General features: G+C 36.0%; 1 protein-coding gene and 1 long non-coding RNA gene across 2 annotated transcripts; both read right to left on the bottom strand.

Annotated features, from left to right (window-relative positions):
- Positions 1–7,463: 7,463 nt before the first annotated feature.
- Positions 7,464–12,610, bottom strand: LOC121405577. The gene is made up of 2 exons (XR_005968653.1): positions 12,318–12,610; positions 7,464–7,715 (listed from the first exon to the last, which is right to left on the bottom strand). It is a non-coding gene; the product is annotated as an uncharacterized LOC121405577 (long non-coding RNA).
- A 1,046-nt stretch (positions 12,611–13,656) lies between these two features.
- Positions 13,657–73,387, bottom strand: LOC121405576 (collagen alpha-2(IX) chain-like). The gene is made up of 28 exons (XM_041596503.1): positions 73,319–73,387; positions 59,416–59,423; positions 50,690–50,761; positions 50,029–50,100; positions 48,960–49,157; positions 46,792–46,833; positions 46,504–46,539; positions 43,992–44,036; positions 43,283–43,309; positions 42,717–42,752; positions 42,017–42,286; positions 38,123–38,185; positions 36,959–37,003; positions 36,006–36,050; positions 35,306–35,368; positions 34,542–34,613; positions 31,787–31,831; positions 30,623–30,817; positions 28,874–28,936; positions 27,753–27,767; positions 27,157–27,219; positions 25,427–25,480; positions 24,557–24,592; positions 23,443–23,469; positions 22,490–22,534; positions 21,938–22,024; positions 18,374–18,426; positions 13,657–17,992 (listed from the first exon to the last, which is right to left on the bottom strand). Exons 3-27 carry the CDS (start codon positions 50,747–50,749, stop codon positions 18,382–18,384), a joined length of 1,749 nt encoding a protein of 582 aa, XP_041452437.1. The 5' UTR covers positions 50,750–50,761; positions 59,416–59,423; positions 73,319–73,387; the 3' UTR covers positions 13,657–17,992; positions 18,374–18,381.
- Between the last annotated feature and the right edge of the window lie 50,545 nt (positions 73,388–123,932).

Genomic DNA, 123,932 nt, shown 5'->3' with positions numbered 1-123,932 from the left:
AAATGCTTTGACCCAATATACTGGAAATTATATTAATCAAATTGCAATACTTATCCAATTTTCATGAAATATGAAATCATAAATTAAATACTATAGTAAATTTTTTTCTTGTAAATCACATTTTATTTACAAAAATAACGGGCCCAGGTTATCAGTTATAGACGTACGTGATACAGAGCAACATAAAATGAATTCAGTACAGTATATACATGTACATAAACAAACATAAAACGAGATAATTATTAACATATCAAACACATTTATTCAATTGAAAAAAAAAATCATAGTAAAGTGATTAGAAGGGGGAAGGAGGGGATATGCTATCTCATGGTTTAACGTAAGTTGTTCTGATTTTGAAATTAGTTCATAATTGAACTATCATAATGGTATTACAAAAATATATAAATTATGCAAATATATGAACAATTTAAGCATAAATTCACATAAGTAGGCCTAAAGCTTGAGTTCATATTTTATATACATTAGGTGGGATTTTGTTCGGCAAATCATTGTTGGTCAAAGTTCATTGATCCCAAATGACATTTGACCTTAGCACAGGCAGTGACCTGAAATTACATCCATCATCTCTTCCTAATGCTTGATATTCATGACATGGATTAGGGACTTTCATTTTCAAAATTATGAAAAATAAAAATCTTAACCTTGAGATAAATTTAATGGTGATGGTATAGCATGGTCAAAGTTCATTGACCCCAATGACATTTATCGTACCTTTGTGTGCTAAAATTCATGCCAAATGATCAGTGACACTTGATTACCCTTATGTCCAAGACATGCCTCAAAGGCCAGCCCTGTACAGCTGATAAATTTCATAAAATTTTCCTTCATTGGTCATTCCTGAATATGATTTTTTTTGTTAATTTATTTATATGCTGAGATCAATTTATTTCAGTATGACCTCTAGGATGGCAAAGATAAGAACTGGCTGACATTGACGTCCCACATGTCATCAAATCACAAGATACCGCATAGTTTACCCTTTTTCCTGGGGTTGGGGCTTAACAAGCATGGGAACTGCACAAAACGGCTAGCTATTCAATAAATCATTGTCATATATGGAATCACTATGAAACAACATTGCATCTCACAAAAAATGGAAACCAGTTTTCAGAGATAGATTTCACAATTATTAAATATGTTTTTTACTATAAAATCTCATCTCTAATTTGAAACCAACAGCTTTGCAAATTATTATTGTATGGCAGATTACAAACAATAAATATTGACACATTAGAAACGATTTGCACAGGAACTCACGTGTGAATCTGAATCCACTCTCATTTAAATGAACTTTATAAAAAAATACAAAAGAAAAGCTACTGAGGCAATAAGCACGCTCGTCATATCACAAACCAATCTTGTCCAATTTTTCTGCGCAACCAGGTTTTGACATTAATATTTTAAACTTGTCTTGCTCATTAATGCGCTAAGTGTTCATCTCATATTAGTTATCTCAATGAAGAATAATCATATGATTACAGAAATGATTTACTATGATTCATTTGCCTAAAAGAACATGAGAATCCTGGTTTCCTTTTATCTGGGATGCACTGTATATTATGTTTAGTTTGTTTTTGCTCATTTGATTGCAGGAACCCTTTTAAGCTGGAAGTGACATGATAGCAAACAATAGTTATAGCTACTAACTGTATAAAAAACATTATACAATGTTTACATGATGTCAGATGCCTCAGACCATGGGATCTCAAGGCAGCTTCATATTGCAAGTGTAAAGCCATCTCTAATGAAAAAGGTCTTTTTACTTTTAAAAATAAAGATGACATAAAGAAACCTAAACCATTGCTGTTAACATGCTATGCAGGATAGAAAGTGAAATCATCCATTTGTAGTGAACAAATCTTTTTTTTTTATATAAATAACACTGCTGTAGCTCTGCAAATAAAAAAAAACATAAATGTAATTTTGGACTGACAATGAAAATATTTCAGGCAAGAAAGACTATGGTTGTTGTTTAGTTAAACGGCAATGATACCATCTTTATTTTCATCACATTTTTTTTAAATTCAACAAATGACAATATTTTTCATGATAAATTTTTAAAAATGACCATATATGAGATGATAAATCACTTTTCATACATGATTGGTTATATCTTACAATGATGATAATTTGGTCAAGTCACTTAACACCTTCTTCAAGACAAATTTACACCATCATTATTAATCCTTTAAACAAATGTAAGAAATATCTGGAAGAAAAGTGTGAGACGTTTGATGTCACATAACATCAAATCTGCTTGGAATTTAGATTAAATAGTGTTAATTTTAAAGGACTTAAAACAGCAATAAATGCAGGGTCATATATATATATATATATATATATATATATATATATATATATATATATAATATATATATATATAAATGTGCAATGTTATACATGTACAACAGCTTCTGGCAACTCTTTTTTAATTTAAATATTGTAAAGAAATGGATGAAGAGAACAATGGTAGGCGTAGCTTAAATCAAGGTTCCCCAGAGCTATCTACCCTTGGAAAAATTGGTGATGCCGAAAAAATGTCTCTCTCTCTATATATATATATATTTTATATATATATATATATTTATATATATATATATATTTATATATATATATATGCAGTTTTCTATTTTACTGGGGCAAGTTTACATGTCTTACACTGTTATTCAAGTAAGATGAAAGCCTGTATCATACTGTGAGATCTGTTCCAATATGACTTTGAATTCAGCCGACTGTTAAAACACATTTGCTGAAGCTGTGAAGCCGTATGTAACCCAGTTTTATAAAACAAGGTCAAAGTGGTTTACGAACCATAGTAATGTCTGGGCAGCTGTGTGATCAATTGGAATTTGTAATTTCAGTTTGTCTTTATTTTAGATTAAAGTCTAATCTCATACAAAACATAATCATGTGCCCGTATTCTGACTTTGGGTAAAACCCTGGTCTTAAGTTGGGATTTATTATGGATAGCCAATTGTGACATTTATCTCTCTAACAGTACAATTTATCAGCTTATTTGACACAAAAATCATTCATAAATATCTGGGTATGATAAAGAGAAATTGGATTCCTCAACACTTTCCATGACCATTTTTTATCGCACCACTCACTGACTTCATCCTTTTAAATCTTTTGAGACCAAATTTGCCACACCCAGGTTTGCAGTTCCTAAATTATGCAACATTTGGGAAGTGCATGTCAGACCAAAAATTGCTGTAAAATATGATCTTATATACAAAGACAATGCAAATTGAGTTTTAACAACTATTTCATTTTACATTAATACAGCCTCGTAGATTGTAGAGATCTCAAGTTCCCACCAGAGAACACTAACATACACACAAAAGCCAGGCCTGGTTAGGATTAAAGCAGGATGAAAGAGAACATTAAATCAACATACATTTGGCATTTCAGTTGTCCCATAATTCTAATCCAAAGTTTAATTTGTATCTCAGAATATGGTCCAGTGTATAATTCTTTATAATGCTATTACTAAAATCAGAAAGTATTTCACACAGTATGAAGCAGGCTTCTTAAGATTTATCCGAGATTCAATCATCCATGATTTTATCAATTTTAAAGGCAAGCTGATTTGAATAAAAAGAGAACAAATCAAACAAGCATAGTGCTGAAAATTAGATCAAAATCAGAATTAAAATAAGAAAAGTTATATTTCTTTAATATATCTTTTATTTTCACAAAACATATATGCACATCATAGTAATATGCAAATGAGACAGTTGGTGATATCACTCACCAACAATTTATTCTGTATTTCAGTAAATGAATTATATATTCTTCATTTTATGAATCACGGCTAACAAAACAACAAGAACAAGTGAATTGCGATTTGTCGTGGCTTTAATGAAAATAGAGATGAATGTGCATCTTTACCAATTCTGCTTTTTGTGTACAGTGTATGAATATCATCACATATACATATACCGATAATGTCTGTAACCAACCGATACCCTTGTTTAATAAGCTCCTCGGAGAGGGTTTAAACCCCCGGCTAGAAGGCCCCCCTCGTAAGTTCTTCATGTTTAAAATTCATGGCTGTTTTCCCACTGGTTCCCTGCTAGCCGGACCGGAATCCCAGCACAGCTATTAATTATGAGCTATCGGTGGATTACAGATGACATAAATATAGCATATAGAGATATATGAATGCCCATGACTATAGACCAGCCTGCCCGCCTTTAAGATCAGGTCAAGCTAAGATTAAACTTTAAGCATGACACAATTATTTCAGTTTAACAGCGTTCTCAAACATTTGTATGTACAAATAGGTCCCCCTCACCTAGGTAACGAGTGGGGACCTGCAACTTACATAATAACATAACATAATTGATTAAAATCCACATGCCTGCCCTGGCATGGAAAGGAAAAAAGGAGGTACTTTAATAATGCGCCTCTTACTGAAATCATGCCCCCAGAACTTCAACTGCTTGTTTTTCAACAACACACAAGGCGTCAACACTCCTCCCAAAAACGAGTAAGGGCGAAAACCCGCCTGCCCACTGGCCAAAATAGGACAGGAGGATAAAATTCCCTTACGGCCCACTTATGCACGACGATCGTTGTTAGGATTGGTGTGCGACCAGGTCAAACACCCTCGAATTTGGATTCGTGTTACGCTCTTCTATCAGCCTAGCTCTGCCTAGATTCTGAAATTAACCATGAAAAGTATACCATCACCCTCCAACTACTTCATACACCATTCATTATAGAGTATCATATAGATTCAACAAATACAACTTCCCTGGAAATATAAATGCAAAAGTACTTGTACCCCCCCCCCCCCCCTAAACACACTTTGCCAAGATCAACTACTGCTGGTATTCAAGCCAACTATAGGTATCCAATTTTCATCCCACTGAAAATATTGAGCCCCTTAAAGGAACTTTAATAAAGGAAATTGAATTCAGAAAGAAATTTGTTTCACCAAACGAAATTCACTAATATGGCCATACTCTGGCAAAGGGAAGCAAGGTACGAAAGTATCACTCGTTGTAAATGACCAATGTGTGTTCGTCATTAACATATACATCAATGCAATTAAACTAAATAATATTTTCTTCAATATCTTTCCCCAAAACGATCATTTCTTCACAATTTCTGCCTGAACGGGCAGCACACAACAGATATTTAAAAACCATAACTCAAATCTGACTGATGCGTGAGCTGCTTCCTATACCAAAGGTGGGCAGTATTAATAATAAATACACCATGACAAAATTACCATACAAATTCACATAAGTATACCACATACTACGCCTAAAGACCTGAACATGCGGCTGAACATGAAGAAGACTAAAAATTGGGACAATACTTCCGACTAATTCCTAAGGAGTCCGATGCAGACCCGAGAAATAACTTTATCTGAAATGAAGCCTATGCAATCTTATCAAACATTTCTTCATATATAATGCTCATGGTAGAGGAAAATAAAACATACATAGAAATTATGAATTCATAAACATTTCTTCTCAAATGACCTGAGAAAAATAATTTCAATCCCCAGATTTTTTCTATAACCATCCATAACTTGGATTTTTATGACAACTCACATGAACGTTTGAGGCATAACCTGCTTCATAGTAATTTCGAATTGACTTCTTCCTTGCAAACAAAAACTAAATAAACAAAATAACATTAAGAATGCACAAGTACAATAAATACACAACCAATATCCATAATATGCAAGAATCCCCCCACGATATATATGTCAACATCCCCCTTAATTATAACTAGAGGATGGTAATGGGGAGGTGGGAATTTTGTAAGCACGCTTTACACATGCACCGTCATCTCTCTTCATTGAAAGCCAAAACGAAAATGAAGCATTCCCCGCACTTTTATCCGCGCATAGCTCAACCGCGGCAAATGTCTGGCATTGTGCCCAAATTCTTTGGCGCGGGCGCCAAAAAGCGCTGCCCCGCCCTTTACGGTCGGGTCACGAGCCCTTTCTCGGGCAACCACGCCCCCTTTCAAAATCAAAACAAACTAAAATGTGTATTTTGCTAGCCCGCTAATAAATCATTTTAAATCGTCAAGCCGTCTTTAAAATCCATTATTCACGGCTAACAAAACAACAAGAACAAGTGAATTGCGATTTGTCGTGGCTTTAATGAAAATAGAGATGAATGTGCATCTTTACCAATTCTGCTTTTTGTGTACAGTGTATGAATATCATCACATATACATATACCGATAATGTCTGTAACCAACCGATACCCTTGTTTAATAAGCTCCTCGGAGAGGGGTTAAACCCCCGGCTAGAAGGCCCCCCTCGTAAGTTCTTCAATGTTTAAAATTCATGGCTGTTTTCCCACTGGTTCCCTGCTAGCCGGACCGGAATCCCAGCACAGCTATTAATTATGAGCTATCGGTGGATTACAGATGACATAAATATAGCATATAGAGATATATGAATGCCCATGACTATAGACCAGCCTGCCCGCCTTTAAGATCAGGTCAAGCTAAGATTAAACTTTAAGCATGACACAATTATTTCAGTTTAACAGCGTTCTCAAACATTTGTATGTACAAATAGGTCCCCCTCACCTAGGTAACGAGTGGGGACCTGCAACTTACATAATAACATAACATAACATAATTGATTAAAATCCACATGCCTGCCCTGGCATGACCAGAAATACCCAATTATTCTTGGAAAATACGTGTTTCAGGTGGCCTAATTGCCAAATTACCGCCAAACGAGAATATATAATTTATTTATATATGATCGACCGCCAACAAACACGTCAAAATTTTACTCGTATCTACCAAGATATTCAATAAATCTTAGCAACCATTACAGGATCATTCTACTAGTATTCACCAACGTTATTATCCTTAGTGCTTTTACCAGGGGGGGGGGGGGGGTACCAGGGAACATTGCTCATTCCTCCATTACAATGTATATCTAGGTTATCCATAACTGACCCCAACATGATTTAATGCATGCATACATTGAACGTAAATGCATGAGCAGCTAAATAACAACAAATGATACATTATGAAAACATAGACACACTGGTGAAACCGCTCCAGACCAGCCAAAACCTTTATTCATACTATCGGATCGGACGGTCTGGAGTCGGTCACGCCGGAGCGACTAAGGTAAAATGTATAAATACATACTCAACGAAGATATGAAAGACCAACTTTTAACTCACTGATAAATCTGTCCAACCCTTCATCGGCCAGATGTAGGCCATCAGTTCTGTACAGCGAAATGTCATTATGGGATATTGATGGATGCGGTATGGCTTTACCATGAAATCTTGCAGCTAAAGCCTTGGCGTACCTATTGGCCGCCCTTCTCTTTAAGTCCAATTTACCTTGATCTCCTGTACAGCCAGCGGGGTACCAAACCCTCTCCAAAATGTCCGACCACACTATTTGAAATTTGTCCTTATTGGCGTCAAAAAGTCTATACGTCAAACTAGCCAGCTTCTTCTTGGACAGTGCCTCAATGTCATTCGTTCCTACATGCAATACTACTACTGAAGGCTTTGGTTCACTCCGACCCATCTTATCTAACCAATCGCTTACCCCTTCAATTCGTAGCCCCTTTTCCCCCAACCAGCGGACCGACGTTCCAAGTCCAAGGTCAGCCTCGCCGGTGTTCTTCGCCCTGCGATGTGCCCAAAACACTATCGAGTCCCCTATGATCCACACCACAGGTCCTGTAATAGAAAACAAGAAAAGAGGGCTGGGCAGAATTTTGAAGTATGAAAATTTCCCCCTGAAAGGTCTGCTACCCTTCACCACCCCTTCATCACGGGGTTTTCCCCTCCAAGATACAATGTATGTAATCACATTTTTGACCCCTCCCCTTAATCCTGAAAGCATTGATATTAAACACGTCATTATACCGTTGTAACATTCTCTCTAAAAAGCAGAATGCTCGTAATTGTGTGATATCATTATACCAGCACACACTTCATTCAATATTAAGCCCAGAGTTATTTTGATGATACATGTATATTGATATCAACATGCACAGGGGGGGGGGGGGGGGGGGGGGGGGTCGTTATGATCAATCTGATGTTCCAAACACCTTCCAATCAATATAGTACTATCCCTTTCTTCCTTTTGTATAATGTAATAATGTATAATGTATAAACACATTCCAACCAATATATACTAATGTATAATGTATAATGTCTGAGCACATTCCAATCAATTTATAATAATGTATAATGTATAATGTAAAATGTATAAGGTATAATGTATAATGTAAAATGTATAAGGTATAATGTATAATGTATAACGTATAAACACATTCCCATCAATATAGTACCATCTCTTTCTTCATTTTGTATAAAGAATGTAATAAAGTATAATGTATAATGTATAATATATGATGCATAATGTATAATGTATAATGTATACTGTAACAAGGGCTCCTTTGTAAACAAGCCTCTGGCACTGAACATACCACCCTGCTTCTGAATAGGGCTGAATAAAATAAAACAATACCATGTAAGCAGATATATTGAGAATTATACACCCAAATATCCAACAACCCATCGGCCACGGCTTTGATTAAAGCACATGTCCTCGTGTAAAGTAAACGCGTTGTGACATTATTGGAAGATAACTTACACCTGATTTTGGTCAAAATGTCAAATAACCTAAAATCATCATTTCATATATATTTTCGTTCTTTTTTTTTTTTTTTTTTTTTTTTTTTTTATTTTTTAACTTAACCATGTCGAGTCTTATATATCTCCGATGTGCACTCGAAACCCAACGCCCCATGCGTTGGATTTCTTCATCCGAGCAACCGGCCATGGCAGCGGTCGTAGCCGCCCCAATACGAAAGGAATGCGATGAAAACATTGCCGCCGGCATATCCCCGTATGTCAAACATCGTTTTATCATGTTTCCAAATTCACGCCTAGTTAGCGGGAGAGCACCATATGAACAAAAGAAGGCTCCACCATTCTTTGGGCGGATTTCTAAATAACGAATAACCGCCATCACAGGGCAGCTAACTGTCCCCAACTCTGGTATCGAAATGGTGCACCCATTTCCCCGCTGGTCAGTCTTTGACTTCCTTAGGAATAATTCCACCCTGCGATGCGGTGCATCGCCAGTGACCCTAACATCTGTGTGCTGCAGAATAGACTCACATCTATGCCTGGACTCTACTGTCAACTCACTAACTCTCAACAAACCATAAAATGCCACTGAAAAAGCAGCAGAGTACATCAAAACATCGTAATGACTACCACAAACATGCCTCAAGTAGGCGAGCATTCTATTTAACACAGACAATGTGATTGGATGCCTAGCATCTCTTCTCAAAGTACTTCGCCTACACCCTTCAATTAACCTTGTAATCACAAAACTCTTGGTCACATCCTTTAGCCCAGATGAACTCATATAAAATGCCAACCCAGATATGTATGTTTGAATAGTAGACCCTGCATATCCCATAAAGGATAAATAAGAAATGAACTGCGCCACCCATTCTACATTAGGGGGTAGCTGGGGTCGTATCCGTACACTTTACAAAATTTCACGTATGCCCCCAAGGCAATAGAGTAAGTTGTGTGTGTTCGAGCTGCCCTAGAAGCCATCAGCAGTCGACTTCTCTCGATAGCCAGCTCTTCCAAAGACGGACTGGAACCTCCACGCCCTCCCGGGCGGCCCCCGGTGCTAACGCATGGAACCTCGGCATCTGAAATCGAGATAGTGCATCAGCTATACCATTATCACATCCATGTACATGCCTAGCCCTCAACACTATATTATTGCTTAAACATATAATCACCACCTTCCTCACCAAAACCATAATATCAGGGCATAGCGCCGACTGCTTGTTAAGTACTGCCACCACGGCCTGATTATCACAATTAAACAATATATTCTTGTCCTTTAGCTCCATGCCCCAAATCTCCAAGCCTACCCAAATAGGGAATAGCTCTAAAAAAGCTATAGACCTCCTACCGGCCTGGAAATCAGCAGGCCACCTGGATTGAGCCCACCTGCCTCCAAAGAAAATTCCAAAACCAATGCCAGCCGCCGCATCAGTGAAAAACTGAATTTCCTCGCTTCCAAACCAGCCTGGAGCCCGGAAGAAAACTTGACCATTAAAATGTGCCAAGAACTCCAACCAAACCCGCAAGTCAGCCTTAGCCCCTCTCGTCAACCTAACCATGTGAAAAGGACGCTTAACGCTCTTAGTTAAGTCAATGAGCCGTCTCATGAATGCTCGCCCTGGAGCAATTGCCTTACATACAAAGTTTAGACTACCTACAATCGACTGAATGTCTCTTAGGGAAATTTTTTGTTTCTGTACCGCCCAATTTAATTTCCCTACTAATTTCTCAATTTTGTCCTCCGGTACCCGAACCTGCTGAGAAACGCTATCTATTACCAGCCCAAGATATGACAACTGTGTGGTCGGGCCTTCCGTTTTTTTCTCGCGCTATGGGCACCCCAAATCGTTCGCAAATTGCTTCAAAACAATGCATTGCCCGCCTGCAATCCTCCGAGGCAGGGCCGCCTGCAAAAAAGAAATCATCCAAATAATGGACAATATTTTGCGACTTCGCAACTTTTCTCGCGCAAAACTCTAAAAAAGTACTAAAAACATTCAAAAGTGGAACAAGAAACTGCGCAGCCCATCGGCAAACAACGATCAAAATAGTAACGACCATCTATATACATCCCAAGCAACTCAAAATCTTTTGGGTGAACAGGCAAGAGCCTGAAAGCTGACTTAATGTCAGTCTTTCCCATAAGGGCACCCCGCCCCAATTGCGTCACAATATCTACCGCCGAATCAAAGGACGAATATGTTACTGTACACTGCCCCTCCGGTATGCCATCATTAACTGAATTTCCCCTGGGTGCCGATAAATGTTGAATCATACGGAACTCCCCTGGGGCCTTTTTGGGCACCAACCCCACTGGTGAACACCTCATATTCTCGAAGGGAGGAACAACAAAAGGCCCAACTATCCTACCTAAGTCTATTTCATCCCTCAATTTCTTTTTCAACGTATCCATGTGTTCGAATGCTGATTTCAGGTTTTTAACAACCAATGGGACCCTGTCCCCTTCAAAATGTAATGAAAAACCAAACTTAAAACCATTATACAAGCACTGAGCATGCTCCTGATTAGGATAAGTAGCTAACATGGGCACCAAACGTGCTAACTTAATAGGGGTCGGAGCAATAGACGACACCGCACTAGCCGTAGACCTATTTACTGCCAGCGGGACTGGAACCGGCCCGCCCTTGGCTACACTGCTTAGCCCCATGACCTGTCGCCTGGCAGCGGGAACACTTGTGCTCATAGATGCAAGCTTTGCCTCGCATGCACTTGCCTCTATTAAAGGCAAAGCACACGCCTCGGCTGGGTGTGCCATTGGCTCCGGGTCCCTTTCCTCCGAAGGGAAAAGATTTTCTCGCGCCGTACTCCCCTCTGTAGAACTGATGGCGAGGGGCATGGGGTAAATTGTGGCGCTGCCGCGGACCATTAGAGGCCACCAGCATCAACCACAACTCGGCGTCGACGCTCGCCCAGGATCGCCCGGGTAAACGCGCCTGCTTGCTCCTAAACTGAGTGTCATAGTCACGCCAGCCATAACCTGCAAACGCACGGGCTGCATGCCTTATCAAATCCATATATTTCATGAGCTCCCTGCTCCTTTCAATGTGCTTCTCAGCGTAAATTGAGGCAAATACTAGAAACACCGAAGTCCACTGCTCTACCGACATGATTTTCTTAGCCTTTGATTGAGGTTGAAGTTGCAAACCAAGACCAGATCCCGATTGACACAAACTCAAAGTGGTGTCACCTACACTCAAGGCCCCAAACTCATCACGTGCATTATTATGCTTAAGGAGCACTCCCAAATCTATATATTCACTTGCCCAAATTTTTTCCTTCAGTGAGATAGCCACTTCCACACCTAGTGGGTCGCATGCGCTAATAAATGGTTCCGGTGCCCCCAACACGGCAGAAAGCCTAGGCGCCTGGGGCTCAGATCTCTCAACACCGACCTCCACTAGATCTAGGCCTAGATCTTCGGCTACCCCTGCCGACCGCGCCGGCACTGAAACTGCTGGCTGAGCCTGCCCCGAGCTACCGGTATCCGACTCCTGAGCTACTATCTCATGCCAAGCAATAGATCTGCCCACGGCGCCTGGCCTTCCCGCCCCACTAGATCTAGATCTAGCTCTGCCATTTTATCACCAACTTTAGACCTAGGCCTACCACTTTTTTCATCAACATCGACAACTTGAGACTGAGAGGGATTTAACTCACCGCTCCTTCCTGGCCCGTTGTTGCCGCCTCCCAGCCCCAGATCCACACTTGCGGGGGTTGACGTCGCCCGTGGACCTCTCGGCCGACCCGCCTCCTCTTCGGTGTGTCATCTCCCTTCCTCGCACCTGCGGTCGTTATTTTCTTGGCCTTAACCTTTGGCATGATCAACTCGCGAAACTAGAGTTAGACTCGAAGCTCCGTCACTCAGCCCAAGTCCAATGAATCCTGGATGCAATCACCTCCAAAGTTCAATCAAGCGAACCGCCAAGAAAAAATTCAATCCTGAAGTTGCAAACTAACTGAATCTTTTAGGTCCACAAATCGGCACAGCTAACTTAGTCTTAGTTCTACGGCAACAATTCCTGAGGCTGAAGTCTGAAGACAGTAAAAAACTGAAATCAGCGTCTGTAAATCCAAAAAAAGTATGAATCCTTTGTGTAGATATCCGGTATAGGTAGCTAGACAAATGTCGAAATATCTGCCACCTAGGCCTAGTTGCCAGTGCCGAAAGAAAATTTTCAAAAAATTTTGTAAGCACGCTTTACACATGCACCGTCATCTCTCTTCATTGAAAGCCAAAACGAAAATGAAGCATTCCCCGCACTTTTATCCGCGCATAGCTCAACCGCGGCAAATGTCTGGCATTGTGCCCAAATTCTTTGGCGCGGGCGCCAAAAAGCGCTGCCCCGCCCTTTACGGGTCGGGTCACGAGCCCTTTCTCGGGCAACCACGCCCCCTTTCAAATCAAAACAAACTAAAAAATGGTATTTTGCTAGCCCGCTAATAAATTTAAATCGTCAAGCCGTCTTTAAAATCCATTATGAATAACTGTAGGTTGCAACAATAACAACTCCACATTTTCATGGATGAATCACACCTTTCATTAAAATGAGTGGGTAATGTCATAAGTCCCCTCATTCTGACCACAATGTGAATATCTGTTTCGTGAAATTCAAGTGAAACTTTAAAATGTCAATTTTTTTCTTATTATACATAAAATTTTTAAGATACTTTCAGTATTATGCTACTTTTGTTTTTTTTTCTCTCTTTATTCAAATCTGGTTTTCAGGTTTAATGGAGAAGTTCACCTCGTCATCAAATAGACTTTAATAAACATATTAAAATGGAATATACTAAGGAGTTGGTGCATAATGAGAGAAACATAATAAGAGGTTGGTCCATATCCATTAAAGATTAAGAGAGTAATTGATGTTTTAAAACTTCTCATTGTATGACATCATACACAAACAGATCACCCTTTGTCATGTAATACAAACTCAATAAAATACCCTATTTTTCTCAGAAAATAAATCTTAAATGCATTTAATGTAACATCAGACAAGCATGCTTCTCTGAACAAAGATTTAGTCATCACAAAACACTTTAATACTGCAATTTGTAGAATGATATGGGGCAGCAGCTAGCATATGATAGCACAAAATGGACAATCAAGCTTTATTCTTTTCATGGATTTTCCTCAAACCTCATGAATATATATTTCTCCTATATTCTACTTTTATTAAAGCCTAATTAATATTGAAGTGGATTTACACCAACCCTCACTGTCTATTTAGGTTTACTGTTTAGTCAAGGCAACATTTGACAACCATCTTACATAAAGTTTGTCTCTACATTTAAGTTTATAAACATATTTACAAATAAATAAGAACAAATGCTAGTTAATGACAGGAAGCAACAGTTTTAAAAATAAATATTTTGATTTATGTTCATGACTGAAGTGAAATTCCTTGACATACACAAAAAATAATGGTAATACTTTTAAACACAGTTGATAAGTAGTGAAATTGGAAAAGTTTCATGAATCATCTTGTCAATGACTGACAAATTTGCTCTGAGCCAATCAGATGCAAGGATTTCAGAACTTTAGAACAAATACTGCTCCTTGAAATGCTCCCAATTTCACAAAGGTCAATTCTAAAATCTGAAAATATCTCAAGTGATTTGAAATTAGTATATTTACAAGATTCACAAAGTTATACAGACCAGTTAAGGAAAGTTATACATAATAATAGCAGTAATAACAATGACAACAATAATATCAATAATGATATCGTTAATAAGAAAATTAACAATAATAATAATCATAATAAAAATTAAAACTATATTTCTGATTATTTATGATTCTACCATACTAACAAAAATATAATTATTAATAACAGTAATAATAGTACCAATGATAATAAAAAAAATAATAAACCAGTTTCATGAGGATGTTGTAACATATATTACAATTAAAATGGACAACACATTTGCATAGGCATACATAAAGACATCCACATGTACATGAAAAACATCGCAATCTGTCAATACTTAGGGATTTTTATAAACAAAGTTCAAAACCCAATAGAAACTTGGCAAGTATAATATAAAGGCATTGTCCTTATTAAGTTTATTATTTACAAAATATCAGGCATTTTAATTAAATCTACATGTATATGAAAACCTTATTGTAGAATGCATGTAGTATTCAATCAAATTCATGTATCAGATCAACACATATCATATTTACTTCATGAATATCATACATATGATTCTTCATCTTAATGATTAATATCATTTGCAATTCCAAACAGTGGGAATCAAAGCAATGGTCAGCAATATTTCTAATTCAAGTAATTTGTTCTTCAACTTTCAAAATGAAAGGCTATTCTTTTTGTTAAATGCACATAAATTTAGAAAAGGAAATCAAAAGGTGTACGTCAAACAAACATAAATTCTGATGATGAATAAATAAAAAAAGATCTATACATTTGTTTTTAAGAATATACAAGTTTAAAGCAATATGTACACATTTGATACTACATATAGCAAATGGTGAACAAGAATTCAAAATGAAGATAAAGTATGAACACAAATATAAACAAATCAAAACTTAAAAAGAATTCATTTATTCCATCTCTTTAGCAGCAAATGAAGTGATTCAATGTAACATGTATCAGGAGTTGAAGAACAAAAGAAAAGCACATTTTTATATTTGTCAATTTATACCGGAGATCTTAGGTCTAAAAAAATGTTATGTTGCCCTCATAAGCCAAAAATCAGAAAGTTGGGTTGGTCTATTTTTAAACACCTTTGCTGCTGTGTTGCAAAAAAGAAAAATCTTGCATGGAATTATATATTCATGCAGTCAAAAATTTAAAACACATATTAAACCCTATCAAATCGGGGGAGGAGGGGTGCAAAACAGCCCTCCCCCTCAAAAATGTTCACAATGTGAAATAATAATCCTTAGAAGAGTTTCAAAACAAAAATCTAACAGTTTGTGGGTTATTTGTGCATATATACCAATAAATAAATAAATTGGAAATATTTTGGTACAATTGGCAATTGAATTAGATTACGTCATGGATAACGTACATGCCTATTTTTTTCACGATAGTGCGATCAACAGCCAACATCGGGGGGGGGGGGGGGGGGGGGGCTATATAGGTTTAAGCCAGTGAATACAAATTTTACCAAATCTGATATTTTCTTGCAAAAACATGGATTTTGTAAATTTTGGGAATACTTTGGGAAATGTGACCCTCTTTTTTCTGCACTTTAGGGTCTGTCAGATGAGGGCAATATAACATATTTTTTCATGTGTCCTCTTTTGAGGTAAGCTATATCATTTATTGGCAGATACCAAAACATTTAAATGTCCATTTTGCATCTCTAGTCTTACAAGAGTACAGCATTATTCATGTAATTAAGAGGCCCATAATCCAATTCCTGGTTCATTTGAAATCAGGAAAGTTGTATCAAAACCTTTCTTTATAAACTTCAAATGTATCACAACTCACTAATCACATGGTTTGACAAGCTTTATATTTGTAGTGTCCTATATCATATGTCTTTGGTAAATTACATACTTTGCAAAACTTACCCTTAAAAGGGGGAAATGTTCGGTATGATCAGTTTAAAAATAAATAAATTGAGAATTATTCTTTCATTCAGCTCATCTCATCAGAAGGAACAAAATTCAAAGTAGCATATCAGCAGCCTATATATATCTATATGAATAATCACAATATATGATACACATTTACATATACATGGCAGGCATTCACTGGTTGTCATAATTTATACTAAAATAACACATGAAATTCACTTCACTTTGAATAATACTTGGAATACATTTCAAGAGAACAATAAAAAAGAATTTTTTTGATGTCTATATATTTTTTTTGCTAGGCTTTTTATAAGTAGCTGTACAATATATACAGGACATTTTAAAATCAGTCTTTTTTTATAGTACTTATTCATTGAATAATATATTCTCTATAATACAAACTCCCCAAAAGAAATATCCTGGGTTCTTGTTGGTTGCAGCTACATTCACCTCCATATAAAGTATGGTCAAGCTGTATGGTACATATTACACGGTCTGAAATCAATTAATGAAGAATTTGTAAGACCAGTTTACATGTAATCTTTACACATTTTTATTCAAAGATCATTCATGTTATATAAAGTTTTTTCAAACTATTTATTGTCAACAGATCAATATCCATGCGTTGTGCTAAAGTGAAAATGAAAAATAAACCTTGTCTTCTCATTCTATGGATACTTTTCTCAGATACTTTTTCTTTGAATAACTAATCATATCAGATTTGTGGGAACATTTGAATGCAGCATTTCATGTCATCAAATTTTGAAGTCTGTAAATAAGTAAATTGTGCAACTGTAACAACAGAAAAAAGAAAAAGAAAACTTATAAGTCACTCTTTGTCACTCAATGAATTATTTTTTTTTTTGCAACCAACAAGAATCATATTTCAGTCAGGACATTTGATATTCATATCATCTATTCCTCTTTCATCCAAGAAGGACTGATATCAATTTACATTCAGTCAAACATGATGTTAACCACTTCAATTCTGTGAGAGGCAGGCTCTATCAGCCCAAGTTTTCAGAAATTATCCCTCTAGCTCTGGTGGGTTATCCTAATCTGAACCATGTCCAGATTATTTGTAATGAATACAACGCTATTTGGTGGGCTTTATAATAATGATAATAGCTAGTTTTATAAAGCCCTTTTCCTACAATGGCTCAAAGCGCTCTACAGCATATCTTATCCCCGGTCATTGGATTCATTTCATCAATCCTGCATGAAAAGTGCATAAGCTCCACTCCATGGGGAGCATTCCTTGCATTCATCGCAGCCGTCTAATGGCGCTGGCAAAGTACAATATTAAGCAACCTTCAGAATTATATTGTGAAATAGCATGCAATACTATCAATTTATTTTGAAGATGCATTCAGATTCTGGCTTGAAATAATTCATTCAAGATACTGCATCACTGCTCAATATTGAAACATGGAATTCAAGGTCAAAGGTGAGCTATCAGAAACAAAGACTTTTCAAAGAGATTGAGGTTGAACAAACTCAGTCTGGGGAATATTTCATAACAGGAATTGTCAGACGTTTTATTTGACAAGTTACAGTTACCATAGGAACTGTGCTTTTCACGCAATAAAAATTGAGGAAAATTCTCAGATCTGACTTGTCAAATGAAAATGTTGATGAAACACTCGGCTGAAGGAGAAGCATCAATTGTACAGGAATCATCTATTTAACATGTTGTATTGTTTGTTGATCAAGACATCTCTCTTGAAGGGTTGGTGTTTGGTGATGATATGATGACCTTTGACTTCAGATGATGTCATAATGCCTTGGGGGAATAAGAATCATATGATTAATTATGGTTTGTTATATTATAGTACAAATCTTCTTCAACATATGTGATCTTGGATTGATCATGTAAAAAATCTCTTTCAATACAGAAGTACTTGTATTTTTTTCACTTTACAATAAACCATCAGTATATATTCCATTTCAAAGGCAAATAGGCAAAATAAGGAGGGAATAATTTGATTTACGCATAAACCATTGTGCAGGTAGTTCAATGATCCTCCTCTACATCCTATCCTTCTATTAATATTTCTTGTTCTCAATTATTCCTCCCATCCTCATTCTTAACCAACTCTCTCTCTTTCCTCCTCTTCCTTTTTCTTCTCTTGTTAATTCGTTCCTTCTTTCACTGATAACTTACCCATAATGCTATGCAGCAGGAAAACAGCCAGGTAGGGGTAGACCATCAGAACCCTGAAATCAAATCATATCATACCTCTGGTTATAACCACATCATAGTACACATATCCCTACTTAAATTTCACACAAATATGTAAGCTATGTCAAAAATAAGGATACATAGACCAAAGTTGACCTTATCTTGCCAAATTCTAACACAAATGAAACAAGTGGAATGCCTCTGGCCGTCTCACCTGCATCACGCGGTTCAATATAGCAGCAGTGCTGACTTTGAATACTACTCTAACTCGCACAAGATGTTCAGTGATACATGGTTACTCTTATGTCCACTTTTTATGAACTAGACCAATAAACTTACAGAGATATGATGGTTATTCACCAAAAAACCCCAACATGGCCAAAGTTCATTGACCTTACATGACCTTTGACCATGATCATGTGACGTGAAACTCAAACAGGATATTCAGTGATACTTGATTACTCTTATGTACAAGTTTCATGAATCAGATCCATAAACTTTCAAAGTTATGATGGTAATTCAACAGATACACCCAATTCGGCCAAAGTTCATTGACCTTTGACCTTGGTCATGTGACCTGAAATGTGCACAGGATGTTCAGTGATACTTGATTACTCTAATGTCCAAGTTTAATGAACTAGCCCAATAAACTTCCAAAGTTATGATGGTAATTCAACAGATACCCCCGATTCGGCCAAAGTTCATTGACCCTAATGACCTTTGACCTTAATCATGAGACCTGAAACTTGCACAAAATTTTCAGTGATGCTTGATTACTATTATGTCCAAGTTTCATGAATCAGATCCATAAATTTTCAAAGTTATGATGGGAATTCAACAGATATCTCCAATTCGGCCAAAGTTCATTGACCCTAAATGACCTTTGACCTTGGTCATGTGACGTGAAACTCATGCAGGATGTTCAGTGATACTTGATTAACCTTATGTCCAAGTTTCATGAACTAGGTCCATATATTTTCTAAGTTATGATGACATTTCAAAAACTTAACCACAGGTTAAGATTTCGATGTTGATTCCTCCAACATGGTCTAAGTTCATTGACCCTAAATGACCTTTGACCTTGGTCATGTGACATGAAACTCTAATAGGATGTTCAGTAATACTTGATTAACCTTATGGCAAGTTTCATGAACTAGGTCCATATACTTTCTAAGTTATGATGTCATTTCAAAAACTTAACCTCAGGTTAAGATTTGATGTTGACGCCGCCGCCGCCGCCGCCGCCGCCGCCGCCGCCGCCGCCGCCGCCGTCGCCGCCGCCGTCGGAAAAGCGGCGCCTATAGTCTCACTTTGCTTCGCAGGTGAGACAAAAAAAAAACTATGCATATGAAATCTGATATATTTGGCTACATGACTTAACAAGTAAATGTGTATACTTTGATACCTCGTCATATTGTGGTCATTTATATGCAGAAGTCATAATTCAGAATTTTTAAAACCAAATGTGAGTATATCAATGCTACTTGCATACTGACACAATGTGTCAATATAAAGTCAGTTTTGCTTAATAACATCATATATATTGAGTCTAAAAGGCACAAACTTTTCAGTAAAAAGTATATGATCTCAATGCAAATGTAGTGCTGATTTGTGCTGATAGCCACGAAGTCTGCCCTAATTTTGTGGAAAGATTCACATACATTTGCCAAAACAAACAACTATAATACAGACATGTAGTGTTACTGCTTGGAAAGAGACCCATCAAACCAACAAAATGTCATGCTCACTTTGCTTATCAAGCAACAGATAATAGATTTGTATGGAAATTATGATTCATATATCTTCTTTATTCATAAATTGAAATACTTGGGGTTAATTTTTCAATCTGTTAAAATTAATATGGAATTTATATTTAATCAGAGGAAATTTGACAAAATAAGATATCCTGAATAAGTAATTTTGACATGTATATATCTAGTAAAGCTTTACCATATACTTGAATGGATTGGACTAGATAACCTGTTTCACAACGTTATTCTTAAAGATAAACTGGATAAAGAAGCATCAAAATGGGAACCCTTAATTTATCAAATTCCAAATAAATTCATTTATACTTCAATTGCCACAATCATGATTTTAAAACAAAATTCATTTTGTTGATAAAAAACATTGTTATACAAGTAATACACGGAATCAGCAAATAATGCTCTTCAACAATATAATCTAATTGCCTGCATTGGGTATTGTAGGACTAGGGAAACAGAGATCATCAAGAAAATAAAATGGATGGATAAGTTAATGAGGTCATTCTACTCCGGGTGATTGACAGCACCAGTATTAATCTTCATTTGTATCAAATGAAAGCAGTAATGATGCTTGACAGTAGTGAGAATGACTGGAAGATTTGTTTCTTAACCCTAAATAGACTGGGCTATTTCGATGCCTAAGAAGACAGGGGGGACTGATCCCTATGATCTCAGCCATCGATTATGCGATCGCGACGAAATTTGGCACGCGCGTTACCCATGGCATAATCTACAAGATCAAATTCTGTGAAAAATCTCATTTCTAATTAATCATGCTAATTTATGCGTGAAATAAAAATTTTGCTTGAATTAACTAAATATTGCTCCTAAATGGCTAATTTTTGGTACACGGACACTTCATATGAATCTGATCAAATGTACTTTTAAAAAAAAATGTCAAAATCACATTTATTTTTTTATGTATTTTGTTTTCTAAATTTCTTATTTATTTCTCTGTTTTTTATTGTTTTTTTAATGGAAATTGTCGGGGACTTTATTTAGACCATAAATAAGATGGAATTAATTGATTTCAATCGGTAAAAGGAAAAAAATGATACATTTATAAATTTTGTACACAAAATTTTTTTCGTACACAAATTCACGTTTTGGTGCAATTTTGGGTCACTAACGAAAAGATGCGTAATTTTGGAATCGCGTACCCGGGGGTCAGAAAAGTTGCGCGAGACTTGAATGTAAAAAGTCGGAGAGCGACGCGGTCAAAAAATTTTGTGCGGCGGATTTATTACGAAAAATGTCTTTTTAGGGTTAAAGGACAAGTCCACCCCACAAAAAGTTGATTAAGATAAAAAGAGGAAAATCCAACAAGCATAACATTGAAAATTTCATCAAAATCGGAGATGAAATAAGAAAGTTACAACATTTTGATATTTTGCTTATTTTCTACTCATTATTTCTATTGTATTTTATCATATGAAAATATGAAATATTCTAATTTTCTCCTCATTGTCACGTGAAATGATTAATTCCTCCCTGAATGTGTGAAATTAGCATTGTTAAATACTATATGGTTCAGTTGAGTTGATCCTTATTGTCAAACCTGTAAAATGAAATTTTGTAGGCCTATAATTCAAACAATGAAATATAATAATTTTGTGAAAAACAAGTGAAACTTGTAAAATTTCATAACTTTCTTATTTGACATCCGATTTTGATGAAATTTACAGCATTATGCTAGTTTAATTTTTCTCTACTTATCAAAATCAAAACTTTTCTAGGGTGGATTTGACCTTTAAAAGGATTATTTTTTAGTTTGACTTACGACAGGACAAGGTGCATCTAAACCTGGTGCTCCTGGTAATCCTTTGTTTCCTCGTTTACCTCTCTTACCCTGTCGACCTTGATCACCCTATATAGCAAAATAAAATCAATCATATTTATCATCATAAAAACTCAAGGATACTATATATCTATAATCCCTTTCAAAAGGTTTGCTTTTATTCTTTTTCTTCTCATTATTATTAACATTAGAAGTAGTAGCAGTAGTAGCTGCTAAAAAGGTTATATTTATAAATGGGAAATGTATGAGCTTCATCAAGATTCTAAGCATTAAAGCATGAATTACACGACATCAGACAGTGTCAGGAGGGTTAGAGCTAGTTATTAGTGCCAGTATTTAGCAACTTTTTTGGGATAAGTTAAAATAAATGAAATTCTATTCATTACTTGACCATCAAAGGACTGGTCATGTGATATGTATAAGCCAATAACTTGATTGGAAACAATGTTACCATTTCATAAAGGTACATAAATATCTCTAAGTCTGGATAAGTACATTGTGATTGAGATGAAGAAGTTTTGTGAAAACATTTACCTTTTGTCCCTTTTCTCCTCTTGGACCATAATCACCGGAAGTACCCTACAATGGTAAAAAGCAATATAAGATAGAAAATTAAAAGGTAATCTATCAAGTGAAAATCACTGCCCTTTTCCTCAAATATTAAAATCACTACATCACCTCAAAGGGGGGGGGGGGTGTTTTCCATTTTATGTTTTTTTCACTCTATTGTATATCACCTATTTGAGATACAATGTTCTGTCTTCCCATCTGTAGGCTTAAACAGTGAATGTAACCTTAAAGGTGAACATGATCCTCAATAGGCAATAATTCTTATTTCCAAAAGAATATTAAATTGAAGACAAAAATAAAGAATAGAACATAACATTTTAATAAACGGAACATGTTTCGAGGTGTCGCACCTCATCCTCAGCCTGAAAATTATTAACAGAGTCATTGGTATTTATACAGTTAGGATGTCAAGTAAAATTTTCAAGAATGTAGTTACACAAGATTACAAGGTGTGAATTCAATTGTTAAATGGAGTGAATTAAAAAAAATATACAGTGTCTATGGATTTATCAGATAGGGGTGGGTTAAATTAAATGGATAACATTATTTGGTAATTGTACACCTGTTGGTTTAGTTGAGGTTGTTTCCATTTGATGAAAAGCCCTTCTTTTATTTTTCACTTGACATCCTAACTGTATAAATACCGATGACTCTGTTTATAATTTTCAGGCTGAGGATGAGGTGCGACACCTCGAAACATGTTCCGTTTATTAAAATGTTATGCCCTATTCTTTATTTTTGTCTTCAATTCTTCTTTTCATAGCAGAATCGTTGATCCAGCCTTGATTTGAATACCTGTAATGTACATGTGGTGTACCTAATGAAATTAAAGTGGATTAAAGTATAATTCTGAAATGAATGATACAATTATCTCATTAACAGAAAACAATAAAGGGAAGTTAAGTTACATAACTTACTTTAGAACCTTGTGGACCGGGCAATCCCTGTTATAACAATTAAAAAATATATCACAAATCAATAAAAATTCTGGTATTTCTGACTCGCATCTCTAACAAATACACATATGGACTTGTGACTTCTTTGCAATTTTGAACAATTACACACAAGTCAATTAGACATTCATATTACAGATTGTAGCAGCAGCAATTCATTGTGTGCACTATTATATACACTGTTGCTTTCGAACTGATTGCTTTCCTCGAAGCGTTACATTTGAAATAACAGAGCATTTAGTGTTTTTGATTTAGGAGACTCCAGAACGATGTAAAAAAGCACATCTCTGAAATAATGTGGCACAGTCAGGAATGTAAAGTTGCACATAAAGAGTTAATGATCAGGTTATGGATTCAAATCATATCCCAGGTATCTATTTCTTCCAGCAAGACAGTCATCCATATTGAGCTGCACTTAACCCAGGTGAGATATACAGTATAGGGACCTGACAAGAATTTATGCCCTGACGTCAGTGTATGAAAGCTACTCTGCTATAGCCATTGTAGTTATGCTGCATCAAATACTTCTGATAAAGTGATAAGTGCTATATAAGTGTAATTTTCATTTTTGGTGAAAAGCTAACAATGGGAAAATGATTTTTGAAATAAGGCGGGAATTAAACCATTTAACACATGTAGAAAACTATGAGTTCTTTGGAACTGCTTTCCTGGGCAGAGCAAATATCTGTGAGAGCTTTCCGTGTAGGGGAAATATTGGGTGAAACCTTGAGCCCCCCCCCCCCACCTAGTAAGACACATCACCCCAGAGGCATAATATCAAATGATGGTTTTACCAAATGGTGATCAAAAATTAAATTCATACAAAAATATTTTTACCTATAAGGGTGATTGGCAGTTAGGAATTATACCAACCAATATTAGACAATCTGATATCAGTCCAAGTGATATTAGACCAACTGGGCTTGTATCTTGGTGTTAAATACCCTCTAAATGTATATACCCAGGACTGAAAACACTTGTTACTTGGTGTTAACACCCTATACACGTCATATATTCCATGATGCTTGAACATTTATCAAAGTATCCCAATATAATCTGAGATTGAACTAATACATACCATATCACCTGTTCTCCCTTTAGGACCAGCCACACCCTAAGAGAAAACAAATATGAACATCAAATCTAAAGAAAGTTTCCACCAGTATCCCTATATACCTTGAAGTGATTTTGATTCCCTTCCATTGTATAAAATAATACAGGTGAATATTCCAACATGTAAGTAAAATGTCTCGAGACCAAAGAAATCGGTTCAACCAATATGGCTTAGAAGATACACATGATATTCTAGTCTGAAAATTGCTCCTGAGTTAGGCAATTATTCAACTGATTAAAGACTGACTCATTCAGAACTGTAGTTTTTTTTTCTTTGTCAGGAGCCCAAGCTGTTTTACAATACACCTTCACATGTATTAAGAACATTCATTCAATCAGTCCTGTCATGTAATCTTGGAGCATATCCTCACTAGAATGATAGCAAATTTATCTGCCAACATTGCAACTCTAATCTCTATGAACTATATCTATACCACAATATTATTTCCATGTACTCTTGTACAAATTCAAATTCAAAAGTTTATTGCTGTAAAATCCTGACGTTGAAGGGTCATCATCAAAAACATAGAAACATAAGAAAAAAAATACAACATAAGCATAACATATTAACAAAGAGGTATTCAAAACAAATTTATTCACTGTACATTACAGAGAATAAAAGTTGATTTGAATCAAGTTAGATTACTTTCTACCCCCCCCCCACCATGATAATGGGTGTGCACCATTTGGCAAGGCTTTTTTCTACATTTGCCTCTCTCAATCCAGGTCTTGTTAATGATGAGAAGGGATTCCTTGCATGCTTGAGAATCAGGGGTTATAGGATGAAGTGCTTTGTATTAAGCTATATATAAATCTGTTGCATATGAAGACTTACATATCTGCCTTGGGGTCCAGGTGGGCCAGGTGGACCTGTTATACCATGTATTCCCTGAAAGATAAATCAATACAATATATTTTCTTTGACTTTTTTTGCTTTTCCTTATTGCATAACTTTTACAAAACACTTATTATGTAGATGTAACTGATGACTATAAAAGCTATCAGATAGATGACAGAGAAAACTACTAATTACAATTCTTGAATTCAAAGCCAATACAAACTACCAGCCTTAAAGTAGACATCTGAAAATTCATAACTATAAAGGGGATTCAATATTTCTCATCAAATAAATAACTTCCCTTTTCAAATTAGTGAATGAGACATGCAGAAATCATCTATATTTCTGCCTTCGATTGTCCTCCATCATGCTACAATATGAGTGACGTCACCCCCGGAGCACGGATGGCTACAGCTTTACACATATCATTTACTTTGCACATATTATTATCTCAAGTAGTGTCTGTAGGATGGGGGGTCCAAGCTTTATGAACATTTCAAAAAGATTCATCAGGCTAAAATTTATTCACAAAATTTTAACATCTTATATAAACCAATTCAAATAATAGCTACGTAAATGACAGCAAGATCGCAAACCTAACAAATATTGACGACAAGTAGGTCAAGGGGTTTCGCAGGAATCGTAATCTCAAAATTATATTCTGATCGACGAGTACTTCTGCTGGAAAAAGGTATGATCTAACTTTGCGGGCAAATGTTTTGTGGATATTTAAAAAATAATCTGAAAAGGTGAGATATGTATATCAGATAGATGGCAAAATGCGATAGAATCAATCAGTCCAATGTTTTCTCACATTTTTAATGATTTCTGCTTGCAAAATGATAATTTCCTGAGGCTTGATGAGAAGTTGAGATATTTTCAAATCTGGTGCTAACAGTAACAAATTTTCTGATATTTTCATATATATCTTACCGTAAGGAAATAAACATTAAAGGAAGATTGAAAGTCGCTTTTTAATGTAGAAGGCAGAAGAATTGTTGCAATGTTGTTGTGGGCAGCCTAACGTTGTTAGTACACAGGTCAATGGGAACGTATTTGCTTTATTCCTTCTATTTTTCATTCATATCTCATCATTCTTTTTCAGATTTACAATCAGGAATAATCAAGAATTTCAGGTAGCATTAATTTGCCATAGTGCCTAGCTCTGTGGTATGTAGCTCAGAGAAAATTAGCCAAGATGCTATCTTTTTTTTTAAAATCAGAACTTGCCTTCTTCTTAAAAGACAGAAATTCATATTTGGGAGACTTTTGAAAAACATGAATTCCAACCTAAAACTTATATTTGACAGGTCTGCTTGTTTGATGTGGTGTACAGGGTGAAACTATTAGGGATCTGAATTATCAATGTGGTTCACCATGTCTGAAAATCTGTAACGTAGTGAAATATGAAATTTTTTTACTATAGATTTGGCAAGAAAAAAAATTCATATCGCCCATAAGTTATTAAACATAAGATGGAAAATGAAAATGTCCCTGTTTCAAACAAGGGCACTGATGACTCAATGTTGAAAAACGAATATAAATTGTTCAATAATTAATTCTTTTAAAGAAAAATTTTGATGGTCTCAAGCTAAACAATTTTTTGCCAAAAGTTTATAATGTAAATGTGTGTAAAAGATTGTGTCAAATAAAATGTGAAATGTACTTAAAAATAGTACGAATGAAAGAATGAATTAAAGATAATAAATAATGTATGCTTGACTCACATTTAAGCCTGGTTCCCCTTTGTTTCCTTTGAGGCCATAATCACCACGTTCTCCTTTTAATCCCTGCAACGAATCAACAATTTAGGATTATTTTTCAAACTTTAATCACTCAGAAAAACAGTTTAAACTCAGTTGAAAAACTGTTTTTTCTCCTTCACTGTCAAATTGTACTTCTTTTCAAGCGTTACTCTGTATTATTCTACACTTCTCCCATTTCTCTCTTTCTTTCACTTCTCTACAAACTTAGGCAAATCAAGCAGGATCAGGTTTTGCAAGAAAGTTGAGTTGCAGTTGAATAAATATCAGTTACATTTAATCCACAGACTATCACTTGATTCTTTGACTAATGATTTGAACAGAATGTTAACATCCCATAAGACTATGAGTGTCTGTCTTTCTATTTTCCTATCTTCCTCTGTCTCTCTCCCTCTCTTATCATCAAATGGGCTCAACATCAAATTCAAATCAAACTCATCGCATTGTGTTAACAACAATATCATTATATATAAGTGGATATAAATGGATGACTTATAACAATATCAATATTAGTTTGAAAGTGAAATAATTGAATTATATTATAAGCAGATGATACTAACCGGAGCACCAGGTGACTACGTGTAATCAACATAGATTGATGTGTGAGAAGGGAGAGAAAAATATGAACAATGATTAATGAAGATCTGATGAAAAAATCCATGTTAGATGGAATATACAGGACATTAGAGAACCATTAAAGGGAAAGTTCACCCTGAAGAAAACTTTGTTGTAAAAATAGCAGAAAAAATAGTAAAAAATATTGGTGAAAGTTTGAGGAAAATCCGTTAAAGAGTAAGAAAGTTATTAGAGTTCAAAGTTTTGGATTTGTGACGTCATAAACGAGCAGCTGCCCCATGTGTTATGTAATATAAAATGCATGAATTTCAAATTTTTTATGGTTCCTGATAACTTAATTTTGTTTTCTATTCATGATCGGGTGTGAAATGATTTGTCTATTGATATACAAAAGGTACAGTGAAAACCATTCTCAATTTTCTGAAAAAATGACATCTCATCGATTTTTTACCATTCGCTATGTAGGAATGCTGCTTGCATATGACGTCACAAATCAAATAATTGAAATTCTAATAACTTTTTAATTATTTGATGAATTTATCTCAAACCTTCGGCAATATTTTTTATTATTTTTTCTGCTATTTTTACAATAAACTTTTTCTCAGGGTGAACTTCCCCTTTAAAAGTGGTTTGTTAATAAGGTGCAGCATCTGAAAATGGAAAAGCAACCCTTAACATGGACCTATTTTACAAGAATATTCCTCAATGATACATAAACCCATATCCTAATGGGACTGGGTGATCCATGTACAAAGTCTATGGGACTAGGTGATCCATGTACAAAGTCTATGGGACTAGGTGATCCATGTACAAAGTCTATGGGAATAAGAAAGTTCAGTAGTCAACCAGTATAAACAATCTCACAATGATTGTTAAGATCTTTGCAAGGTTCAAGTTCTTATTTATATTTTTATATATATATATATATATATATATATATATATATATATATATATAAATTTCACATTTTTATACTTGTACATTGGCAAATTAATTAAAAAAAAATTAATCAAGAGAACACAAATAAGGAAGTTTTGCCCCCCCCCCTCATTATACGAGATACCCTTTAAATACAGCATGCATTGTGAAAGAGGATTAGACATACCCCAGCTCCTGGCTCCCCTTTCTTGCCTGGTTTGCCAAAAGTACCCTCTTCACCTTTCTGCCCCTGTTAATAAACCAAAATACCCATCTATGACAACCATGGCAATCATTATCATCCTCCTCATCATCAATATCATCATCATCACCATCATCATCACCCATCACCATCATCATCATCATCATCATCACCATCATCATCATCATCATCATCATCACCATCATCATCATCATCATCATCACCATCATCACCATCACCATCATCACCATCATCATCATCACCATCATCATCATCATCATCATCACCATCATCATCATCAACATCATCACCATCATCATCATCATCACTATTATCATCATCTTCATCACCACCATATTCATCATTACCTCTAACATTTTCAGAGCAATCATTCTAATTAGTCATCATCTTCATGACACTCTATACCATTTTTAGTTAAACAAATATAATATAGACACTAAGTTCTATGATGATAAAGAAATAATTAGACAAGTGGAATGCCTCTGGCCGTCTCACCTGCATCAACATAGCAGCAGTGCTGACTTTGAAAACTACTATAACTCGCACAAGATGTTCAGTGATACTTGGTTACCCTTATTTCCACGTTTTATGAACTAGACCAATACACTTACAGAGATAGGATGGTAATTCAACAAATACCCCCAATGTGGCCAAAGTTCATTGACCTCACATGTCCTTTGACCTTGATCATGTGACCTGAATCTTGCACAGGATATTCAGTGATACTTGATTACTCTTATGTCCAAGTTTCAAAAGTCAGATCAATAAACTTGCAAAGTTATGATGGTAATTCAACAGATACCCCCATTATGGCCAAAGTTCATTGACCTTTGACCTTGGTCATGTGACCTAAAATGCGCACAGGATGTTCAGTGATACTAGATTACTCTTATGTCCAAGTTTTATGAACTAGACCAACATACTTTCAAAGTTATGATGGTAATTCAACAAATACCCCCAATTCGGCCAAAGTTCATTGACCCTAAATGACCTTTGACCTTGATCATGTGACCTGAAACTTGCACAGGATGTTCAGTGATACTTGATTACTATTATGTCCAAGTTTCATGAATCAGATCCAAAAACTTTAAAGTTTTGATTGTAATTCAACAGATACACCCAAATCGGCCAAAGTTCATTGACCCTGGTCATGTGACGTGAAACTCATGCAGGATGTTTGGTGATACTTGATTAAGCTTATGTCCAAGTTTAATGAACTAGGTCCATATATTTTCTAAGTTATGATGACATTTCAAAACCTTAACCTCAGGTTAAGATTTCAATGTTGATTCCCCCAACATGGTCTATGTTCATTGACCCTAAATGACCTTTGACCTTGGTCATGTGACATGAAACTCTAATAGGATGTTCAGTAATACTTGATTAACCTTATGGCCAAGTTTCATGAACTAGGTTCATATACTTTTTAAGTTATGATGTCATTTCAAAAACTTAACCTCAGGTTAAGATTTGATGTTGACGCCGCCGCCGTCTCACTCTGCTATGCAGGTGAGACAAAAAGTAAAATGATGTTGAGTGCTGGAGAAATCAATGCAAGAAGAAATTCACATCAAATAATATTTCATAATTGTGTGCAACCCAATTAAGTGAACAGAGAGAAGACAGTAAGTTTCAAAAGAAGATATTTGTATAGATTGTAATGTTAAAAAATAGTAGGATATTATTGATAAGATCAAATCAACTAGTTACTACCTTGATACCCGCTTCTCCCTTTAATCCAGTATCTCCTCTGTCTCCTTTAATACTTAATCCATGGAGTCCTTGTATACCCATTTCTCCTTTTTCTCCAGTCATTCCTTGGATCCCTTGTGGTCCAGGGCTCCCTGGTAATCCAATGGCTCCACTAGGACCAACATCTCCTTTCCATCCTTCTGGTCCTTGGATACCCTACACAAAAAAAACCCTTCATGTTATAGGTATTGGTTAAAACTGATCTTTATAGGTAGGCCTATTGGTTAACACTGATTTTCATAAGTATGCCTATAAATTTTACTTTTAAGTCTGAGTTGCACAGTCCCATTTATCATCTGTGTAATATATTATAAAAATGAAGCCCTGAAATTTGCGCCCCCACAATCAGCATTTAATGCTTTGAATATTTTAAATATAAAGTGACTGGTATTATTTTAGTTTGTTATATATTTTATTTTCAGTTTTATTCTGTATATTAACATGCATTACCTGAGAAAATTAATTCAATATTTGAGTCACAGATAGCTTGAAATTGTCTGCACATTTTTTTCTCCTGTGTGTTTTATATCCATATGAATATTAAATACAACAAATCAAACTTCAGGAATCTTTCATTAAAGACATTTGTTAGGTTAGGCATTATCTCAAACTCCACTCTAGCAACAAAATGAATTGACTGAATAGAGGAAAAAGAAGCATCACACTAAAAAAATAATCAAAATTGGATGTAAAATAAGTGATGAAATTCTCAAGTTTCAATTATATTTAAGAAAAAACATTTCTCTTGCAAATGAGAAAGCTGACTACATCACACACAAAAACACACTATTTCTCTATAATATAAAGATCTTCTTAAGGATGGTAAAAAGGGAAAAGTGTTTTACTTTTGATACAGACAAATAATCTCATGCGAGAATGATCTTTCAAACAAATCAAGGGAATCAATGAATAATGATTGCTCTTTTAAATTTAGTGTTCTTCAATATAAATCAATCCAATATATAGCTTTTATATTGCAAATGTAATGTAACAGCAATAGTTGGTCAGATATTTCATATGAATTTATACCATTCAAATATTTTTACTGCTGAAACTTTTTGCAAACAAGAAATGAAAGAAAGCCCCTCCTCTTCGTATATGATGAGAAATGAAATGATTGCATACCTGTAATCCCATTTCACCCTTATCTCCTTTATCTCCTGGTACACCCTAAAGAGAAAAGAAATATAACCTAACAAATCAAACTGAAAATAATTTATAATTTAGGTTGGAACATTTCACATAATGTTCTGTTCTTTGTTTCTGTACCTGTCTTTCACTCCTCTGTCACTGTCGTTATCTCTTTATCTTTTCTTCCCTCTGTAAACAGGTCTCTTTAGTGTGTCAGTTTGTTCATCACTCTCTTTATGTGACTCGTTTGTATCTCAATCTTTATAAATCTGTCTTTTGCAATTATATTTCTATGTAATTATGTTTCTCCCAGTCTATTTCTGGGTCGACCTCTTTCTTTCTCTAAGTATGTATCACTACAATTGCTTGTCTGTTTGCCTGTCTGTGCCTCCATTCTCCCTCTACCCAGGTGACTGTTTCTCATACCCTCTTGTCAATATTCCCTTCATTTTAGTACCTCTAATAAACTAAGATTTTTTTGAAAACTTTTCTGTCCCCTAAACACTAAACTTTCATGCTGATTATATCATACATGTAGGCATCATTTCATATGCCTCCTTAATTTTTATATGCCCCCTCCCTCATTCCAACCCATACCCTGCACCCCTGATCCAGCCACAGATCTCACAAGGATGAGCATAGCAAAAGGAACATCTAGCAATTATACATCATGTTTATTAATAACAGAAAATTAAAAAGTACATTATTTTTGTACATGAAGCAGGTAATAGATTAAAAACAAATCACTAACCATGAAATAGGATTCCCAATCTCTATATCATATTTTCAAATAATAATTCCATGAGCATAATAAAAAACAAGCAGATAAAGCTAACCATTGAAATGATAGGTACATTCATAAAGCATCAAGCATTATTTCAAACTGATACCTGACCTTTCTGGCAACATACATGAAGAATGAAATGAAAATGGAAAAAGTGTTTGAAATTTTGATATAGAATGGGGCTTGATAGTGACAGCTAGGCCAAATGTGGATATAATAAACAGGTCAAAGCATTTGTCAACCATACCATAATCATTCATCAAGCTTTAAGAATGCAAAAATGACAGAATATGATATCACAAATACCAATAATTCAGCTTGATAATTAGTTTGGCCCAACACTACTAGGTAGTTCAGGGAAAGCTTCACTAAGAGTTAAGAGTGATATGATAAATTTCAAATATATAATGTAGTATAATTTGTCAGATGGAGTTCACATACTTCTCATTGCCATTCATACAAGTGCTTACATATCTGTTAATATTGTTGCCTCATTTGGCTCAAGGAATAATGTGAAGCATATACACTTGTATGATGGTATTTATTATTCAAATATTTTATTTCACTGCCATATTTTTCCCATAAGATGTAATATAGTACTTATTTTCAATTTGTTTATACCATGTAATAAAAGATACTTATTCGTTAAGTCTTTGGATGGGTATATCTTCCTCTATTGTATTTGTTTTTAAGGGCCATAAAAATACAAAATATTTTGAGATTGTACTGAATAGGAGGTTTCAAATCACACTTAACTCTTATGGGGAGTTACAAGAAACATAGCTTCAATTGCAAGTCAAGAATAAGTCCTAAAATCAAACATAAATATAATTGCAATTGAACACAATTCAACTACAAATTTGCTCTTAATCAAAGGAACTAAGTTTGATTTTGGGACTTTCACTTGATTGGGAATTAAACGTAAGTTCCTTGCAATGCCCAAATAGTGAAAGAATTCCAGCTTGTTTTACCTGAATAAGTCCTAGATCTGATATTATAGGACCAGCACTACCCTTCTCACCCTTTGAGCCCCTTCTTCCCTGATGAAAGCATTAATCAAACAAGTGGTCAACAATTACATTTTCATGATGAAAGCAGAACCAAACGCAAAAAAATTTAAGTATCAATGTACATTACAATATGGATTGATAGCACTCTTAAATGTACATTACAATATGGATTGATAGCACTCTTAAATCTGAAACAAGATGCTGTAAAAAACAATCACTAATTCATCTCATTTTTTCTGTAATAACTTTGATATTACCAATACTGTAATATAATTTCTGAAAAAGCGGGATTAAATTTCTTTTTCTTCACATGTTGATGTTACTTTGTATCCCAATGTTTGTTTATGGATTAAAATGCTTCATCCTAGTGTACATGCTGCATGTATTTTCCCCTTGTATTTATTGTATTATAAACAAAACAGTGACAAAGTTATGATTTCAATTTGGAAATAAATAGATACAAATTTTAGCACCTTTTTCATAAAAAGGGAGGAGGATGAATAATGATGATGGTTAAGATAATTCCATCTTCACATAATCAAGAAAACTAGGTAGAGTAAATAATCTTGAGATATTTTCAGGTAGTACAATGAGGTCTGAATGGATTGGGATTATGATTGTTTGATTGTTGTAAACCTCATCTCAAGCTAAACACTCATTATCGATCTCACATGATAAATTATCATCTAATTTTCTTGATCTTGTAATGGAAAGTTTTCATCTCTATTATTCAACCAGAAAGATGAACCATGTGAATGAAATGATTATAGTCTTTAACAAAAATATAGAGATAATTGTATTCAATGATTGTCATACCTATCTTTCATAAAGACTGGTTCCTTTTTTTTGTGGGACACACTGTAATGTATTTAAAATGACAGTACACATAAAAATATTAGTTAATGATATGTATCAGCAATACAACACAATTATTATAATGCTAAAAAGGTCTTACCTTATCTCCTGGAGGTCCTACAAGACCTTGGTCTCCTTTTGGCCCTACTGGACCAGAATCACCAGGAGCTCCCTACAAAACAATTAAAACAATGGAGCTTGATAAACAAATAGGCCACATCTTTCAGTGTCTTAAATCCTCTCCAATCAGCATAGATCAATCAATAATAGACACTGAAAATGTTCTTAATCAAAGATGGGCACAGATGTTTGGTAAGGTGGTAAAGGTTAAGGCCTGTCACTATTTTCCTTCAAACATTTTTCTAACACTGACAGGGTGCAAGAAATGGCTCACCTCCAACAACTTACAATACAGCAGTGTTTTGGAAAAGAAGATATAGGATGCCAATTTAAGGATTTTAATCATTATTTTCAATTTTTTCATAAACACTGAACAAACTAAAATAACATAGGAGTTTTGCATTTCTTAACAGATGCATCACCAACATTGATTATAATGAATGGCTTGAATGTTATTTTTAAAGACAAAGTAGCAACGTAACAAGTGAGAATCAAAATATCAAAGAAATATTTAACCGAACGATGAACTGTAATGGCAGGGAAACTAATCAGATGAACTAGCAGTGAGATCCTTGGAAAACTGTTGTGTTGAAATGAGTTTTGTAATCACTTTGAAAGAGATGAACTATATTCACTGCATGGTGTTGAGTACATATACATCTCACAGGATTAATGTGTATGAGTGATGTCACAATAAGGGCCCAACTTGCATGCATTAAACATAGGATGCTTCTGTTCACTTACCTTTTCACCTGGAAGACCTTGAAGACCCATTTCACCTTGGAGTCCTGGCAATCCCATCATGCCCTGCACATAAAATCAATTGTTCTTTGATAGTCATTTCATTGACCACACAAGAAAATATTTTTCAGAGTTTCCTTTCCCACTTTTGGAGGTTTACGAAGGTTACACGAATAGTAAGAAACATCAATCAGCATTCAGAGTTGTTATTCACATTTTCATTAAATAAAGAGAGGAATAAAACAAATAAGTAGTAAAATAAAAAAATGTTTTACTTCTTAAATATGGCCGACTGTATCGCTTTCAATTGTCATATTTAAAAAAAAAATCTAAATCCATCTATTAGAAAATTTGGCATCCACTAAAGTCCAAATTTATATTGCATTTCAATTAATCTACATCACAATTTCTTCTCTTCCACAATATTTTTGTTTTTCTGTCTAAAAAGCAAATATAAAAACTTCTGCAATTAACTATAATCATTATATTCTTCCAATTATGTAATCATTTTGTATTTGATTTCATATATCTTCATGCTTTGTATATATTTTTATGCTAGTTCAATATTGCAGTATTTTTGCTTCTAGCAATTTTCTCTGTATAAGATTTGTACGATTCAGTTTATGCAGCTAACTAATCTTGAAATACAATACTATTATTAGAACTTTTCATATGTTTCATATTGAATTAATGTAATACTTACATCAGTTCCATTGTAACCCTGTTGACCAGTAGGACCTTGTGGACCCTGAAAATAAAACACAAGAGGTAGGATCAATTCATTTAGGATTGATAAATATACGAAATATAATAGTTTGAACACTATCATCATTAACTTACAATAAATGAATATTAAAAAAAAACAGAAACAAAGACATGATCCACTGAGTGTACATCAAAATATCAAAGCTGATCAATTATATAGAAATAAAAGCATAAATTAAGTTTTAAGTATCCATTAAGATTATTTTATTGTGGCCCAGCATTAATGTTCTTTCTTGGGGGTAATATCTCTGCCACATTCAACAGACACTCAAAGCCAGCCCCTAACTGTAATCCACTAAGCCAAAATTAAATGATCATGGATATTTGGTCCAAATCAATAGTTTGACTGATTATCTTTTTATTTTTATTTTTGTGCCATCAATCGACACATTAAATGATATGGTATGGCATATACAAAACAAGACCAGGGCTCCGTAACACAAAGGTTTGCGATGGATTGCAAATGTGTAAGAAGCGCACTGATTGGTCCCTGGTCAGTATTTTAAACCAAATTCGCGTGAAACATTGATGTTGATTGGTCAGGTAATTTAGCGATTGATCGCTAATCTTCGTGTTATGGAGCCCTGATCTTTTAATGTTGATATCAAGATACTTTGATTATCATGAAATACATGTATGCCTGCAAAAAATGGACCATTAAATAAATAAATTTCAACTGTCTCAATAATACTGTAACAAACTTGAGATCAATCTTACAATTCATATCAAGTGTAAACCAATTGTATTAGAGTATTAAAGATTTAAATTATATAATTCTGTTTGTCTCTCCTACTACAACACCTGCTATCCAAAAGCAGGAAACAGAGTTGCATTAAAACAAAAGTAAACAAGAGAAAATGACATGCTTCCATAATAACTGTTATATCTTACCATTAAACCAGGTTCTCCTGGAGGACCCATTGGACCAGTCATACCCTGAAATATTGTACACATCACAATATTATTACTAGAAAGACATGTAACATACATAGAAGGTATAGCTTGTACCTTATCAATTCAACACAAATCATGGAGTAGGCCCCATTTTCATGTGCAAATAGGTTAAACTATCAAATTAATTTCCTTGAAAAACAACCTCCTCATGCAAAAATTTACATTTTCAGAAGATTTTAGAATGCAAATTAAAAGTTGAGAAAAAATGTTAAGCAATGACAACAAGAAAATTTTTCACATAGGAAGAGACAGAAAAATACATTTTTATTCTCCCTTTGTACAAAGAGTTGCGATAAATTGGATCAATTGTAGGTCTACTCATCTTTGAGATTAACCCTACAAAGACTGGGCATGGGATCCACTTAACATATCACATGATATATCCCAAATGCCAAATGTCATCATTCCTTTGATATTTGCAATAAACTATTGTGCATCTTTTGAAAACAAATGTGTGATGTCTAAGAATAAAGTTTCAATGTAATATCACATTGAAACAAACCATACACCAAAATACAATTTCAAGTACAAATCCTATATTAAACATGTTTCATTCAAACTTAATTGGTGTATGATTACTTTTACTTTGAAATATAATTTTTTTCAAAGTAGTTATGAGTCAAATAATTTCACTGAACAAATTATATATGGAAAAAAATAATAAAGTGAACAAATTTTACAAATGAAATGGACGATATGAAATAGATTATAAATCATATTCAATACCAATTTCTTATTTCATGCACAACTGAAGAATATGACAGAGTATCTACAACAAAAACATGAATATTTAGAGACTTTGTGGCTTATAGCATTAAGTCTGATTTTGATTATATCAAAATATTCTCTGTATGAAATTATTTTGTAAAACATAACAGAATCAGGCAGACACTATTTATGCATTTTTTAGTGTTAGAGCTGGATGGGTGGATCATCCATTTGGGTATGGGTAAAAAGTTCATATTGACCCCCTATTCACCATGAGATTAGTCCCATAATGATTTGAATCAATTTCTATCTCTCTATTACACTGATAACGATATGTGAAAATGTATGACAGAAATATGTAATTATATCAAAAGGAATGAATTATGTACTTACTGGTATGCCATGGGTTCCATTTAAGCCTTGTTCTCCTTTTTCACCATCTAGACCATTCATTCCCTAAAAAAATTTCAAAAAAAAAAAAATAGTACAATATCTACCATCCATTTAATCAATTAAGACACAATTCAAAATAAAAATACATACTGATATAAGGCATACATGATCACAGGTTTTATGAGTATATCAAACTTTCTACACCTTGTAGGAATCATGGCAGGTTGTGAAGTCTCTCATTATATCACAAATGAATCTATTCAATAACAAAACACAGTATTCAACTGAATTAATTGAAAAAAAATGTGATAGTACATATCAAATTCACTACAGCAAAAGAAATTTAATCCGTCTGGGGACAAATTAGGTGATCTGTCGATAAATCTTGATGATCAAGATCATGATCACCATGTTTATGAAAGTAAATATTATCATCATAATGAAAACTGAGCCTTTACAATCAATAAAATACATGTGACATATAGGAAACAAGAAAGTTGTATGAATATTGAATGTCCAGAAATACATGTAGGATAGGTATGAGAAGAAATGGAGAAAGGGAGACGGGGGGTGAGGAAGAAATTCCCCCCCACCCCCTTGGAAATACACACTTACTGATCAAATTGAATGAAAGGAAAATGTATATTGCTGTATTTTCAATATTATATGACATTATCATCATAAAGACTAGACAGGTTGAAGACAACTATTGGTCTCACAAGAGAAAAGGGTATGGCAGAAACTCAAACAACGACATGGGTATCGAGCATGCCATCTTGCGCAAAGGTAAACTTGGCAATACAGGAGCTTTCTTTCATCATCAAAGAGCAACACAGATGCGGCTAAAGCTCTAAAATAGAGCAAGACTTGAGTGACACCTACAAGCTCTTCACTACAGAGGGTGCCTCAAAGAAGGAAATCATCAATGCAGGTGAAAGAATTCTCGTTTGTATTTACAAGAGGCAAGAAATATTAAGATATAGAATTGTGGAACAGTAGCTTTTGTGAAAAGGTGGCAAAAAGCAGCACCTTCATCGAACCAAAGGAGTTGCCCCAAACATCTGCCACTACAGACTATGATAGTATGAGGGGTGTACTATCAGGTCCAGAGCAGTCCTGGTCCAGAGAGAAACCACTAGAAATCTAAAACCAGAAGAATGGGGTTGGGGGATCAAGAATAGTCATTTGCTACCTGTACAAACAAATCTTTTCCAGCAACCTTATGAATAATGTGTGTCATATCGGGGAGCAAGCACCTTTGAATGTTTTTTTTTACAGATAAATGGCAGTGTACAAATGCTGTTCATCATCATCTACCTGCTACTCCAGAGAGGTAACAGAAATATTCAATTGCAAGAATGAGTGTAGCACCAGCAGATACTCATGCAAGAGTATCCCCATAGCATGTACATGGATGTGCAAAGGCAAAAGCTGTGCCCATTTGTCTCAGCTTCAGATAGAGGAGTGTTTCTGAGTAATATTCCTGATTAACAAATCAACAGGACTACTACACGTTTAATGGGCTGGTGCCATGAGCGTCTTTGGATGGTGTGTGCACTCAATAAGATATCACCATTATCATTATAACACTCCATCTCAGAGTAGATAAACCACTAATTAATGTTGACAGTTTAATATTATACAGATATTGCCTACCTAGAGTTTGAATATAACATTTCCTCTCCCCGATGGAGTTATATTTTTCCCAAGGGAATATATTTTGCCCGAAGCGCGCAGCGCTGAGGGAAAATATTATCCCGAGGGAAAAATATAGCTTCGGAGGGGAGTTGAAATGTTATTTATTAAAACGATAGACCAGGCAATATCTGTTATATTATATAGTATATGTGGATTCGCCATCAGAAATTGCATTCATCATCTGGTTCAAGAGCGAAATTCTTGCTACATCTCTGATCCGTCTACGTCATAATAGATTTTTTTTTTGAAAATACATCAAGCGCGTTCTTCATGCAATCGACGCCTTAACACTAGCGCGTACATCAAATAAACTACTAGTATCTTGTTGCGCAACTTGTATGCAGCGAGTGACGTCACCTTAGGTGATATAACGCCGCAATTGAAAATACTACGCAGTATATTCCCTGAGGTGACGTCAAAACCTAGAATATAACAAATGCGATCCTCGCAGCTATGGTCACGTGATGGCGTATTGACCTATCACTGATTCGAATCTACATAGCCTATGTAATATAATCAACTTGCCTGATGTCAATCATTCCTGTGGAAACCTATCTTGAGATCTTGGCATTCGATTGTGCGATTGCATTAAAAATTGGCACCCATGTTGCCTGGGACATAAATCTATAAAAGTGTATATTTTTTTTATTTCATGGGAATCGTTATTAAGTGATTATTCTAATTTATGCGTCATTATTATGCAAAATCATACTTTTTCCTTGAACTCCCTAAATAAAGGTCCATATGTTCTGTTTGGTACAGAAACTCTTTGTTGTGTTCTTTGCAAATGTACATGAAAACAATTGTTATCAGATCAATTTCTTATGTATTATATTGTTGTTTGCAATTTCTTAAGTGTTTCTTTGTTTTTTTACCTTTTTTCACCTTTTTTTTTCATTGTCTTTTCGATGAACTTTGTCAGGGACTCTTTTGAGATCATAAACAGCATAAAAAAATCCATTTAGACCAGCAAAACTAAATATAATCATATATGTCAATGACATTGTCTTCCCACATCTCTAATATCTGTAAATCAGTTCGATACCATCTACGTAACCTAGGTTTTATCCGAAAATATTTATCCAAGTCTGCCACCATCAAGTTAGTGAATACTTTGATTTCCTCCCACACTGATTTTGGTAATGTCGTTTTATCTAATCTACCCTAGGCTCAGTTATATAAGTTTCAGAATGCAGCTGCTCACATCGTCACTTTGTCAAATAAACGCTCTCATATCACTCCCATCTTGAATTTGTTGCATTGGCTCAAGATCAAAGTTGGATTATCTTTAAGATTTTGTTGCTTGCTCTTCAAATCATTACAGATCAGCACCACAATTCAGTCTTTCCTTTATCAGACCAAGTAGGTCGGTGCGCTCATCAATTTCTGGCTATTTTTCCAAAAGTGTCAAAATCTTGGGGAAAGATAATTTGCTTATGCATGCCCCACTTTGTGGAATAGCCTTCCTGAAGAAATAAAAAATGCACCTCTCTCAAGACTTTTAAAATCTTCTAAAAACTCTTTTATTTAACTCTTAGCTCTTTATGCGCCTTGAACACTTTACAGAGTGGATCTGGCACTTTACAAGTCACATTATTATATATTTATGATTATTGGTTGAAAACACTATTTGCATTGACGTTGTACATGAAATCACGTTTTTATAATAAATAATTTCGCACTGCGAAAAAATATTACACGGATCGTAGAGGGGGCCTCTGAACTATCATTATAATTTTGAAAATATATACTTTCATTCATTGTTTTTACTATTTCCTGTCAATGACATGCTCCAGCAGAAGTGGATTTACATGTAACTGTGAAAGTTTTCATATTGCATAACACATTTTTCTCTGTCTAAAACAACAATGCTACTGAATGCTACATCACAGCTATTGAATGCTTTTGGTTGATAATATCCTTCAACTGAACATCCGAAATCCTTACTTTAATCACTTGAATCATTTAAAATGGATAGCTATTTCCATTTTTTGATGAAAATCTAAATTATCCCCTGCAACAAAGGATAATATGAATAACATGCAAATCTGATAAATTTCCCATACTTGGATTTTGGAGGGGGGGGGCTTTAGTATGGTTTTAAGAGGACCATACAGAAATGCTCTATAGTAAAAAATCTTAGATTGCAAATAGCAAAAGGTCAAGCCATATATTCACTGGACTAACAATACTCACATCCAGTCCAGGTATTCCATCTAGACCAGGATCCCCTCTTTCTCCTTTAGGACCAGCTGGACCAGGAGATCCTGGTTCTCCTTTCATTACAAAGGTACAATTAATATGACTCTCCTCAGATAGACCTGGTGGTCCTCTCCTGGTAACATTGACTGGTGTCCCGGGCATCCCAGCTATGCCCTGGTCTCCTTTAGGACCTGGCTCTCCCTTACGACCAGGTACTCCTCTAGCACCTTTGGGACCAGATGGTCCTTCTGGCCCTTCAATACCCTAAAGAATAGTAAATGAAAGTAAGGAATGTAACAGTTTATACTTCAAGTTAGGAGTAGATTGGATATAAAAGCGAACTAGGCTCTAAAGGAAATGCCTCTTTCTCTCTTAGAACCTGGTTCCTAGGACAAAGCATTCCTGTAAGACTTTAGGATCAGATGGTACACCATCACACTACCTAACAAATAAATTTGTGGAAATAATAATATTCCACATTTATTTATGACTTTTTACAATTATGTTCCCCATTACCATCATCATCATCATCATTATCATCATCACCACCACTATCATCATCACCATCACCACCACCACCGTCATCATCATCACCACCACCACCACCATCATCACCACCACCATCACCACCACCACCATCATCATCATCATCATCATCCCCAGCAGTATTGTTTTGACAGGAAAGCCTTCTTACCATTTCTCCATTTGGTCCAACATCTCCTCTTTCACCCTGTAAAACATAAGTAGTCAATATCAGACAAATAAGCAAGGGTCCTTTGTCACATATCTTGCTATTAATAGCACATACAACAATTCTGAGACAAATTTGCCCTCACCCAATCAAATAACACCATAAGAGTAGCCTCTAAGTATATGCTTGCACCTTCTTTTTGATAGTTTTATGAAACAGGGCCCTGTGTTTATTTTTTTTTATTTGAAGAATAATTCTAAAGTCAAGTAAACCCTGATAAATAGATCCAAGCAATCAGAGAGAAAATCCCACACATATCTAAATGAGTTAAATTACAGAAGTCAATGTGGATTTTCCATTTCAACATAAATATTTCCAAGTAATTTGGGATGAATATAAATAATACACTAAATGGTATTTTTGTAATTCAGTGATGACTCTTCAATACTGAAATTATTAGAGATATTGAATGAACATCATTATTATTCACTGAATGAAGTTAAAATGCAAGAAAGAACCATTTCCTTTCATAAAAAGTCTAAATAAAATTATAAAGGGAATGAAATTACCTTTGCACCAGGTAGACCAGGAGTACCCTGAAAAGAAACATATTTCAAAATCATTACAATATATCATATTACAACAAAATCATTACAATATATAATATTACAACAAAATCATTACAATATCTCATATTACAACAAAATCATTACAATATATCATATTACAACAAAATCATTACAATATCTCATATTACAACAAAATCATTACAATGTCTCATATTACAACAAATATAGTACGCCTCAGAATAAAGGATTCTAAATAGGTTTTCCACAAATAAGAAAATAATATATGGTGATTGTCATAAAATTCATATTTTTCTTTTGATTTTTCTTCTGATACCTATATGTAATATGATACAAATGGCTTGTACATGTACATAGATGAGCAAGAGGGAATGAAAGCTTTCACATAAATATTTGTGAAGATCCGTCAAGGAGACAATGGCCTGGCATAACAAACGGGTGTCACATCAGGAATTTCTTTTGTATTTTTTGTTTGAATTGTGTAACTAATCTGTATATGAGAGTGGATTCATATTCACACATAGGTTTCTGTGCAAACCATGTCTGACATGCTTCAGTATTCATCAATTGATATTTTAAATGCTTGAACAATTTACTATTGACTGATTTTTAATTTAAGAAGAGATATCACTCTTTCTAGAAGTTTTATATGAATATCTTATTGACATCTTGAATATTGAGGAATAGTTACCATTTCACCAGGAGGGCCCATTGGACCAAGCTCACCAGAAGGACCCTACAGTAAGAAAAGGAGAGAGAGAGAGAGTCAGAGGGGGATACAAATTGCGATATAAGAAAGAAGGGAGTTAAAGAGATCATGTGAAATGTAACTTTGTAGCTGATTATCACTGACAGTTGATTACCCCTATATCCAAGTTTTATTAAATACATCCTTATACTTTTAAAGTTATGATGACATTCTAAAAACTTGCCCTTTATTAAGATTTAATGTTGATACCCCCAAGATGGTCAAAGCTAATTGACCCTACACAACCTCTGATTTTGATCATGTGACATGAAATTCCTGCAAGATAATAAGTGATACTTGATTATTTTCATGCCCAAGATTCATTAACTAGATCCATATACTTCCTAAGTTATGATGGCATTTCACAAACTTCACCTTGGTCAAGATTTCAATGTTGTTGACGAAGCCACTGTCAGTAAAGCAGTGTCTATCATCATGTTCTGTTTTGGGGCATATTTAGTTGTCCCTACACTAATTCACATTTGTAATATTGACTCAGCTAATAAAAAGTCGTCAAAACTATGGTAACTTAATCATTATCAACATTTATTTCAGTCAACACTTTCCATCTTATGAAAGGTAACTGACTCTCGCATCACACCATATCATCTTCTCTCAACTCAAGGCCCATACATCTCAAACCAATTCTCTTTACCCCTACCTTACTGCTTTCCTTCTGGCCCATACATCTCAAACCAATTCTCTTTACCCCTTCCTTACTGCTTTCCTTCTGACCCATACATCTCAAACCAATTCTCTTTACCCCTACCTTACTGCTTTCCTTCTGGCCCATACATCTCAAACCAATTCACTTTACCCCTACCTTACTGCTTTCCTTCTGGCCCATACATCTCAAACCAATTCACTTTACCCCTACCTTACTGCTTTCCTTCTAGCCCATACATCTCAAACCAATTCTCTTTACCCCTTTCTTACTGCTTTCCTTCTGACCCATACATCTCAAACCAATTCTCTTTACCCCTTCCTTACTGCTTTCCTTCTGGCCCATACATCTCAAACCAATTCTCTTCACCCCTACCTTACTGCTTTCCTTCTGGCCCATACATCTCAAACCAATTCACTTTACCCCTACCTTACTGCTTTCCTTCTAGCCCATACATCTCAAACCAATTCTCTTTACCCCTTTCTTACTGCTTTCCTTCTGACCCATACATCTCAAACCAATTCTCTTTACCCCTTCCTTACTGCTTTCCTTCTGGCCCATACATCTCAAACCAATTCTCTTCACCCCTACCTTACTGCTTTCCTTCTGGCCCATACATCTCAAACCAATTCACTTTACCCCTACCTTACTGCTTTCCTTCTGGCCCATACATCTCAAACCAATTCACTTTACCCCTACCTTACTGCTTTCCTTCTTCAATATATATGATCATATAATATTTTGTCTTCCCTTTTTTGTTATGTCATCCACTTCCAGATCCCAGACTCTTTCAAAGTTTCATCATTTCCCCTCCTAGCCCATACAACCCCCTTCTCTTTACCACTTCCACAGCAGACATTGCCCTTCAAGACCAACCTTTCCATGAGCTCATTCTTCTTATCAGATATACACAATCTTTATATCATAGCGCTTTCTCTTCTCCTCAAAATACCTTCTTCTATTGTCTGCACAAATTCCACATTTCTGGAACCACTGCTGTTCTGACACAAGCCTTATAAATCTTGCCTTTAATCAAAATTCTGAAATTCATAACTTTCTAATGGTTTGCTTGATTTTCTACAAAGTTTCACTTTTAATTGCACTTTTCTCATTTTGGTCTAATTCTCCTATACAGATATGTTGGAATAAGTCCAATGAATCAAAGAAGTTTAGTGACCAAAATTTACCCCTTCCCCTGATATCAAATGTTCATATTTAACATTTATTGATATACAAATAGTTAATAGGCATGAGTGTTATAGCATAAGATTTAGCATGAAGCAAATGAACAACGCCCAAATCAAAGAGGGATAGTCAAGTTGAGTAGAGCATCTCTTTCTTTCAATGAATGCCAAATGTTGTGCCATTTCACAAATAAGAATATTTTCTGTTGTGCAACACCTCTGAACATAGAAAAATAAGAAAAATAATGTTTTTTTTTACCTTGATCAATGAAAATAAGAATTATTGAAAGCTACAAGCAAAACCCATCTAGTGCATATCATATCTGTAGCATCAGTGCCCATTTAGCAAGCATGTCATTTGTATACTAAACCAGCATTTATTTTCCAAGTGCAATTAATCAAACATGTCGTCACTTCCCAAGCAGTGCAATGTTACATTTTGGATGGTACATGTGCAACGATGACGATGTTACACATTCAGCCTCCCAACAAAGCAGGCATTGTACAAAACTAAATACCACACATCATCATTGCAAATATAAATATATTAATAAGCCAGAGATATTGGTGTTTCATGAGATAAGGATCTAAATAAAAATTAACTTACTGCCGGTCCAGTGGGTCCAAGATCTCCCATATCACCCTACAAACATAATAAGAAAACATAATCATGTTAACAATTTAACAGAGTAATATGGCTGAAGATGTACCTTATTACTAATGGTTTGAAACATTTTTCAAAAGTCAAAAACAAATTCTGAAGAACATAACAAATCTTCACACATCATAACATGGAATGAATCAATAACATATTTGGCAAATCTACTAAATCATAACAAAATTACTGATTAATTTTAACAGTATTTAGAACCAATCTTCTTTATATGAAACTTACCTTATCTCCTTTAACTCCATATCCCTGGATTCCTGGTGGACCCTTTGAAATAAAAGAAAAAATAATTACCAGAATAAACATTTCATCAATCGTCAGTTGCCACCCAAGTGTTAATGGAAGGATGAGTGGTCACTGCTCCTTACTATTACTATTAAAACAAAATAAAATGCCCTATTTCCTAAAAATTGTCATTGATAACAAATACTACAAATTTATGAACAGTAATAACTTGCAATTGATAACCAGTCTTATGAAAATAAAAGGAAGACTCAAAATTGAGTTTGTATCCCACCATTGCCACCATAATTCTTTTAAACCCGTGTCAAGTTTGAATGAAAAAGATTGTTGACTTGAAACTGATTTAATGTAATGTCAATTTATCTGTCATGAGTGTAGAGATCAACTGCAGGATCATTTGACATTATCATTATGATTATTGATGAATTACTTCATTTCAGAAAGCCACACCATTTCAATTAATCTATGCATGCTAGATGAATAATGTAGATGCCTGGCCTGCTTTTGTGTTATCGGGTATCTTTTATTTTATGCAAGAATAGCAGAGCAAGGAATGTCCAAAAAGTCTGGACAGTCATTATAAATTATTAGCTAAGCTCATGTTTAAATCAATTTGTTATTTATTATGGTGAGATACTAAATTGTATCTTTGTTTTGCTTTTTCTTCTCTTGCTTGTCCAATGCTATAAACAATAAAACGTAATCATTAGATTTTGAGATCTTTAAAAAAGTGTTTCTAAATCAAAGAACTGGAGATGGAGAATACAGTTCATCCCCCATCATAATCTTATCATATAAAATAACTAGTAACCATCATACGACATCACTAAAGATTAAGAACTAGCATAATCATTGATCATGAGATTCTGGGCTAGCATGCCAATACAAAATAAGAGCAACAAGTGGAATGCCTCTGGCCATCTCACCTGCATCACGCAGTTCAATATAGCAGCAGTGCTGACTTTGAAAACTACTTTAACTTGCACAAGTTGTTCAGTGATACATGGTTACTATTATGTCCACTTTTTATGAACTAGACCAATAAACTTACAGAGATATGATGGTTATTCAACAAAAAAACCCAACATGGCCAAAGTTCATTGACCTTACATGACCTTTGACCTTGATCATGTGACCTGAAACTCGCACAGGATGTTCAGTGATACTTGATTACTCTTATGTCCAGGTTTCATGAATTAGATCAATAAACTTTCAAAGTCATGATGGTAATTCAACAGATACACCCAATTCGGCCAATGTTCATTGACCTTTGACCTTGGTCATGTGACCTGAAATACGCACAGGATGTTCAGTGATTCTTGATTACTCTAATGTCCAAGTTTCATGAATCAGATCCATAAACTTTCAAAGTTATGATGGTAAATCAACAGATACCCCCAATTCGGCCAAAATTCATTGACCCTAAATGACCTTTGACCTTAATCATGAGACCTGAAACTTGCACAAAATCTTCAGTGATGCTTGATTACTATTATGTCCAAGTTTCATGAATCAGATCCATAAACTTTCAAAGTTATGATGGGAATTCAACAGATACCCCCAATTCGGCCAAAGTTCATTGACCCTAAATGACCTTTGACCTTGGTCATGTGACATAAAACTCATGCAGGATGTTCAGTGATACTTGATTAACCTTATGTCCAAGTTTCATGAACTAGGTCCATATACTTTCTAAGTTATGACGTCATTTCAAAAACTTAACCTCAGGTTAAGATTTTGATGCTGATTCCTCCAATATGGTCTAAGTTCATTGACCCTAAATGACCTTTGACCTTGGTCATGTGACATGAAACTCTAATAGGATGTTCAGTAATACTTGATTAACCTTATGGCCAAGTTTCATGAACTAGGTTCATATACTTTTTAAGTTATGATGTCATTTCAAAAACTTAACCTCAGGTTAAGATTTGATACTGATGCCGCCGCAGCCGTCGGAAAAGCGGTGCCTATAGTCTCACTCTGCTATGCAGGTGAGACAAAAATGCAATGATTAACCAAGTTGGCTAAACTCTGCAGATAAATAACTTTCATCCTTACAAATGACAACTAATACAACACCTTGATATAACACAGACTGTATCTATTCATATCCAAGTATATCAAAATAAGTGAACATTAAGAAATGATACCTGGAGCCCATCCATACCAGGGTCTCCCTGATCTCCTTTTTCTCCTGGAGAACCAGGAGCACCTGGTGATCCTATCTCTCCCATAATTCCTTCTAAACCAGGGAGACCAGGTTGACCAGGTAGACCAGCTTCGCCCATTAGACCAGGACTTCCTGGGTCTCCTGTATCACCCTTTGCACCAGGAGGTCCTGCTACACCCTGATGTAAACAAGAAAAAAAAATAACAGAAAGTTTTTAAAATCATCATCAGAGTAAATGTTGCTTCAAGAATTTCCTTGGTATGAAGTTGAATATACATATTTACAGAGTGAGCAAAAAAAACTTGACACCTTCCATATCCCCAATTTAAGGAAAAAAATATGTCATGAATGCATAAACATTACATATGGCTGAAAAGAGTATCTTCTCCTAAATACTTTTGGGCTTGTATAATCGGTAGGTATTCTTTGCAGTGATGTAAATATTGTTGCGCCAAAGTAAATGCATGACTGCAATGAATGAATCCAGATGCCAATGATATCATAATTCTACATGAGTAAGTGAACATATCTGCAAATCCCTTTTCAATGAAATTAACTTGGGTATCAATACAAAAAATGTCCATTGAAGACTAATGTAAATTATTGACAAGGTGTTTTGAAATGGATTTTAATGCAACCCTTGTAGTATTATGACAGTGCGTCTACCACCTGACTTTGGTTGTGATAGGAACAACATTTGCCTGTATCATATGACATTGTGAAAGGTTAGATGAACCAGTGGGCAAAACAAAATGGGTTTATTTCAAAATGTTTTAAAAAGTAATAAGTTTATTTGACAATAAAACAATCAAACTCTACCTACATAAAACTATTTAATAATGTAGCTCTGCTCAGCCAATAAAATCAATGAGGGCATTTGTATCCTCCTGCTGGTACTAAGATAGTTTGTTAAGACAGCCCTTGCTTCATGAAGTTCCTTATTAATAACAAATTCAAAATTACAATAACTTTTCTATGAGCCATTCAAATGCCATAATTGAAGAATCTTGTTATTTAAGAATGATGAAAAGAGGAGCCTTGTTTCTTACCGGTACTCCATGAGCTCCTTTAATTCCAGGATCTCCTGGGAATCCCATATTACCTTTGGGTCCTTCTACACCCTGTAATATCAAAAAGGCATTTAATAAGTAAAAGTAACCCAAGTAATTCTGTGTAGATACTGTAATTTAAAAATTGGTAGTAGTCCCTTGATGACATTTGAAAATTGTTATGTATATGTTTGAAAAGGTTGCTCCTTGTAAAAAGTTAGATTCACATCTTTTTCACAAGAATTGTGCAAGCAATTTTCCATTACCAATCACATTTTATCAAAGGTAAAATGATTGGGAATAAGAGGAAGCTGATATGAAAATGGCATTAAGAACAAGATTCCTGCTAAAATATAGAGCATAGACTTTCAACAAATTGTCTAAATGTGGCACTTTCACTGAAATTATCTTTCTGTCTGGAGCTGTTTACACAAGTCCCGAGTTAGCACTTTCCTAAGAGTTATTCATCAGCTTGAAATATCGCCTTCCCAACTATTTCATTGAATTGAGGAAATGTTATTTAACTCAATATAATTCCGTAATCGCAAAAGGGATCAGTAATATATTTAGTGGTCTTAATATTGTAATATAGTTAATGGTTTTAAAATCAGTGTTACACATGTATATGGATCTGAAAAGCCATAGTAGAGAGGATACTGACCATGTCTCCTTTATTTCCTTTTGATCCAGTCTGACCATTTTGACCAGGTTCTCCCTTCATTCCTATTGAACCCTGGATTGAAAACAAAAATAAGAAAAGATTATACAAAGAAATCATGTCATTTCACCTTCATTGATTAATGGTCAAGAAATAACAAAGTTCTAGATATTTGAAATAGGGCTTGAATGTCAATAATTTCATAGAATTAAGAGGTTCTACAGGCTATCATTCAAACTCACTCGACACTCCGTTTTGTTGACGATCAGCCATGCATTAAGTCTTTTTGTTAACCATGTGATAGCTTCTGTGGTAAACCGGTGAAAACATGTTTATTATGAAAATACCATGATTTTCTTATTTACGAGATAACTGGATATACTCATTTGATTTGCTAGTTCATTACGATTAACTTGCACGCCGAATAAAAGTACACAATTTTTCCTGCGCGCGCGCAGCATCTCCCTACGCACGCACCATCCCAAGATCATCACGCAAATAGGCGTCCATTTCCTCTTATGAGCCTGAACGCAAGACATGTTGCCACGCAAGGCGAGGGGTCGGTGGGAGGGTTCAAATGAGTATATCCAGTTATCTCGTAAATAAGAAAATCATGGTATTTTCATAAGTATTTTCATAATTTACTATCAATAACTGGGATATACTCATTTGATTTGCTAGACCAACACAGATTCAACGTGAAGGGAGGCATGTCTCGACTAAGAAGTGCATAAAAATAGGGAGATGAAGACACGAAGGCCGCTGCCTTAAGGACAGAGGAGGCAAATAAGGCCTCATGTGAAGTAAAGTCCTTAAGGACAAGGAAGTGAAGGAATAGAAGAGCGTCAAATAGGCGGTCCTCAAGAAGTCGTAAATGACGATTCCATAGAAAGAGCCCAAGAAGAATGATACTAAAGTATCATGGGCCCTCGGCCTAGTGTCAGAAGAAGAACATCATCACCAACTGACTTGATCGTTTCAACAATCCAGAGTGAAAGATGTCTCAAGAAGCTGCCGCAAACGGCTCGCGCGACAAAACAACCAACTGCACAGAGTTGGGAATTGTCTGATGAATGGCAAACAAGGACCAGGGTTAGAAGTCGCACCTAATCTAAGCCAATCCCGGCAACGGTTCGGGAGCGATGCATAAGAATGCAAAGCTTAGTACTGTAAACGGTTACATTTAAACAGATACAGGAGGGAACTCGACTGATAGACAGACAAGATACCCTGAATACCGACCCAAGAGGGAGTTAGTCAAGCGTCAAGAACGACCGACAGGTGCCATGACGGACTAAGCTATACAAGCTTGACATTTGAGAACTCAAGAGTTTGAAAAATTCAGATTTTGTTGAAAATTTCAACAAGAATCGTGATCGGAAGACTGAAACTTGTAAGGTTCAGTAAGTGATCAATTAATCTGAGAAGGCGAGATATCTCAGAAGCCTCCGCGTGGGAGAAAGCGCCCAGAATTTGATATCTGACTCAAATGCGTGAGGGCAGAACATCTGCAGAATTCTGATAGAGAGCTGTGGCAGAACGTTTCCAGCGGTCCGATAAGGACCTGGAACGACAGAGAGTAAGGTTGAAGAAAACCACTTGTAAGGCAGTCAAAGTGTCGAGAAAAAACGACTGAGTGCCATCCTGTTAATAAGAAAATACCACGGACCTGCTGTCTATGTAGAATAGAACAGTTTGGTCAAAACAGCTCAACCGGGCGTGTCGGGGAAATAACGCGGCACGCATCACGACATAACAAGTGTGATAGACCGAGTGATCGAGAGAGAATCCCGGATCCCCTTTCTCCCGTACTAAATAAAGCACCCGCCCGAGGGTGCAGCGCCCGCGGTGGAAGAGGTGGCTTGGCTGAAGCCACCATCGCCGAGAGAGCCCGTAAGGCTAGACTGCGATGGAAGTCCGCTGGGCGGGGAAATCCCTAGCAGCAGTAAGCCTACGCCAGAGGTGAGCTGGCGAACAAAGTCTCTGTCATGATCTTACGTGTAAACGACAATCACGAGATGCTCTGAACCAACAGACATCGCCAGACATGATACCTCAACAGTTACGTTCCCAACGGAATCGAATGAGGTAACAATGGCCCTGTCCTATCAAGGTTAGGGACGGAAACTGGCTAAGAGTGTCAATGTCCTCGCTTGAAGAAACAAGCGGAGGAGTAAGGAGACTTGAGGAAAATAATCACAAAAATTCCCCTCAGTCTGCGGTGAGAACCAGTTGTTTAAGAAAACAGCTGCAAAGCCTGGTTTCTCTGGTGATCGTAAGAGCAAGCACCGCCGGCGCCGGTTGCGGCAGCGTGGAACAGTCCGATATCGGTAAGATAAGGAGTTCCGAAAAGCTGCGGGGGGCGGCAAAAATGACGCCCTAAGCAGCGGGGGATGAGAATCTAAGTTTCTAAAAGAAGAACTCCAGTGAAGTAAATCACTTTCATGGAGAGACTCATCCACAGTCGGCCCGAGAGAAAGCGGGTCGTGGTGATCGTGGTTAGACAGGCATAAGCATACATCCATCCACGATTACATCATCCTCGGTCGCGCGGTGACCATGGCCACATGCATTGCATGGAAGGAGGATGAAAGCAGCATGCGAGGCGACTCGAGTGTGCCGGGTGAAAAAGCTTCTAAATAAGAAGACGACTCGACAAACGGGCACGGTAAAAACATCGACCGTAGCCCACTCCACACAAGGAGGAAACGGCGGAGACGCCCGCAAGCTTGACCCACATAGAGGGCAGTCTATAAGATAGACTGTTAGAGCTCGACCGATGGCCTGGCGGCGTACAGTTTGGTGTAAACTCGCCGACCCGGCACGGTGGGTGTGCCCAGAAAGTAGGCATAGAAATGCCGACAGAGAATTCTGGGGCTTTAAACAAGCCTGAAAGCACGTACACAGCCAACAATCTCATGAGATATACGGCTGTTTCTTTCCTCCGAGATAATGCTTACCGACCGGGAAAGACTCGGGGAACAGCTGTGAATGTCAACAGGAGGGATATCTAGCATATGAATAGCTGATTCCCTCCAGGTATTCGGTGCGGGTGCTGCCGGCGGTGTCCGGGGGGACGACCGGTGATGGCAGCTCGGGCAGGGCTCGTACGAGCCGCCCGAATACGAGACAAATAGGTTAAAATAACCATAATGCACCGGGTGGTGAAGGCATAGCGATTACTAAGCACAGGAGAACTATTAATCGCCGTGACATTCAGATCCGATATACATACTCATAAGCTCGGAGAGCTACGAGATAGTGAGACATACCGCTGAGCGGTGATGGAGCTCATATCGGAGTCGCCCTCTGTACTAGCCCTGACTCTAACCTTACAAGAGAGAAGGGCGGCATGCGGTATGTAAGAAATTCTTACCTCCAATCTACAGGCCCGCTTAGGGGGTAGAATGGAGAGTTACCGCTGAAAGAGCCGTCGCCGTACGTGAAACTTGACGTAGAGGGCGAATTCGGGAGTACCTGCATAATAATGGGGGATACCCATGCAGGTAAACTCGCCGATGGCTCCCCGGAGTGCGGGTTGGCGGGAGAAATCTCAATCCGCTCAATACCCGACACCGGCAATAAGACCGCGGCGGTCTTATAATGACGGAGAACACAAGGGTAAGAACCCGTAATGCTCGGGGACGCATAGATGCAACCTGTACGGATGCAACGTCCAGCCGTCGGTCACCGAGAGCTTGCCGACATGTTGATGCTTGAAAGCCGTATGTCGGAAGCACCTGCATAGAAACGGGGGTCACCGTGTAGGTGAACAGCGTTTCAATAAATGCCCGGTGTGAGAGGACAGGTGATTGCTTGAACCGCACAGTGCTTAGCAAGGCGGCTGAAGCTGATATGAAGCGTGGGGGAATTACCCGCACTGCTCATGGGAGTATGAAGCAACATGAGAGTTGCGACGCCTGACCCACAATTATCGGGAGTCTGGTGACATAATGGAGGGCGACGCCCGTATGTCGATAACACCTGTGTATTAGCGGGGATTTCCCTTGCAGGTGCGTGAGCCGGCGAATCATGATATTGCCGGTGACTCTCCGAGGTGTGAGATGGCGACTGTCTGCTTGACCTGCCCGGTGCTCGACACAGCGGTTTTAGCTGACAGGGAGCATGAGGATAAAGATCCGTGATACTCGAGGGCGTTCTGTTGTAACATGAAGTTACGACGCCTGGCCATCGGCACAAGAATCAGAAAGAAAGGTCTGCCCGCAAAGCGGGATTAGCGACCAAGAATTTCTTCTTCTTCTTCCTCTTCTGCGGGGGCAGAAGAGGGTACAATTATCGGGAGTCTGGTGACATAATGGAGGGCGACGCCCGTATGTCGATAACACCTGTGTATTAGCGGGGATTAGGGGGGCAGAAGAGGGCACAAGAGACGGAGGGGGACGTGATATCTCGCATGAGAAAAGTCACCCAATCTGATCAAGCCGTTCAGGCACATGAACGCAATTTCATGGTTCCACCTTAAAGGGCACGTGGACGCAATTCCACGGTTCCACCCTGATCAGTTAATCGTGAGATTGACGGGGTCAAGCTCACGTGTCTCTAGCGACTAGGGGCTGGTAGCCCTTTGCTAATGCTCCCTGACGGAGACTGACAAAGCATCGAGCCTAGTCTGTGCCAGGAAAAGAGTCCCACGCTCTTAACCTGGACTTGTCGGACCCGATAGCCGGTGGGTCAAGCAGCCCTGGAGGAGTGAGGTTTTCTATACTAGTACAACACTCCCCAAATAGGTTCAGGTCCCGTCGAGGGAGCCTTGGCTATCACCTTTCAGGCACGTGGCCACCGCGCCACGGTTCCACACTGAAACGCTCGGGCACGTGGACGCAGTTCCACGGTTTCACCCTCTTGGGCACGTGGACGCAACTCCACGGTTCCACCCTTCCTTTTCCAGGGCACGTGGACGCAAACCACGGTTCCACCCTATAAAGAGCCCAACGCAAAGGGTCTCGCTCTGATCACAGGGACAATACCATGGTTCTCTCCCAGCGGCAGGTTGGAGTCATCAAGAGATGAGTCGAAGAGCTCATCTACCTGGTAAGTTCTTAACCTGAAAAGAACAAGCAGGGGCGAAAACAGAGAGGGGGTGGAGGGGTGGTGACAAAACAAGATCCCTTCCAGAAATTATTAATAAAATTAATAAGTCAGGTAAATAACAGGATCACCTTCTTAAACATGAGTTAAGAGAACAAAGTTAAGAAGATTTTTTTTTTTTAATTAATAACACGAGCGGGCAGGGCTCGACATGACGTTAATTAATTAAAAACAGAAAACGTCTAAGTCCAAGACGAAGAGCAGGATCAGCTAAGAAAAAAAACACAAGGATTTTTTTTTGTTCTTTTGACAAAGGTCGAAAAAAGAAACAAGTAATAGGCGGCAAAAAGACGCCCTAAGCTGATCTGAGAGGAAGTAGCAAGGACTCACTTCCTTTAAACTGGAAGCCGGAAACTAATTAGCGAAAACAAAGATGCTAACAAGAATCAGGAGGGCTTCCCAAAAATTTAAGAGAATTTTTTTTTTTAAGACAAAAGGTCAAAAAAAAAATTTTTTTCATTTCATACAAAATTATCATTAAAATTAATTAATAATTAAACAATTAACCAAAAGGTTAATCAACAATTGATCAATTAATCAATTAAGAATAAAAGATTGATTGGAACCTAAGAGAACAATCAACCAACTCAAAACAAGAACAACAAGTTGAAAACAAGTTTGAGAACAAAAGAAGGGCGATTAATTAAACAATTAATCAAAAGGTTGAATAACAATTGATCAATTAATCAATTAAGAATAAAAGATTGATTGAAACATAAGAGAACAATCAATCAACTCAAAACAAGAACAACAAGTTGAAAACAAGTTTGAGAACAAATAAAGGGCGACGCTCCTACCTGTCCAGCATAGCCTAAGCTGTGGAGAGGAAAATAAAATTAATTCAATTCAAGACGAGGCAAAGGAGCAAGTCAAGAATTAAAAGAATTATAATGAATTAAAAAAGAAAGTGAAGCGTCGCATTAATGCCCGCGGCACGCAGGAGAGCGCGGAGCTATGGGATAAGGAAGCGGAGCAACCCGTCTGTGTGAAAACGAAACTGACTGTTCGGACCTCACACAATTTAATTAAAGAAAAACGTGAATAAATAACACGAAAGCTCCACGCAGAGTACATAAAATGAAATCAATCAGAAGCCTAAGGGCAAAGGATTGAAATAGGTAGTAAAAATATAGATAAATATGTCAACAACGAACACTTTAAAAAGGGGCAAAGTGGGAGTGTCTTAGCTACGTCTGATCACGGCGGCAGACGAAGGTAAAAGAGGAAATGGACGCCTATTTGCGTGATGATCTTGGGATAGTGCGTGCGTAGGGAGATGCTGCGCGCGCGCAGGAAAAATTGTGTACTTTTATTCGGCGTGCAAGTTAATTGTAATGAACTAGCAAATCAAATGAGTATATCCCAGTTATTGATAACATGTAAATTTAATGAAATTATGGAAATAAAAGCATTGTTTCGAGGGAACATAACTTTTTTACTTCTTCATTTTTTGTGATTAAGGTATCAAATAAAAGAGCAGATATTGAACTTTTTTGGCATGTGATTTTCTTTTTGAAATTCTGATACCCCTGCCAAATGAGTTTTTGGTATCCTTTCTTCAAATTGTTTTTGCTCACTCATGCATGAATGAGGAATAATCTAAGTAATATCAGATGAAAGAGGAGATTCTAAGCTTTACATTAGTAGGTCATTTGTCTCTTGTATTTGTGATTAAGTTATGATAAATCATCCCTTAATCTCGTTTTTTTTCTGGGACGCACTGTATACTATGCTCTTGTACCCCAAAACATTATTAATCAAGTAACGTTTAACAATGCCAAATTGATAGAGAACATTTTTTATGACAGAAATAGCAACCAATATTTTTGTTAACAGTCATAGAAAATCCAATTATCTATAACTTTGGGGATTTACAGATTTTAAATGATTGCATTTCAGTAATCATTTTTTGTTAAAACAATGCCTTATAATTACCAATGATAAAGATGTCAGAGCTCTAAATTGAAAAAAATGAAAAGAGACAGTAATTTTGGCTCTAAAATGCCAGATACGGTCACTGTTCTGCATGCACGCAGAAACGCCCTCAATAGCGCGCATTAGGGTATTGCGCAAGGGCGTTTCTGCAAAGGTGACGCCCGGCGTGGCACTCAGTATATAATGCATAGTGGGTATGTGCCGCGGAGGGGACCCCCATTTTTACACTCAAATTTCCGTTCCAAGGCATAGCATTTTTGCCTTGTTGAGAAAAAGAACAAAGGAAGCCGCTCCAAGGCATAGCATTTTCTTCTTATCGAGAAAAAAGAAGAGAGAAATCCGCTCCAAAGCTTCGCATATTTTTCGTTACGCCGCTCCGATCGCGTTGAATGAGCTGCAATTTTGGTGAAAAGCGGCCGCAGAGCTCCCCGGCGGAGGCCGCGCTAGCTGCATCATGCACGCATGACCGTTCCGTAGGGATGCATACGCGCTCACACGCTGGCGATCCGTTCCAAGGACCTCCGTTTTCACAAACATTTGTCGTTCCGAAGCCCGTTCCGAGGACCCTCCTTTTACAATAAGCCCGCTCCAAGGCCCCCGTTTTTTGTCTCGCCCGCGGCACACCCCCACCACTTTTTTGGTCGAGTGCCCCCCCCCCCCGTGAGGTGAGGTGTGCAAAAGTGTTGGGCTAAGGGCGTTCCTGCACTGACACAACGAAACTTGAATACATTTAAAGCAAAGGTTGTTTTTGAAAACCTAAAATTTTGTCCAAGGATTGTCTGACATAGCAACAAATATTATATCCAAACTGGATTATAGCAATAGATATTTGAAGGTTTGCATGGTAGCATAAACAATCACCGAATGGTTTATAGGGTAAAGTCCTGGAAAGGTCTGAGATAAAAGTGGATTACAGGTAGAAGAGAAATGGAGAGGAGACAAAGTGGTGGTTAAAGAGTAGAGTAGCGCTGTAAACCAGAAAGAGTGGAAAGCTTGAGCATGAGAGGATTGAGTAGAAGGCTGGTTGAGTTGGCTAGTGGAGTTGTAGAGCAGGGGTGAGAGAGAAGACAATTCAGGCAGGTTGACTGTCTGATTGATTGCAGATTAACATATATTATTTGTTGCCATTATTAGACAAGCCTATGAGAAGCTTTCAGGTTGTCAAAAAACAGCCTTTGCATTAAATATATTCAAATATTATGCACACCTTTGAAGTTTAAAGTTATTCTTAAAAATTGAATACATTATGAAAACTGACTGGGATTTGACAGAAGTGCATTAAAAACCAGTTAGAAACATGCTTGTGTGATGTCATGGAACTGTCAAAGCCAATCCAATATCAATACATATGAATGAATGCAGTGTTTTGTATGATTGTCCTATAAATCTGAGGGTGGCCAAAAACTTTTAGCCTGTACTGTATCTTGCTTCCATTCATTTTCAAACGATAGTCGGATCAAGGGATTTGCATATTTCATAATTTCTCTATTCTACATTTCAAATGAGTACCATCAAACATATCTTTGAAAATCTTGTTAAAGTACAAATATACTGTATATTCTCAATCAATTCTTTTAACATGTCTGAATACTTTGCTATAAAGTTATCAAAATAAATAAAAAAGCAAAAGATAATAGTTTAAATTTTCAAAGAATAACCAAAAAAAAACAAATGAAAATACTTACTGGGAATCCTGTTGTAACATTGACATGGTCCAGCAAGAAAAGAAGACAAAATATAAAGAGTAATATTAATTTCAATTAACATAAATTGAACTGAATATTTTGATAAATGCATTGGTTAGTTAGTGAAGTAAATATTGGTTATAGTCATTTGATGATATATTAGGCAAGCTTTTCATTGGGAAACATTTTGAAGCATATTACTACAAAATACAGACCAAAAATATCTCATTTCAATTTATTTTTCCAGCTTTAATCTTCTCAAGAGACAGCATAAACTTGAGGTGTTCTGTAGGAATAGATATCCTTTAAAATAATCCTAATAGTAACTTGTCCTAAAGCTTATCTGATCCATATAACAGGCTATGTTCTATGAATTATGCATTAAAAATATGTTTTAAAGTATTGTATGTCCTATTTAAAAATCTACTTATTCTTGCCTTCTGAAATCACAACCAGTATGACATTTGGGGGGATCCGGGAATCAGGACACTGGTTTAATTCAACTCTCTCAAATGCAAAATAGCAACTTCACTACCTAAAAGACTAGAGATCAGTCATTTGGAGTGATGTAAACCTTTGTAGAGTAAATGTTAGCGCCTTTAAAATTCACTTTCAATTTTAAAAGATGAAAATCTGACTATGAAAGCACTGGTCCCTAGTCTTGCCAAGGAGAGAGGTGATATCTTATTGGTCAGATAGGAGAGTGTTTTTTTTTTAAATACTTATGAGGATAAGTGATAACAGAAAAAAATACTCCAGGAACCATTAAGGAACATTATCCTGTTCAGATCATCATATAATCAAACAATCTACCATTCAAGATAGTTTTTTGTATGTTTTGCTAAATGTTTTACACAGATAAACCAAAGTGCATACATTAATAAAAATCAATGACATTAATGGAAACAAAATAATATGATTAAAACATTTCATTCAACATTCATATTGGACAAATAAAAAAACCCAAGCAATTAACAGCATTTTCCTAAAATCAACAAAATTTAATAAGGCCATGCAGCGATAGGTCTTACTAAACAATATTATTGATGCCAAGTATGATCTATAAAGTGTTTTATGTGGTGTAACACTGAATATTTCATTGCAAATGTGCAGGTACTCATCATACTGAAATATAATTTCTTTTACTGTTGAATTCACTGCTTTATAAATCCAGTGTCCAGTATAGAATATAATAAAGCATTGTCACATTTGGTTAGCCATAATTAAATCACTGATTTATACTATACATCCATATTAGCTCAGTAAAAGTACTCCATGACAAACATGGAGCCATACCACGCACACACACACTGTTCCCAACCCAACTCCACACACAAGAAGGGAAAAACTTTGTGCACCATGGAGTCAGAGGGTGTTATAGCTCTATCCAGCTTTGAATTTTCAATCACGTTTTCACTAATTATACCTTTAAAGTAAGTAAAGTTTTCACACCTAAATGATATAACAAGCATATGCTGCAATACATATGGCAAGCAGAGTAATAATTTCAGTCCTGCGTCACTTATAAAAAAAATTGCCATTTCTAAAACATAAAACTTTCTTAATATAAACAAATTAATTCTTGTCTGATGTAGATTTAATTTCTTAGTATTGAAAATTAGATCCTCAATATCAGAAAATCTGAATAATTGATAAAAATTGGCTTACCATAAATATATCACCCAGCATTTAGTGGCCAACCAATCAGGGTGTTAAAGTCATTGCATACATTTAGCAGGAATGGGAACATAACATATTGTGCAAGGTGCATTTTGATGAAGCTTGAGGCATTCATAAAGCCATTCCAATATAATCAATCAAGTAAAGGAATAATAAGAAGTTAACTTCTTTAACACACACACCCACACACACAGTAAATGTCACATTAAACTACTGCAAACTCAATCAAAGTGAACTGAGGAATAGGAAAATAAAAAGATTAGAAAAGTAAAAACTCAGATTGTTCAAAAAAATCATATATTTAAGTACAATAAGACAACTAAATATTAAAGGACCATATCAACTTACAATTAATCAATGTTTCCATTATAGAAAAAATGAGAATAGAGCAAAATGAACAGTAAAAGAACATTTATAAACATGATCATCTTTTGTAAAAACTCAAAATCATCAACTGTTCAAATTTAAAGGGGAATTTAAAGATCAACAAATAAAAAAAAGGAATGGAGCACCTCTGGCAGTCTTGCCTGCATTACAAGATTGAATACAGCAGCAGTGCAGAATTTGAAAATGACTATTTAATATTTATTAACAAAAAACACTATTTATATAACAATATACTACTACATTCATTGACTCTAAATGGCAATAGACCTTGAGCAAGATGTGCAATGTGATATAAGGATTGTAAGAGCAATTATATTCATTCATTTAGTTATTTCCTCTTTTAGGATATTCATATCATAATAAGAATAATCCAGAATGACACTAAGTATTTTTTATTTCTGGAATGTACAAATATAGACAATAAAAGACTGCTAAACAATAGAGCCTGCCAGCAGTAGAAAAATACATTTTGATTAGCTATTTTGTTTACATTGTTAATTTCACTGAGGTCATTCAAGAGTCTTCTAGAATTAGACTGCTCTAGAATTGGCAGAATGTTATTTTTGTAGACAATACTAGAAGCTTCCAGAATAGTGAAAATTTATATACATAAGCTGGCAGTTTCTACATGATCATATCAGAACTCAGAGTTTTACATCAGACTTTATGTCAGAGCATATTTTTTTTCAACTGGAATACAACATTTATCTTCTGTGGAATTATTTGCACACCATCAATGAACCATTTGCAGTTACTTTGAGAGAGGAATTCCCAGTTCTTATCGAGATCATCAACCTGCTTTAATGAACACTTTTCAACCCATGGATTGCTGAAATGACTTAATCATCATCAACATCGTATTCACAGACATTTCAACTCGTTACAGTGACTTATTATTCATTGTGTGTCAACATTAATTTCATCATCGCCATCATTGTGGACATTACATCAGGGAACCTTTGCCAGCCAACCTGGATGGATATATAAATATACAAATGGACTAAACATAATGTAACATCATTATCAGGAGGATGTTTAGTAATACTTCATTACCCTTATGTGTAACTTTCGCGAACTAGATCCATATTCTTTCTCTAAGTTATGATGACCTTTCAAAATCTTAACCTTACGTTAAGATTGTGATATTAATTACCCCAATATGGTCTAAGTTCATTGAACCTAAATGACATTTTAACTTGGTCATGTGACCTGAAACCAAGGCAGGATATTCAGTTATACTTGTTTACCCTTATATCCAAGTTTCATGAACTACGTCCATATAATTTTTAAGTTATGACATCATTTAAAAAACTGAACCTTAGGTTAAGATTTAATGTCAATGACGCCGTTGGAAAAGCAGCGCTTTTAGTCTTGCTCTGCTTTGCAGGCAAGACAAAAATCAACATTTGGGGCTAAAATAATTTTCTTTTAATTATCTGTTCTTCATAGGAAAATAGAAATATAAACAAATCTTAAATTGAAATATTTGATAGTATGGCTCCTGCCTTAAATTATAGAACATTGCAAAACTCTATCAAAAATTCTGCTCAAAAGTTATTAATACTGTACATAAATTAAAGCTGAAAGATTTATTTTGACAAGATTGAAATCTTAAAATAAATGTCATGAAAACAAAATTTCAGGAAGACTGATTATTTCTTCACCTTTGCAAATTGAAAGATCTGTTATTTGACTGCAGTGTAATTAACCAAGAGTATATAAAAACATTCATATTAATCATACTTTTGAAGTAGAATTGTAATGATAAATTCACTATATTTTCAATTTAAAAAATAAGACAAACTACCTTATATTTTTTCAACGAATTATCTCAGCATGCATGAAATTAAAATGACAACCACTCATTTCCATTGAAGAATTATTAAATACATTTATGTACTTTTTGGGACTGTTTTTTTTTCAATCATAATTAAGCTTGTGTACTTGTAAATTTAAATCAGTTAAAAAAAAGAAATATCCAGGGATTTATAATTTTCCCCCTTTTAGACATGTCTCTCTGTTCATCTCTTTTTCCATGATAAATATCACTTTAAAAATTACACAAAAGTGCATGTCACCAGATAAACCTCTTTAATATAATTTCATTAATCTGACAAAAACTATATTTTCTCATTCCTTCTCATTCCCATTTGGCGTCCCTCGCCATCCAAAATCAGGGATAATAATTCACACCTTTAGTCAGAATCATATTTCTTTCATACTTTACCCTTTAGTCACAATACTCAGTTGGACTGTACAAGTCATCTTTGGATAGTCTAATCTTCCAAGAAATTCTCCACTTGCTCTAAGCCCATTAACCAGAGTTAATCTGACAGTCTGATCAAGTAAATTCTTTGGTCAGGGGCCCATTTCATAAAAACTTACAACGTTGTTAAAATTAACTACCATGGAAACAATGAATGTGCTTGGTTACTGACCCCTCTCACCATTGTAGTTAGTTAAAGGGGAATCCAGCCTTGGCCATAAAATGTTGTGTCTGGAAGGAGAAAAATAAATTAAACAGAATGGTGAAAGTTTGAAAGAAATTGGACAAGAAATAAGAAAGTTATAGCTGCTTTAAAATTGAGATCACTAATACTATGTAGATTTCAAATTGGCAACTCAGTAAGTAAATTATGACAAGGGGCAAGGACAACTTTCTCATAGACCATGTACTTTATTATCAGGGATTTGTGGTTTTCTCCAAAGTACCCATTCCCCTGGGACAGTAATCTAAATATAACCAAGGAAGTATATTGTTTTATGTCCTCATGAAAAAAAAATATAATTTGAAATAAAACTTTTGGAAAAATGACATTTTAGCCAAAATATTATTGGAGTACATGGAAGAATAGTCCTTGCCTTACATCACTATGACATCCCATATGCGGCCAATTTGAAGTCTCCATGGGTATAGTGATTACCAATATTTACAACTTTTAAAAATTCATAACTTTCTTGTTGTTTGTCCAATATTGTTCAAACTTTCACCTATCCACTTGTCTGATTTTTCTTTTCCTTATAAAAACAATTTTTCATTTGGGTTGGATTCCCCTTTAACTCTATATTATTATAACATAGGCCAAAGAACAGCAATGAGATAAATTGTAAAGATATCATCTGTGAGATATTTCATAAAGTTCAGCTTGAGTAAATAAGAAATCATAGTCAACTCTTTTTTTTGTGCATGAGAAATAATGGGTAAAGGATGATTCATTCATGTTCCTGTACTATTACAGCTATCAGAAGAGGGAGCAAAAGAGTCTTCTATCAATTGACCACCCCCCCCCCCCCCAGACATTCAGATGGAATTCTAAACATACATGTAGAGCAAATTTAGGGCTGATGGAGATGAGACCACTTTCTCAAAGAACTTCCCAAACTGACCTTCATAAGAACTTGGAATATTCCTAAAATAAACATGGCCATCTTGAGAGGTTATCTCAAACAGGGTCCAGTGGATTTTCTCTCCTAAATCCTGGATTTGAGAAGATTTCTGCTAAAAGCCAAGATCAAAATCTATGTTCTTGTATTGAAAGAGGCATGGAAGGGGGTAATGTGCTCCATATCCTTTGATGCTCATGACCCTTGTACTTTAAACAAAGCTGACAGAATGAACTTTAAGTAGGGAACCTTTTTATATAATATCAATATAAGAAAAGCACTTAATAATGATTGTAACAGGTCAGTTTCTATAGCGTAGATATAAGCACATACTAAACAAAATATGTCATTTCCCCAGCTGTAGCTGACCAGTCATATAGGCCTACATGTAGCTGACCAGTCACACCATAGCATTGTAGAAATAATGTAAATCCTAATGGATACCCATTCACCTCACCTGGGTAAAATGCAGCACAATTTGGTTGATTTTTTATGGGAATTCATCTAAGTCTAGCATCTAGGTCCCATAACATAAAGGTTAGTGATTTACCATACACTTGATTGCATAAAGCAATCTTAAAGATATTCTTCTACAATACAATGATTCATAATCTTTGTGTTATGGGGCCCAATACCACTTTGTCCAATTCCAATAAAATGCCACTTAATCTATTAATCATTAATCTAAACCCAATAGAAGAGTTTGAAGATTGCCCATGAAAAAAAAAATAATGATTGACCTCAGACATTAACAGATATCTTAAGACATGGACCCTTATGTGCAATTAAATCAGGCAGTCATAATAAATGAATCAATTTTACTCCCCTTTGGAAAAGTACATACATGCACATTTCAGCTACAAATACCTAATTACCAATTCTTCTATTCACCCACCCAAGTATGACGCTAGTCTGCTATGCAGACTCTGAATGGCTCATGAGGTGGGATCTGCTACTGGTTTGCGAAGCAAACCAGCCTGAAAGGGCGAGAGCAGCGAGCCATTTTGCAGCCTCAGTAGACCTAGTCTGCTATGCAGACTCGTTGAATCAGCTAAGGTACACACACACTGCAGATGTGGGTCTACATTTGTAGACTAGTATGACACTTGGTTCTTGGAATCCAGTGGATACAAATAGAATGCCAATATGTCAGGCATATCTCAAAGACTTTCATATCCATGGGTTTTAGACTTGGGAACAAATGGCCTTTTTTCTGCAAATGCTCAGATAGTATCTCCAAACTGAATATTCATCTAATTACCTCCAGTCATTTATCATGTATCAAATAATCTTATTCTGTTGACAGCTACAATGACTTCATCAACTCTTTGCTAGATGAGCAACTGTACACACCTCAATGACCCATCTTCAAAGTCCACAAAAGACATTTAATTTCACAATGATGGCTTGCCAGCTTGCATGCAGGACTCAGGCATGCACTCAGAGCCTTTTCCAGCTACTAACAATGTGAAACAAGGGTGTGTCCTTTCCCCAGTCTTGTTCAGTTCTATGCCATGCTGACAGATGCTTTTAGTGAAGGCAACAGTGGGTATCAGGATCCGTACTGACTGGAAGCTGTTAAACCCATGGAGACTACAATAATAAAACCAAAGTCCAGGAAGATACAGTCTGTGACTTTCACTTTGGTTCCTACTGCACAAAGAATGATACAGGGAGTATGGACCTATTCGCAAAAGCATATGTGATGACTTTGGTTTGATAATTAAGCACAAAGAAGACCAAAGTGATGTATCAGCCAGCTCCTGCAATGCTCTACAGAGAGCCTTCCATCATAGTAATTGGTGAGAACCTGACAGTTGCAGATTAGTTCATTTACCTTGGCAGTTTGCTATCTCGGTCTGTCATGAATTATGAAGTGGTCTTCTACAAAATCGAGCCTGTCCGGCTTTCAGCAGACTTAGAAAAGGGTCTGGGAGAGAAGAGGAATCAGTCTGCTGACCAAACCAAAGGTGTACAAGGCAATTATCCTGTTGTCTCTGCTATGCCAGTGGAACATAGAAATTCTACAGCCGACATGCCAGGCAGATGAATTCCTTCCACATGATGTGCATCAGAAACCTACTCCATATCAAATGGCAGGACAAAATGCAGACACAAAAGTTCTGCAGAGAGCTCAGTTGAGAACTTTTAAGCAATGCTCAAGTGCTCCCAGCTCAGATGAGCAGGACATGTCCACTGAACCAAATTCATCTAAAACTATTTTGTCTCCAAACCAAATGGTCCATTTCCAACTAAATGTATTCATCTTTGGTCCGATCATCAAACGCTGGTTGATTTTGCTCGTTGTTGCCCGTACTGGCTCGTCTTGCTCGTACTTCCATGTCTTGCTCTCGTCTCAAACTTGTACTGATTTTGGTTGTGTTCAGTTGTGGTTGTTTTAAAACTCTGAAGCTACCGAGCTAGAACCAATCAACCAAAGTCTAAGTACATTATCATGTTTCAATGCAATGTATTGCTTTTGACTGCTATTGTCTGCAATCCAAAGCTAAACGTAGAAGTGTAAGCAAGGTATTAGGAATGACTGTCTTGGAAGATATGACAACATTGCAAAATACCTTGTTAATAACTTCACATGGGAGTACATACAAAATAAAGTTTATTTATCTTATTTCTTAAAATTCATTTCAATTCAATTGTTTTTTATTTTCCAATTTCAATTTCATATCTACAATTATTATACAATTGACATAGTAACATATAATCACATTTGGAGTATATACAAAAAAATAATTACATTTTAACATTACCATAGATAATTATTAACTGGAAAAATACATCATTGAAAGGGAGGGAGAGCCAACTGAAAAGCAGAGCTTGTATAATGTAGCCCCCTGATGTTTTTAAAACAATTCATGATAATCCAATTGAATCATATCTTATTGAGTTTTACTGCAACTATTGTATAAATATGACTTACTTTTGCACAAGTCAAATTTGATTTGACATCGCAGCAAAGAATACATCCTGGTAATCTAAGTGTAAAATATATATACCACATGCAAAATATTTGGGACAAAATAGCCTTACATAAAATAGAAAATAGCACTATGTTCAGGACAAGGACTTTCATCATATTTACAATTTTTAAGGTGAATAGGTTTGTAACCCACTAGGCATATACTGTAGGCTTACTATACACTATTACTAATATTCCATTTTTGCTGTTTACGTCAGTCACTCTTAAAGCTCGTGTATAGTTTTGGTAAATCCACCAAAATGCACCTATCACTATTCCAATTCATTGCTAGCTAATATGAATGGATATGCCCTATAACAGTTATGATGTGGAGGATATGAAATGAAAATGTGTTTTACAGGATAAATTTTGCGATTTTACATGGAAATTTAACTTGATCGGGTCACCCGATCAAATTAAAATATCTATGTGCTTTTGTCTTTCAATTAAATCCTATTCCAAATCATGGAATGGGCTGAAACTTTCAAGATATGTTCTTAGTCTGTAACTTTTGGATATCTAATCACTAAATTTATAAGTGCTTGAATGCCCATTTTTTAAATTTAAAACAAGCATCGCCGAGAGAGAGCGCTATATATCCAAGATTTGAATATTTGAAATTTTCTCAGAGAAGTGCAGTTGGAAAAATATCTAACGGTCTCTACGCTTCAGTAAGACTGTCATATTAGATGATATTCGATTATCAATCACATTATTGACCCTTTACCAAAGCTATACACAGGCTTTAACAACTATTGCTTAAATTTTTTACAAATTGTTTAAACTTTTCAAAACAACTTACTTAAAAGTTTAAACAATAGTTGTTAGATTGACGGGCTAAAGCATTAACTGTGTTTTTACAGTGTATAAAGTTTCCACATACACACATGTAAATGCTCTTATACACACCAAAGAAATTAAGACAGGTAGATTAATGAATAAAATTGGCTGTTTGAATAAATTGTTAGAGCAGGGAAGCAAATTGATGAAAGAGTCTGGCAATTTAGTCGCACTGAAGCATTGACAAGCAAGCATTGGTATGAAAATATAGAGGATGCAATATTAATAATAATAATCAGTTCTTGTATGTAGCGCATATCACACAATCATGTAACATCTTAATGCATTTCCAAAGGGACTTTGGATAATTATACCAAGGCTAAAACCTATAGCAACCCTTTCACAGCGCACAAGCGCTTCTATGAATCAGTTCCTGCCAGGTACCAAATTACTTTACCTGGGTCGAGTGGAGCAGAATATAGACAAATTTCTTGCTGAAGGAAATTATGCATGTCCACAGAGCTCCATAGTGCTTCTGCATATGTTATTTAGGTTTGTAGAATCAGTGCGTTCCTTCAGGTTGACAGACCACATAATTAGTCATAGGATGGAAAGCCCTTTCAGCAGAGCTGATTTTCAAAGATGATGAATTTTGTTATCATATGCTTTTCATAGTTGGAATCAACTTGTGTTACTAATGTTTAGATATTGCCCTGTATTACAAGAAATGTGGTTTTGTTATAAAAAATCAACTCTATATTCCATCCTATATAGACCTTACAGATCACAGGACTAACACTATTAGAATCTGAAGACCCAATTGTCATCTAACCAGTTTAAGAGAACCCTTATCCTGGTTTTGAGAGCGATCTTAAGTGATCAACGAATCCAAATTGAAATCATACCTCGCGATGTAGATTTCAAGACCTTAAATCCTCATTAAAATGGTATAAGAGTACTAAATGAGATGTGAAAACTGATACCCATTGCTTAATCACAGTCTTAGTCCATAGTTTACTTTACATTTAGAAGACATTTGGGTGTTTCATAAAGCTGTTCGTAAAGTTACGCACAACTTTACGCACGACTCGAACAATATTTAATGCAATGTAAAATATGACTGAGAGTGCAACGTACAGATGAAAGTTTGAATAATAGTATTCAGGTAGACAAGTTCACAAGTATAACAGGTAGATCTAATTATCAATGTAAATCACTTGCAGCATTACCAATTGCTAAGCCTTATGATACAGCACCTTGAGAAGCATTTCAAGAAGCAATATGACAGTATCATTTTATTAACTAATGTTTATTTGAAATCCTTGCATCTTATTGGCCGAGAACAAATTTCTCGGTGACATTGACTGCATCAATGCTCCAGTCCCGCAAGGATCCATACTTGGGCCTAGTGCTGCAGCCGAACCGCCGAACCGAACGGAAGTTCGCCGAACTTGGCACTTCCGAACCGGACCGAACCGAACCGAACTCAAAGGCCTGGTTCGGAAGTTCGGTAAAAAAAAGTATGTTTGTATGCAATGCGTGAATGCGATGACTACATAGATTTAACTATAAAATCAATAAAATATATATTGGTTAGTGATTGTGCACAAAGAGAATTCCACTCAATATATTTTTAAAATCCACTATGATAGCTCCCATCTTGTCTTTGATTGAACTGTTATCAACTTAAGAATATTTTATTAACATAAATATATTTTTTCTTGATAAAATGAGGGGGGCATTTTGAAGCTAAACTCGGTATAAAAGTGTGGTGTAATTACGTATTGCCGTAATCGATCGTGATCGTAATCGGACCTAATCATTTTGTATTCAATAAAGAAAAAGAACCAGACATAAATTCATTCCTCGTAAATGACAAAGTATGACAGTTTCGGTCTCGTGTTTGATTAAATTTTTATCATTTTCAATTTTTTTATAAACATGAATAGGCCTGGGAGTAAACATCGATTGATCGAATGGTTCGATTGGCATGCCGCCAATCACCAATCGATTAGCAAAATTTACACTAATCGAATGTTCGGCAGATCCCGATTATGACGTTGGGATACCTCTAATACCCAAGTAATAAAAATAAAATGACAAGAAAACAATGATGACAGCTGTTTTTTACAGGTTTAAAAATGATGTTACCGAGGTAATGTTTCAAAAATTATCAATGATTGTATCACATTCACAGTTACATACCAACATGATAGCGCTCCGAAAATGTTAATCCCACCCGACCTTGCCCTCATACACAAAATAAGTCATTGTGTGCGTGCACAATAATAAGTAAACACATAACCAGCTCACTTGAGCTGATTGGACCTTCGGATAGCCAATGAAACTTTGGGAAACAAAGAAGCGGAAGGCATGTGGTTCCCTTATCAGGAAAGGTCATGACTTCAGAAATGAATTGACCCCTCCCCCATCTGTGTGTGTGTGTGCGTGTGAGGGAAAGAGAGAGGGAAGGATAGGGGGTGGGAGCCGGAGAATTTCTTTCATGTTTCAGAACAATGCAACCTTTTTTATATCCCCCTCAAGGCCTCAACCAATGAAAACTACATTCCAACACGCGCCCGCCTTCACCAGTACTTTCTCGACTAGTCTCCAAAAATAGACCCAGTTATACATGTAGGTTCAAATGATAAAAAAATCGTTATTTTGAAAGGTATTTCACATGAAATATTTTTTTTAATACATGTGTAGCATCGTGGGCAGTGCCACAAGTGGAGGCGGGGACATGGTGTGGGCAAGGGATGAAAATTTTCAAGTGAAATGCTCCACCTGGGCTCAGTCTCAAAGAATATACTTCATGAATGAGTTGTTTACGTCTTTGGACTCGGCGGGGCTGATTCATTTATATGCAGGGGTGTGGCACTTGGAGGGATGAATGCATAATACCAGGGTACCAGTATTAATTTAGGAAAGATTTTATCATTGGGACAATAAACTGAAAGATTTAATCTCATTTCATGAAGTTTCTTTTGATATAAAAAATCATGGAGAAGGGGGAAAAGGGCCTCATTTATGCTAAACATGTGACTTTGATGGAGATTTCTTCATGGGGGGGGGGGGGAGGGGTCACCATAAAGTAGGACAACTATTGTGACTTAAAAAACGTAATTCCCGACGAACAATCGAATCATTCAATTATTTTTCCAGGAAATAATCGAATGGTAATAATGACAATCGTCCCAGGCCTAAACATGAATATATTTTTTCCTTATAAAATGTGGGGACATTTTAAGCTTAACTCAGTTAAAAAGTGTAGTTGAATTACGTATTGCTGTAATCGGATGTACATTTAATTGAAAAGACATAAATTAATTCCTTGTGACTGACAAAGTAATGGTAAAGTATATTCCACCTTCTGAAATTTCCATATTAATATAAAAGATAAATAAATAAGAGATGAAGGAATGAGGGTGAAAAAAACAAAAAAGATAAAAATTCAAGCCAAATCAACGCATGTTCCCTGATCGATGTTCCGGAAATGGTTGGTAAGTTGAAACAGTCCAAACAACCTGCTCTCGGTCGCTATTATACAGGTAAAATTCGTATTCCAAACTTGAAACGTTTTTCCATTGTCAATATTTTCTTAAAAGTGGTTAAATCTGGCCAATTACTGAGAATGAAATGATAAATTATCAGTTCCGTCTTAGTTCTGACGATCAACGCCGAGTGATTTCACAACACTAAAATATGCAGTACAGTCCCATGTACTCATTTTCGTGTTAGAAATATGTTTGAAGTCACGTAGCGTCGATCTTTCTGGACCAAGAATGGACTGATATTTATCTTTTTAAAGTAATTCATTGACCAGATTTTACCACTTTTCAGAAAATAGGGACTTTCTAAAACACTCGTATTCTTTGGAATGTGAATTTTACCGGTATAATAACAGTTGAGTGGAGGTTGTTTGTCTACTATTTCGACATTCCCGATCAACACTTTCCAATTTGAGAAGCTGCGTTGGCAATGACATCGTAATCGATCATGATCATAGCTACATGAAATAATCGTGAAAAAAATATTCTGATCTTTGTAATTCTGTTTCTGTCCTGATTCTCTCGTTATCAATATTTTTTTCTTTTGATTTTTTTTATTTTCATTTTAAAAATGAAAGTAGAAATGACTTATTTTTTGTTAATTAAAACAAAAGAAAGTTCAACAATTATCTTAACTATTCTTTTTAGAAACAAAATTTATTATTAATACATGACGGATCATGCACGAGATTACTTGTTTGTAGGTCGGCGGTCTTTATTTTTTATGTGTTAAATTTAATTTGGCATTTATTGCCGAACCCCGAACCGAACCAAAGTTCGGAAAAAAATTGCCGAACCCTGCCGAACCGAACCGAACCCGAACATGCCGCCTGACTTGCAGCTCTACTTGGGCCAAGTCTATTCTCTATCTACACAATTAATCTCTCAGGTGAGAGTGAGGATAAGCTACAGCTTTATGATGACTCCACATCTGCTCCCACCAAACAAACATACAAAATGATCAAATTGCCTCCTGGAACAGGTGGTACCTCTACAAAGTTAATAAGAATAACAAAATCCAGTTAGTAATGGGTGAATAAAGATTGACAAGTTGCATAATAAAATGCTCCTTTGTATTGTTTTATTGCTTTAAACAAAGCTTTGGGAATGAAATGGTTTGCTTGATGGTTTGCTGATTAAATACCTGATCTACCCCTCTTGCCTTGTGGTCCAGGATCTCCGGGGAATCCTCTTATACCTTGCCTTCCTGGGGGACCTGAGAAGGAGAACAATATACAATAATAATAGCAAAATATATATAAATCATTAATCAGTCAAGCTCCACATTTCATATCATAATCACTTAAACCAGTGTGTTGGCTCAGTTGGTAGAGCGTCCGTCTCACAACCGGGAGGTCGAGGGTTCAAACCCCGGCCATGTCAGACCAAAAGACGTTAAAAGATTGGAGTTGCTGCTACCCTGTTTGGCGTTCAACGATTAAAGGGATAGAGCCTCGTCGATCTGGCGCTGCACAGTGGCTGCCGGGCCCACGATCAATTGGGCAAAGCAAATTTTCAGAGTATTTCATTTCATGTCTATTTCGAACAATAAATTATGGATTTTCCTTTTCCTTTAATTTAAACTTAAAACCCAATCACATGGTCAAAACCTTCAAAGTTTCACAAATAAATTATTCTTCCAGATTCCACATTTACACCAAACTACAGGATCGCCTGCCAAGAAGCTTACCATCACTGACCATCTTCACCCAAACTATGGAACAACCTGCCAAGAAGCTTACCACCACTGACCATCTTCACCCTAACTATAGGTGGTTTCAGACCGCCTCGAAGTTCGTCAGTTCCAGGTATTCTCTGACCGGGAAATTTACTCCGATCAGAAGATACCAGGTATTTTGGTAATGTGAAAGCAAACTACGCGTAATTTCCCCCAAAGAAAATACCCGCTAAATAGTAGGTACTTGGCGAAATTACGAGAACTTTCGCGGGGATTTTTCCAAGGTCGCAGGTATTTTGGCGATGTGAAAGCAAATTACGGGAACTTTTATCCCAGCGTGTCGATGGGCGCAGCGCCGTGGGTGGCTGCTGGGCTAGTGATTTTGAATCTTGCGCCTTGCCTGCTTATCAGACCATACTATGCGCATGCTCGTAACTTCAGGAACTTATCCCGAAGAGTATGTTTCGGGGCGGTGTGAATGCAGGAACAATTAATGGGTATTTTTTAGCAAACAGTTCCCGTAATTTAACGGGGATTCTTGTGATCGAGGCGGTTTGAAACCACCTTATAAAACAGCCTGCCAAGAAGCTTACTATCATGCACTGATCATCTTCAAATCAAAATAGAAAACCTACTTCTCTTTACTTTTTTTGTTTTTGCTCTTTTCTAAGCACCTTGAGCATGTAATAAAAATGGAAAAGACGATATTTGCTATGGATTATTAAACATGTATCTCTTTGGTTATAAGATAATTGTTATGTAAAAAGAGCTCTGAAAAGGTGCAGCTGAATATAATCATGAAAGCTGTACTATGCAAAGTCATGTTACTATTATCCTGATTATTTGTATTTCCAGATAATAATATAATTGAGTTCCCTAATTATATTATACAATATCATAGATTAACATGAGATATTGACATCATACAATTCATATCTTCTGTAGTACTAGATTTATATAAAATATTTATATCCCAGAGTAAAATGAATAATTTTTTTTTAAAGAAATGCCTTATTGGGGTATGAAATAAGGAGATGATAGAAGGGAGCGATGGACTAGAGAGAGGGAGAATGAGAGATGGGGAAATCTCTGAAGCATCCTTCCCCCACCCCATCCATTCTCTCTCTCTCTTTCACAGACCATTAATTGCAAACTAGGTGGCCATTAAACTATACATTACAATAAAAAATATAAGCATTTTAGGGTGTCTTCAAAAACATGTGGCGTGTGTGTATAGTCAAGAGCTCCCCCACCTCCCTATTAGTGAAGAGTTCTAGGAATTTCTCACAGGTTGGCAATGAACCTCCTACTCAGGTAAAAAGGTCAAGTGAAGTCAAAGTTAGGTCATCTAAGGTCTTTCTACAGACACTTTCCAGACTGATCCAATTTTTGTGGCATGAAAAATAAAGGAAGCATAAAATAAAGTGCATGCACGTATGTAATTATTCAGCACTGGCCAACGTGGCTCGACAGATATGCTGTTTACTAGGGTCCAGGAGGTTGGAGAGAAATTTGCCCACATATTTCAAAAATTTTGGGTGAATTCCTGCCATATGGACTTAAGCATCAGCACTGTGCGCTGCCTGCACCTATGTGCGATGTCGACTGCAAAGTTAGACATCTGGCCTGTTCGCTGCAACCGATAGCTGGCCCACCATATTATTAATCCACCGAATTACAAAGTATATTGAGAATTTCTGCAAACAAAAATATGACCATTCAAACTTTAGTCATTACATTTCCTTGAAAAATACATGGTCATTAAAATAATGAAGTAATATTTCATTAGAATTGATTGATAGATGTTTAATGTGAGTATACTGAATATGCATGCTTTACTTGGGGCTATCCTAGAATAGTATATTGCTATTTAGTAAGCTTCAATTGCCAAATAAGCCTAATTGTATTATGTTATAATGACTATAGATTAATTTATGTCAGTGAGACTTGATAATTCAATTCAAGATGAAGTGAGCACTGAGATGTGCAGTAAGAACATTTCAAAGTTTCTTCCAGATAAGAATAAAAAAAAATCAGAAAGCTCTGAATCACGAAGTATCCATTCATGCAGTCACTTTTACTTCAAGATAAGTAAATTGATTTCACTTTTTGGACAAAATTCGGATAAAATACGTTTTAAGAGAAGAATCTCATGAATTTTCTTGGTATAGGCAAAGTTTTTCGAGGTTTTATTTTTGACAGGGTGAGGGTCATACATCCTAGAGCCATGTCAAAGGGGGCATAGAATTGTTTTGTGTTCATACTTGTGTATATGAACTTCTTAATCAGTAGTTCTTTTATATTTTGATGGTTTTTAAGCCTGCCTCAGGTTATTCATATTTTTTTAACATATATGATCCAGATCATAAAAAATCTTAATAAATTATGATTTATAGAATATAAAAAAGCTAATAAACTAGAGGAGAGGCAAACACACTCAACAAAAGACACAAAATATTAACTTGTATCCTTGAGGATCAAAAATATAGAGCTAGTGGAAATATATAATGCTATTCCAACATATCAAACTCTATAAATTTACTTCTAGTGGCTGCAAGTAAACATATCTGCTTAAGTAGAACACTTTGATATACATCACACACCTCATCTAAATGTATGGACACTTTTCATTCTATCAACTGAACAGAAATAATACATTTTTGTGAAATAAGAAATATGTATGACAACATAATTGCACAAATGAAAACATAATTATTGGGAAATGTGATTACTACAAAAATTTAAGTATCTTGAAATGATATGAATGATGCTCGATTGTAGGGTTAATGATTACTTTTGATACAAATGATTGCGATGAAGTCAAAGATCATCACATGTAAATATATTTCATGTCATTTACGTGCGTCTTTGCACTTGACTGAACAGACTAGTCACAAACTGAGAAGCTTTGCTTTGCCCTAAAAACTTTTTAATGCCTTTTGTCATCAAAATATGCCCCAGTAAACTTTCAAAAAAGTGATTTCACTTGACATACACCGACAACATTTTGACTGGTAGGTGAATTATTGCTATTCATCGACAAAATTCACAAATGAAATGTGGTAAGTTTTGTTTGTTTTCTAAGTCATCAAACTTTCAAGTCCTACTCTTTTAAGATCAGTGATAAAATATCATGAATTGGAGATATATATTGGAATAGAACCTTCAGTATCATCATAGTGATTGAGGACTAACTTGGTTGATGACATTGTTAAGTTTAAATGATTTTTAAAGGAAGGATTAATTTAAGAGACACATGCTATTAAGGAAGGTAATTATTGCAATTTTTGTTTGAAAAATCATTTAAAGATATCTGGAACAAAAGAAACCGAAATTGATGAAAATGAAACAACTATTTATACAGGGATTCGGTGCACTTGTAGATATAAACACAAAGATATATCTACTAATATAATTATACTGTACATCTCAATATCACAAATAAAATGATTATACAACTAAATAATAATGCTTGTATTTCATTTTCTTAATTAAAAAAATGGGTCTTTAAGGGTGCATATGTTATATTTTGGGACATTAACATTGTACTGCACTATTATCAATTTAAAAAGAACCATACATGTATTTCTCACAAAATTGCCAACTTTTCTCCAGTGCACCACCCGTCATCACTCACCCCTCTGTCTTACTTTCTGACGGTTTATCACAATATTTTGACTGCAAAAAATACCACCAGCGGAAAAGCAAACAGCCATTTTTCTTGGGACAATGCAAAACACACAGTCGCACAGGGAAACATTTTATCAGGGTCAATGGATGCCATCCTGACTCTGAGCTCTGAGAAACCATTAATCTCCATGACGATAGAAAATACATGAATTGTTTAAAAGAAAGGGGATTTGCTGAAAATCAATTATTTAATTTCATGATTGCTTAGATAATTTAAAGCCCAGTACACACTATGCAATCCGTTGCAATCCAAATTTTAAAGAAATTGTAATAATATTTGATAAAAACGTTCAAGGCAATAAAATCATCTTGGGATTAGAGTTCAGACCAGTGGTAAGACTAACTGAAATAAAAAAAACCATGTACAGACATTTAAGCTCACATAAGACCCATGATAGAAACCTAAATGCTGCCATCTTGAGTCATGTACAATGATATGACTTATGATGATTTGAGCCAAATAATTTTCTATAGTCATAGAATGCTTCTTTGGCATAGAAATAGTATCTGAGGGGGGAACGTTAAAAAATATGACATTTTGAAATTAACAATTTACACAAAACAATTCTTTAGAGCTGATAAAAGTCACATTGTAATAGTAGAAAATTGCAATCACTTTTCATATTTTACAAAATGGAAGCTCTTTGTTAAATCAAGAAAGGTTAGGCTACCCAATGTTCGGCCCCAAAACAAATTTTGTATCACATGATAAAAAGGGAAAAAAGAAACATTTCATATTTCATTTAAATGAAATAAATACAAAAGAAATTGAATGAGGTCATAAGTTCCCCCATTTGCACGAATTGACAAGGACATGCATTATTTAACCAACTCAAAAATATCGAATTACTTGTTTGTTCCTTTGTCTGTTTTGTTTTGCTATTTCCTTTAAAATATTTTAATTCATACATATGTAACTCAATAATTTTACTGATATCCTTTCGGGGACTAGCCCGTGATAGGCCCTTGGTCTTTGCTAGTTCCATCATACTCTCAATTGTTATGTTCATGCTATTGTTTAAATTTTGAATACTCTCGTTTGTACTTGTTTTGTAAATTTTGATTGTATTTGATGTTTTTTATTGAGATTATGAAAATAAATGAACTGAACTAGTAAAATCTCTTTACTTATTTAATTTCACATCAAATTTTAGTATTTTCAGCATCAACTTTCTTTTGTTTTTTTTCTCTACTTATTCAAATGACAAACAGCTTTTATTACAAATCCTCACATTACATCATAGACAAAGTAATATAGAGTGTATTTAGGAAAGCTAAAGAGGCATATACATGTAGCACCTATAGCAGGATTTCTCCTAAAAGTGCAGCAAAGTCTTTTGACAAGTGATCGGATAACAATCATGTCCATAGACACAAATATCAAGGATTTAAAAAATCCAGATCAGCTGTAAAAAGTGACCAGCCAAACATTAGATTTAGTTTTAAACCATGTAGATTCAAATATATATCTAAAAGATTTGAATTTGAATCTTTTGAGATTTGAAAGTTAATCCTAAATATTTTAAAATAAATGCAACATTCGGCTCACTATCCACAGCTGATCTGGGGCGGTATTCTGAGGTCATTTTATCTTTAAAATATTTTATTTTATCTCTTGAAATGAAATCGGTATTCTGAGATGACATTTTATCTCTCAGATAAAATTTACAATTTTATCTTGCGTATAAATTTTATCTTGCATATCTACCATGATACGCAACAGAGCAGTGCCTGCGTAGACATACCCATCGCGTATCTGGGTATTGCAACGCGGATGATGTGCTTGCGCCCAAGTTACTTTGAAGAAGAAAAAAAACTAAACTTAAGAGAGGGTAGGGGCTATTTTATCTCCGCGACGTTGATTTCACCAATATTTCTAGGTGAATTAACCTAAAATGTTGACATGAAAATGAAGAAAAATTATATATTTATTGAGAATAACACCTTAACGTTATTCCTTTACAATCAGAAAGTATTTCATAAGACTTGTCTTGACTAATATTGTCTTTGAAATGATGCTTGAAAAGATGCAATATAGACTTCGAAAAAAGATGAGAGTATTGTCCTTTTTGTTAAAAAAAGAAATCTCTGTAAAGACACGCAAGCGTATAGTGCAAGCGTATTTGAAGTCAATAAATTGACGCAATCTCCTGCCACACCTCCTGGTGAAAAGGATTTCCATTGGTTGAGTGACACAAGAGAGCTATGAAAGCGCGTTTCTAATTGGATATTGATTAAAAAGTAGGTGTGTCTTACAGAGATAAAATGAAGATACAAGTGGAATGCCTCTGGCCGTCTCACCTCCATCACGTGGTTCAATTTAGCAGCAGTGCTGACTTTGAATACTACTCTAACTCGCACAAGATGTTCAGTGATACATGGTTACTCTTATGTCCACTTTTTATGAACTAGACCAATAAACTTACAGAGATATGATGGTTATTCAACAAAAAACCCCAACATGGCCAAAGTTCATTGACCTTACATGACCTTTGACCTTGACCATGTGACCTGAAACTCGCACAGGATGTTCAGTGATACTTGATTACTCTTATGTACAAGTTTCATGAATCAGATCCATAAACTTTCAAAGTTATGATGGTAATTCAACAGATACACCCAATTCGGCCAAAGTTCATTGACCTTGGTCATGTGACCTGAAACGCGCACAGGATGTTCAGTGATATTTGATTACTCATATGTCCAAGTTTAATGAACTAGACCAATAAACTTTCAAAGTTATGATGGTAATTCAACAGATACCCCCGATTCAGCCAAAGTTCATTGACCCTAAATGACCTTTGACCTTAATCATGAGACCTGAAACTTGCACAAAATGTTCAGTGATGCTTGATTACTATTATGTCCAAATTTCATGAATCAGATCCATAAACTTTCAAAGTTATGATGGGAATTCAACAAATATCCCCAATTCGGCAAAGTTCATTGACCCTAAATGACCTTAGACCTTGGTCATGTGACATGAAACTCATGCAGGATGTTCAGTGATACTTGATTAACCTTATGTCCAGTTTTCATGAACTAGGTCCATATATTTTTTAAGTTATGATGACATTTCAAAAACTTAACCTCAGGTTAAGATTTCGATGTTGATTCCTCCAACATGGTCTAAGTTTATTGACCCTAAATGACCTTTGACCTTGGTCATGTGACATGAAACTCTACTAGGATGTTCAGTAATACTTGATTAACCTTATGGCCAAGTTTTATTAACTAGGTCAAGACAAAACTGATTTTAATAACGGAGATAAAATATTTTATTTTATCTGAGATAAAATGGATCTCAGAATACCACACCTGGATTTATTTTAAATCCTTGATTTTTAGTGAATATTTTCACTTCTATGTTGATGGGGAAAACAAACTCTATAAACTTGACGTAACCACAAAATAATTGATTACATATGACTCTTTTAGATTTGACCTCAAGAGGATCACGACCTGTATTATACACATAGTTGACATAAACAGTAGTAGTCAAAGCAAACTTCCAAATCTTACTTTCCAGCATTTTTTTGGGTGAAATTCTTGTGACATGTTTTTGGTGCCAAACTTTCTTTCTTCAAATGGGACATAAAATCAAATATAATTAGAACAATTATGAAAATTATCCAAGAATACTTGGTGACTCCAATGAGTGTTATGCAATCAATTTCAATGTATATCAGCATATAGAGCTCTATAATATACTTGTTCACATTCAGAATTTCATGCCATATTTCATCATTTGGAAGAAAATACATGTATGTGTCAATTAACAGCAGACATTTTTTTTTTCATTTGGGAATATTTATCAAGTTCATGGAAAGTCAACTTTGAAAAAACTAATACCAAAAATATTCAGCTGTATTGTCTTTTGATACGATCTTTGACAAGATTTGCTTTGGAATCACAGATAGATAAGCTTCCCAATGAATATATCATTTACCTGTTTTCATCTCATACCCCTTTCATATTGCGCTTTTCACCGGCAAAGTTTGCTAGCGAAGGGGAAAGTGTCCAGTATGAAAGGTACACAGGAGAACTTCACCAGTGAAGTTCTCCGGCGAACTTCTCCATGTCTAGAGGTGGAGAATTTCGCCGGCGAAGTTCGTCGGTGAAAAGGCTGGTATGAAAGCAAACCGGAGAACTTCTCCTCTTTAATGACGTCAGAGGTAATTTCTTTCTCTCCCAAAGTCCCCTGTACCGAGATTCCGCGCGTGATAGTTGCAAGCTCGGCTGAATGCTATGACCAAGTAGATATAACCTCTAACATAATTTTTTTATTTACTAACAATATTTATTAAAAAGCAATTTTTACATGTATAAAATGCGCTAATATATAAAAACAAGGTGATATTGTTTGTTTTTCTCGTAATACTTTCAAAATATGTTGTAATTAATTCTTTTGATACCTTTTGTAATAGGTAAGAAGTAATGTTTACAATTTTCTTTCGTTTGTTCTGCAATCGCCCGTTGACAGGGAAGAAATGTCAGTGTGAAAGGGTACATTTTTTTCTTCGCCGGTGAAGTGAGGAATGCGAGGCAGAGAAGTTCGCCGGTGAAAAATGAAGAGGGCAGTATAAAAGGGGCATCACTGAAACCTCTCTAATGCAATTTTCATCAATTTGAAGCATTGAAAATGATGGGAACCATCCACAGAGAAAGGCTGATTTTCTATAGAAAATTGATTCTAAGACAACTTATATTTCAAATAAAATCTTTGAGCAAAATAATCTAAATAAGAGCAAAGAAAGAAAATGAAATACAGGGAGGAGAATAAGGTAGAAGAAGTCCTGTTTAATGTAGATTTGAATGTTAAGCTGATAACCTCAATGTCTTCTCTTACAGACTTGTATAAAAAGTGGCTTTCTACAGTTAAACAACATATCTAACCATGCTAGTAGGTCCATGATCTAACCAAGAGTTTCTGAATATTGGCATAAGAGTCCCACACAGAGAAATTATGGGGAAACTCAAACATAAAATGTGAGATGCAATTGATGTAATGAGTGATATGACAAATGGAGTAATGTGATGAATCATTTACTAAATTACATAATGATCTCAATACTATTTTTTTTAAAACCAGGATTACACTCTAGAGTGTGAAACAATTTCGTACTTCAGCAATTCTGACAAAGAAACCAATCTAAAAATATAATCAAACAAATCATGAAATCTTTTTCTTAACAGCAATAACGATTAAAGGATTTATGAATACCAATTGAACCCCCTATTACCCCTTTCTTCCCACTTTTCCCTATTTGTCTTTTTTTTCTCATTCCATCCTCCCTCTCTCCCTCTCTTTCCCTCACTTTCCTTCACTGTCTTTCTTCTCTCCTGGCCCTTTATTACTTCTACTCTTCATTCATTCTTCCCTATTTGTCTTTTTTTTCCTCTCCAACTCATTCCATCCTCTCTCTCTTTCCTTCACTATCTTTCTTCCCTCCCATCTCTTTATTACTTCTACTCTTCATTCATTTTCCTTCTTCCCCTCCTTCAATCTGCATAATATATATATTCTCTTTATCTGTATGCCTCCTATTTCCCCTCTCAATCTCTCCCCCTCCCTTGTTCACCCCCCCAACTCCTAATCTCTGTAGGCCTGCCTAATAGGTCATGTCCAATACTCTCTCTCATTTCAATCAATCATTAGTCTAGATAATGAGCTTTCATTAGATACACACCTCTCCTCTATCCCTTCTCTTTTCCTTTGGATCTCATTCACTCTCAAATGAGAGTCTTAATCATCTGCTACTATGTAATAGGTCATGTCCAATACTGACTCTCGTTTGATTATTATTCAATCTAGCATTAGTCTAGATAATGAGCTTTCATTAGATACAAACCTAATCACTATGCTAATAAACATAACTATGATTGAATCCATGTCCAAATACTGCCAATGGACAAACACTAAACTTTAATTGCCTACATATTCTATTGTAGAGATTATGACTGCTCCTACTGCTACAGCAATATCAATCCTTTTACCCTTCTGACCTGAAGATATTAGATGTTATAGACGATCAGAAGGGTGCTCAAAAAGTCCACTATACCCTTTTCATAAACCTATCCTCCAATTAGCCGCCTAAGAGTAATGCGGATAATTCAATAAAAATTGCGTTCATAAACTAAAAAAAAAAGCCGCATTATTTTTACGAGCGCCCGTCCTGAAAAAGGCGGATAATCGCCATGACAACTGGACATGCCCCCTCCGATGCGGTTGTGTTGGAAAAGGGTGACCTTGTGACCGCACCATGGCAATTATCCGCATTATTTGGAAATGCGTTCATAAACTCAAAATCTTATCCCGATGCCGCTATTATGCGGATAATAGCAGCATCAGAGTAATGCGGATAACTCTTGTCCTCCTCCAATTTTACGACCAAATTATGCTGCTATTAGCCGCCTAATTCATAGTAATTGGGTTTATGAAAGGGGTATAACATACCTAGCAAGCCGTATCCACATTTAAATGTCATTATATTCTCCTAAATGCTATAATACAGTATAGGTTTGTTCTTAATACGTATTGTTATTCACATGAAATGGCAAATGTACGATATTAAATAGTGTAGTCAACTACCACATATGAGCAATGAAGGTTCTTGAGACTGATTAGCTTGAGATGATGTAATATAGCAAGTGCATTACGTCGCACCAATGGTCAGACTAGAGGAAAAGAGTTTCCCATTATCAATTCTGATAGTAGAGGGCAGGAAGGATGTGACCACCAATGTGAGTGACCACAATGAAGTGAGCTAAAGAAGAGACAGTAAAATGTGATATATTGCCTTGACTTTTACACAAAAAAAGGGACAAATCCATCCAAACTTGATTTGTATAAAACACAGAAAAATCAAACAAGCATAACACTGAAAATTTTCACAATTTTTTTTAGATTTATACCTAGACATAGCCTAGGCTAAGGAAGTTGTTAGTTTATCATTAAACATTATCATTAAAACAGAGAAGTTGAAAGTGAAATATGAAATATAAATGAAAAAAATGGTCAACATATTGAGTTAATATACGGTAAACGCTCAAAACTGCTAAATTATCAGCTTTAAATCAAATTTCTTAAGCAATCATGTGAAGCCAGCAGTTGTCTGTATTACATCCCCAGTGATAAATTAGACTGGGTGAATTGTATGCTATCAGCAAAGTCTTCACTTATCACCCAAGCCCAGGGGTGCATAGAGGATATGGGGGCAGTTAGAACTAAATGGGGGTAATTTCCTGGGTATGAAGAACACCTTTATACCCTAATGCCCTTTTTACACAGGATTTTCTTAACCCCGGACTATCGCTAACCCCGTACTATTTTTTTTTCCTTTTCACACATGCCAAATTGTTATTGCTAACCCCGGATAAGGAATGCTTGCTTTTTACACACGAAACTCGCTAACCCCGGACTAATGGTTTTTGTCGATCATTCGTAGTACAAGTGCTTCACTCGTACACTTTTTACACATGCTACAATTTCCTTAACCCCGTACTATAGGTGGGGCCAAATTGCCATTTAGCCCCACCTATAGTACGGGGTTAAGCTTAGCCCACTTTCGTTTTACACATGCGATCTTAACCCCGTACTATTGCTCTTAGCACCGCAATTGGTGGGATAACCCTGCTTTTTTGCAGGGCCAAATAATCCCATACTATATGTGGGGTTAGCCCACTTTGCAAAAACGCTGTGTAAAACGAAAGTGGGCTAAGCTTAACACAGTACTATAGGTGGGGCTAAATTGCCATTTAGCCCCACCAATAGTACGGGGTTAAGGAAATTTTAGCCTGTCTAAAAAGGGTATAAGAGTCACTCAAAATAACACCATACAACCATCATGAATGGACAGTGAGGGGTACCTATCTCAATGTCTTCATATTCAAACAATAGCATGGCTAAACCTTTGGTAAAGTTTCATGATATAATTACACCGGAAACATTTATTTAAATCCATCATAAACTACAATAATACTGACAACACTGGGAAATATTTACCAAATCTTAAGAGAGTCTTTAAATAGGGAATTGTTATACTCCAGGAAACATCTCTTGAAATTAGACAAATGCATGGAAGACATGAATGAAAAACAAATGAATATGGCTACTTCTTAATTGTAACAATTCTATTTTAGATACTATTTTTTCAAATATGCATCTGTAAAAAAAAAAGAAAGAAAATGTCCCAATAATTTTCAAATTTGCATTTTGATATACAGTCATGAGTCATTTACACTGTATTTACAATTTTGTCAATGTAAGAGCTGTTTATTGATTTAATTTTAGTAATTGAATAAGAAAACCTGGACTAAACTGATTAGTCTTTCAGCTCCATCTCTTTAAACACTCAGGAGCTTCCTAAAAAAAAAATTCACATTATTGCAATGAAGTTCAATCATGGAGACATCCCTATGGTAGTACAAAGAATGATAACATTCTTACAGAGCCATACAAACATATTAGACTGCATAGTCCCAATTGTCACTGGTGTAAGTGATACATTATAAAAATAAAGCCCAGAAAAAAATGACTGAAAATCACCTAGTGCTTCAAAAAAAAAAGAGAAAAATAAATTGACCACAAACACCATCTTAAATTCATCCCACACACTAAAATGTGCTATATTAATATCCACATAATAATAATTAATTGGTTAAATGATGGTTTTTCAGTTACAGAATTCTTAAAAGTGTCTGCAAAAATTTGATATTTTTTTTAATGTTATAATTAGTTTTACCTACCTGTTTACTGTAAAGCGCTTAGATATTGATTAATTTAATAAGCGCTATACACTAGAAATCTTAATACATTGTTATTTTCCTACAACAGTAAAAAAGGGGATTTTCTCCACTTTTTTTTTTAATTAAGTAAAAAAAGAGAGAGACATAGCATTTTATTCATAATGGTGATAACGTATATCTATAAGATAAATTTCAGGAAAATGAAGAAACTACTGGATTAGTCAACTCATACTATGATAGAGACTTTTGATCAATGGAATGAATCATTATTGCATGATTGTTACAACTTTCCAGGGCTTTCTATTTAGACCAGAATTCAAAAACTTTTTTTGGGAATGCATTAAAGTTCTGTGGTGCAATAAAGCTCAAATGAATCACACACCCCACTTTCTTAATATTGAAAAAAAAAGAGTAAAACAAATCTTTACTCTTTCCATCTCTCTCTCTCTTTCTCTGACCTATTCTCATTCAGTCCTAAAACTAAAACAGTTTTGTGGAAACAAGTTTAACAAGAAAAAGGAATGATCAAAGTAGTCTTGGAAGCAATCTTCAAAATCAGTTTGGAAAACCACCTCACGGTATGCTTTTCAATACCGCTTTGCCCTCTGTTTTCGGGATCCGATCTTAGCACTTGTTTAGCGTGCTACTCCACACATTAGGTTTCAGAATGCCTCTAAATACCCAATCGGGAAATACTAGGCAATTTTGGAAATGTGGAAGCAAATTATGCATAATCTCCAAAAGAAAATACCTGCTAAATAGTAGATACTTTTATGAGAACATTCACAGGGGTTCTGCCAAGGTCGCAGGTATTTTGGCATTGTAAAAGAAAATTACAGGAACTTTTAGCCCAATGTGAACTTAGGCACAGGTGCCATGGGAGGCTGCGAAGCTAGTGATTTTTAATCTTGTGCCTTGCTTGCTTATCAGACCGTATACTGCACATGCTCATAACTTCATGAACTTATCCCAAAGGGTATGTTTTTGGGCGGTGTGAATAATTATCCGGTATTTACTTGCCTGAAAAAGTTCTTGTAATTTAACAGGGATTCTTGTGATTGAGCGGTTTGAAACCACCTACTGTGTGCAGAATATGTAGACCAGAATAAGTAGACTTATACCCCTTTCATAAACCCAATTATGCGGCTAATAGCAGCATAATTTGGTCGTAAAATTGGAGGAGGACAAGAGTAATCCGCATTATTTTGATGCTGCTATTATCCGCATAATAGCAGCATCGGGACAAGATTTTGAGTTTATGAACGCATTTCCAAATAATGCGGATAATTGCCATGGTGCGGTCACAAGGTCACCCTTTTCCAACACAACCGCATCGGAGGGGGCGTGTCCAGTTGTCATGACGATTATCCGCCTTTTTTCAGGACAAGCGCTCGTAAAAATAATGCGGCTTATTTTTGGAGTTTGTGAACGCAATTTTTATTGAATTATCCGCATTACTCTTAGGCGGCTAATTGGAGGATAGGTTTATGAAAAGGGTATAGCTTAGCCGGGGTAATATAGGAGCGCCTTGAGCCCCTAGCAAGGTGGATAGGTGTGCTATACATATCCTGTATTATTATTAGAATATCTACACTGCAGTTTCAAATTTTGTGATCCAGCTGAGAGCTTTCCCATAGCAACAAAATATGAAGTGGTTTTGAAAACCTATTTCGGGTGATCAGATGAGAGTGCTAGCAAAGCGATCTTTCGGTCTGGTTTCCTGAACCGATTCCCACTAAATTAGTTTGAGGATTGTAATGTGAATGGGGTCTCTCTCCTGCTACTTTAGTTCAACAGGTAGAAAAAGATTCTTTGACAGACGTTTTCAAATCCCCCTTCGCGCCCTCTGCTAATCCCCTTCAAGTGCGGAATTTCACAGATGTACAATAACATCCCATGGCAGGTTAGACCTTGAATCAACATGGGGTACCTTGGACACCCCTGACTGCACCCATGGGCATCTGATGGGGTCCAATGTCATGTCAACTGGTAGCTGGTAGAGGGGTGAAGGGAGGGGGATTGGTATTTATATGGGCTGTATGACAGGTTAGTTCTTCTCATATTTCAGCTGAGTTCGTACTAACTCACAAACATATAACAGGATTGAAATTTGTGTTTTGTAACAACTTTGATGCAAAAGAGCCATTATTCCAGTAATTACTTATGACTCTAAACTTGAATTTTAGCATATATTTAAGAGGGTGTAAATTGACCTTGTGAATAGGTCAACCATGGGTCAACAAAAATACACTGATACCCTTTTCATAAACCTATCATCCAATTAGCCGCCTAAGAGTAATGCGGATAATTCAATAAAAATTGCGTTCATAAACTCCGAAAATAAGCCGCATTATTTTTACGAGCGCCCGTCCTGAAAAAGGCGGATAATCGCCATGACAACTGGACACGCCCCCTCCGATGCGGTTGCGTTGGAAAAGGTTGACCTTGTGACCGCACCATGGCAATTATCCGCATTATTTGGAAATGCGTTCATAAACTAAAAATCTTGTCCCGATGCTGCTATTATGCGGATAATAGCAGCATCAGAGTAATGCGGATAACTCTTGTCCTCCTCCAATTTTACGACCAAATTATGCTGCTATTAGCCGCCTAATTCATTTTAATGGGGTTTATGAAAGGGGTATGACTCCAATAAAGCTAACCACTGTAGGTACAATGTGACATTGGGCACTTTAAAAAAAATGCACGTCGACATAGAAGACTGATACGAGATGACGTCTTTTTTTGGCGTTCCATATGCCTCAGGTCCTCACACACGTCCACTATCAGAATCGAGAACCCTGCCACATCCATTTTGCAGTTCTCCAAAATCATAGTCAACGTGCACATAAGTGACGTCATTTTAACCATTCAAGCCCAGCATGAAGATCAACCTTTCCCTTTTAAAACAGTTTTCAGTGACTTTTCACAAAATTAATATAAGTTGTACGATGCATTATGTTTATCATATTTGTAATTGTTTTCTGATCTCCAAAACATATATCGATATGCACAAGTGTGCACAAGTTGCACCTTCGCATCACCCGACCGGGTCACCAGGAGATGGTACGCCAGATCTTCCAGGTTGGGCAGCGTGTTGTGACCCGCTGGTTATCGCGCTGTTTTACGTGGATGTACATGCAAGTCGAGTAAAATCTAAAGTATTCGCATCTGTTGTGAACAAGGGCAGACAACGACGTTGACTCGAATGATCAGACGACTGCTACGTCATTCTCGTTCACTGCTCCTAAAGTTTCTAATGTCATAAATATGAGCAAGAACACCAATGGATTCCAGCTATTGAGTCACAATCAGTTTTCCAAACACATCTTTTTCACCATTTCATGTTTTAATTCTTAATTTCTAAGAACATGTTTTAAAGCATGTTCAATGACATCAATTATTGAATTTCCAATAAATTGTTGCATGAACACAACATTTTCTAGTCTTTTTTCTGGCTTTACTACTCAAATGGCATTATAGTCAAATACAGCGGTCGGGTGATATGCAAAATAACAGACCTTGAAGTGACTTCCGTTTGAACTTCGTCACAATTATCAAAATGATCATATTTACATGTTTACATCATATGAATAACATACCAAATTAAGAAGAACTACTTTGTTGCAGTGAGACATCAACAAACTCTAATCATATTTGTAAAGAAAAACTATAGAGGGCCTACCTTACACATTTTACTAGCAAGTAGTAAGAGGCACACTCAAGACATCAGCCACTACAGCTTTTCAAAAGCACTCTTAACATTCCAGTATGATTCCTTCACCTCCTATTATATGCACTATCAAACACCTTTCAAGGAAATAGGGATCAGAGGCAGACATCCTAAACATCATCCTTTCACTTAATTTGGGCTTTTACTTTTCCCTTTCAAAAACATATAATTTCATATGGTTTTATTCTTAATCTATATTTCTTGTGAACTGCCAATGTAAAGATAATATTAGGTAACTTGACCCCAGCACATACATACTGGAAGAATGATTACTCTTTAGGGCGATACCTTACCTGTCCAACGGGACACTTCAACAATTTGTAGGCTGCGTTTATGCGACCTCAAGCCAGAATCGATTTGAATCATGATTCAAAACAAACATGAATCACAATATCACAGAATCAGCGTTTAGACGACCTTCATTCCAATGCTGTTTCTCCTCAGATTCGGGCCAATCCAGTGTGGATCACTAGTGCGCAGTTTGACAGAGAAAGTTTTCCGCACGTGTTTCGGCTCTCGAAAAATCTTTTGCTTCCAGAATTCTGTCTATACCTCATTTTGTTTACTTCTATCATATAGGGTCCATATGCTTCTATTCATCTTGTTAGTTTATCCAAAATGGTGTTCGGAAGTGAATTTCAGCATAGATCCAATCTAATATTGATACTGTATACTCAACAACTGAGATCATTGTCTGTCCAGTTAATTCATTTACTAGAACTTGAAGTTGAAGACATGACCAAAAAATGAAAAGGAGTGGATATGCAATGACCAACACAGAACTTGAACATGACAAGAAATGCATGCGTAGTACATAATCATGTACATACAATGAGCATATAGAGCGCCTTGAGCTTGGCAACAGTCAAACCGAAAGTATCCCGACACAACAGTGAGGTCATATAGAATCATGATTGTAATCACGATATAGTTTATTTGAACATTTTCATACGTGATTCTGCAAAAACGTCTTTGCAAATGCCCCTTTTTTTGTGTTTCATGTTTGTGATTCTAATCATGATTATATTCAATTTCGACTAAACGCAATCATGATTCTGCAGAATCATAATTTGAATCATGATTCAGATCATGATTCTAGGGTAAAAAAGTGGCGGATAAACGCACCCCTAGTCTCTTAGCTGAATGCTTCAGCAATAAAATTTCATTTCTTGTCAATAAAAAAGCTATAGAGGGTAGTCAGGTAAACAACTGATAACCAACAAATAATGTTTGATTATAGGTGAATTAAAGGTGAAAATATGGTGTCCCATACAACATGCAACATTTTCACCTTTGATTAACCCATAGACAACATATTTTTGTTTGTCGTTTTTTGTTGACATGACTACCCAGTAGTACTTTGTTATAACCACAAAACAAATCGAAGTTCCTTGTTTGTATGGACAGCAGGTTGAAAAATTTTGTGAAAATGGCTTATTTTTCTGGCATGGAATCGCCCTTTATGGGTAGCACCTGTATACAGTGTTACAAGTAACAGATGTTACAGTTGAACCCCCAATCTGTAGATGTTTCAAGAAAACAATAAAGAAAATGAAATAAAATATACACAAAACCTCAAAAATGCAATAAAAGCAAAGACAATGAGCAAGTACACTTACAACACCTAGTAGTCTTTCTGGGGCAAACTAGTTCACTTCCAAATCATTCAAATACACAAAAATGACTCATAAAATATATGGTAAAATTATCAATTAGTTTAAAGTGTTAATTGAAAATATGAAATATGTTCAATATTCCCAGTGACCTTTTCTGGAATTTATAGCATGAAATTCGAGTGCGAGAGGAGTAAAAAAAAAGTTATATATTTACATAATTTCATTTGATCTGATCTAAATGAAATTAATCACAAAACAATAAAGGCATAAAGCTACTGAAATCCTTCAATATGATTAATAGAATAATTGTTCTAGAAATTGTGTATTTGTTATCATAACAAACATTTATGAACACGACCAAGGCCTCTCAAAATTAAATGAGGAAAAATAAAAGTGAAATCGTGACAATTATGGCATAAACACAAGCATGCATCAGTGGAAATCTGTCAATGCATTCTATTTGCTATTAATGTGTATTCGGCAATCTACCTACTGAAGTGTGTTTATTTTTTATTGAAAACCTTTGCTTTTCTTTGCTTTTTTTATTAGAGCTTAGATTATTTATTAGATCTTAGATAACACCTATAATTGTTTTGAACATGTGACTGAAAATTACAGAATTTCCATTTAAATATAATGGGAAACTCAAGGGGAGAAAAATTAAAATAATGATCAAACATTGTGGTCAACCTATGTCCTACTTTCTTAACAGAGTACAACCATGGGGTGAAACTATCCCGCTACAAGCTGTGTTGATGGAGTCATCATGCGAATGTGGATGACAAGTACCAACTTACATCAACATAAAAGAGAGAGATAAACAAATGACCAAGTGGGCAAAGATTGTCAAATACAATTCCAATTATGATGAATTGTTACAGAAGAGCTGCATGAAAACAGATGTTACAGACTACATGTACAACAAATTGGCAACACTTCTGTTATTCTGTTTCAACGACACTGGTATTGGAATCAATTTTAGCAGCCATTTGTTCACCTATCGTTTACATACATGTATATGATAGACTGTTAAAAAAAAACATACATTTTATCTCTTAAGAGTGTAAAAGAAAAGGATTTTTATACTTTTTGGATTTGTTCACAATTTGAAGTGTAATAAATTCACATTCATGGTAAAAAAGTTACATTCATGTAATTTCTTCCTGAAACTGTTGTATTCATATATCCTCTTTTTTCCGTATCTGTCGACCCTTCTGTCTCTCTATGAGTGTGTTTAATGTTCTTTTTTCAAACAGAATCATAATCATTCACACAAATCATGATTCAAAACACAATTACAAAACAAAGATAAAACAAAGGGTGTGTTCAGTGTCCCCATTCCCGGTCGAAAAAGGAAACGTCTTTCAGATTGCTATTCCAAGGAAAATAATAAAGTTAAATCGCCAAAAAGGAACGCTTGGAAACATAATCAGCTTCAAGAATGCAACGAAAATATGACACTGAATATGATTGAGTTTTGAAAAGTGCTCTCGAAGTGGAAGCCGCGCTGATGTTACTTTTTGAGAGGGGGGATTTAATCAAAGACGATCAACTTATTATCAGCTTCGAATTTGGACCCTGAAGAATGCACTGTTGTGTTCTGTGATTACATTTTCAATCATGATTCATTTTTGCTGTTTGAATTTCAAAATCAACATTAAACATACCCTTAGTATCTTTCTCTCTGTCTCTCTTATTTCATTTATTTTGTACAAACATATTGATGGAAGTTAAGGTGATGTGTTTTACTTCAAGCCAAAATTACAAGATACTTTTGAGCTTCAAAAAATGTGAAATAATTTGATAAAATAAATGTACAAAGAAATATTACAAAAAAAATAAACTCAAACACCAATATACACCACACTCTATGCACGTGTAGGCTGTTAAAGTAGAGCTAAAATTAAATATTAGAAAACCAGAAATTCTACTATGGGTGCGTTTATTCGACACTTTTTTACCCTAGAATCATGATTAGAATCATGATTCAAATCACGATTCTGCAGAATCACGATTGCGTTTAGTCGAAAGTGGAAATAAACGTCTTTCAAATCACAAACATGAAACACGGAAAAAGGAGCGTTTTGAAAGACGTTTCTGTAGAATCACGAACGAAAAAGGTCGTTTAAACGATATCGTGATTTGAATCATGATTCTATGACGTCATTGTGTCGTGCTTCTTTCGGGTTCGACTCAAAGGCGCGCGCTGTGTTTCGTGCAGGTTAATTTTCGTGTAGCAGTACTGCCAGTGTACTAGTACCGGTATATGCCAATTGTCACATGCATTTAATAGGAATTATCATTCTGTGTATTGTACCCCCGGGGTTGTACTGTAGCGTCATTTGTATAGTTCATTGTTTTCATCATTCATGTCTTCAAGTTCCATTTGGACTAACGACGAACTCAGGGCTCTGCTTGTGCTTTGGGCTCAGCCTGATAGCACAAGCATCCCTTACCGGGATTCACAGAAATTGAGTACAAGTAAACAAAAACTATACGAGGTACAATACACGGAATTCTGGAAGTAAAAGATTTATTTTTCGGAAGCCGAGTAAACGTTGCACTTGCACAAACGATCGCGCGTTAGCTCCGGCGGCAGCAAAAATCTAGCAGCCGACGTGAATTTAGAAACACGCGCGAAAATGTTGACCTATGCTTCCTGGGTCAAACTGCCTACTGTGATGCGCACTGGATCGGCCCGAATTCAGGGAGAAACAGCGTTAGAAAGATGGTCGTATAAACGCTGATTCTGTCGGATCGTGATTCATGTTGCTGTTTTGAATCATGATTCAAATCATGATTCTGGGTTGAGGTCGCATAAACGCAAACAATAGGCGGTGCTGCACCAGCCTGAGTTTGCTCAATCTCGAGATTTAAGCCTGATCAGCCCTCTTCGAGATTAATCTCGAGCTTCAAGAAACCTCATCTCCGCCAGCGCAAGAAGTGGAATTCTTGCTCCAGGTGAGGCATCGATGCATTAAGGTCCGATGCCATGAATTAATCATCATGAGTCGAATCTCGAGTGCATCTGTACCTGCGAATAATACCGTTTTCAGTAACTCATGATTTTTTGGTCCGTACCAGGCCCGCGCTAAAATAGTCCGCACCAAGCGATAAAAAATGCTTTCAGTAACTATAGCAGAGCCGCGCCACTTTTACGATCACCCATTCAAAAACTCGGGCACGTAAGGGCAAACTGTCATGGTAACTGAACACGCCATATACAGAGCGGAAGTGCTCCGTATTCGCTGAATATTCGCGCGGTAAATTTGATGTACACGCGATGCGGAGGCACGGCCAGAATTGTGTGACCTTTGACCGTGTGAGGAATTTTGGCCGGGGCCTGGTGCTGCTATCCGTTCATAAACTCTTTGGTCGGCGCCTGGTGCGGGCCTGGCGCTGATAAAAGCAGCACCAAAATAGCCCGGGCCTGGCGCGGGCTATTTTGGCCCGCGCCATTCATAAACTCAAAATTTTACGACTTAGCCCGGGCCAGCGAGTTACTGAAAGGGGTATTAGTTGACATAGGATTGCAATCTCGAGATTAATCCAGCCAACTATCGCGATGATTATGTCATCATTACATATAATCTTGAGATTGTTCAATTCGGGATAATTAGCCGAATCAGAAATAGCGTGATTATTTGAAAACTCGGGCTGGTGCAGACGGCCCAAATGAGTACAAATTCCCAAAGTCCATTAGAGCTTATTACAAAGGGAAACCCTGTAGTCTCATACCCCTTTCATAAACCCAATTAAAATGAATTAGGCGGCTAATAGCAGCATAATTTGGTCGTAAAATTGGAGGAGGACAAGAGTTATCCGCATTACTCTGATGCTGCTATTATCCGCATAATAGCGGCATCGGGATAAGATTTTGAGTTTATGAACGCATTTCCAAATAATGCAGATAATTGCCATGGTGCGGTCACAAGGTCACCCTTTTCCAACACAACCGCATCAGAGGGGGCGTGTCCAGTTGTCATGGCGATTATCCGCCTTTTTCAGGACGGGCGCTCGTAAAAATAATGCGGCTTATTTTCGGAGTTTATGAACGCAATTTTTATTGAATTATCCGCATTACTCCTAGGCGGCTAATTGGAGGATAGGTTTATGAAAAGGGTATCACTCTCCACTAACAGGAAAATTCCTTGTTTATTCAAGTCATTAAATATCCTCCCATCTCCTGTCTTTCCAATCTTCTCCATCCTTGTCTTCCATCCCAATGATATCTATCATCACCTGTGGTAAATCTCCATGGTAACCAAGATGAAATCCAAGTTGAACCCCTTATCCTCAGAACCCCATAGAAGCTTGATATCATGTATGCTGAAGATCATGATGGTATGCGCCCCAGTACTTTATCAGTAGGCGGTTTCAAACCGCCTCGATCACAAGAATCCCCGTTAAATTACGAGAACTTTTAAGGCTAAAAAATACCCGTTAATTATTCCTGCATTCAGACCGCCCCGAAACACATCCTTCGGGATAAGTTCCCGAAGTTACGAGCATGCGCAGTATGGTCTGATAAGCAGGCAAGGCGTGAGATTCAAAATCACTAGCCCAGCAGCCACCCACGCCGCCGCGCCCAACGACACGCTGGGCTAAAAGTTCCCGTAATTTGCTTTCACATCGCCTAAATACCTGCGACCTTGGAAAAATCCCCACGAAAGTTCTCGTAATTTCGCCAAGTACCTGCTATTTAGCGGGTATTTTCTTTCGGGGATATTACGCGTAGTTTGCTTTCACATTACCAAAATACCTGGTATTTTCTGATCGGGGTAAATTTCCCGATCAGAGAATACCTGGAACTGGCGAACTTCGAGGCGGTCTGAAACCACCTACTGCCTCTACGGCTGCATTCACTTTACACTTCAAACACGTTTTTAAAGACATTTAATTCAAACCACAGCTGCTTTCAAGTACATGTAGTAAAAAATGAATGTCTTTTAAAATTAAGACATGAATTGCTAAAAAGGATGCAGAAATGCAGAATCATGTTTTAAAAAATTGCTTGAATGCATTTGAGGTATCAGTTTTAGTTTTAAGAGGTGGTACTATTGTGGTGCTTATAGTTCAGACCTGGACTGCATAGTCTCTAGGTTGACCTATACTCCTTTGGTCACTGTAAGAAATGATGTGCAGTGGGTGGGCTTTAAAGAGAATCAGCAACGATTAAAAGAAGAATCACTCAATCAATGCCTGCAAAGACATTTGGTATTTAATATTTTGATCAGGTGATTTAATTGCTCATTTGAACACACCTTGTCATAGCTTGTGTAAATCATATACACCAATCTCTGACAGGGTGTAAGATAACACTCTACACTCACATTAGGTGGTTTCAGACCGCCTCAAAGTTCGTCAGTTCCAGGTATTCTCTGATCGGGAAATTTACCCCGATCAGAAAATACCAGGTATTTTGGTAATGTGAAAGCAAACTACGCGTAATTTCCCCGAAAGAAAATACCCGCTAAATAGTAGGTACTTGGCAAAATTACGATAACTTTCGCTGGGATTTTTCCAAGGTCGCAGGTATTTTGGCGATGTGAAAGCACATTATGGGAACTTTTAGCCCCGCGTGTCGTTGGGTGCGGCGCCGTGGGTGGCTGCTGGGCTAGTGATTTTGAATCTCGCGCCTTGCCTGCTTATCAGACCATACTGTGCATGCTCGTAACTTCAGGAACTTATCCCGAAGGGTATGTTTCAGGGCGGTGTGAATGCAGGAATAATTAATGGGTATTTTTCAGCCTAAAAAAGTTCTCGTAATTTAACAGGGATTCTTGTGATCGAGGCGGTTTGAAACCACCTACTAATTTATGTTTTCCTCACTCACAAAATGACACTTTGTTTTTTTCTCTAGTTTCAAAATTATTTATAATATCAATAAAGAGGACATTCACTCCAAAGAGAAGTGCCCCCTTGATCTACTTTCCCTTAAAACATATGATCAAAGTGTGTTGACATTGAAAATGTGTACATCAAAATGAAAAATTGCAATTTGAGAATTTAAAAACAATTACTGTAGGATTTCATGATTATCAAATATCAATGTAATATCAAAATTACAAGAACTTTCGCTGAGATTTTTCCAAGTTCGCAGGTATTTTGGCAGTGTAAAAGCAAATCACAGAAACTTTTAGCCCAGCGTGTAGTTGAGAGCGGGCAGAGTGGGGAGCTGCTGAGCTAGAAATTTTGAATCTTGCGCCTTGCTTGCTTATCAGACCATACTGCCCATGCTTTAACTTCAGGAACTTATCTTGAAGGGTATGTTTCGGGGCTCTCAAACATAATTATCAATGTGACCGGCAAAGTGGAAGGAAGTACAAGAGAAATGCATGAAGGTGAGATGACAATACCTCCTCCACTCAACACACTTAAGTGTATTAATTTCTTTCTTAAAAGACTCAATGTACATGTGCATATCTCGATCTCATTTCACATCTTATTCTGTAACTTATACTTGCTTACATGATTTCTTTTCCGTAGTTTTCCGCTCTAATTTTTCCATTTCAAATGTGAATCTCATCACTTCAACAAAGTCACACCCAATCGATTTCCTGAAAGTTTCCTCTCTCCTCTTTCTCATCTCACTCTTGTACAGAAACCTCATATGTCAAACAAAATCAGGACTCCAATTCTCCAAAGTATTTGAGGAAAGAAGACTTTTTAAGTATTCAACATGTTATAAATATAGACAAAGTTCTGGGGGGTTTTATAATTCAAATCCACATAATAAAGACAGGAGCATTGGTAAATGGGATTTGATTCCTACAGGATTCTTATCTTTTATTTTATATAAGAAAATTATTTCAATAAATGCAGTTCAAAATGAAGAGACCGGAAAGGCAATCTTAATCATCACTAAAGAAATAGGTCACAGATGATTATCTTGAATAAGCTCTCTAAATATAGATCATGATATATCAGATATTTACAATCATTAATAAAGACAATCTGTTTGAATGGTTCCATGACTTTTGTTTCTGCAAAAATTGCTCCAACCCAAAACCCACATATTAAGCCAAATAATACCTTATCCTAATCCTCACATGATTCTTAACCAAAACCCTCATCTTATATCTTTAGCCAAATTAACGGAGGAGCAATTGCCACATCATCATTCGAAAGTTCCTTTAACATTTTTTTATCCTCTTCCAACAAGAATGTTCAGAGATGAATATGATCATTTCATTATTCTTGTACACATTTGTTTTCTAGCATGATATTTAATCACGGTGACAATTAAAATCTGTCTCACTGACCAGGCTTCACTTCCTGAGGTCACATATTTCACTTGCTGTCTTGTTAAACAAGATGATGATAGATGTAACCTCTCACTGGGTATTGAGATGGAATGATTAGGCATTTTCATCCCTCCCAAATTGTAAAATATCCCATCAGAATGCACAGATATCAAATGATAAGAATTCTCTTAACACCTGCCAGAAACTTTATTCATGATATATTTTAGAAATCATAAAATTGCAACATCATGTCTAGACTAAGATAAGATTTGGACCTTATGATCTTTCATCCTAATTCAAAGCCCTGATTTGCTCAAAGGTGTCCACAACAAAGTTAAACTCTGTTTTCAATTGATGATACAATCATTGAAAATTGAATGAGTTAAAAATCTCTTTTAAATGAGAGGTCTAATGCTAAGTTTATCTGATGGATTCATGATGATAACAAAGCTCCATTGTACAGCCTACATTCAGCAGTGTTAGTATGCTACAATGAATACACCATTCATCAAAGTGTAGAGTGTTCACCCAGTGTATAGGTTGCTCCCAGGCTAAAATCTTCAGGGGGATGTTTCATGAAAGGACTTGTCAGACGTTTTATCCGACAAGTCCCATTTTATCCGACAGTTACCATAGGAACAGTGCCTCTCAGCCAATCAAAATCATGGAAAGATGTCAGATCTGACAACATGTCGCATGAAAATATTAATGAAACGCTCCCCAGAAATTGCCATCTAATCAACACTCTGATAGTGGGCATTAATGGATAGACCCTTGTTGGTGTTAAAGTAAGAAAAACATACTTATAAAGTTAAGTGTTGATCTTCAGGAAGTAATAGAGAAGATATTATGATGAAATGGGGTATAAGAGTCACACAGAATATATTCATGTACGCAAGGGTGTGGCTGGGGGCGTGGCAGGGGGCGTGGCTGGGGGCATGGCAGGAGGCATGGCAAGGGGCATGGCAGGAGGCATGGCAAAGGGCATGCTGATGATGAAATGTGGATAACTCAAATGAACATCAATAATTGAAGAGCATATTTTACATGAAACTAGAATTCATAAGAGAAGCTATGACATAGGTTGTGCATCAAATACTATTCAAGTGAAAACAATGAAAAGGGAAGAACATCATGTTACATGAAGGAATTAATTACCTGTCAATTTCACTATTTTTTTCATAACCATTCCTTTAAGCTTATCAAATATCCTTTTTCTTATTCTCATATTTTAGACTGGGGTTAAAATGGTGATTAATCAATTCACGTGTCAAGTTCCTATTGGTAGCACGAGATAGCACCGATAAAAAGTAGAAATCTATTCCTTTCTTTTCCATAGTATGAATGTACCTTCTTGACCCATGTATGTATGAATGTACCTTTTTGATCCATGTATGTATGAATGTACCTTTTTGATCCATGTATGTATGAATGTGTTTTTTGGGTTGTTTATGTACCTCAGAGGCTATAGACTCAGCCAAGCTTTCAAAAATGTTTTGATCTTTGTTTGGATCATCATATAAACTGATCAAATTAAGAGTTTTAAGGAATGATCTTTGTGATCCTAGGTGGAACAAGGACTTCATTCAAGAATGGATAAAAAAGAATTCCTGCACATTCTTTCATGTTCATTGACAAGAGATGTATGGTAAGACTAGTCACAAAGTTACAAAAACCTTTAATAAAAATGACTGAGTATGGAATGCCAAATATAGGCTATGGCAGGGCGCAACAAACCCACTTGCCCGGGGCAAGTGAAAATAACGGGCGGGCAAGCATTTCTCAAAGTCAATTGCCCAATCGGGCAAGTGGTTGTTTTGAAAATAAAATAATAAAATGTCAGTGATAATCACAACTATCTCTCATATATTGTCAAACCAGTCAAAAAAACAGTGGAAACTGATGTAAAATCAGCGACAAATACAGATAATTTATTGCCAGGTACCTCGTTCGAAGAACCGTGCCATCTCATCTTACGTTCTATGTGCACATGCACTACAATCTTGCCTAATTTGCTGATGCAAAGTACCACCCCCTCAAAAAAAAGGGAAAAGTGGCTAAAATTTCACATTTTTAATCTTTAATTACATGAAATGGCCATCTATTTTCCATATTACTTTGAGATTGTTTTGATTTAGTTGGAAACAACCGGAAAAAAATGAAGAATATTCTGCTTTTTCTTGACTCTGATTTTGATGATGTTACACTCCGTAAAAGTTTTTTTATCACTGTTGTCCCATATGTAGACTTTCATGGTATTGACCTAGTGTAAAAGGATCATAAACGCTCAACGATCGTTTTCAGTTAATGATACAACAACATGAAAGTCTACATGTGGGACCACAATAAAAAAATATATTGACCAAATGCAACATCAGAAAACGATGATGAAAAGACAAAGAAAGAGGTGAATATTCTTAATATTCTTGATAGTTTCTAACTAAATCAAAACAATTTCAAGGAAATATAGAATATAAATGACCATTTCATGAATTTAAAGATGCAAAATGTGAAATTTTAGCCACTCTACTTTTGGTGAAGGCTTTTTTTTTACATCATAAAACGATCTTTTCCAGAGTCAAGAAAGAGCTGAATATTCTTCATTTTCTAGTTCCAACTAATTCAAAATAATTCCAAGGAAATGTGGCAAACAGATGACCATTCATGAATTTAAAGATGCAAAATATGAAATTTTAGCAACTTTTGGTGAAGTTTTTATTTTCTAACCTTAAACGCCCACTTAGATCTACTAGTACTATAGCAAAAGTTTATTTTTCTTCAAAATAAACGTAATGACTCAAGGCCTACTTTGCTGAAAATAAATTTATAAATGTGTGTTCTTAACTGTAAATGATTCTCATTGTTTTTATTTTATATGACCTTCAAAAATAATAGTACCATCATAAAGAAAATAAAAAAACAAATTGAGCAAGCAGTTTTTTCTTTCGGGCAAGCAAATATTTTAATCACTTGCCCTGTCGGTCAAGTGATGAAAAAAAAATTGTAGAGGCCTGGTGGTGATATTGATTTACATTTACAATGGTAAAATTATTTTCTAAGCAAATTGCTTTTTCATCAATACTTTAATATATTAAGTTGAAATATAATCAAATTTCTTTAAATGTCAGTCTATTTTGCCAATGTGTATTTGTCAATGTATATATGCATCTTGTCTACAGTTGCTTGTATGACATGTATACTGTCAGGCTCATGGGATGTACCCATTTCACTGCACATGTTATTATGGTTTCTATTTGCCCTTGTCCAAATCAAATTAAGTCTCTTTAACTCTCAGATTTTTTTCGAGGCCCTCCTAACAAAATTTTGACAAAGCAATATGACTATTTGTCCTGACTCAAAGATACACAATTATTATAATGAAGATGTTATTATGTAAATTTATGATCTGCAGCTGCAGTGGCGTAATGAGCCAACCATTTTGAGGGGGGCTCAATATGGCATATTGCGTACAATTAATAAAAAGTTTCGAGTGAGCAAAAGTTTTGACAGGAAAGTGGGGATGTGACGTCATCAGTCCACCTGATTCATGACATGCATATAACTGTTTCACAATATATTGCTAAATTTCAAAATCAAATCTCTTCACTACTTGTTATCAAATTTTGATGAAAATTTCAGCATTTTGCTCTGTGGATTTTACTCTTTTTGTTAAGACATAAATATTTTCAGCCTGGAGTACAAGTTTAAAGGTAAATGCCAGTTGTGGTAAAGATATCAAAATGAGTTCGTACAGAATCCAATGAAATGACCACCAAAGTGTCTGTTTGTATAAATAAAACATATGTGCCAAAGGATTCTGGAAGAAATTGTGTAATTGCTGAGAAATCTGCAAATAAGCACAGGATTCGGGACAAGCATCGGGCCCGACATTCAAAGCAATAATTATACACAATCCCACATGCGCTTATCTGTTTGGTGATCTTCAGTGTGAACATTTTTCAGCATAGATTTCAAGATTTCAGTTTATGTAACTGTACCAGATCTAGATCCTCAATGATATACCTACTGACAATTAGCCTTGTTTTACAGACTTTCTCATGAAACCAGTGAACACATGTACAGACTGGAAGCCATGCAGTCTATAAACAGATGTCTTTAAAGGATGTAAACAGCTGCACCATGACCTTGACTCTGACCTCAGCTAAAAGGCACTAAGTTTACAAAGTTTGTTTTGGTATTATCATAAGCAAAGCAGAATAAAGAAGTAATAGACCCAGGAGAGATTGGAATAAACAGGGTAAACATATTGGAATTAAGCCCCCTCAATTACTGTCTTCTTTTTAGAGACAATTGGGAGTTCTTGGGGGTAATCAAACATGTCAGGAAAATATATGGTTTGACTCTGATGTCTGGTAGGAAGTGGATTTACAGGAAGCTAAACCTTTAGAGAAATTGTTTTTTTTAATAGCTATATGGAATACAATGACAATAGGGAAATCCTTGAATAAATATGAATTGTACTGTAATTCTGAAAATCCTACAGGCCTGCTGCCATGTCAAGAACCTATCAAACTCTAATATAAGTACACAAAGGTGGAATATGCAACAATTTTATTCCAATTAACGTGTAAGCAGGAAATTCCCTGAAGTAAGCATACAAATGATGAGACAGCTAGCTCTCCCTGGTATGAATCCAAACTATTTAAAAGCTCCATGGAACAGAGTTCCCTGGAGCAAAACCCCTCTAAGGACTGCATCTTCCTAAATTTTACCCCCCCCCCCCTGCCCATGATGACTTACTGGAAAACTCATTCATGTTATCATCCTAATTTAACAGAGCAATAAAGGCATATTTTGTCTCTGTTATGGAGAGATGAAATTATACTACATTGTGAACGAAACGAGGAATAAGATAAGAGAGTATTGGTAGGCATATAGCTAAAATCAAAGTTCCCCAGAGCTATCCTCCTTTTTGGAAATATTGGTGTGGCAGAAAAAAATGTCTCTGCTAGGAATTGAACCTGGGTCCCCAGCTTAGAATGCAGGTGCCTTAACTACTAGACCACAGAGATGGTCTAGCAGCTAGGGCAAACCTGATTCAATTGACCGTCAGATAAACAAATTTTCAACCTCACAGATTATCCTAGCTTTCCTTTCTGATTTCCTTTGTCGGGTGTAGATAAGCTGCTATGCCAGGACTGGATCAAAGCTGATCAAAGAGTTGCCAAAACTGTTGTACATGTATTATTTCTCTCACTTATATTTTAGATACAGTATATTTAAATGTTGTTAGAAGAATTTTATGTCATCCAGGTCTAGAAATAAAATTAATAAACTATTGAAAACTTTGCTTACAACTACATGTCAAGGCTTGTTTAATCCTTGAGATTTCATCATCAACCTGTCTCATGTAGGTTAATGGATCCATTATTTGATGAAAATTTCATCATCCAAAGTGTACTTGAAATGTCACAAATGTCTAATGTTCTCCTTTTCATCGATCTAAAACAGTATGTATTACAGAACGGTTGTCTGGACCTCGATTGCAATTAAATGAAAGGATCTGAATCATATTGACAAGATGAAATTAACCTTTCAATTTTAACGTATCAAAGAAGCAGAAATCCTTGAAATCAATCTTTAACCAATTAAAACAGACAGGTTGCAAAAAATAATGTTTCTGCATATTTTCACAAAAACAACATAAAACAAGATTGAAATCTACAAGAATTTGCACAATTATGAGAGTGTCATCTTGAATATTTTTTTTGTTTTCTTAGCTGAAGTTACCTCTGTGTTTCCCATGAGATATAGTTATATATATATTGCACAAATCTCATAAGAAACTATACTAGGTGAGGCATTCAGTCTCTCTCTCTCTCCTCCTCTCCTTTGTGCTCATTTTACACTATCTTGTCACAGAAGGGCCGTCTGCATCATCCCAAGTTTTCAAATTAGCGCTATTTCTGATCCGGCAAATCATCCCGATCTGAACAATCTTGAGATTATTTGCAATGGAGACGCAATTATCGCACTAGTTCGTAGGATTAATGTCAAGATTGCAATCCCAAGTCAACTTGGGATTATTTGCAAAATAGCACGCTATTTTACAAATTATCGCGCTAATTCGTAGGTGCAGATGCACTCAGGATTATTTATTCACAGCGTCAGACCATAATGTAATGGTGGAGACAGGGTTTCTTGAATCTCTAGATTAATCGCGAAGAGGGCCAATCGGGCTAAAATCTCGAGACGGGGCAAACTCGGGATGGTGCAGCACCGCCTATTGAGAGCTAGCTGTCCCATTGTTTGTATACTTTCAAAAAATGTATATCAGGGATTTCCCTGCTTACATGTTAATTGGAATAAAATTGTTGTCTATTCCACCTCTGCATACTTATATTAGAGCTTGATAGGTTCTGGACATGGCAGCAGGCCTATAGAGCAAATTTGGGATGGTGCAGCACCGCCTAGAGAGGGGGGAGTTAATTCTGTCCCATTTCCCCCTCCAAAAGTAAAGTGGATAAGGGGGGGGGGGGTGGGATTGATGTTTCAAGGCAAACTTTTCAAAGTCCAAATTCCAAGTCTAAAATTGGACTAGAAATCAATAAATCAAACTATTTTTATCAATAGTGATTTTAACTAATGCCATTTTTCTTCAATGAACAATACATTTAATATAAACAGGAAGAGAGCAAGTATTTTATGAAGTTTCTAGATCACCATACTGTCACTGTCTCTCTTGTTAAATCACTATTCTATTCCGAGAATGATTTATGGTCATGTGGTTCTATTCCAAAGGTTTTACATGAATAACTTGTATCATTTCTTTTTTAGGATAGTCGTCTGCAAAGAATTCAGAATTTCTTTATTAAACAAAAGACTTATTTACTATTGTTATAATATTAAGATGCTTTGGTAAGAAATTGGAACAGTTAACAATCAAATTATCAAGGTATGATTCAGTGTTTGGAATGATATAATTTCCAAAGGTGAAATAAATTACAATAGCAAATGCAAAAATACCAAAAATGAAGATAGTAAACATTGATCACCAAATTTTGGAACAGACAACTAAGGAATAAACTTATATTTTGTTTCACATTTTTCAACTTATACATAAAAAAAGCAATATTTTCAATCTTTTTTTTTTTTAATATTCCAAACTCAAGAATGAACAGTCATACATGTACATCAGACTTTGAATTTCTGGTTTGGTTAATATATTTCAAAAACCAGAACATTTTTGTTAAAAGAATGTTAATCTATTTTTAGAATATATAGGGCCTTATACTTTTTCATAAATCAGGATTTTTGCACAAGATTTGATATGATAAAAAAACCCTGTTAAATCAATTTCGTTTTAGATAATTTTCACTTTTAATTTTCCAAACATTGTAGTTAAATGCATGGAAAACATCTGCTTGTAACCCCACCCCCCCCCAAAAAAAAAATATTGGGAACTGTTTTTCTACCCTTAACAAGTGGGAGTGTATTATGGATAAAATAAAGTCAGGTAGAGATTTATTTTTGGTTGAGTTGATGTTTGTTTTGCTTAGCTTTGGCTACACATTGATGGCATCACACCAAGAACTGTCTTCATCAGATACTCTCACACCTACTCAATCATAAAAAGATATTAAGTACTCATGAAATCCAGGGGATATCAAAACTATTCATAAGAGGGACATTTGCAGTGTGAAAGTGAAGTACAAGACCTATTCAAGCTTGGCTCATGCTTTTGTAAAGGGTTAGAAATATAAGTATCATCTAACATTCAAATATTATCCAAGTGTAGTGGTCATTCAATTATTTTTTTCAGCCATTAGAAAATTCAAATTTGGCATCTAGTGCCCACTCTCAGTAATGTCAATTATTTTTATATAAAGACCATTTTAACACTTACTTTCCAAATGTAACATCTAGATATAACAAAGCTACAGAGAAAGGTAATATTCACAAATTTTTAACCTATTCCATGCTTGAAAAGTGAATTTATATAAAAATAATATGCAGATATTTTGTTTCAGTAAGTACCTGTTCAAAATAAATTTGTATGCAAAATCTGCATTTTTTTCTGTCACATCATAACTATTTTAGCACACACATATTTATATAATTTAGTATTGCATTGGAATGGTATAATTCTCTTTTGAGGGATTTACCAATACTTAAGATAAAAGGCTTTAATATAGAGCATGAAGAATCACTTACAATAATTGCTAAAGGAATGCAAACATCCTACTCATGTCTCATACTAACAAACACTATATCTGGAAACTTATAGGCCTATTTGCCTAAACAAATTCTCTTAATTTGGGCAGATGTAAATACACCTACTTTCTTGAGACAAGAGGTTGCATGCGGGTCAACGCTGAAAGTCCCATCAAGAAGAAGATGAGACTGAAAATGGAGCAAGCATCTGGGAAACTTCCTCGCTCTAAACCAGATTTATCTACCATCACGACAAAATTGAAGACCCAATTTAAGGTGATTCCTTGAAAAAGTAATTTACAGTAGGTATGTAGTTATGAAGTAGAATCATTAGAGAAGGTTCATGACCTGCTAAAAGCAGTAATACAGGTTTATTATTAAATCAATCAACATTTAGAAAATATATATATATATCAAAAATAATAATATACATACGGTAAACATAGCATGTTTTATCTTGGTTATTTATACTGCACTCAAGAACCCCTGCTTTATTGACATTCTTAAACTAGAATAACTTCTAATTGTTTCATTGGTGAGGAGTTAATTAATGTGGAAGCTTTATAGCACACCATGCACATTTGATCCTAAAAAGGAATAGACCTACCATCAAATTCATAGCATTTTAGAAAATATAAGGAATTCTGCAGGGAGACCTCCAAAATATGACACTGTTTTGGAGAAAAAAAACAGGGCCAAAAAATAATATGAAATGTGATTTATCTGGAACAGGAAAAAACAACAACAATGTTTCAGCTGACCTTCCAATAGACTGCCATTGATAAAAAACAAACAGTTATTCCAATAAACGTGACCAATGGATATTATGTTCTATCATAGCTTAATAGCTACATGTAGTGACTTTGCTACATTAAAGGACAAGTCCACCCCAACAGAAAGTTGATTTGACTCAAAAGAAAAAAATCTGACCAGCATAACACCGAAGATTTCATCAAAATCTGATGAAAAATCAGACAGCTTAGACATTTTGAAATTTCACTTACTTCCACAAAACAGTTATATACACATCCTGGTCTGTATGCAAATGAGGGAACAGATGATATCACCCACTCAATGTTTCTTTTGTATTTATTAAATGAAATATGACATATTCCAATTTCTCCTCATTACCATGCTAAGAAAGTACTATTCCTCCCTGAACATGTTAAATTACCATTGCTTCAACACTTTATGGTTTAGTCAAGTTGGTCCTCATTGTAAAATTTATAAAGGAAGAAATATAATTCAAACAATAAAAAATAAAAGAAATAGTAAGGGACATCATCGACTTTGTCTTGTGCATGTCACTGATTTGTGTGTATATTGTGAAAAATGAACGAAACTTTGAAATATCACAACTTTCTTATTTTACATCCAATATTTATTTTCAGCATTAAGCTTGTTGGATCTTCTCTATTGATTCAAATATTTTTTTCTGGGGTGGACTTGACCTTTAAATGACCAGCTAGAGAGAATGGGGGGGGGGGAGGGGTGTGACATGGAATGAGAGAAAGAGAGGAAAAGAGAAACAGAAACAAGGTAATTATGGTAATAAAAGAGAAATATTTGTATAAGTACTTAAACTGATATTCTAACTTTCATGCTGTGATCCTAATGTAGCAAGTTGTAGTAATTGGCAAGGTGGCCTTGATAGAAAGTGGTTGGAGCAAGAAATCAGATGAAATAACTCCTACCACTGGTCATGGCCAACTCATTTTGGACATGACATGTCATCAAATTTATCATCCTACTATATAAAAATAACGTCCTCCATGTCCAGAGTCAAAATATTACCACTATATTTTTTTTCAATGGTTGAGTAATACCCCTTTCAGTAACTCGCTGGCCCGGGCCAGGCCCGGGCTAAGTCGTAAAATTTTGAGTTTATGAATGGCGCCAGACCAGCGCCAGGCCCACACCAGGCGCCGACCAAAGAGTTTATGAACGGATAGCAGCACCAGGCCCCGGCCAAAATTCCTCACACGGTCAAAGGTCACACAATTCTGGCCGTGCCTCCGCATCGCGTGTACATCAAATTTACCGCGCAAATATTCAGCGAATACGGAGCACTTCCGCTCTGTATATGGCGTGTTCAGTTACCATGACAGTTTGCCCTTACGTGCCCGAGTTTTTGAATGGGTGATCGTAAAAGTGGCGCGGCTCTGCTATAGTTACTGAAAGTATTTTTTATCGCTTGGTGCGGACTATTTTAGCGCGGGCCTGGTACAGACCAAAAAATCATGAGTTACTGAAAACGGCATAAGTAGAGGAGTTAAACTTAGATATTCAGAAGATACACCAGAAACATATTTCTCTGATGTTCTATGTGGTATGTAGATCTAAGAATAAGTCTGTACAGAAGTCAGTCATTTCTTACTTTTTATCACTGAAAGTCAATATTTAAGTTGTGTTCAATTGCACATCAATCATTTCTGACATATCATCATCATTATCAAAATTTTAACATTAGATGTGATTACAGATATTTATGATAAAAATTTTTAATAACTCTCAAACTTCAAAGTCAAATGATTTACTTGTCTGTGATGTGTATAAACCTCATATTGGTCTAAAACCTTCAATCCTTCATTCTTTTAGAAAGAGAAACAAATACAAAATTTCAGTCTGTGTTAGACGTGTGAAAACAATGCCATAAAAAATCAGCAAGGCTTGTGTTGATATTATACCTCATTTCTCAGTTGTTATGTCACTCAAATTCTTCACTCATCTTTAATCAACATCGCAGTATGACATGCAATACTGTATATTTATCTGCATATTTTCTAGAAAACTGGTTTATGAAATCCACTCCTATGTGATATAAAGGATATTTTCATTCCATTTTCTGACATGTTATTTATCTTTAATATCTTGTGGCAGACCATGTGAGTGCAATGAACTAGTTACAGATGCCACAAAGTACAGTTGTCATGGTAACCACTGTCACACCCAATCAAACTTCATCATTCTCAAATATATTTCTTGTATGCTGGATTTTAGTCAAAGCTGTGGAGCTGAGGCTGAGAGTGATGACAAGCATTATCACATCATCTTGTAGAAATTAAAGAGTACAGTTCTCACAAGACTCATCAGGACAAAGATAACACTGGTATTAATAAATGACAAATAAATATCAATGCCTAGTTTACATAAGCTGTGATCATCATACAAATCAGGGCTCAAATAAGCAATTATTTATTGGGAACTTAAATGAAAGAGAGGTGTTGCTTACTTTAGGGATGCAATATTTTTTTTAACAGCACTTGTGTACCCAGCAGGGCAGTGAATAGGAACGATGGTGTTAGTCTATGTCTCATGGTGACATGAAATGTTAGGATATAATTATCATAATTTCTGATCCATCAGCTTGATTTTTGTGGCTCAATCAGTAAGCCAATCCTGCAGTCAACAATGCAGGTTTGAGTCTCGCCTAACACAATTTTTCAAATAATTTTTTTGATTAATAAAGTCCAAGATTTTCAGTCTGATTTAAATTCTCCCAAACAGTCCTCTCATGTCAGAAGTACAAGTCTGATGGGAAAAAATCACTTAAGTGAGAGACATCCCAGGCCACTAAGAACAGGCTATCAATGGGATACATGCCGGGGGGGGGGGGGGGGGCACTTCCATTTACGAGTGGATACCATGCGCGACCATGGGGTCTCGAAAAGCACCCTAAACACATATTTTCCATATTCTGAAAATGCACCCCTTAACAAGTATTGGTGTGTGAAACCCTACCCTTAACAAGTATTGGGAACAAAAAAGATACTCTTGCCAAGTATTCCCTGAAATGAACCCGAAACAAGTACAAGAATATTTTATTGTTATGTCACGGGTCCTTCGGTCGTTACATTTTGGTGTAGTACGACCCCACCTTCCACACCTCGTGCAAATCTGACTCTGAACACGTATTGTTATGTCACGGGTCCTTCGATCGTTACATTTTGGTTTAGTACGACCCCACCTTCCACACCTCGTGCAAATCGGACTCTGAACACGTATTGTTGGGGCAAAAGGGACATCATTTATAAAACATTTTAATTTTGTTTTATCATCCCTGCAAATTTGACCCTAAACACGTAAATTTCCAAGCGAAATAGATACCCTTTTTTCATTATTTTTTGTGTTTTTGACACCCTTATCACGTTACGTACGTAACGTGCCCTGCCGTGAAAAAGACATCCTTTTTACATGTTTTTTCGGTCGCGCATGGTATCCACTTGTCAATGCACAAGGCACAAGGTCACAAAGGCCTCGGGCAAAAGGGCACTTATATTGGCCTTATTTTTACAAATATTTGGAAGAGAATCAAGGCAATTCTGTCAATTGCTTGACACATATCTTTACTTTTACACAAAACCAAGAATTAAAGAAAATATAGCAATAGAGCTACATGCTTGTAATCTTGGTTTGAGTGTACAACAATGCCATAGGTGCCAACCTTGACCACCATTTCAATGCAGTGATGATACAATAGGTGGTTTAAAACCGCCTCGATCACAAGAAACCCTGTTAAATTACGAGAACTTTTTAAGGCTAAAAATACCCGTTAATTATTCCTGCATTCACATCGCCCCGAAACACATCCTTCGGGATAAGTTCCCGAAGTTACGAGCATGCGCAGTATGGTCTGATAAGCAGGCAAGGCGCGAGATTCAAAATCACTAGCCCAGCAGCCACCCACGCCGCCGCGCCCAACAACACGCTGGGCTAAAAGTTCCCGTAATTTGCTTTCACATCGCCAAAATACCTGCGACCTTGGAAAAATCCCCACGAAAGTTCTCGTAATTTCGCCAAGTACCTACTATTTAGCGGGTATTTTCTTTCGGGGAAATTACGCGTAGTTTGCTTTCACATTACCAAAACCTTTTCGTACCTGGAACTGGAGCGTTGTGGCCCAGTGGATAAGTCTTCTGACTTTGAAACAGAGGGTCGTGGGTTCGAATCCCAGCCATGGCGTAATTTCCTTCAGCAAGAAATTTATCCACATTGTGCTGCACTCGACCCAGGTGAGGTGAATGGGTACCCGGCAGGATTAATTCCTTGAATGCATGAGCGCTGAGAGGCAGCTCGAGCTAAAGCCGGGGTAATAATAATAACAACGCGCCTCGGAATAGAATATTTCTAGATAGATGGCGCTATATAAATGCCTATTATTATTATTATTATTATTAACTGGCGAACTTTGAAGCGGTCTGAAACCACCTAATGTTTCGCAAACCGCGCATTTGCATATTAAGTGCGCGTAGCTGTTGTTTGCTTTGCTACAGTATACGTTTCCCATGGGATTTGGGCATTTTACCAACAATTTGTATGGCATAGAACTTTTACTTTCATTTTCTCCAAAGATCACAAAATAGATTTTTGACCAAATTGACTAATACAACAATTTAGATGAACGCTGACAAAATATTCTGTGCTGAAATAGAATGAAACCTACTCCTCTTTACCGGGTTTTTTGTGAATTCTTTGAATCATATTGGCCCTAAATTGCTATCAGGAAAAGTTGTTACACATAATTGGAATACAGATAGAAATGGAAAGCTGCACCAAATAAGAAGGAAATAAAATATGGCAAATACTAGTCCAAAGCTATTTATGATATATTTTATCATAAAGAAAATAGAATGCATAATCTGAAAATGTGAGAGATAAATATTTGTCTGTATGAGTGTCAGATAAATGTGTGTATGGGTGTAAGATTTTTATAGTGATTCCCCCAACATGGTCTAGGTTCATTGACCCTAAATGACCTTTGACCTTGGTAATGAAATGTGGAACCAAGGCAGGATGTTCAGTAATACTTGATTACCCTTCTGTCCAAGTTTCATGAACTAGGTCCATATACTTTTTAAGTTATGACATTTCAAAAACTTGACCGTGGTTAAGATTTCAATGTTGACGACGCCGCCCTCGCTGTTGGATAAGCGACACCTATAGTCCCGCTCTGCTATGCAGGTGAGACAAAAAATGACCAAATCACTAGTTTAACTGGTTAAAAGGGGGGTCTTATTTCACCGAGATAAAGAAATAGGGGGCTAAAAAATACTTCAACAAGGACTGATTCCTCCTGATAGAACAAAGAGAACAAATTAAGGTTTCATTTGACTTTGGAAGTCATAATTGCTCAAAGAACCCAATATTGGTGGAAAAGAATCATTTTCCTTATTTCATCATTCTTATACTTCTTTCTGTTCATTCAATAATATTATAGCAATTTATTGGAACACTTTTATTGGCTACTGGTAACCATCTCATGGGGGGTCACCTAATGCCTCCATGGAACTCATTCATATTCAGTATGATACCAGACCCCTACTCTAATAAAACTTAATTTGATTTGTCTATAGGGCTTATCTGATTTTGTGTTTAATTTGAATAAAGATATAATTTCAAATTTGGATATACATGCATCAATGATCCATGAAAAAGAATTATTTTGTTTCGGTTCCCAAAATAGTGTACTACTTCAATAATGATCATGATGGATTTAAAGTTTTCTTGTCTATTCTACCAATTCCAGTGATGAATGAGTAAATAAGACCTGCCAAAAACATCTAGGTTCTCTCCTGATTTTTCTAAGGGTGTGTTTATGCAAGGACCGAATACACGTTTTCAAACGTCATTTCAGAAACCTATCTCAAACGTGGCTCTAGGTGGTTTCAGACCGCCGCGAAGTTCGCCAGTTCCAGGTATTCTCTGATCGGGAAATTTACCCCGATCAGAAAATACCAGGTATTTTGGTAATGTGAAAGCAAATTACGCGTAATTTCCCAGAAAGAAAATACCCGCTAAATAGTAGGTACTTGGCGAAATTATGTGAACTTTCGTGGGGATTTTTCCAAGGTCGCAGGTATTTTGGCAATGTGAAGGCAAATTACGGGAACTTTTAGCCCAGCGTGTCGTTGGGCGCGGCGGCGTGGGTGGCTGCTGGGCTAGTGATTTTGAATCTCGCGCCTTGCCTGCTTATCAGACCATACTGCGCATGCTCGTAACTTCGGCAACTTATCCCTAAGGATGTGTTTCGGGGCGGTGTGAATGCAGGAATAATTAACAATTATTTTTTAGCCTTAAAAAGTTCTCGTAATTTAACAGGGATTCTTGTGATCAAGGTGGTTTGAAACCACCTTCTGGGAGTGCTGTTTATGCTTAATTTTTCAGAGGCAAAATCGCAAACTGCAACTGGCTTCACATCGTAATTTTTGTTGAGGAGGAAAGCATGGTCAAATTGGGCACTCCCTTTTTTTAAAGTTTTTTTTTTTTCTGAGTGTCATTGTCAACTAAAATTTCAACATCGAACAATTTCTGATCTTTTAGTAATTGAATGGAGAAAATAATAAGACGTCTATTTGTTTATGCTACTGGGGCTTCTGGCTCTCCTCATCAGAACTCATGTTCCATTTTTTTTAAATTCATTGAGATGACAAATTTGAATAGTAATAGCAAAAGACCTTAACTAATAATCACAAATATGCAAATTTACATTGGTCATTATTAGGACCAGGGAGGTGAGAGGTAACAGGGTTCCCAGCTTTTCAAGAGAACAAATTCACTGATTGTTCCCTGATAAAGTTTAAAAAAATTCCCTGATAATTATTTAAACCTATTCCCAGTTTTGCATGTTTTCTAAGTCGTTGCAGAGAACTGCATGTATTTTAAGTACAAAAACAATGATGTAAAACTAATTAGTACCTCCATAACCAGTTATTCAATGGATGTTGTTTTGATATGCAACAAAATATAACAGAGTCTGACTCACTACCATGCTTTCAACTTTTAGGCTGATCAAAATTCCTTGATTTTTCTCTCATTTGAGGAAATTTTTCCTGATATGAGGCATTTTCTTAATCAAATTCCCTGATTTTTCCTTGACTGGAAAAAAGTAAAATAATTTTCCCTGAATCCACTGATGGGCTTGGAGCCCTGGGTTATTCCATGGAGGTACGTCCCTGTTAAAACCATGCAACTGTATTTGACAGTGGAGTTTCATCTCACGAAAGGCATGTACCAAATGATATCATTTAAACATGTTTACAATCATGGTTCTGTTTATACTTCTCCAGAAACCCTGATTCTGGTCAAACGACATTTCAAAATGCACCTTTTTGTAAGTTTACGATTGGCAGTCTGAAGCATCGTTAAAATGAAAGTAAGCATGGACAAAACCATTTTCGGACTAATAACGTATGAAAACACTGATTCTGGCCTGAAAAGTGGAAGCATAAACACGCCCTAAATAAAACCCCTTTCAAACTTGGCATCTTCCACGATTCCCCAGGGCTGAAATCTTAGATACTTACTGACTGCATCCAGCTTTCAGACTTTTCTACAATGTTTTTCTTTGCTTTTTACCCTCCTTTAGAAGGTGCTCTCAAACCTATTCAAAAAATGAAAATACATGACATTTTCTAAATATTTATATGTTTTCTACAAATGGGCTTGATAACTGTCTTCAGCTGAACGGCTGTTCTTCCAAGGGGTCCAGAATTTGATTCTCTGATCATGATATAATTAAAATCAGAAAAAAACATTTATTTTGGGCAGTGTGAGAGAAAATTAAGGATTTACCCTAAAAAAATACCCACTTTGAATTTTGCAGGTATTCTCGCAGACTGAAACCGAATTACAAAAATGTTCTGATCCCAGTAAGCACATTGGTGCAGGTTCAGTAGATTGCTTGGATTAGTCCTAGCTTGCTGAACTAATGATTTTAACTCTCACACCATGTCTGCTACTCAGACCATACTGTGCAAGCTAATAATTTTCAAAACAGTTTGAGTTGGTATACAACGCAGACAATATTTATCAGGTACATATATTTGAGACCTGAAAATTTCTTGCAAATTTACAGGAGATGGGGATGGTCTAAATGCAACTTCTCTCTTGCCTTCTTTATCCCTAGAGAATGAGGAAACGCTATCTGATGACAGAGGTAAAGACCACATTCATATTAATGGTGCAGAGGTAAAGACCACACTCATCTTAATGGTGCAGATCTAGACCACATTCATCGTCATGGTGCAGAGGTAAAGAACACATTCATCTTCATGGTGCAGAGGTAAAGACCACATTCATCGTCATGGTGCAGAGGTAAAGACCACATGGTGCAGAGGTAAAGAACACATTCATCGTCATGGTGCAGAGGTAAAGACCACATTCATCGTCATGGTGCAGAGGTAAAGAACACATTCATCTTCATGGTGCAGAGGTAAAGACCACATTCATCGTCATGGTGCAGAGGTAAAGAACACATTCATCGTCATGGTGCAGAGGTAAAGAACACATTCATCTTCATGGTGCAGAGGTAAAGACCACATTCATCGTCATGGTGCAGAGGTAAAGAACACACTCATCATCATGGTGCAGAGGTAAAGACCACACTCATCATCATGATGCAGAGGTAAAGACCACATTCATCGTCATGTTGCAGAGGTAAAGATCACACTCCTCTTCATGGTGCAGAGGTAGACACCACACTCATCATCATGGTGCAGAGGTATAGACCACACTCATCTTAATGGTGCAGAGGTATAGACCACACTCATCTTAATGGTGCAGAGGTATAGACCACATTCATCTTCATGGTGCAGAGGTAAAGACATTGTGAGGTGCTTTTCAATAAAACTTTGCTTGTTAAAGTATTGGTGAGGAAACAACAAATTCTAGGTACTCTAAGTATGCAGCACTTAAAAAACATTTGTATTAAGCGGTATAAGCATGGTGCACATTATAATTAATATGAGAACCTATGCTTTTTTTTTTATTTCATACGAAAAATGTGACCCACTGTGAGCATTTCCATAGCAACAAGAGAACTTTACATAGAGTGGTTCTGGAAATCAGTTCAAGAGATTGTGATGAGAATGCTATGGAAGCTGCTTTCCAAACTGGTTTCCTACACTGATTTAAGGAAAAACAGTTCAAGAAAGTAGAAAAGATTGGGGTCTTACTTTCAATCTTACTTTGTACCACTATAAACACACTCTCATCAAAGTAACATACATATATACTTTAAAAGGTATCAGGAATTTTTAAGTCAAGGAGAATTTGCTTTGGGAACTTCTTTTTTATTTGAAATACATTTTTCTGTATTAATTTCTTATAATATTCTAATATCGCTGTTTTTTCCTGCAGCTTTTGGTGGACCACCAAAATCCAGGGTCGATTTAAGGAAATACATTGATATGATATGAGTGTGGTTTTGAATTGGAAGTATTCTCATCTGTAATTCTGATAACCTTTGTTACCTTGAATCATGTTCACACACTGAAATATTCTCTTTCTTACAGCAAAATGCAATACACATATATATATGGATATTTGCAACTGAAAGCAGACTAAACGGAAAACTGACTGATAAAAGTCTTAAAAGAACAGATATCTAGGAATAATTAGAAACTTGATAAGACTTAAACTTTTTTGTTCAACATGCAGTCAAAGCAGGGTATACATGTACCTGAGCCTAATTCAAATACTAAAAAAAACTGTTTCATCTTTAGAAACAATATGTGCACAGCAGTATATAACTACAATATTAGATAAGCTTATTTATTATGAAAAGTGAGGAAAAGATGTGTGTATGGCTTTCTCATATACAAGATTTTAGAGATTTTCCAGTCCCTATTATTTTGTCAAAGATGCTGAATGGGATTCTCACTTTTTGCTCACTTTTCGCTCAGGTAACTTATTCTGAATCATTTGATATTTGATAACTGTCTTTCAGTAACTTTTGATATTCATAAACATACTGTGTTTGAAAAGACTGATAATTCTTGATATTCACATTGTTCATATAATTCTGGCACACCTATTAACCTTCATTGTTCATGTAGCTAATAAAAAACACCATCCTGTATGGAGATATTAACAATCTATTTATCTGTCACACCTGTCCTTTCAAGAAAAACATAGTCCTGTATTTAAAGTTAAAATTACTGATCACAATCGCGAGCACAGGGATAGCCAGAGATTGGCTGCACCACACTACTTGAAAATTAACTTGCTTTCACACTAGGAGAAAACCTTTGAGCTGAGAAAATCCCTGCAAAAAGATAATTACCTTCTATTTGGTGGGTATTTCCTTTCTGAATACCTTGTATTATGATGAAAAGAGTAACAATTATTCTGTGGAAGTTGTACACTGTATGTATCATCCACTGGTGGATCCAGGGGGGGGCACATCTCGCTCATGCCCCCCTTTGAAAGCATACAGTATATAATATATACAATTGTGAGAAGCAGAGACCTATACATTGCAAGGGTGCTTTCTATACTTTGTATCCCAACAAAAAGTTGTTTGGAATAGAAAGAGAAAAATCCAACAAGCACAACACTGAAAATTTCATCAATATTGGATGTAAAATAAGAAAGTTATGACATTTTAAAGTTTCGCTTATTTTCACAAAACATTTGTATGCACATCCTGGTCAGTATGCAAATGAGGGGACTGATGACATCACTCACTCACTATTTCTTTTGTATTTTATTATATGAAATATAAAATATTCTAATTTTCCCCTCTTTGTCCTGTGAAACAAAGCTTTATTCCTCCCTGAACATGTGGCATTACCATTATTATAACATTTTATGGTTCGGTTAAGTTGGTCCTTCATGTCAAATTGGTAAAAATGGAAATATTGTATAATTCAAACAATAAAAAACAAAGAAATAGTGAGTTATGGACATCATCGACTCTCTCATTTGCATTTCATTGAGTTGTGCATATACATGTTTTGTGAAAATAAGCGAAACTTTAAAATGTCATAACTTTCTTCTTTTATATCCGATTTTGATCAAATTTTCTGCATTATGCTTGTTTGATTTTTCTTTGTTTATTAAAATCAACATTTTTCTGGGGTGGACTTGACCTTTAAGAGGATGCTATAAATACAGCGAGAATAAGCAATATAATTCCATAAGCGTTCACATAGAATCTGACTACACATATACATGTTGATAAAGAGTATATATATATTCTTTAAGACGTCTGTTTTTAGATTCTCATAAGGCGGCTGCCAAATCGTGATGAACTTCAACGACTTAATTTAGCCTCACTTAAGTTGTAGTAACCTTTTTCTGTGTATTCCGCAAATTTGTTTGTACATTATGGCCACTTGTTTCTCTTGTACTTCAGATACCTGAAGAAGGCCCAATTATGGCCGAAAGCTTGTGATTAAACTTGATGAACTGAACCCGGCTATGTCTCATTGCTTATTCTTGCAGCATCCTCTCAAATTCTTTATTTTGCTTGCAAAATTTTCTTCGGGAAAATGTGATTTTGGAAAATCATCACGAATTTATGATATTTGGTATGGCACTATTCAAGCTTATGACACCAGCCTCTGTGCAAGTCCTTCCCTAAAATCTACCCTAATTCTAAAATTTTACAAACTAGCTTGAGTAAGAGTTTTGGTACCAGACAGGACTGCCCTGGGAATCGATGGATGTCTGTAAGGCTGATATTATACTAAAGAACAAAGTAATTGTTCTAATTCCATCACTTCCTCTGACCATTGCCACCTTGACTCATTGCATAAATCATATTGTATGAAGGATGACTTCAGGCTCAATGACTTACTTCAAATTATTTAGTGTTCTAAATACTATAAACCAAATGAAAAATAAGTGATTCATCCATCTAACATATTCACCAAAGAAAGTACATTTGAAATCATATTATAGTATGCCTAGATTTTACCATACAGAGCACAATTAACATGCTATTTTGACTTTGTGATTGGCTAATGCTTAGCCCCACTTTTCCTTAGCCCAGTTTCGTTTCACACAGCATCTCTTTGCACCACAATCGTGGTGCTAGCCCACTTTGCTAAAACATAGTGTGAAAACGAAGTGGGCTACGCTTAACCCCGCGGAGACCCCACCCTTAGCCCCACCAATTTTCCGGGGTTAAGGAAAAAAAGTGCAGAGTGAAAAGCATATGAGTGTTCTTGACACACCACATCACCAGAGCACCTTTCTAAGAATCATCAATAAAGAGAAAAATGGATGTCCTCAAATTTTCATTTAATCAAAACCTTTTCCAATCACATCCTAACATCAAGACGATAACAATGACTCAGTGAGAGGATCTAATTACAATCATCTGACACGAATTGTCTCAGGAATGACATTCTGAACACTAATGTCAAAACTGATTTACAGATCAGGCTTCAAATCTTGAAACAATTTATTCATCTATTCCCTCTCTTTTAAAAAATAATGACAGGACTCTTCAGAACCCTATTTTCTACCAATCAGTTAACTACATGATTCCCCTTCCTTTTTTAACATAGCCAATACCCCATTCTCATGTACTTTTACAGTTTAGTGGACACCAGTTAAAGGACAAGTTCACCCCAACAAAAAGTTGATTCAAATAAAAATAGAAAAATCCAACAAGCACAACACTGAAAATTTCATCAAAATCGGATGTAAAATAAGAAAGTTATGACATCTTTGTTGGTATGCAAATGAGGCTGATGACATCATTCACTATTTCTTTTGTATTTTATCATATGAAATATAAAATATGGCATTTTCCCTGTTGTCGTGTGAAACAACGATGAATTCCTCCCTGAACATGTTTAATACTTTATGGTTCAATCAAGTTGGTCCTTATTGTCAAATCTGTAAAAAATGAAATAAAGAAATAGCGAGTGATGGACATCGACTGTCTCATTTGCATGTCATTGAGTTGTGCATATCACTGTTTTATGAACTTTCTTATTTTACATCCAATTTTGATGAAATCTTCAGCTTAATGATTGTTTGATTTTTCTCTTTATAATCAAATCAACATTTTTCTGGGATAGATTTGACCTGGGTTCTTAAACTAGAATAGTGGAAACCAGTTACTATTAAGTGGAAACCAGTTTAATGTGTAATGGGAATGCTCAAACAAGTTACTAGTAAGTGGAAACCAGTTTAATGTGTAATGGGAACGCTCAAAGCAGTTACTGGTAAGTGGAAACCAGTTTAATGTGTAATGGGAACGCTCACTCAAAGCGGTTACTAGTAAGTGGAAACCAGTTTAATGTGTAATGGGAACGCTCAAACAAGTTACTAGTAAGTGGAAACCAGTTTAATGTGTAATGGGAATGCTCAAACTAGTTACTAGTAAGTGGAAACCAGTTTAATGTGTAATGGGAATACTCAAAGCGGTTACTAGTAAGTGGAAACCAGTTTAATGTGTAATGGGGATGCTCAAAGTGGTTACTGGTAAGTGGAAACCAGTTTAATGTGTAATCGGAACGCTCAAAGCGGTTACTGGTAAGTGGAAACCAGTTTAATGTGTAATGGGAACGCTCAAACCAATAACTAGTAAGTGGAAACCAGTTAAATGTGTAGTGGGAATGCTCAAAGCAGTTACTAGTAAGTGGAAACCAGTTTAATGTGTAATGGGAATGCTCAAACCAATAACTAGTAAGTGGAAACCAGTTTAATGTGTAATGGGAATGCTCAAACTAGTTACTAGTAAGTGGAAACCAGTTTAATGTGTAATGGGAATGCTCAAAGCAGTTACTGGTAAGTGGAAACCAGTTGAATGTGTAATGGGAACGCTCACTCAAAGCGGTTACTAGTTAAGTGGAAACCAGTTTAATTTGTAATGGAAATGCTCAAACCAGTTACTAGTAAGTGGAAACCAGTTGAATGTGTAATGGGAACGCTCACTCCAAGCGGTTACTAGTAAGTGGAAACCAGTTTAATGTGTAATGGGAATGCTCAAACCAATAACTAGTAAGTGGAAACCAGTTAAATGTGTAGTGGGAATGCTCAAAGCAGTTACTAGTAAGTGGAAACCAGTTTAATGTGTAATGGGAATGCTCAAACTAGTTACTAGTACGTGGAAACCAGTTTAATGTGTAATAGGAATGCTCAAAGCAGTTACTGGTAAGTGGAAACCAGTTGAATGTGTAATGGGAACGCTCACTAGAAGCAGTTACTAGTAAGTGGAAACCAGTTAAATGTGAAGTGGGAATGCTCAAAGCAGTTATTGTACAACGCCTACTTAGCTTGTTGTACGCGATCAAATGGGAGGCTGAATGTCACACATTCGTACCGTTGCACACAAGACGTACCATCCAAAATGTACCATTGCACGGCTTTAGGAGGTGACGTCACAATGCGATTTCATTGAATAAGGTGACAATGCGCGTACAGCCCGCTAGCTAAATGCGCAATGCTGTCCAAGATCATGCGCGCTTGTGGGCCCGGCTTGTGGGATTTTGCTTTTCGCTTTCAATATTTTTGCCCCCTTTTCATAGATTACTGGAGGGGAAAACTCTTGTTTTTTCATATTTTCGCTAGATTCCGAGGCGTTGTACAACACAAATAGCGAATATTCTTATTCGTGCAATGGTGCGAGATTTCGCATTCGGTGAAAGAAAGAAACGCTCTATTCAACTCGGCTAACGCCTCGTTGAATAGAGCATCTTTCTTTCACCTCATGCGAAATCTCGCACCATCGCACTCATGCCTATTCGCTATTTGTATACTAATAAATGGAAACCAGTTTAATCTGTAATGGGAATGCTCAAACCAGTTACTAGTAAGTGGAAACCAGTTTAATGTGTAATGGGAATGCTCCTACCAGTTACTAGTAAGTAGAAACCAGTTTAATGTGTAATGGGAATGCTCAAACCAGTTACTAGTAAGTGGAAACCAGTTTAATGTGTAATGGGAATGCTCAAACCAGTTACTAGTAAGTGGAAACCAGTTTAATGTGTAATGGGAATGCTCAAACCAGTTACTAGTAAGTGGAAACCAGTTTAATGTGTAATGGGAATACTCAAAGAGGTCTTGGAGGCATTCTTAAGTGGCCTTTCAAACCAGTTTGGAATACCACCTCCAGATGTGGTTTTTAAGACTGCTTTAACTCTGGTTTATTTGTAGGTGAAGAGTAGGAGGCCATTCTAATTACTGGAAACTGGTTCATTCAGGAAACCTGTTTGGAAGATCATTTTACAAGGGTTCCCACTTGATCACATGTAAGTGGTTTTCAAAATCACTCCACGTAAAGCGATCTTGTTGGAAATGCTCTCAGTAGGGTGACACCTTTCGCGCAAAATTCAAAACTGCAGAGTAGGCATTCTACACCTGTCGTGTGGAGTAGCGCCCTCAAAATGTGCGGAGATCGCTTCCTGAAGAATGGTTGTGTGCTCACTTAACACTAAAACCAGTTTAACAAGGCAAAGCAATCTTGAAATCTACATCGCGAGGTGGTTTTCTGAACCGGTTTGAAAGATCGCTTCAACTGTTCTTACTACATGTTAAACTAGTTTCCACTAAACTAGTTTTAGGAAGGTAGTGAGAACAGTGTCTAACACAAATCCACTCTTCAAGAAATGATCTTCACACACAAGAGTGCGCGGATGTTGGGTTCGTTTCTGGCACACTCTAATTAAAATGAAGTTATCTCATGTTTAATGATTACTTCAGTTCTTGTATGAGTATCTTCTATAGTGTATGTCATAGTTCAAGCTCATGACTATATTACATAGACATTTTAATCTTTGATTCATAACAGCTAAAGTCATTTTTTTAATTAATTTGTATTTAACTCTTGCTATCCACAATCATTTCAATGTTTATTTCAAATTTGTGAAAAATAGAACTCTGGAAATTTGGTCAATTTATAAAAACATAAGTGAAATTTGGGGTTTTAATTAAACACATGTTGTATTCCTTTTTGAAGTCATGAATTGACTTACATATAGACTTAAGAGTTTTAGGTTATCTTGAGATATATTTGGTTATTGACTAAAAATCACCAATGGAATTAAAGTATTTTAGTAGTTACAGTTCAAAATGTGACACATTATATATGACAATTTATATTTTTTTCTCAAACTGTTCAAAATTGTCTGGGA

Source organism: Lytechinus variegatus, chromosome 18, assembly GCF_018143015.1.
Source record: "Lytechinus variegatus isolate NC3 chromosome 18, Lvar_3.0, whole genome shotgun sequence".
Classification (NCBI taxonomy): Eukaryota; Metazoa; Echinodermata; class Echinoidea; order Temnopleuroida; family Toxopneustidae; genus Lytechinus; species Lytechinus variegatus.
The sequence above is the reverse complement of the archived record's forward strand: the minus strand, read 5'-3'. Positions and strand labels throughout refer to the sequence as shown.

Bases quoted from the DNA above. Each gene is read 5' to 3' on its own strand.
- LOC121405576 (XM_041596503.1), bottom strand. From the start codon at position 50,749: ATGAAGGGAGAACCTGGTCAAAATGGTCAGACTGGATCAAAAGGAAAT. The intron at 46,834-48,959 runs GTATCATTTCTT...TTTATTTCAAAG, and splicing joins CTGGTATGGATGGGCTCCAG to GGTCCACCAGGAATCCAGGG. The intron at 23,470-24,556 runs GTATGTATTAGT...TTGTTATAACAG, and splicing joins AAGGGAGAACAGGTGATATG to GGATTGCCCGGTCCACAAGG.